Consider the following 135,092-nt stretch of genomic DNA (forward strand, 5'->3'; position numbering starts at 1 on the left):
GGTTTGTACCAACAATAGACCGGTTGGGAAAGTACTAGTAGTCTAAAAGGGGCTAGACAATAACGAAATTCTTCTTCACATACAGACACTTGTAGTGACTCAATGTTGTCCTTCTGCGTCCTGAATGACGTGGTCTTGCACGTTCAAGATTGCGAGCAGTTAATCTCCGAGGAGCTCTTGTAATTGTCAGTTATATGAATGTTTTAAGTTTATTATTTCCCTTGGTCTACTTTCTAGAGGTCGGTGTATTAAACATGCCACACAATCGATATTAAGCTGGGTTCTTTTCCGTTAATTCACTACCATTAGTTTTTTGGTCTGGAATTCCGTTAATTCACTACCAATGATGTTTGTACTTAAATTAGATTAAATTTTGGTTTTCTTTAGCCAATTGTGTTAGTTAATAATAGTAAATACCTAGAATGAAGTGATTTAAATAGCATCTAAAAAACATTTTACACGCCGTCATATGTTTTATTTATAATTCAAAAGGATACAAATAATCCAAAACTATTGCCTGTAATGAAACCTGCGTTAATTCTGTCTGAGTTTTTTGTGTGTAATCAGTCATGGTGTTATTGATCTGGGCTTGGACTCTGCAAGCTCGAGTTAATTTTTTTCTAAAAGAGCAAGCAGCGCGAAGCGCTGCGCAGCGGGCAAGCATCGCGTGATCTGAGTTTTGAATAGGCAAGCTAGGGTCTTTTGTTACTAAAGTAATAGAGATATTATTTATATACACCGGGGGAAATTTCCGGCAATGTTTCTTTTTTTGGAATTAACGGAATTCCAGACCATAAAACTAATGGTAGTGAATTAACGGAAAAGAACCTTAAGCTGGACTAGCACTGCTAATGTTAAGATTGTTTATGCTGTGAGATATTAGATGCTTTAAAACTGAGCTCAGAAATAGTCATTGCTTATGTATTGGCAAATCCTTCAGACCAAAGGCGTCAAGCATCAGACCAAAGGCGTCAAGCAACTGTCAAAATCAGAACTGTCAGAAGTGTTAGGCGGTTGTCAAGTTCAGCTGTTCAGCAGATACCTGGTTGCCATAGGCACTAATAAGACGGTGCATTAACTTTACTAATACACAAGAGCACATTGTTATCTTTAATAAATAATTAATATTACTACTCTGTGCAGATAACATTTGAATTTATAATCATTGTAGAATATAAAAATGAGTTTTCAGGAATTCCTTCAAATAATTGGATATTGTTGTTAAATGTTCTACAGATTTCTGTTAGAATATCGTATATATGTGGAATAGTTGAGTAATCATTTAGACAAAATATTAAATTAATTTTTATAAGTTTTCCTCCAAATATTCTAGCACGTGTAAGTATGCATAATAATATTTGATAATTTTTTTAATTTAATCATAATTAATAGTAACAGGATTAGAAATTTATTCAAATTTAGGAGAATAAGGGATTAATTTAGTCCTGCTATAATTAGCCTACTCCATTCATCATATTGCACTTGATCCACAGTAAGTTTTTTTTTAATTTATTCAGATTCCTTAGCAACTTGCTCTCATCAAAAAAACATGATGATGAAGTGAGAATCTCAAATTTAAAAATAGAATTTTTGTTATGATCTAAAATTATTTGAATTACTGATTTTTTTGCAGTGTACTTACACAGGTGTAAATGAATTTATTTTAAGCAATAAACATGAGACAAATGCTGTTGAGCTATGGTTATTATACAAATATGGTTATTTATTGGATTTCTGGGCTTTCAAATTTAGGATGTAGAAATAAAAGTTCAAATTAATTTGTCTTCTAATCATGGGGATTACTCTGGACATGTTTTCCTTGTTAATACAATTCTCATTACTTTAATCACACATGATCAGACACTTTAGGATTCTGTCACAGTCTAATAGGTAGCCTTGTATGTCAGGGAATGATTCTTGTTCTTCGCCAGAAGTGTGGGGTAGCACTGAAGATGCTACCAAAGATTTATAATCAGATCCTCTAGAAATTTTATATTTTACATGGTTCTATTGGCTGCAGTATAACAAGTGGACACCAACACAATCGGATGATAATTATAGAATAATTTGAATCATTGATTCATGACCATCCAAAGGACTGAAAGCAAAATGATGGACCAAATATCGTAATAGATATTTCAAAGAATAATATGATCAAATTGCTAGTTTTCCATCTTATGTAGAAATTAATGTATAAATATTAATATAATTTCCAAATTAATATATCATACAATAAAAGTTACTTACCTTATATATTTCAATGATAAATGTGATTGCTTGTGAAACAAAGAAGACACTTATGTCACTGTTCTTGCCGCCATTAGTCAATAACTAAATTTAATTTATTTCCAAACACGTTTTTACTTTGAATAAATTTTTAAGGATGATGTTGAATTGAATTAAGTATTAGGCCTTAAAAATGTGAATAATAGAGAAGCTATATTTTTATATATATAAGAAATTAATTAATTTTTAAAATTGTGTAAAATAACTAGACTGTATTTAAAGTACTATTGAGCCGCATAGTATTGACTATTAGTTCACAGGGTAGACATGTTTGAAACCATTTAAAAATGCTCAAACGGATCACCATCAGCTCCTTTTTTGCAGCCATTTAAAACATTGCTTAGTGTTTTAAAAACATTTTTAGCTAATATCTGCATATTCATTGCCATTTTCTTGTCGTTGTTACTAGCTTTCTCCTACACAAACCATAAACGAAATATCAACAGCTCATTATGACATCATTAGCAACAGCTGGTAATGACGTCACTAGTCTAAAAAAAAGTAAGCTGGCAATGATTAATTATGCATATCTATACGTCAAGTGTCGTTTTCGATTTTATTGATATTTAAAATTGTAATCATTGTCCGATTGTGATGGTGGCCACTTATTATACTATAACTGTTCTATTAATTAGTTTTCACTCTAAATTTTGTTATACTAAATAATGTTTACGTATTAAGGCTGGTTTTAGATGAAAAGTTTGAGATTGTTACTGGTGGATCCCCAATAACCAATATTTAAAAATCATTATGAATAAATAAGTGATTTATTACAAACCAAACACTTTTACTGTTAATCCAAATTTAGGCTAAGTTATGTTGTATGTAAGTATGTAAATTTTGCTTGGACTTAAATTTCGAATGTATTTTTAGAATAAGCTGCCTTTATGTAGAGTTAGAATAAAACTTATGTTCTCGATTATTCTAAAAAAGAACAAAGAACCAACCTTTGTTTTTTACTGAAAAAGCAAATTGATCTATAATCCAACAACATTTTGTATGATCTAAGCTGCTCAGAGTGGGTTAAACAAGCAGACCCCATCAATACTAACTGGGTATCTAGCCTAGGTAATTATCTACAATTACTGTATCAACTTCAATTTCTTTAATATTGAAAAATATTACAAAATGTATGATTTAATTATATTTGAGATGAGAACAGGTGCCGGAAAGATAAAATAACCAAAAAACTAATCAGTGTATTTTTTCAATACATTAAAAATCTAATTTTTAGTTTATTTTTTTTTCTATATACAGGATTAAGTTATAATTAAATATAAAGTTGTAGTAAACAATGTTCATAACAATATAAACCTTAATTGTAAATATTTAGCTGTTAAATAATACTAAAACTTTGTCATTATGAGATACATGTAAGAAATTTGTTCATTTTTGACTGTAAAATTGTTTTTATCATTTATTTTAGTTAAAAACAAGTACAAAAAATTAGAACCAAAAAGTGGCTTGATTGCAGATAATTAGCATTTTCAGTAGGGAATCTATTTAACATAATTTAATTTATGTATAACAAAAGCTTTAAAGAAACGTTTTTTAATAGTTCATGACAATGACTTACTCCAAACTTTTATTTGCTTTTGATTTTCTCAGTGTTAAACTTCTAAGTATAACAAGAATAGTATGTAGGCTTCCCAATTTTACAAAACATTTTTTCAATACATTTTTTAATTTTTTCTGGTGTACCTCAAGGGATATCTAAAAAATTTATTTACCTTAAAAATTGAGCTCTACGGGGTACACGATAGTCCAAGCTATTTATTTAAGCGCGGGATAAATTTAACAAACCACAAAGACAGGCAAACAATAAAAACACAATAAGGAATTATGTAGCAACGTGTACCTCATCAGGCATACAACACGCTTTACGAAAACCTGTTGTGTTCCCCATCGGAGTTGTGAAAGATCACGTGTACCTAATGGGGTAAACGTCGTCCTGAACATGTTAAAGAAAAAGCAGTTACAAACAGAATAATACAGTATAAAAAATCCAACTAAGTTAAAAATAAGTTTTTTTAACCATATGAAAATCTCCTAAAATATCCCTCAAGTTCTGAGATGACACTGTGTTTATTTTTTAAACGTTTAAAAATTAAAGTATATATGTGATTTTTCAAACATTTGACATATACTTTTTTCACTGTAACTTTCTTGTTGTCATGTAGAGTAATTACAAAATATTTACATTTCTACAAAGAGAAATCATTTTCAAAACACTTATGTTATTTTTATGTTTTTTTAAGAGCTACTTTTGAAATTTATGGTTTCATAAACTAAAATTTCTCATTTTCTTATTCATAACTTTTTATATAACCATGAATAATTGTATTATACTTTATATACATTTACACTAAACTAAATGATATAATGTACTAATAGATGTAGACAAGAAAAATATGTTTTATAGATATGAGGCATATCCAGAAAGTAAGTGTACTGGGTCTCTCATGACTGGGAGGATTTTTTATCAACATGATGGCTCCACTATTGTGTAGCTTCATTCCTCCTCTTCGCAACTTGAGAACTATTGATGTGACAATATGTTTTGTGTAAGATGCCAATCCAATCTCCTCCCAAGTGGAAAGTACGTGGTATCATCCGTTATCTCGTTTGGAAGGGAAAACTCTGGTTGATGTTTATAATGAGGTATAAACTGCATAATTCCAAATTTTTGAGTGTAGAAATTTATCTTTGTAGTTTGTAGCGTCTCAAAATCTCTATCCGGCCCCCACTCGATTTAATCTGTGTTGGTCAATCAACTGTTTTAGAACCCACCTTGTGGACATTTTCCAATATCCGAGGGTTTAAGTTATGGTTTTGTTTAGCAAAGATCTGGAGATTTGTAGAAATATCACAAAGTTCATCCACAGTTAATTCCTGATCATTACAGAGTGCATGTTCAATTTTTCCAAAATTTCAGTCACAATTGAAGATCTTCTGCACCTGTAATCATCATGCACAGACATAGGACCGTTTTTAAACTCGTAACACCACACTCGTACGATTATAGTTTTATCATCATATGCAGTTTTTACCTCATTATAAACCTCAACTGAAGTTTTTCCCTTCCAAACGAGATAACGTATGATGCAGCGTATTTCATACTTGGCAGGAAATTAGATTGATATTTTTCATGAAACTTAACATTGCATCAATAGTTCTCAACGTACTGACCTTGAACCGGTCACATTTGAAGGGAAGGAATCAGGCTACATGGCAACATGTGTAGCCAACATGTCAAATAAAAATCCCTTCGGCCATGAGAACCTCAGTACATTTAGTTTCAGGATATGCATCATATAAACCAAAATGTTTGTAAAATACCCAGTAAAATAGTTGACCACACAGCGTTATAAATACAACCATTACAGAGTTAAATATATTTAGTTAAATACTTTAACATCAATTAGTTGTAGAATATTAAGAAATTACAAACACATCGAACATTTTTATTAATAAAGGTGATTGTACATGCTCAATAAATTAAATATTCTGGAAACTAAATGAATGAATGATTAATCAAATCCTGCATGTCTCAGAAGTTTTTATAACACAATAACAAGGAGGTACATAAAAAATTGATAGTCGCAAATCTCATAAAAATTTAAAATTCCATTACATTTTGAAACAACCTGAACTAAAAAAATTGTTTTTGTTTGTTTATTAAAATTTCAAATTAGAATGAATGTTATGTAATTATAGTTATAATTGTACTAAAAATTAAAACATAAAAACAATCAAAATATTCAAAGGTATCAATGCTATGCCACTTTAATACAAAGTTACAAAATTGTTCATTACAAATTTTAACATGTGAAAAAATCTTGATCTAAAACACTACTTTTGAAACTTCTACTTTAGAAAATTTCCAAGAAGAGCTCCAAATCTCCAGAATGGCCTGATACGCTCCTCTTGAACTTAAGTATTGTATACAATATATTTATTAGCCTGATTACTAATGAATAAAATGCATACTCTCTGCTGCTCACGTTAATATTAAACAACACACTTATTAGAATTTAACTGTTTAGTTTTAGGTTGAAGATGTCACTTCCTGGAAATCAACCAGTTCCAAATAGCCAGTCAAGCCATAGTTGTGTGGAGTCCAGGTATGTCTATAATGAATGTTATATTTTCTAACTGCATAACTTTGTAAGCACTGGCCGACTGACTATAGTCACTAGTGACTGCTAAGAAAGTAGTGTTTTAAGTGGTATACCCCAACAAATTATTATTACTTTGCACAAAAATCTTATCTTGGAACATTTGTAAGTAAATTAACATAATATTTTTATTAAGAAACTACAACTTTAGAGAATAATTACATAACCACTTCAAGAATAAGCAATTTTTCATATAATAACTATAATGTAACATTACATTTTTATACGCAACAAGATTGTCTCAGAAAAAAAGTAAGTTACTGACAATTTTAAATCCCTACAAAAAAACTGTAAGAAAATGTATACATATCATTACAGTGACGTCACAAACATTGCCAACTCACAAGTGGCTTAATAAACAAACGTATTTAACTTGACACGTATCCACATATCACATAACGTTGACACATAGCTGCCTGGCCACCTGTGACTGGGGCACTGACCCAGACACCATGTCAGCACCCACCCACAGCAATACAGTGACAGCTGGACTGCCTATCCAAATGACAAGGCACTTGGCTACCATTTAACCAAGAACATTTACTCCAACTGACAAATACATTTAGAGTAACTAAACTTTGATTGCTATTCTCAACATTACAAAATAGCAATCAGGCAAACCTAGCTAAAAGAACTGTATTCTCAATTTTAAATTTATAACAACATGGACCAGACAAACCTAGCTGATAAACCATTTTCTCCATTTTAAGATTATAACAATATGAGCCAGGCAAACCTAACTGGAAAAAAAACTGTATTCTAAATTTTAATAGTACAACAATAGGTATCAGACAAACCTAGCTGGAAAAAGTGTATTCTCCATTTTAATTTCATATCACACACATATCATACTTTAACAGAACTTAACAAAATGCCCTCAAAATATCCTTGTGGCTTCAGTGGAATTGGTGTAAAATTCTCAGGAGTAAGATTTACAGGCCAAAGTGAGCAATGGCATCATCCAATTTCATCAGAGGTCCCGGACATCTTAAACAGCTCAATTACAGAACTTGAAAATAGCCTTGTAAAAAATAACTACCTAAAGGACTTAGAAAATGATGATCAGAAACTACAGATGGCAGCCAAAATAGGTCTATTCTACTAGAGGAAAATGATAAGCTGAAAAAAGAAAATATCAATCGTAAAATGACTCCACACAAATAGAAGCAAATTCAGGAAAATAGAGAATAATGAAAGTAAATATATATAAAAAAAAGAAAGTTCTCTTGCAACAAAATAAGAAATTTCAGGATCAGCTTGATAAAGAAAAGCATCTTCGTGTAGAAACGCAAGCTATTGTTAAAGAATATACTCTAAAATTTGGCCAAAATATTGATGACCAAGAAAAAATGTTGCATGAACATGGAAGGACTATTTTTTAAACTGCAAAAGTAAATTGGCAAACATCAAGAATCCTCAAGAAAAATTCTTAGAAACTCCACTACACCAACAATTGAAACAACTGAGACTACTAGGAACGTACAAAGCTCAGCACTCATCCTAAGTGAACTGTAAAAAATCAGTGATAAGCTACATGAGGTGGATATGGAGATGAAAGCCTTAACAAGTGACGCATGCTTAAAAATCAATTTTTCCAAAAAGCTGCTGAAAAGGCAAAACAACAAAGCCCATCACCAGATCGAAGGCCAAAAACTAAAGCTAAGACAAACGTGTTTAGTGTTTTCATGCAAGCAGCTAAATACAAAAAACAAAAAAGATACTGAACAAGGAAACCCAAAAAGTAAACACAGAATACATGCCATACTCTGAACTTCTTCCTATGCTGAATAGGGGCTTTAGCATGAAATCTCCTTACACAGACTCTAAATTGGAAGAAAGGAAAACTTTTGAAGATTTCTTCACAAAGAATATTGAAAAACTTTCAATTTCAGAACCACAAGAACACTGCTGTGGAAATGACAAAAGTTCCCCTGTAGATAAGCCAACAGAAATTTTCCAAGTAAGTAAAGAGCTGCACTCTGCACAAGACAAATCATCTCCAAGATCACAACATGCTATAAGTATCTACACCAAATACATAAGAAGTCAACTATAAAATCAGTAGATTAATCCATCTTCTAAAAACGATAATACCACCACCAAACGTTGTATCGAGCGAACATGGATTAAAGGCTTACCAGATTGAAAGTGCACAGCTAATAGAAGAGTATAAATTAATATCACACTATAGCAGAGAAGATCGTAGAAAAGTAGGTGTAGCGATCTTTGTGGAGGAGAACTGAGTGAGCATTCAGTGTCCATAGATATCTCCAGTTCTGGGAAATGGCTTTTATAAAGCTAAAAATTATCATAAAATGTTTGAGTATAATAGGACTATATAGATCTCCAGACAAAAACCTGAATGAAGCCTTAGAATTGATATCAAGAGCGATCGAAGACACCAAAGCAGAAAATACTCCATTCATCATCATAGGAGATATAAACTTATCCATACTAAAACAAGACCGAAAATCAATTAAACTTTACTGCCCTTAACATGGTATATCAGTATTGCTTTGAAAATAATTTGGCTGTTAATCCTTCTACAACCAAACAATTGGGATTTGAAAGGCGGGCAGCAGATATACCAATTCTCCCTAAAACGGACACACAAAATATCTTGGGATGACAATAGATGAAAACCTCACCTGGACACCACAGCTTGACAATATTAGTATTACCATAGTCTATAGTACTAATTAGTTGTGGTCATGTTTCTGGAGTGAAATGTATGGGGTATTGTGTTTTTACAAAATATGGTACAATAGATGTCACAAAGACTTACAGTAATTTTGCTGCTCTTTTGTTCTATTTTATTTTCATCTACCATTGCAACATTATTAATTTGTAACTATTGTATTGTAGTACTGAAGAATTTACTATGCTTTATGTAGAAATATGAGTTTTAATTCCTAAACTTGACAATAATAATGTACTGTAAATTTACTTTTTAAAACAACATTTATCAGTGAGGGTCGATCAAAATGCACTTGCTATAAAGGGGGATTTATTTACACTAGAGATAAGAATTAGGAGTTTTTTAAATAATGTTTTCCGAAAAGACCAGTATAATGCAAGAATGTCTTTCAACTCAATTATCTCAACATGTAAAATGTGAACTACAAAGATACACTTTTTAAAAATGTGTGTAAAATTATATTTTGTAATATGTAGTTAATTAATTTAAGATAGCTCTTTTCCTTATATAATATTTCTTTCAAGTCTAATGGTTAAGTATTTTAAGTTCTCTATCACACGGCTTGCAGTTACAGTGAAGAATAAGTTTGGCAATGTCACTCAGTCCTTGTTGGCTGCTACAAAGTCACGTGCCAAATCGGCTCTTCCTGTAACTGTACTTTCTAGTGTTCTGTACTATTATATAGGGTTATTTGACACCTGAAGATGAGGGTAAATTTCAAATCTCGAAATGTAGTGCTTTATTTTGTTATATAAAACAATGAGAAATATACCAAATCTTATTATCCTGTAATTTATACTTTATTATGACATTTAATAATATAAAAGAGAATTTATGATGCAAATTTAACAGGCCAAATAGTCCATCTACCAAGAGCCAATCAGTTCCTGATCCCTGATACCTGCAGATGAAAGAGGTGTCCACTATAACCTCAAAAGAGAAAATTTATCATGTAAGTGAACCTATTTTCTTACTTATTTAAGATTTATTTCATGCACAGTGTAAATAAAATAAATTAAATGAAATAAATGTTAATTAATTTTAATATTCTACTTATATAACATTAGTTTTATTGTGTCCATTGAGTAATTTTTATGATTTTAATAGATAAAAATTCAATAAATAAATATAAGAACAAATTATTTTAATTTTAGATAGTTAATAATACTTATTATATCAATATAAATAGAGTAAACAAATTCTATTTATCATAAGAATTATGGCTGCAATTTTGAATTTTTAAGAAAACTGACATGGCCGTTCTACAAGTAAATGAGATAAAATTCATTGTTAGGGTCATTCAGAGCAAAAGGGTAAAACGTGAGCCCATTGCATTTTATATATACACAATAATCCTGGGTGTCAGTTATACATGGATCTTAATTAAAATTGAGATGGATATACCATGAAATAAACATTGATCTAGGATAGTTATTCAACAGATTTTGAGCTAAGGCAACATAGATCCAGGACTAAAACTGTTTTTGCACAACTACCCTTAATTAATTAGGAATTTATTGATTTGAGCCAAAATTGGTATGTGTATTCAATGGATCCAATTTTAACTATTACTTTGTGAACCCCAATGGAGTCAAGGAGTAAAGCCACTGGTCAATGCCATTTCTTCATAACAATATCCATGAGACCCAAATTGGATGTTTTGAAACAAATTTGTAGCTTTGGATGATTATTAATGCCATTTGATACAAGGGGTCAGAATTCAAAGGCTATAGACAGTTCTGCAGAAATATCTTACCCATCTTGTAGGTGCATTGATTCAAACCAAAACTGATGTACATGAGGTGGATTTCAACCAGATGTATAATCTATACAAAAAGTTACAAGCTTTAGGGTGTTTTTGGAGTCATGGAGGAGGGACAGTTACTGGGGCTAATCATTTTCCAGCTACCATAGACGTGTTATGAATCAGTAAAATTTTATGTATATTGGAATGAACAATTTATGGAAAACTTTAATTCAACACAGCTATTGAAAGGGCCAAATAATGTTAGCTGTTGGGTCAGAAACATTTTCCCATGTATGTAGGTGTGTTTTAACCTACATATGTTGCATACAATCAATGACTTCAAATAAACATAAATATCCAATGGAATAAATGTTTATCAAAGAATATTTTGAGCTTATTCCAAACTGGAGTGTGAATTTCTAGAAGCACTCAGATTCAGGGATTTTCCAGGCAGGAGGGGTGGAACTGGGAAGTCAGCTGACCACTCTGAATTGTCAAGAAGTATTAGGGGCCAAACATTCAAGTTACTTTTGTGAAATCACATTACTTGATTCGCTCCACAGCCACAGAATTATGAATAAAAGATTTGCCAAATTAGTGAATGAATAGTCGTATATTTTACTATATCAGATTAAATAAAAAATTCAAATACTGTTGTTATCGACTAGTTCTCGTCAAGGATATTCTTTGACTTAGTCCGTTTCAGCCAAATTCATTACTCTATGGAGACGGCTGACGTATGCTTGGTTTTTGCAGGTATTTGGCACTGGCACGAGATAAAGTGATATCTAATCTACACTGTTTCTTTCTGCTAATGGCTATTGTGAGTTTTTTTTTTCTTCAATAAGTTTTGTGTTACACCTGTTTACAAACTATTGAAGAGGCAAAGTATTACAAATTGTTCGTAAGAAAACTAATAGTGAAATGTTTATAACTGAAGGGCTGTGCTGTGAAATTTCTAATCATATTGTGGAAAGTAGTAATGACTTTAGGCGTAATGTCCTCGTTCTAGCTTTGAAAACCCGAAATGTGTATGTGTACATTGTAGTTGAGGGCAAAAGATATCTCTGAACTAAAGGAGAGGCTACTAAGAAAGAAATAAAATACTGGAGATCATAGCTCTTGAGGTAATTTGAAACTAAGGGGTGTTAAACATGATGTTTTGCCTTAAGTAGTGGATGAGATAACAGACATTTCAACTAAATGTGTTCTTGAGGCTTAATCATTTAAATGGCGATTTTGAGGTTTTTTAAGATTTTATCGGCCAATATGAAACATCTTCAAAAACTGAGGAAACTAACCAAAGTAAGTAATATAAGATGTTTTGCTAAGATTTGAATTATGCATTAGAACTGTTGTGGCCAGTGTTATGATGATGCTAGCAATATGAGAGGAACTCAGGCTCGAATAAATGAAGTGTAACCACGTGAAACTTTCATACACTTTTTAATAATTTGTTGAATTTAGCTGTTATTGATGCTACTGAGGCTGTACCTGAATTCAACAATTTGCTACAAAATGTGCAAATGTGAACTTGTCAAACATTTTTAAAACTCAGCCCAAATATATGACTATGCTTCTTTATAAACTAAATGAGAATGACAATGCTGCTCTGATAAAAAACATTTAACTAAAACCTTTATGCGCCATGAAATGGGACAGTTAGATTTACTTACAGGCACTCAATTTGCTATATATGAGACTATCTTGTGACTGAGAATCTCAGACCCCTAAATCAAATGGCTTGCTATATGTTAAAAAAAATATAGTACACTGTCTCACTTAGAACTCTCAGCCTTGAGTATTTTTGAAATAACTGATGAGCTTGCTAAGAAGCTAGAGATAAGTGATATGAGCATATCCTATGCCTTGACCCAAGTTTTGTGAAATCTTTTTAACAGCCTTGAGGACAGATGAGAAATTTCATGAACTTTGGAGCAAAGTGAATAAACGAACAGTGGATTTGGATTTACTTCCTGTGGGACCTATGTACGTGTACCTCCTACAGTTAGAGCAAAAGATGTTGTCATCACCACCTGTAATATTCTCCATGCCAGAACCATATCTGAGAAAACAGTACTCTGATATCAACAACTTGGTGTAAGACATGAATTACTAATTTCAACATCCTGGTATTAAAGTTGAACGTGTTATCCTACCAGCATTGTCAGCAACAGCTAAAAACACTTTTTCTTGCCTTTGTCTCTTGAAGATGTGGTTGCGGTCAACAATGACCAAAAAAAGATTGAATCATCATCATAAAGACATTGCCAGAAATGTAGACAATCAGTCAATCGCAGAAGAGTTTGTCAGTAGATTTGAAACATGTACATTAGTTTTTGGTAATCACAAAGACTGAATATTGTTTTGTGTCTTCAGTTCTTATATGTTTTTGCTATTAATTGTACATTTTTTATAGTTAACTGCATGTTGCTTTGTTATTTATTAAGATGTTTGAAAACTTTTTAAATTCCAAACTTTGTGCAAATTTTGTGCGTAGTAGTCACCCTTATTTAAACTAATAAGAAAAAGAGTTCTGACCAGAAAAAAATGTTTCAGAAAATCAGATTTTAAAAGTTTTTGGAGAGGGGCCCTGGATTCCCCAGTATTTTTTTGAGTTCCCACAAAAAGCTTTGTTCTGCCACTCCTGCTTCCAGAGACTGGAAGCTGGAAGAATTTAGAATTGTCTAGGGTCCAGAATCTTCTGATACCAAAGGACAGTAGAGAGGAAACTAGATGTGAACATTACTAAATTTCACAATTCATAAATCATGTTAAAACGAACACTCATTATAATGATAAAATCGAAGTCAATTTTAATTATAATGTAACAAAAATAAAAGAGATTATCAGCAAATGTAAAATTGTTACTGATTTAAAAAAAATCTTCAACAGAGTAATAAATCTGGCTTGGAAGATGATGTTTTAATTATACTTTAAAATGCTTAAGAGATTGAACATATATTTTAAAGAAAATTTGGATATATTGAAGCACTTTTGATTGTAGAATTAAAAATATGTCTTGCTTGTACATTGACAAACAATAGGCTGGATAATACTGATGTTAAGTCTCAACCGGTAGTTATGATGGGTTTTATTTCAAATTATTCTAAATTGTTTCTGTTAAAATAATACTGCTAAATTATGATGAGACATAGAGAAAGTATTTTTGAATGTATAATAAAGATTTGCAAGACTGATTATTGTTGCACTTAAACATGATCTAATCATACCCTTCTGCATTTTAAAGACTATTGGAATCCACAGAATTTCCCCAAAACACCATTCCTTACATCAGTGCAAGTAAAAATAACAATATTAGACTGTTTTGATTGTCATTGTATTGGTTACAGGAGCTAATAATAGCTACAAAATATGCAACACGAAGGTTATTTGCCAATTATACTCAATGTTATTTGCAGGATAGGTTTGCTCCCACGATGATTCTAAGCAATTTAGAAGATTAAACATTTGTAATATCATCAATGTTGAGGATTATTCAGCATCAGTCTATTCAATTCAAATCAATTGCTAACCAGATTACATGCAGTAAATATTGTAAATTATTACATTTTTTTTAGGGTTGTGTCTTTGCTTGTTATTTTTACTGTTGTCATCAGCATACAATATCACTGAAGATCGTTGAGAAGGCGTTGGAGAGGACATTAACGTAGATTAGGAAGAGAATAGGGCCTAAATATGATCCCTGTGAAACTTCTTCATTGACCACACCCTAGCTTGATGGATGACTCCCAGTTGTATTTAAAGGATTCTTGTAATGGTCAAAAAGGGGGTGTCTTTTATAAATTTTAATCACATTTTTTTAATATGTAGACATTTTTAATTTTCCTTTTTTACAGACTATTTGATTTCTAGGAGTAAAAGTGGTTAGATTGTTTAATGGGAGTGTTATATATACAGTTACTATTGTAAGTTATGTTATTGCTAGTGGCTATTGTATGTATAAATACAAAACAGTGGTATTATAATATTAATTTTAATAAAAAAATATCAAAAATTAACTATTTTTCAGAAGAAACTTCACTTGCACACATTCCTCTAATAAAACAAATGTTAAACTTGATAGAACATCAAAACTATTTCTGCTTTATGTTATTTGCTGTAGTGTATAGTTTAGTGTAAATTGGTTGTCATTGGTATTGATTGTAGTTGTGATTTCCTTCGGATGGCAATACTGCTGCTCCAGAGAGATTTGCCTACAATATCCAACACATTGTCATACGAAACTCATATCATTAAAGTATTGTCAAATATGATTGATCTGAAATTGCTCCTGAAACAAAATCTCATAACTAACAAAAATAATATTGTGAGTGACAATAATGGAAAACTGTTTGAGATGCTTACAGCCACCATTGTTGCTGTTTTTGTCCTTTAGTCACTAATTATATCACCTACATGTAAAATGGTTCCTGTAAACATTTTGTTGAGTTTCATGTCAGTGTATGGATAGCTTACAATGTTACGTTACATAGTATTAGTGTGGCTAATAATGATTCATAAAATCGTGACTGTTTTCTCAAAAACCTGCCATGTAAATTTTATGTGAATACATTTTTTATATGGATAGTGACACAAAAATGTATTTTATATTGAAAGTTCTTAAAACATTAGATTTCATTATTATATCTGTATTGTCTCATTTTTGTATTTGAACTTTAGGCAGTAATAACTTTAGTGCTTTTTAAAAAGGGTTTGCAATTGGAATTACATATTTGTGTGGTTTATGTTTAAATTACTGTATAGCTAGGACAAATTTTTGTGATGTAACTTGATTTTTGTAAAGTCTCTTGGTAGTTTGTGTTTTTATACACATTTTAACACGTGACAGGGTATTACTTGCTTCATATTGAATTATAGTATATATGTTTCATTAGTTTACAGTATAGTTTAAATCAGTATAATAAGAATTTCTCCTTTTGGTAAGAATTCCTCACATATATCCAAATATATCCTATAGTCGAAGAATAATTTTGGAATTAAAAAATTGTAATTGTGTTTAAATTTTTAGGAGAACGATCCTCAGCCATCAAATCAAGATTTTACAGTCAAACAATGCGAAAGAAAAAGTAAGAAGAAGGCTCCTTGGTATAGTGCTCTTTATCCCACTTACAAAACAAGAAGTGAGGACTTTAAAAGAATTTTTAAAGACATTCCACCTGAAGAAAGACTTGTTGTTGGTATGTAAATGAGTTTTGAATTTAGTTCATCAATATTTACTCTTGTCATAAAATTATTGACCTGACAGTACTGTACCATTGTATTAAAAACTCTCTAAATTGAAGTTATTCCTCTTATTTTGATATTATACAAATCTTAACCCATTAACCTAAGACTCATGACCATTACTTTTGCAGTTGTAGTGTGGAACTTGGTGGTAATATTGGAGTCATAGCCTCAATCTTCAAAGCATAGAGTAAGCTTGATAGTAAAAACACTTCTTATTTCATCCTTTTCTGCAACCACTGTTGAGCAAAGAGTAAGAATATATTCAGATAAGAAAATGAAAAATGTTAGTAAAAATGTACTTTTAACTGTACATTTAATTTAACAAGTATTAAGTATACAGTGCTTGGTCTGTACTTTAATGCAAACATCAACGACATAGTTACTATCTAACTTTTACTGTAAATTTAAAGACTGCTATGCTATAAAACCCATCTTAGTTGTCTTTTGACAGAATTAGCTTCTCAGACCTGTATGTAAATATATTTTCTTGATTAGAGAAACAAGGCAAAGTCAACTATGGCACAAACAATACTAAGACCAGAGTAAATTACAATGGCCATAAATATATACTTCTTGACACATTTTCTTGATCGTGCAATATTTGTGTCAAAAATATAATTTACCAGAAGTGCTCATACATGTGCAAAGGCTAAAACATTGAATGTGAAGCTGTGGCTTGTATTTTAGATTTATTGAAATAAAAATTTCTAATAGGGTATTTTTTATTTGGAAAAAGAATATATAAACATTTTTTAGCTTAAAATAACTTCATTATTACAAATAAAGTAATATATTTAAAATTTTCTAAAAATTACAACAAAACCGTAATTAAATTTGATTTTATTAATTTACCTGATTTCTTTAAAATATTAAAGTAAAAAGTCTATGGCATTAACTCACTTGCTATAAAATTATTAAGGAAACTTGGATTTTCAACAAAATTAATTACTACTAATTTTGGCACTGCCAGAAAAGTAAAAAAGTTAAGTTTTAGCAAATATCAATACTTATATCAACCACTTTATCTTAATCCTTCATTATTTTCAAACATCCACCATTAAATTTTCCCTTTAGTGTATTGAAAATCGTATTTGATCTGTTTTATGTAAGATTGTGTAAGTAAACCCACAAGTTTCCTGTACCTCAAATTCTTATAATATTTTTTTATATTAGCACAATGTTGTATATTATTTTACCTACTTATGTCTACTGATGCAGTGTTTTTTTTCAGATTATTCTTGTGCTATTCAACGTGAGATCTTAATCCATGGACGTATTTACGCTTCACAGAATTTTTTGTGTTTTTATGCAAATATATTTCGTTGGGAGACACAGGTAAATAAGAGGTTTGAAATTAAAAAAACAAGGGATTACTTAATTTTTTAATTTTAATTTTAAGTAAAAAATAAACAGATGAGTTTGAAAAATATTTTTTAACTGATTTTATTTTGAACTAATTTATAAACATATTTACAAACTGTAGAGTAGCCTACTCAGTTCACACACATCCTATCAGTGAATTGTACTACTAAAATCCTTATGAAAATCACAGAGTACAAAGACACTGTTATAATTCATTGTGATAGCCCAGGATAATGCTTAAAATTATGTTTATATACGATCGTCTTATCAATCCAATGGTTATTTCTTCCTACGGTGACATGTATTGAAGACTTTCCTTTATTGTTAAACCTTAGTAGCTGTGGTGGTGGATGCTTCTCATAAAATAACACAACACTACACATACACAAATAATTAAATATCACTTGCAAAAACTAAGATAAAACACAAATGCTCATGATACTGTACATGCAGGCGGCTGCAGTACAAGATAATAGCTACATAGGCACGTTACATTACTAGAGAATTAAAGATACATGACATAAATATGACCTCTAAAACAACTAATAAGTTAAACAACATATTGAAAAATAATAAGTTTGTCACATTCTGGAAAATACTGGAGTACTGTCATATAAAATAAAATGCAATGATAGTACCAAAAATTAAATAGGACTAATCGGTTGTTCATTCAAAGAAAGATAAAAAACAGTGTTATAATGTAAAATTAATAAGCAAAGGTCTACTTTTACCCAATGTCTACACGATAAAACTCTCAACATGAGCGAGATAGGAAATGGTCTGAGTACATTGTTGTAATTAGGGCAGTTTATTATCAACATTGTTAGAATTTGAAATGTTTGTAGTTTTTATGAGTGATAACAGTTGTAATCTAGTGAATAATTACAATATAAATCAAATATTATCTTTCACAACACTGTAAACAACAATGGAAAGGGCAGCCCCCCAGTCAGAACAGCTGATCGGAATAACACTACATGCAAGTCAGAACCAATAGCACGGTTTAAGTAACTCCAATCGTCCACCTGTCACAGCGCCATAGCCTTGTACATGTAGTATCGCACATGACTGTGTTTTATGTCAGTTTGTGCAAGTGATATCTATTAATTTGTTTATATGTACTGTTGTTTTATTTTAATGTTTTGATGAAGCCATCCACCACCACGCTTATTAAGGTCAGAACATGAAGGAAAGCTTTTAAAACATGTCACCGTAGGAATACATGAATGAACATTGGATTTATTAGAGTAGGGTATAAACCTAATTTTAAGTCAGAAATAGTGTGCCTATAGAGGCCTTCTAGATTTTCTTTTTCAGTTGATGCCTTCAAATCCTGCTTTTGCAGAAGTTTTAAAATTGTATCTAATGGCGGACAGAATTCGTACTTAGAGTTAAAATTAATCAAATTAATTTAAAATATTTAAATAAGGTAACAATAATTTTATTTGATATTCTTTGTTTTTTCCTGTATGAAATATACTCAACAAGGTTATTTCAAAATTGTAAGGGTATATTTTTATAGTTTGCTTCAGGATGATGAAGGTTCAGATAGACTGCATTTCCTCTTCTTTACTCAGGAAAATGTGGATTGTGTCCGTGCTGTGATTAAATGTTTCATGCCAGACAGAAACTGCACTTATACTGTTGTCATAACACAAGAATTGGATCTGCAGCAGTGTAAACAATCTTGAATGATATTTTATGAGTCAGTTGGTCCATGAGTCTGTTTCTATTTGGTTGCCTCACAAATTGACAGGTCAAGGAAAAGCTAAATGTATGAAAATCTTCAAACTGTCTAAAAGTTTAAAAGGTGGTGGTCATTGTATCATTTCTAAGAGTACATATACTTGCATAAAATAAATTTATAAAATTCAAGAAGAAAGTCATGTGTAGGTGTTTAAGATGAGACAATCTCAACCAAAACGCAACAACTTTAATAGTGTACTTTTAATGCTTTATTAATTCTGGGTAGGTAATTTTTTATTAGCACTGGACTGATGAAGGATATTTACTGCTTAGTGTTTTTATTCTTATTAAAAGCATTTTATCTAGACACATGCTTGCAGTTTCACATATATAAATTTTATAAACTGTAGAAGTTGTTTATATTAAGTAATTTTTCTGTTATGGTTTCAGGTAGTAGTGAAGTGGAAAGATATAACTTCCATAACCAAAGAGAAATCTGCCCTTGTGATTCCAAATGCAATTTTAATTCCACACTAATTCTGAAAAACACTTCCTAACTTCTTTTGCCACTAGAGATAAAACCTATCTTATGCTGTTTCGAATATGGCAACATGCACTTATGGATCAGGTCTGTAATGTTGACATTCTATTTATTATTACTATCTATCATTCTATATATATATATATATATAATATTTATTATTATCTGTATCCCATTGAAAGTTTAATTTGATACTTATCATATTACAAAACAGAATGTTTCTGGATTTATAAATCACTTCAACTGAAAAATGTTACCAGTGTTATCAATCTGTACCAGTGCACAATTTTATTGAAAATTATTTCATAATGCACTAAGCTGCATCACTTAAGCAGTATGTAGGTTATGTGGTTCTTTATATGTTGTTTTTAATTGGCACACCTGGATATGTTGCTTTGGATTATATTAAGATTTAATAGCTCTCTTGCTGAGTAGAACTCCCCATCAGGTATTAACATTCTACTTATACGTATTTCTGGTTCCTTTATACAGCTCTTGATCTGTACTGGAGTATAATCTTAGAAAATAATATCATGGATGTTTTTTGTTTTTAATAACTTACAAGTAATGCTGGTCATGTTACAGCCCATGTCAGTGCAAGAGATGTGGCACTGGGTGCATGTGTGCTATGGGGATGAGCTGGGGCTAACCAGTGATGACGAAGACTACCTCCCTGGAGATGCCAAGATATCTACAAACCTATCTTCTGTTCAAGGCCTAGAGGTAATTTTTTTTATATTTGAAAACTGAGTATAGAGTGATCCCCTCCCCCTCTTTCCTTTCTTATTCTCTTGTTCTCTCTTGAATGTTTGTGATTAAGTTAATCTCTTCACTTATCTGCTTTATCCTAAGCTTACCGCTTCAGGCCAAGAGTGAACCATTCACAATTTTTATTTCAGGGTTGCAGAGTGAAGCAAAGTTTTTAAGAACACAATAAATACACCCACTATAGGTCGGGATAACACACATGCATTTGTTTATGAGACCGGAAAATCAGTCAGGTTTCCATATTTGAATCCATACACTTGAATCTATACCACATATTGCTGGGTTTTGGCGTTTCAGAATGATTTCAAGGCTAGTGAATGGTTTAGTTATTCATCTGTGTTGTGGTGAGTTGTGCGGCTGTAAAATAATTGTTGCACTTAAAAATCACAAAATTGTTGCTATTTGGCCTGAATGCTGGTTTTATTGTACATACAGTGTGTTTGTAAATAAATTATCAATCTTTTATTTACACAGGGGGTCCCACGAGTAACCTGACAAACTTCTCAGGTGGTTTCCTCTCATCAAAATAATGAAAAAAGTTCATATAAACATATATCTGGAAACGCTTTGTTAGCGAGCCATGGCTGGTGAAATATTTTGCCCGAGTTTCTCGTAAAGGATGGAAATAAATCGAAACTGATATTTTTTTGGCGTAAAGATACTTCTTAAATTTATTGGATTTTATGTGAAATCAACTGAACAATTGAATAAAATATGTCCCAAACTTGGTAAGACCACCCATTTCTGAGATAGTTTCCCATTTCTTGTTTCGTGTTTCCTGCTTCACTTACCAGGGCTGGTATTAGACTTAATTTTTACTACTGTACCAAATCACTTAATTCCCATTCAATCAAGTGTTTAAGCACCAACAGCTCAACTTTAGAATAGGTTTTAAATCTCAAGTGTAGTAACATATTTTTTTTTAAACCCCAATTGGTGAAGAGAAATAAATACTGGTGAGAGTTAACTTTTCTCTTACAATATGACTTGTATTTAGAACAGAGGCTTTGACAACACAAGCTTTGAATTCAAGAAGTGTATGCAATGTTGATATTGAAATCTCAACTGATAATAACATGATATTAAATGTATCCAGGCCATTGAACTTTATAAATCATTTGCCATAGCATAACACTCAAATTATGAATAGAAAGTTATTAAAAATCTCCTTTTTATCAATTAAATTATTTTATCTTTTCGTTTTTATGTGTTAATCACTAATATTTGGCTTTGATTTTAAACGGCTGGCCGTATTTGGACACAAACTATTAAATGTTTGTTATGAGTGAAGCCTGGTTTATCTTAAGTGTATGAGCGTATAATAGAAGACTAGTGATTTGTGTCTCAGTGTCAGTATCTTATCACTTGTCACTCAGCCATGTGCTATTTTATATTTTCCTGTTTTAGGCAGCCACTCAAGGTATTTATAATTATATTATTCCATAAGATTAATAATTTACAAATGGTCTATCACATGTTCTATTACATAATTGTAATTTGATCTCCATTAATATTACAAAAATTAAATTAACAATTACTTTACTTTTCATCAATTCTATTCACTAGATTGTATATGCCATCTTAGTGAAAACTACCATTTATGAAATAAAATAATTAAGTCAATTTCCTAATATGAATGGCAAAACAGTGTGTATAAAAACCGAGCATATGTATACTTAACAATATGAAGTTTCAACGTTAGCTCACAATTGATAAAATATGTCTGAGAATATTTTTATTTTAGTGTATAATTGCCACAATGTCAAATATATTTAGTTTCTTCCTTTTGAATTTCTTGCTGTATATATTTACAAGGGTTTTCCACATGGTGATATCACTATTTTGCATACACCCTATTTTTTAAGTATTAACCCTTTTAGTGCTAAGGGGTCTGGCGCATTGCCATACCCAAGAATGCTAAGCATTTTAGTGCATAAATGCAGAGTTTTAGTAAATTCCTTACTATTTCCTTATTTGAGGTCATATCTTATTACTTTTTTTGTGTCTTGAAGATAAATAACCAATAAACAGAAATAAATACAAAAAAATACATTTGTACATATTTGGATTGTTATAAAAACAATTTTCCTTAAAATTTTAATTTTTATATAATTTATTTTTTCACTTTGGCATACAATTTTAGTATGCAAACAATTTTATATTATTTTTCTGATGCTACCATCGGAAAGAGCAACTAAAACTAAACAAATTCCATATTTGATTTTATTTTTACACCAAAAATAAGAAGTGTGGATGAAAAATATAATATATTGTCCGTGCCAAATTTTAACCTACATATATGCCTAATGTTTCAAACGCTCAAGAGAAAAAGTAATACACTTACTATTATTAGCATAATGCTTTACTAACTTTATTATTATTTATAAAAGAAGAAATTCAAGCACAGTTAACACTTTTTTTACCTAAATAATTGTTTCATTCAGTAATAAAAAGATGAAGTAACTCATCATAACCTGCAATATTCTTATTAGACATAGTTTGTAACTTAGTAAAATATAATACACATAGAAAACACAAATGAAAAATGAAGTAATGCAATGATTTGGAATACTAATGAAGTAGTATTTCACAATTATAACACAATGTAATGGATAAAATAAGATAAAACAGAGTAAACAAAGTACAGCATCAGTTCGCTTGCAACGTAAACATCCGAACTGACCTTTTTATTTCACTTTAATGACGTAAAACAGCTGGTCGTCGGCAATTAAATATACAAATATCGTTACCCTATGGCTTTTGGATGGACTGTCATCGTTTGCAGCCAGTAACTTGCATAAACTGAACCAATATATATAAAAATACGCTGCGTCTACGACGTAGACGCTAGCACTTTTAGACGTAAACGCAGCGTCTACGACGTAGACGCTATAGCACTAAAAGGGTTAAACAATGACTATTCTGACATTATTCACGTTACTTACAACTTCACTGTTTTTATTTTAGGCCCCTATACTATGAAATGTTCATAGATACTGCTTTTTCTATTAACACAACAATTTTGATACCATGAACAATTGCCTGGTACTGATCACTGAGCTTTTAATGGATGCTATTAATTGTTAGTTGTTCCTACGTACAGGGTGAGGTAGAGGACCCGTCCGGGGAGTTGAACCGAAAAACCTACCTTCTTCGTTTTAACAAAAATCCCCTATATTTTGACTCGAAAGAATTTAGGGAAAATAATTTTTAACACCCAAATATATTCCAAAACTGCACTTTTGGATGCAGGGGTGATTTTTGAAATATTTTTAAATGTAAAGGTAGTCGAGCTATATCTCATTTTAAAGGTCTTGAATAATTTTGAAAAGTTTTAATTTATTTCAGTTCTTTTATATAGGGTGGCCCAAGCTTGTTGGACTGACAGTTGGTGGAATTCTGCTGCTGGGCCAATGCTCAGTTACTATTCCTACTCTAATAAACTCTTTAAAGACTGATGCTTTTTGGAAATACACATTACAATTTTAAAAATATATAATAACACTTTTTATATGTTGAGAAGAGTTGTTTTAAAATTTATGTACAACATTTGTACCTAAGGTCATTTGTAGACTAAGGTCATGTCTTGTGACAAACATGACCTTAAGACTGAGGTCTTGTTTGTGACATATTTAAACATTTGTGCCATAGATAAACACTCAATATTCTTGAGCATCCTGTAAATTATGATTTGTGGAAATCCACTTTTCCCATTAAGGGGAATTTTGAAGCCAAAATATGTGGCTGTGTGTACTTTACTTCACACAGGTTATAAATTGATATGAAAACTATAAAGTTTTCTTGTATTTTTAAAGCATCCAGTTATATGACATAATTTTTAAGCCCTGACTCCATGTTAGCCTTTGATATAAAGTGGGAATTGAAAGTTAGGTTTGGAATTCAGTCATTGATTAAGACTAATAATTACAATCAGAGCAATCCAACGTTTAACTGTAGGTACCTTACTTAGTATCTCAGATCACTGAGCTGTTAATTGACCCTGTTAATTGTTAGTTAACCCTGTGTATAAAAATTAGTCAACCTTGGATAATATCGATACTACACAGGTCTCCTTCATTCATACTAAACATCATTTCTCTCATACTGGCCAAAAGACGAATTACTTGACATACAACTTCATAAAAGAATAAAGAATAAAATTACCATAAACATCATATAAAGTAAAGAGCTTGTATATCATAAAGTGCGAAGATTAACCATTTATGCTTAAATGTTAACTATTATTGGCCACTGCATTCATTTGCCAGCTTGAGCTTGGAGTTATTGTATTTTGAATTGTCCTCTTAGGTCATATGACCAGCAAAGCTGTCCATTCAAAAGAGATATTTTATATTCTATTTTGTTGCTAGAAACAGATAATAAAGATACAGAAATAGTTTGCAGTACTGGACATCTGACTTGAGAGGACATTTCTTAAAAGCCCCTCGTAAGCGCGAAGGATGAATTGTAAATATTGTTTTTCAAAAAAGATCATATTGGATGATTATACAATTTGATAAATGCACATAATTTTATTGATATTTCTCAATATATAGCCTAGATTAATATCAGGTGATGCTAGTCATGTACTGACGTTAGGATAAACATTGTAGTAGTAACATATAGCCTATGGGTTAAACTATGATACAACTCTAGCTACAGAATACGTTGTTAATACCTTCACTGCAACGCTAGTAATGTACTGACGTTAGGACAGCCAGAGTAGTAGTAACGTGTGTCCACCGTAATCTATTGGTTAAACTATGATACCTCTCTAGCTACAGAATACGTTGTTAATACCTTCACTGCAACGCTAGTAATGCACTGACGTTAAGACAGCCAGAGTAGTAGTAATGTGTGTCCACCGTAGTCTATTGGTTAAACTATGATACAACTCTAGCTACAGAATATGTTGTTATAAGTTTACTGCAACGCTAGTAATGTACTGACGTTAGGACAGCCAGAGTAGTAGTAACGTGTGTCCACCGTAATCTATTGGTTAAACTATGATACCTCTCTAGCTACAGAATACGTTGTTAATACCTTCACTGCAACGCTAGTAATGCACTGACGTTAAGACAGCCAGAGTAGTAGTAATGTGTGTCCACCGTAGTCTATTGGTTAAACTATGATACAACTCTAGCTACAGAATACGTTGTTAATACCTTCACTGCAACGCTAGTAATGTACTGACGTTAGGACAGCCATAGTAGTAGTAACTTGTGTCCACCGTAGTCTATTGGTTAAACTATGATACAACTCTAGATACAGAATACGTTGTTAATACCTTCACTGTGACGCTAGTAATGTACTGACATTAGGACAGCCAGAGTAGCAGTAACGTGTGTCCACCGTAGTCTATTGGTTAAACTATGATACATCTCTAGCTACAGAATACGTTGTTAATACCTTCACTGCAACCTTGACAGTACTCAAATTTTAGTAACTCTCCTTACATCTTTTGATCTTGATGCATTACAATTGATTAACAACACTACTCAATTAAAAAATTTAATATTTAAATAGTAGTTTACAAAATTACACACCCAAGATAATGTTTTAGGACCTCCATAATGAGACCAATGCTGAATTTCTTAGACCGCCCAGCAAGAATAAAAGTTAAAATGATAATTTAATAAAAATGTATAAAAGTTATTCTAAATATAATTTTAAAATTATATACTCAAAAAGGTACACTTATATCTATCATGTACATTGATCTTAATTGGATCACAAGTTTCCAAGCTATGAATTTTCAAAATGCAAAAAACTGGTAACCCCTTTTTGTTGTTATTGACATAAAAACTTCCAGTTATCGTTTGTAAACTATCTGCATTTACATGTCTAAATGCAGAAATAAACATGCAAAAATCTAATATAACTTCTGTTATTGTAACTCTAGTAGTTACCTTGTGCCTAACTTTCAAACTTGGGTATCAAAACTTTTTGATCCAAGAGTAACTTTGGAATTCAATACTAGTTTCCGACAAGCTTTCTGTGCTTGAGTCCAGACTAGTCACAGCTGAAAGTACATTTGCCGCTGTTATCTAAGACCTTTCGCAGTTAAAGCAAATGACCTCTAAAATTAAAGTATCAATTTAGGATCTCATATGTGATATAAATTATGGATCTCTTAGGTCCAAAAATGTCATAATTGATAACCCATCCATTTAGCTGACCCACATTAGAAGAAAAGAAAGACCTGGGTAAACTAAGCGTGATCTTCAAAGCCGTTCATTTCCACGTCCTATTTAATTTAACAAATGGTCAAATTGGCTGTCCTGAACCTCTACAGTTGATACACTTTTGCACTCCATTTTTCAATAGATACTCTAGAGAAATGTTCACTTGATTTCATCTTTAAACTGTGTATAAATAGAATAGCACCATAATTTGCTTCCAGCATTAGGCCAATCTTATTCTGTTGATAAAGTTTCCAATGTTAAGAAAGAAAGTTGATCTGTTAAGCATTAATGCTTCCAGAATTTGTGGTCAGTTCTTGATCAATAGTGATGCTCTGAATTCATTGTTATCCCCTTTAAATGATTTATTGTTACTTTTCTATATATATTGTTAACTTTTCCAAGCCACCATCCAATTTTTCCAATAATTCATAATTGTTAATTATATTTATTATAATTATTATTCTAGTTGAGTTATCATATTATTTTCATATTTATTGTTAGTAATGTGTTAATTCATTTTCATATTGCCTAGCATCTTAGAAGAATTAATATGATATTTATTTAATTCTTATTCTTTTGTATTTACAAAGGACTTTTCATCATTAAATAGACAATTAGGAACAATACTCTCCTCCCCACTTAGCACTGACTGTTTGTTTTAAACAATTGAGTTGAAAACTAACTACAACACAAATAATTTCAAAACTAAACTTAAAGAATATCTAATAAATAAACCTATATATTCATTCCAAGAATTTTTTGAAAGGGCTAATTGACTGGTTTAGCTCAACATGTCTATATGTATTTACGTATGTATGTGTCTGTTTATATGTATAAGATAACTATTTATTCCATAACTTATAATGAATGAATGTTTATTCCAGTAACTGTAAATGAAATACACTTAAAAATTATAATAGTAATCCTAGTACTAATGCTTATGTTAGTTAATATTTTATAAGTTGATGTTAGATAATTTTTTTATTAACTATGGTGCGACTCTATTCATTGTACATTCTGTGCATTTGTTTTATGAATAAAGAATTTCTGAATCTGAATCTGAATCTGAACAGCTTATAGTTTGCATGTTTAAATTGTTTTAAGGCAGAATTAATTATATACATTTATCCCATCATATTTTAAGGGGTCAGTCATCCTAGGATACAAAAAATACATTACCAGCCAAAATAGTGGAACAATATTGGTCAATCTGAAATATGCTACAGTTGAGCAGTGTAATATATAGAAAAAATATTTTATTTATTGGGAAAATTCAGAATTAGAATTTTTTAAATAATTTTATTATTTTACATGACTAAACCAATTAATACAATTGAATTATTGTTGTAGCAAGCTAAAAATTTTAGGAATTATTTATATCTAATAAATAAGAGGAATTAAAATATTTGTATAATTTATTATCAAATGAAAGGACTTAAAAAAGGGTCATTCCATATGAAATCAACCAATAAAAATATAATTTTACATCATAACCTTTTTGATACTTTTTGGATTTTGGTTTATTTATAGACCTGCTAAGAATATTATCCTACATTTTGAACCTTTTCACCAATTATGAGTTTTAGAATGTAAAGAGTCTAAATGTGGATTGTGCTTTGGTAGCTTGACAGTATCTCACCACCAATGTGCCTGGAAAGTGCTACTTAGTGTTATTCTATTCAGATTGGTACAGTTGTTTTGGCCAAAAAAGTTACTCCATAAATAGGTTCATCTTTGACACCTGTATCACCAAAATAAATGTTTCACAAAAAAGGTTTGCTAATAATTTTTGAGAAGTTGGTTTACACATACTGTATGTTGTTATAATAACTGAAAACTTTTTATTTGCCAAGTTTGGTTCTCTTGAAGATATAACTTAATGTCTTGTAATAAAAAATATGAAAACAGATATGTAACAATTTGTTAATTGCCTATTAATAAATTATCAATCAATGCAATTAATTAATAAACCTAGGCTACAGAATACGTTTGAAATCCTAATTGTAAAATGAAGAAAATCTGCGTTCTTTTTGCATTCCTTCTAGTACTCTTTCAAGTTCCCTTTTTCAGCTATTTCAGTTAGTTTAAGTTGAAGTTCTAAAGGTGCATTTCAAATTTCAACTTTTAATATAAGTTTTAGGATTTTAGGTGTACGTTGTCTGTTGTTGACGCATTATTGAAGTCAGCAAAATTAATTAGAAATTCCTTCCTCAGTTTCACAGTGGTATCACCATCTTCATAATATAACTGGAAAGTGGTTCTTAATTAATTTCAAAGAGTGCAAGTCTTTCTCTAAAATCTTTCACATATTTGAACAAATTATACAAACAATTTTTCACTTTGAAGTTTTAAGTTTAAAACAAATTAGATAAGTGGTAATATCAACTGCAAATGCAAGTCTTCAAAGCCAGTGGTTATATGAAAACTCTTCTATGGGCTTGGCCTGTTTAATCAGGAACATGTCAATAGTTTTTAAAAAAATTCTGAAAACTGAAAATAACGCCTAGGGGTTAATTAAATGCTTAAGATATGGTTAAAAAATGGTAAAATATTACCTTTGAAAAACTTCTGTCTCAGTAATGTTGCTTTCCATGGAATAAACATCAGATAATTCTTCGATGATTTATAAATCACTATTTACCCTCTTAAAGAAGGACTTAAGCCAAATTGAAAACATCAATTAACTCATCCAAAACAATCAAATGCCTTTCAGATTTCCTGCAGGCATCTTTGAAATGGTGACTCATGTAAGTCTGTGCCTATATTTTCTGTTTGGCACACAAGCATGTTTGGAGAACACCTGAGTGAATGTAATATTTGCTGGTTTTGGATACATAGCTCCTCAAAGGTCCTATCAATGTACGTTCTTACCAATACGTCATCACAAAACGGATCGACATCTTTCACAATGTGTAACATATTTTGAAAGCTGCTAGAACAGCTTAGATGTTTCTCAAAGATTGCATGTTTTTTTGCTCAAGACTGATATTTGACCAGTTTTGCTTTTTAATGCCTTGTTTCATAATTTCTACAAATATTTTTTTCAATCAGAAAATAGTTGACTCCCCACTTATCATTAAACACATGGCATTGACTATAAATATTTTTTGGACAAAGATATAACTGAACGAAGCTTTATAAACACAAATAAATCACAAGCTGAAAAATGCATGAACACTGTTTAATCTCCCACATTAGCATGGAAGTTGATACTGAGCGTAAGAAAGTAATGCTAGATTAGGTTTTAGCCTGGTTTGGGGTCAATAACTTGTTTGTGCTACAGACTAAGGCACCCTTCCATCTCCACTCCTCACGAGAGCAGGTAATACAAGTGCAAGTAATGCAAGTGTTGTCACTTAATTGCATTGTTCTGTGATTGTTCAATTGTGAAGCAGTCTGTAGTCAGTTAAGCTGTGAGAGAGTTAGGCTATTTGTGGGAAAAAATAAACCTACTCCTTGTTAGATGGGAGATCAAGTTGCAGTCTGTGATCCTCCCTCTCCAGGTTTTACACTACCAGGTTGGACCTATTCTTATTTTGAAAATCACTCTGGGCTACACACCACTGGTCAAAAATCCCATCTTTGTCTCCAAAGCTGTGAAATATTAATTCAAAGAAACCTGTCAAAATGTAATAAAATAAACTGTTCTATAAAAACATTGTTGTTTTTTGACAGCACAACCATATATTTAATCACTATCTTCAATTTGTTTATAGCGTGTAAATTCTGTAAGAAGTAACCAGTTTATAGATTTCAGCAATTAGGTTTGTACTCAACTACCTTAGAAGATGTCCTAAAACATAAGATGGTCAGAATTTGACTCCACAGACTCTCTTTAAAGCAGTCGGCAAGAACTATGCTAGATGAAAATTTGAAAGACTATGCTTTTGAACTAATGTGCCAATTCCAGCTCTAAACGTTCTAAAATATGAAAAATATTTTTCAGTTTATGAAGAAACAAACACTTAAAATAGTAGGATTGTTAACGAACATTTAATTGTACATTTTTAATAAATATTAAGTATGAAAGACAAAGTTACTATCTAATTTTTACTATAAAATTAAAGACTGTTATAAAACCAATCTTAGTTGTCTAATAGAAGTAGGCTTCTCTGATCTGTGTATGTGTGTATTTTTTTCCTGATCAGGAAAGAAGGCAAAATCAACTGAAAATAAAATAAATTACAATGGCCATACATATACACTGTTTGGCGTAATTTCTTGATCGTGGCAATAACATTAGTGTTGGAAATATGATTCACTGGAACCAGCAGTAGTTATACATGTTGCCTTCTAAATTGTGTGTTAAGTAGCGGGTAACTGCTAGCAGTGCAGATATAAAAAAACAAAGTGGTCTCACTTTTACTATACATTTAAAGACTGTTATGAAAACTATCTTATTTGTCTTTTATCAAAATTAGGCTTCTCAGAGCTATGTATGTAAATATATTTTCTTGATTGAGAAAAGGCAAATTTAAATATGGGACAAAAATAATAACACCGGAATAAATTATATATACACTTTTTAACATCTTTTCTTCATTTGGCAAGAAGGCAAACTCAACATTGATGTCAGAAATATAACTCACTTGAACCAGAAGTGCTCATACAGGTGCACAACCTACGTAATTGCGTGTGAAGCCGCAGGCAACTCTGCAAGTAATATTATAAATGCGAAAGTGAGTGCCTTTGTTTGTTTTGCTTTGAAGCATAAAATATTCAACCAATTTTACTGGATTTTTACACGGATGTTCTTATGGTCCTTGGTATAAATATAGGCCTATTCTTATTTTGAAAACCCCTCTGGGTTACGCTCTAGTGGTTTTTAAAGTAGCAAAAAATCTCACCTTTGTCTCTAAAGTCGTGAAATATTAATCCAATTTTACAGGCGTAATATGTGATCAACTGTTCTGTGTTCTTTTCTTTAGTTACAGCACAACCAAATGTTTAAATCATTTAACCACTATTTTCAATTCATTAACATTATATTGTATAAATCTTTTAAGGAGTAACAATTAGTTTCCATCCTGTTTTTAGATTTCGAATAGGTAAATACTCACCTACCTTAGAAAATGTCCTAAACATAGGATAGTTAGAATTTAACTCCTATGATTCTCTTTGAAGAAATCGGGAAGAACTACGCTAGATAAAAGTTCACTGAACTGATCTTTTGAACTCATGTACCAATTCCAGCTCTAAATGTTCTAAAATATTAAAAATATTTTTCAGTTTATATAGAAACAAACACGTAAATAGTGTTTATATACAATATACAGTTAATTTACTTTTAACCATACATTTTTAGCAAATATTTAGCATTAGATATAAAAGGTAAAGTTACTATCTAACTTTTACTAACAATTTAATGACTTATAAAACGCATCTTATTTGTCTTTTGACAGAAGTAGGCTTCTCATACCCTTGATTGGGGAAACTAGGCAAAATTAACTATGGAACAAAAACATACTAAGAATGTAGTAAATTAAATGGCAATAAATATACACTTTTTGATGTATTTTCTTGATTGTGGTAAGAAGACTCAATATTGGCATTGAGAAATAGATTCATTCGACCCAGCAGTGGTCATATACGTGTAACACCTACTAAATTCCATGCTATGCAGTAATGCAGATACGAGTATAAAAGACAAAGCTGTCCAACTTTTACTATACATTTAAAGACTGTTATGAACCTATATAAGTTGTCATTTGACAGAAGTAGGCTTCTCACAGCTGTGTGTATGTATGTATGTATATATATATTTTTTTTTTTTTTTTCCTTATCAGGACAAAGGTAAGATCAACTATGGAGCAAAAAATACTATGGCCAGAGTAAATCACAATTGCCATAAATATACGCTTTTTAACATATTTTCTTACCTTCTGACAAGAAGGCAAACTCAACATTAGCATCGGGGATATAATTCACTTGAACCAGCAGAGCTCATACACGTGCAAAGCTTACAAAATTGTGTGTGAGGCTGCTAGTAATAAATACATATAATGTGTATAAGAAATACTGTTAGAAATAATTTAGCAAAGATAAGTTTCAACTAATAGTTGTCAGCTAAGCTAGCACGAATTACCAGCTAGTGTGCACGAATTCCACACTCACAGTACTGAAATCCATTGCCACTTTGTTGTTGACAGAAATTAATATTTGCTGATTGGCCGCGTGCTGGTTAAAACTCTCTCGCCTGCGGGCCATAGTTTGGAGATAGGAACCTTTGTTTAGTATGATGCCCTGATCACAGTGCAGTGAGCCTTTGGAATTGTGACCATAGGGGGAGAGAAACCCAGGAATTGTCCACGTGGACAGTATAAAGTTCCTAGAATATTGGCACGCCAAATTCCCAAGTGCATTTCTCATACCTTGCTGTTTGTCTGTCACACTTTTTGCATATTATTGGTGTGTTTGTTGTACTTATGCCTGTAAAATAGCACATGTGAATTTTGTTTTCAGTCAATTTTAAATGGACACTCTTTCTTCAGATACTAATAACAAACGTGGCCAAGATATATGCACAGCCAGAAAAAACAATGTATTGTAAATGTGTGTAAAAGTTTAGTAATTGAAAATTGATATCTTCGATTGAAGCACTCCTTTTCATTAATATGCAGAATAGACAATAATGCCTCTCACCCATAATAAAACTCATTTGCTGTCTTAATGTTCAAAATAAATAGTACTGAAACCTTGAAATGACCTGGAAATCCCATGATCTCAATGTTTTTATTTTGCAAAACAAATAATTATTTTAATTTGATTAATACTTTCAGTTAATTAAACACAACTACAAACCTTTTCCTTGAAATTTATTTTGTAAATTTTTAAATAGGTTGTTACAACATAGTTACAAATGAGTTTCCTACAGTTATTGTTGTCTTTTAATATCTAGTGTTATGACTTTCAATTCAGAAAACTAACTGTTATTTTTAAAATGTTATGTTATGTCACAGCATGAGCTTTTTTAATGTCAGAAAACTTAAGTTTCTTCATTTGTCACAGTAATATACAAAGACAAAATTGGCACCGATTAATTGGTTCTTTCTTGTCTTCATTTGATGCTTTCCTAGTTAAACTAGAACGAGAAAGGGGTGAGAGAGAGAAATTAGATTAAACAGGAAGTGAGTGTTAATGAGGATAGAGAACAGGAAATGTGCTGTTAGAGATCTGTGTAGCTGGCTGCATGTCAGGGGTCAATCCCCATTTCTGGTAACCTTAATATTATTTCTTGTCACTTACAACTGACAAACTAAATAACTAGTGTTTATTATGTTACCAAGAGAAGTTACCCACTATCTTGTGACCCAAACAATGATATAGCATGGAGGCCCCAGCACTATATGAGTAATGGTGTGTCAAGGTCACCCAGCCTGTACTGTGGAGCTAGTGGGTGTTCCGACTGACATCATAGCCACACAGCTGTTCCTTCACGATATGAACAATGTCAGATTCTTTATTACAGTTCCTCAGGTGATCATGTATTACTTTTCATATATGTGTTAGTTCATAAAATACTTTAACATTGCGATGTAACAAAGTAAGTTTTAACATTATAACTAGATTTAATATCATATTTTATGACATCTTTGTGTAATATTTAATAATGAGCATTACTTTTCACTTTTTAATACAATCATAATGCTTGTCAATGGATAGAAAACTATTAATACTAACCTAATATAAATAAAAAATGACAGACTGATCCAAGAAAAGCCGTGATAAGCTGTGTTATCAGACCGCTATCTCTAATTTCATTAATAGTGTTTGTTTTTGATTTTAAAACCTTTGAGTCATTTTAAGTGGATAATTTCATTAAAATGTTATTTATGTACAATTTTTAAGCATTAAGCATAGCTGAGAAGTATAGATTAATTGGCTGAGCATAAGCGAAGCCTATCACTTGGAGGGCTGGAAAAATATTATGTCTATATGTCTGTCTGTCTGTACGACATCTGAAGAACTAATAACTTATAAATTCGAACTTTTTTATGAAATTTTATTTCTATGTAAGTAACATTGAGTTTGATGATAATGCATGTCGCTTCATGGAATTTAGCTGATCAATAGTGAACAGTTTTACAATTTGGTTTTATGGGTAACTGTGACGGCAGTGTAAAAATTACAGAATAAATCAATAGGTAACCAAAATGAGTATAATCATACGGCATTTGAACATGTCACATAAAAACAAAGTTTTAGACTACAAATGTTGCATACATTTCAGAAAAGTCTGTTATGCAACATGTGGTATGTCTTACTCATTACTTGTTAATTATATACTATAACTTTTAGTTTTAATAATGTATTTTTAATTTTGAAATTTTTAAGTTGAAAAGCTTAGTCGTTTTTATGAAGGCAATTCATATTACATTTTCATCAACTATAGATACAGGAAGAATTACCACAGGTCTTAAAAGAAAAGACGAACTTTTAAAAAATTCTGAATGATACTTCATCTCAAATATTGATGGATCAAGAGTGATTTTATTATAAGCAAGTTCTCTTTCTATATTTTAAAACAGATTATGAAACACAATAATATACTATAATATTAATTAGTTTAAATTGAGAATCAATCTGTTGGTCAAATTCTGATCGCACTAGGAATGTATAAAAATTGATGCTTATTCAGCTGATGCCAATACATTCTCTTAAGAGGATTCCTTACCAAACATTACCATGAAAAAACCAATACATATTTCTTTTAGTTCTGTAATTTGTAACGTTTAAGAAAAACACAACATATCCCATGATAGTTATTTTTATTTGAATGAAAATGTTATTCTAACATAAACACACATACTTTTGGTTGAGTAAAAACTAAACTAATATTTGTATTAAAGACTCTTGGAGCAATTGGAAAAACTTATAAATACTATTAAATGTAAATAATACAATACTTTTCTAAATTATTTATTTCTTGGACGAGGCCTTTCAAAACCAAAGGGTTCATCATCAGGCGACTCCATAAATGGAGTTTTTTAGATATTTGTATTTAAATAAAAGTTTTTAAATAAAAGTATTTAATATTTGTATAATTAACAAAGAAACAAAGAGGGTAACTAATTACATAACTAACAGAGTCTAGTGTCTCTTATATCAAATGTTTGCTATGTCTATGTTTGCTTATAATATGTAAGCAAAGCATTTGTTGACTATTAGTACTTGTGCAAGTTGTTCTCTGCTACGTACATTTCTTAAAACTGGAGTAATGACGTGTTTCATGCAAAGTATAATTAATTGTTGAAATTTGTTACACAAACATTTCATATAACTTATTAATTTCTAAAGCTATAGTGAAAAAAGTATTTCCAAATCTTTTAACAGAAAAGTTGTTTTTGTTTGTTTCTGTTTTTCTTTAACAAAATATTGGCTCAACGAGCCCTTATATAAAGGCTTGTCACTATAGACCATATCATATTAAAAAGCTAAAAATCATATTTACTAGTTTAAAATAAGTTTAAGTTGCAGTTGGTACAGTAAAATCATTTTGGTACTTTTGTTCCTCTGTAAGAAATACAAATATATTAATAAAATAAAACATCCACAGTTCTTGTAAAGCTACAGGTACAAAACTATTTACAATACAACTGTAACAATACCCTAAAAGTTACAACTTTTCATCAATTTAAAAATATATAACAAACATCAAATTAGGCGCTTAAAGATTACATTAAAAAAACATTTTGCCTAGAGACTCAAGAATGTATTAAAAAAAACTCCAGTAGTGGTAAATAATGTTTTAGGTTCAACTGAATGTACAATTGTTCATAATTAAAATAGGATTCTATAGAAAACTCATATTTTCGGTAAGAAATTCCATTAAATCAAAATAGTGTCATCATAGGGCCACTGTTTGAATAATGTTAAAAAAGAAACAAGAAGTATAAGATTTGTATAAAATCAGGGCTAATAATTGAAGCGTATTTATCAATAATGCCTTGGTTGCTCAACCTAATGCTGTGTAAGATTTCAGTTATTAGGCGTGTGTGGTAGAAGTGATGTAATACTGATTTGATCATTATCCATCATTTATCCACTGATATTAACATGACTGGTATACACAATATGTGATAGCGTTATAAATATTTATCCCTGAAAGTGCGTCTTTAATCCAGTATAAACTCCATATAACTAACCAATCTCATTTGAAGAATAAACTGCCTGATTACAGCCACTTAATACTATTTCATGTCACGAATATTTACAAATAAATTACAACATGTATTTTGAAGAAAAATCCATTAACATAAATCACACAATAGCAGACTCACTGGTCTTTGTACTTGGGTAGTCATTGAGGTCACGTTTCACAATCTCCAGGTAACATTGAGGTTGAGGGCATAGGGTGCAATAAGATTCATCCATGGAAATAACATTCATATACTTTACATCTGGAACCTGTATAAGTTGACACTGACTAATATTTGAATCTCACTTTCGTTGACGTAATATAACCTGGATTAATATCAAACCATTTGTATTTGGTTAATATATTTCTTTTGAATAATTCATCATTCACAGTTAAGCTTTCCGATGCTTTCCCTTCGAATGGTTATTGTAAACAAGTTGTTTTATATTGACAAAATTTGTAAATTTACTGTTAACGGTTTTCGTAATGTTTTATTATACAAAATGTTATGAAAACAAGAAAAATAATTTAGTTAACAATACAAATGTAATACTATTGGATTTTACTAAACAAATTCTTTTAGTTTATCTTGTATGTTTAAACTAATGTTCAAAAATTAATTTATGTTCATGTGATATATTAAAATGTTATAAAAATTATTTTGGAAACGTGTCTTCTTGTATTTAGAATAATACCTAATCTGTTATAAACCATTCAAAAGATAGTAACTTTGTTACATCAGATTTTCCATCCCATCCAATTTTTAAAAAACAGATTTTTATTAAAGTCTTATATAAATATAATTTAATTTTCATTTGAATGACATTACTGAGTTATATAGTTAAAATATTGTGCAATGAAAACCATAAAATATATAGTATGATACCTATCAGTGGTGTACTATGGATGAGAGGGAATAGAACATCTCCCCTAAGAGTTCTTACTTCTTTGAAGTACATCAGTTAAATTTTACTTTGAAAATTGAGTCTTTATAATTTCTTAGAATTTAGATTTATTCCATGTCCCCATGTAGTGTGCTCTTCAATCACATTCATCCCCTCCACAACAAGTTGGTTTACATTGTTCATTTTCAACATGCTGCTGGTATGAACATGAACCTACAAATTAGCTAAATATATGCATGTCAAATTTCAGTTTCCTGCAAATCCAAATATTCATATGTATCACAATTGTTAACTGTCATAAAATTATATAAGAATTTAAATGTTTTCTAACAGAATGAAAGCCAGGTTTTTGGATAAAAAGGTAAACAGGAATTAAAAGATGATCTTAGTAATAAAAAAATATTTTTTTGTCTCAGTGTGGAGGCCAAAAACATTAAATACTCCTGTGCAACGTATTTGCACACATTTACTTAGGATTTATATTGAATTTACCAGTAACAAAGTATTATTTAATATATTTACAATTGCTCATGAAAGTGTGGTACTAAACTTGTTATGTTTGTACAATTTGTTGTGCTTTTCCTTATTTTACATCAGTTTAGTATATATTTTGTATCAGTTTTAATATGCCCACCATGTGAAAGCCAATAAATGTTTCCATTTTATTTAGTTTATGACAAGAAAAATATTTATGTAAACTAACAGCACTGTACCATTACCATTTTTAATTTCAAACTTTTTAGTACATAAATACAGGCAGGCAAATGTCAAACAAACGTGTTTGTTGAAACTGTTTGTATTCAGTATTTCAATATTTAGCACTTTTAATTACAGGACACAGAATCCAAACTCAGATTGATTGCAGTAGTAATGGCAGTCTTCATGTTTTGACATGTTTATAGTTATTTTCACTTCAAATCACAGTTGTTATTGTCCACTTCATAGTCTTAGAAACACATATCAGTTGGTACTACTGTTACACTACCACCAACTGGCTTAGTAATGACACAAGTGTTGGGGAACAGTTGTGGTGTAGTGGGTAGAACAGAAGTGGCTCATAGGTATTTAGGTCGACTAAGTAATAGTGATTATCATCCCTTTCTCTGAGGTGGTTATGTTAAGAATAGGTACCCATTATGCCTACTAATTAGTGTATTATATTTAGTAATCTCTAATGTGAATCAAAATTGTGATGTCATTTATAAACTGAGGAGAGCACTACTAAAATAAATATTTTATTGGAAATGTATTATGAAATTATCTAGTCCTTAGTTTATCAAGATAAAATAGAAAATATTATATCAACAACAATATAAATACGGAATAGCATAACTTGGCAATGTAACAATGCTTTTATGTACTAATATTTAATAACAATGTAACAATATTTATGTAATGTTCTATTTTATCTCATGACGTGTAATTAATTATTGAATGCAAGTGAGAATAGAAGTATTAATGTGTTACCAAATGATAAATATATCACCTTATCTTTATGTACTTAGAGAAATTGAGACTTGAAACATACATCGTTTTGGCATAAAAGTATTTTTCTTCATGAACTTAAAATGTTGCAGCAATCATATTTACTCATAATACATCAAGCAAAATTCTCGTATGTATCGTATAGGACTATTTAAAAATGATTGAATAATCAACGTGTGACGTCACAGCCGGACCCGGTGCCACATCGAGCCACGTTCGATATTTCGTCCGTCTAGAGTTTCGGCGAGTTTTTTTATCACGTTTCAAATTACGTCTTTGCGTTGTCATTCAGTCCCGGTCACGTGTGGCTAATAAATTGTACGTGCCGCGCTGTGCTGTGCTACTTTTGTTCGCACGCCGTCCGTTATAGCATTTAGTCTTGCAATAGTTGATAAGAACCGATTCTGACAATTATTGGAAATGGATTTTTTTCCATAAATGCCTAGTTTCCTTGTCAAGAATCGACGGAGATATATTGGTATTGGAATATATCCAGCTAGCCGAATTATGTTTGGTTTGTTTGTATTGTAGGTACGGGCGGCGCTAAGGCGATACGACGTTCCTTTGTAACTACCCTGACCTGTACTGAATACGTAGAAACATTCTATAGTATTGATGAGTTTATAGCACACGACTGGGAGAATGATTTAAAGTCAGTGGAGAATGCAATACACACCGACTGACAGTGAGGCTTAAGTTGAATATATTCGTGTATGAGAACTCAGTGTATGGATAAACTGTAAGTGTGAAGGGGACTTCGATGTCAGAATGAATGGAACATTTTACCTACAACAAATGACGATTGCCATAACATGTCAACATGTTTTGCAATAAATGATTTATTAATATTATTATTACGTAGTACCTCCTGTGAGTAACGTGATGAGCTCATTAATGGATTTATATAAATACTAACTGAAAGTATACGTGCTTTTAGCGAGCACCTGGGAGGACGAAAACGTGTACGATGTGCCATATAAATCGGTTTCAGTACTGAGAATTAAGACAAACGTGTGTACGACATTTCATGTAAACGCGTTTTGTGTTTTTCGAGATATCGTGATGAGCCTGTGAGTGGATTTGGCTGGGATATGTCATAGAATTTGTCACAATTTACAATGTTAGGCTGAGAAGTTTTTAAAACCATTTCTTAGCGAACAGCTGTTAAGTAAAACGAACATGTTTACCAAGTCAAGTGGCACATTTAAATGTGTTCAGTAATTTTGGAGATTTCCTGATAGTAAATATTTTCATTACTTGTATATTCAATTTTTCATGAATTCCCGCCATTTTCTTTGAAAACAACAGAAATCGGCTTGATTTTTTAGGTTTGTGAACCTAAATGTCGCTGTAATGTTTAAAAAAAACTCTAAATGCAGAAAAAGTGTCGTTAAAATCATCACGGTTTTTCGCGGATATGCTGCTTTAATTTCAAACCCACTTCTTTTGTAGTATCGTTTAAATGCGTTCTGTGGTTTTCGAGATATAGTGATGAGTCAGTGGATTTCGCTTTATATACGCATTTTTCAATTATTTTATTTCGCTACTATATTTATTTATTTATTTTTTTTTTTTTTTTTTTTTTTTTTTTATTGACCGAAATAGATTTGTATGGAAATAAATCTATTTAGTGACCGTCTAGACACCAATTTACTCGTTTTGTAGGTTTTTTTTTAATACGTGGTGAACACGTTTAATTAGGCATCATATCTGGTTTTTTATAGCAGTTTACAAATGTGTCCATGCACTAAATTGTGTAATACAAAGTAATAATTAAAAACTGAATTACACTTTTTAAGTTGAAATTCATGTTAAGAGCGTTACATACTACTCCAAAATGCAAACATATCTTTTAAACTGGCAAAAAACATTTTAAACTTGAACAGTATGCAAGTAATTGTAAGCTATGAATTGAAAAACAGTGACAGACAGCCTCGCTCGCGTCGCGGTTCACAGGTAGCGCGCTTGTGGTGGGCACGGATATACTCGTACTGTACATTCGTAGATCCTCGCGCCAGATTCGTACGTTTTTCGTCACTGGTTGAAAATTCATACCTCCTCGTATATTTCTGTAGCAGTTGTCATTTTTTCATTCCCTTCTTCATGTGTGACAATTCAAATTACTTTAGTTTACGTTTATTGAGTTGACATTAATTACACAAAGTGCCGTTTTCATGATCCTGCCTTAGAATGAAATCGAATTAAATAAAAAGTCATACAAAGGTATATATTTTATATAAACGTATGAATGAGCTCATCGCGTAGCTCGCAATATTCACTAAAATACTAACCACTACAGTATCCATTATATTTCCATTTGTTATTATGTCTACAAATCAAAAGAAGTTGTCTAATATGTCTAGCTAATATGTTTAGAGCCATCTCTGTGGTACTTCTTCCTCCAAAGTTATTGGTTCAGTGGCCAAAAATTAGAGTTGTGCTCACTTAGATCATAAAACCTGTTTCCCAAATTCTAAGTTGGTTCCCTAGGGAGATTATCTGTGGTGGATGCAGTTGGCGTCTTGTGGCTCTTGTTGCCTCAGGTTTTGATGCGAACTTGTGTTCTTTACGGCCTACTGCGCACAAAATAAGTTACGTATACAACCAAAAAAATTATTTAAAATTCACTCTGAGCCTATTACGTCCGTTTGGAGTACTGCAAGGAGCTGTCTTGTTGCTTCGTGATAGTATTCACATGAGTTATTGTTATAGTTGCTTATCAAAAGTTTTTTGCATAGTTAATTATATTCTAAGTTACCTAAACAGTTTCTGAGGAAATGTTATTTTTCCATGAAATGATGCTGTTTTGTCTTGGAATATTGAGTAGTAATTTCAGTAAAAATAGAGTGCCCTTGGCTTAACAAAAAACTCCTAACTAAGATAATTTACCAAAACTCAGCTTTCTTAGTATTGAGATGTTCAACAAGCTACGTCCCAAAACGTACTTTGTAAACCTTCAAAAGATATGCTCTAGTACTTAATGGTTGTCTTTTTATATAATACTTGTATTTTAGGTTTTACTGCTATTGAAGGTTTTTAAATATCTTCAGTTAGATTTATATTTTAAAATGTGTATTGTGTTTTAATAAGATTTGACATTGTTTAATGTTTTGTCATACTTACCGAGTAATGCAGAGTTTATTCTTGTTTAAATCCAAACAAACGTCATGCATACAATCTGCTAAAAGTTGTACAAATACATTTTCCTTGTTGTTTGTAACCGATTGTTACATACTAGATACTACATTTGTTTTGGTTTATTTTGGGCTAATATTTATGTCCCTTTTTAGACCTTAATTTGAGGGTAAGAATTATAAAAAATCTGATTTCATAAAAATAATACACGCATTTTAAAATTTCTGCCATTTTGGAATCATAGCTATTATTCGTATCAAGTCCAAAGTTAAACTTTTTAAAACAAACAGCTATGCAAAATTTGAATGCCTAAGCCAATTTAAAGTAAAAACACACTTGTATGTACACACATAAGCATTTACGCCTAGTAGTCATTATACTATTGAGGTTATGTTGAACCAAATCCCCAAAAGTCTGCTAGATATTTCCTCAACAGCATGTAGGTATATATAGCATATAAATAAGCTAATACAATAGTAGTTTGATTTTGAATTTATAAACTACACCTACAGATCTGCTGCAATGACGTAGTAAAGTATGTTAGTTACAGAAAAGGTTAGAGCAACACAAACCTGGTTAACACACAAAGTACTGTACCTATAACAGCTACAGTGTAAATTCCAAAGATGTCTAAAACATTTTTTTTAATTATACCAATTTTCTACAGAACCTCTGGTAATCGTGTTTCACTAAATTTTGTTAGGATTCAAACAAAATTAGCAGTAGTGACAATTGAATGTTTACAGTATCGAGTAAACACATTAGACAGGGTGGGAATAGAATTTTAAAATTAATTCAAATAACTTCATTAATCACGTTTTAACAGTATTAACCAAGTAAACGCCTAAGGTTAAGCACGCGCTGCTAATATGTTAATAGAGTGCTCCCGATCAACTTTCATGTAGGCTTAATAGATGATACATGTTTGTGTATTGACTTCCTAAGGATTGCGACTTTTGAAACCACGACCTTATGGTTTTATGTATTATAAAGTTACTTATCCATCGACCATTTTGCAATGTTCTTAAGTTGATAATCAGCTTGAGCTGTCGAGCCTCAATATCGCGCCGCAATTACAAAGTATCGTAGCTCAGTGTTCAAGCACCGTATAGACACAGACTATATATGTCTATAGAAATGACTATAGTTTATGGTATAGATTACCACATAACGTAGCTCAGTGTTCATTCACCGCATCGATTACTACATAACGTAGGTAGTTCAGTGGTCACGCACCACCTCGATTACCACATAACGAAGCTCAATTTTCATGATCTGCCTTGATTACCACATAACGTAGGTAGCTCAGTGGTCACGCACCACCTCGATTACCACATAACGAAGCTCAATTTTCATGATCTGCCTCGATTACCACATAACGTAGGTAGCTCAGTGGTCACGCACCACCTCGATTACCACATAACGAAGCTCAATTTTCATGATCTGCCTCGATTACCACATAACGTAGGTAGCTCAGTGGTCACGCACCACCTCGATTACCACATAACGAAGCTCAATTTTCATGATCTGCCTCGATTACCACATAACGTAGGTAGCTCAGTGGTCACGCACCACCTCGATTACCACATAACGAAGCTCAATTTTCATGATCTGCCTCGATTACCACATAACGTAGGTAGCTCAGTGGTCACGCACCACCTCGATTACCACATAACGAAGCTCAATTTTCATGATCTGCCTCGATTACCACATAACGTAGGTAGCTCAGTGGTCACGCACCACCTCGATTACCACATAACGAAGCTCAATTTTCATGATCTGCCTCGATTACCACATAACGTAGGTAGCTCAGTGGTCACGCACCACCTCGATTACCACATAACGAAGCTCAATTTTCATGATCTGCCTCGATTACCACATAACGTAGGTAGCTCAGTGGTCACGCACCACCTCGATTACCACATAACGAAGCTCAATTTTCATGATCTGCCTCGATTACCACATAACGTAACGTAGCATAACGTAGGTAGCTCAGTGGTCACGCACCACCTTGATTACCACATAACGAAGCTCAGTATCGCCTCGGTATTCTTATTGTGGTTGCTGGCGATTGTCAAACAAAGTGACTGAATCAGCAGGATTTACTTGCCGTCGGTACTTTACTGAGGTGGCGATAATAGTAGTGGTATTGATGTACAGTCTTTGATAGAGAGTTCGTTATTTTTCGGCGTGTCCTAGCTGATTTCACAGTTTTCGTTGAGTTCATGGCCACGCCATTTCTTCAGATTTCTCCTCCACTGTATTGCGTTGTAATGTATTCTGAATCCAGTAATACACTTTTACGCTCAGTTGTAAGTAATAAACGCACCTGAAGCTTTTGGTGAAGTTCATAGTAGTAAATTTTAATTTTCGTTAATTAAGTTATCATTTATGTTGTTAAATGCTAGCATAAATAAGACGACACAAGAGTAAGTTTAAAACAATTAAATTTATCTTCTTGGTAGATTTTGTATGAAAAATCAGCCTATTGCAATTGGCCTCATGGTAGCACTTACCAACAAGTTCAAAAGTTTATGTAGTCCAAAGAACCCCAACCAAGGTGAAACTTTGTACGAAATTTAATATAAATATCTCGGCTAAGTCAGCTAGCCGTCTTGGTATGCCATTTTATTTCAATATTGTAGGCTTTCAGACGTTAAAAAATCCGTAACTCTATTTGTTTATGAACATAAAGAAAATCAAAAGTGTTCGGGAATGCTTATAACATTTACTAAACATATTGTAATTTACATTTTTTTGTATTTCGAGTTGTTTTTAAGAAATCGATTACATGTAAAAATCCAATAAGAATTTTTCTATCATCAGGACTAGCGATAAGAACGATGTAACAAGTCCAAACTTGAGCAAAAATTATTCTTGTAGATATCTCGACTAAGTACGTTGGCCAGCTTTTTACGCCATTTCGTTCCATTTTGGTGGTCGCTTAAACTTATATACAATACGTAATATATATAAAACATTTAAAACCCACTACCGACATAATTGTAGCCCACCAACCTCGGTCCAGCTACTAGCCAGTGTATAAGACAGAAGATAGTGATGTAGCAGTTACAGTTATGTGTGCTAGTTAGTGATTGATTAACCCACACATATGTGCCCTCTGCCAACACCACGGGCATGTGGGACAGAGCGAGTAGTTGTATACATGAAGCCTACTGCATTTCCAACTCTCATGCAAAAATACAATTTTAATACTTGTATTTGTAACATTTTCAGTTACACTAGCTTTAAAATTTAGGCTACCTGTTTGTATAAAACATAATTTTAAAATGGCAAATATTGAACTAAATTGTAATATGCTAAATTATATGAAGATTTACAGTTAGTATTTATGATCAGTGGCGGTCCTAGGGCGAACTATGAGATTCAACCCCTCCCCTCCTGTGGGTCTAAATAGGCTACGCGTCCATACTATATACATTGGCAATTAACTGTAGCAGCGTCCAAACAATGTCTCCTTTAAAATAACGAATTACCATTTGAGTGCTATGTAAGAGCATTTACCGCGCTCACAATTAGACCTCATCAGCTGTTAATTTTTTTGACGTATAGATCTGATGTCGCGGACACAACGCCAATAACGCCAAGTAAGCTCTGTACGAAATTGCGAAACATTTCTGCTAGCAATTGGCTGTTTATTCCAAAACAAATAAACTCGACCAGTTTAATATTAATATCTACTGTATTGCTATTTCTCGGCGAACCTCTACGGTTGAGAACGGTTTGAAATAACTTTATCTACTTGAAAACCTGTTTTCTATTCGTTTTTTAAGACATAAAAATGTTATGCTAGTAAAAATCGCCTCGTTGTTCTTAATAAAGCTCATGGATCAGTGAGTCGCTGTAATAATCGACACTTAAACGTTTACATAAACAATACATGGACTTCAGTTTTCCAGTCTGTAATGAAAGTAATTATATGAGTTTTACATTTTATTTGCATCTAAATTTCTTCCATATTTCCTGTTTTTGTGTTAAATGCCAACGCCTAAACTTATAACTTTTAAGAAACGGTGAAGTGACGTCATATTTAGGGTGATCATCTCGTATAATTAAGGTTTAAATGTAACGTACAGAAATGGCATAACTTTAAATTTTTGTTATCGTTGATTAAAGAATATATCAATAGTGTTCAATAACCTATAAATATCAGTGTGATATATAAATATTTAGAAGCGTCCCGGATTCTACTTTGAAGACAATGGTCACTTGGTCGAAGACCCTGTCCGGACGGTAGTCTGTGCCCGGTTGTCACCAAGTGAGTGAAGGTCGACATTAGCAAGGTGACATTGTTTTCGTCTTCAAATGTCCCCCTCTCCCCTCTCACTCAGATACCGCGTCTTTATTTGTTTGGGTGCCATCTGAGATTAGTTTATACATTGATATATCTGCATGAATACCGTTTATAAACATCAAAATGGCTACAAAAATAATCCGTTTAAATATTTTCATATTTACGTTTTCAATATTTGAGTGAAAACATTAGGTTATAGTCACATGAAATAGCCCTCACTTTTGTTAGGCACCTACGTTTTACGAATTACCCGAGAAAACTAGTCTCCCTCTCTTGCCCGAGGTGGAGATATTTCCCCAGATCCTGTAGTTTGTCCCCCTTCATTATTTTCTTGATCCACTACTGTTTATGTTAATGTAAAATTATAAAGTCAACTAGCATATGAATGGGTGAATGGCAGAAGACCAGTATTGACTGTCTATGTAGTGAATGCAGAGATCCTGCCTGCTCAGTCTTGTTCAGTTTAAAATGGCTGATTGCAAGTCAAAGAGTAAATTGGCAAAAGTTATTTTACTGTCCCGCCTTGCACTGATCAGGGATTTCCCACGCATTAAGGAAGTGACTTATAAGGTACTCTTCATCTAAGTTAAATTGACATTAATTAACTTTTAATGATAAGTGTATAGTTTCTGATTTGTATTACATTATGTTTTACTTGGAATGAATAAACTTTCATGCTTTGTATTTGTAAAACGATAGCTTGTAATTTTCCATTTTGGTTATTAAAAATGGAGTTTCTTTGCTATCAATCTAAACGTATTAGTGAAAACTTGTGTTTTAACTATTGCCAAATGAGTACCTAATTTACATGTTTTTTTGCAATGTGAAGGTTGCAGTCCAAGTATATTGCTTTATTTGTATATTAAACAAATCTGTATTACAAAAATGTAATGCTGATTTTTCCGGGGAAGGTTAAAAAATACTATGTATATGCACTTTTGTAAAAATGGTTTTTTAATCAAATTAATTGTTAACGTACACATATAAAATAATAATTAATTGATATCTGCTTCCTTTTATATGTTTCTCTTAACCTCACTAAAAGATGAACGACGTTCTTTTGCCACTAAATTCCAACTAAAACATCGTTTATTATAAATAAATGTATTGTACAAAAATGCTTGTGTATAAATAAATACATGAATTGATTTTATTTAAGAGTTTATTGAAATAACTATGCATTTATCTGAGTCGCCTTTCATAAGTAGTATCAATGACACCTGTTTTTTCAATATTTGACAATTAAGGAATATTTAATTTTCTGTTATATTATTGTGTCAAGTCTTAAAACCACTAACAATTTTGGAAAAGTATGTGTGATCCAGTTACTGTTATTTTAAATAATACGTATTTATAGAATTAAAACAGTTTTGTGTATTTGATTAAAATACAAAATATTTAATTTGTCGATGTTATTGTATATTTTTATTTAATGCCATATTTTTCGATGTATACATTTTGTTGTTTCTTATTAATATTCGGTTAGTTTTGATTTAAGTGTTACTTGTAATTAAACTCTTATTTTCTAAAAGACATATGCAGCGTTAAATACTAGAGTAAAACTAAATTATATCGTAATAATCCTTCCGGCTCAGTTATGTACGAGTAGATTGTATGATTACTGAAATATTATTAATTTATTACCATGAAAATTAAAAATAGTAAAACGTTCGACGTACAAAATCATTGCTTGTAACAAGAACTTTAGGATGTGTAATAAGCGTTCCCGAACATTATTTCTTCTCTAGCTCCATATAACGGAATTGTAAATTCTTCCGAAGTTTGAATGATCCATAATGGAATTAAATAGCGCACTAAGTTGACCAACGAACTAAGTCGAGATATTTATAAGATCAATTCGTGCATCGATTTTGGACTTCTTTCAGCACTCAGATGGCGAGGTGGAATTCGGTAAAATGTTCATTGTTGTTGTATGAGTCTTAGGAGAAAGTTGCCCTACCGCCCTTCGGGGTATATTGGACCCTCATAAATCAGCCCGTTAAGGGAAGTAAATATAAACAGTTTACTATCAGGGGCGACTCTAGACCCGTGGAAGTCGGGTCAACGCACACCCGTTCAATAAATAGAACGCTAGGCGCCAAATTAATAGAAATATTTTATAATTTAAAAAAATTGTTTTTAACAATTTTTTTAAATATAAAGTGATATCTTATTTTATATTTAAAAAAATTGTTAAAAACAATTTTTTTAAATATAAAATAAGATATCACTTTACAATTAAATCTCTGACGAGAGTTGATAGAGGTCCAAGTGTATCTCTAATGTAATGAATTCCGGGAAGCTCGTGCTTTACGGGCACTATTTACCCCCTCTCGTTCTGAGAAGGCTAGTCTGATGATTCAGCTCGATCATCTCCCTCCCTTCCGTCCCCGGTTTCGAGCTAACTGGGTTCAAAATCTGACTACATATTGTGTATGGAAGTCGGGAATGTATTTTCTTTAATGTAATGTTCGAAAAAAGTAATACAATCCTCTAAAAGGGTATAATTGTACTTATGGTTTTAGCATGAAATGAAATTTGAAAGTTTTAGAATTTTAGTTTTAAGAACTTAAATCTCTGTGCACTGACTTGTAAGTGATACGTCTGTACTAATTTTTCTTTTTTGACGACCGTCAACATGAACGAAACTCCGCTGCTTCAGCAGCAAGCGCCGCTGACTCTGCACAGTAAACTAGTGCGTCGTATCATACGCATGCTCAACTTGAGCTGTAGTCGTTTGGACTCTTACATTTAATTATTCTATTAGAACCCCATGTCTTACCCACAAGAGTATTTTCAAATATCATAGCAATATTAAAATTAGATATTAATTTGATTATGCCTGAGCGGTTAATATAACTTGTTTGTTTATTGTTGATATCCGATTTAGAAGTATCCCCGGAGCCAACTGTCACTGGTATGAAATTAGGGAAAGTAAATATTTCCGTTAATTCACATTATCGATTGCTAAATACTAAATAATAGCTTCATGCACTTTATTAAGTATTGGTTGTATATGTTGCATTGGTTAAATAAGCTGCATTGTTTCTGTGTAATAAAATCAGTTTACCTATAATATGTATAAGTTTTGGTCTACGTTTTCCGTACATACTTTTTTAATAGGCTACGTAATGTTGTAAGAAGTCAATATTATATACTACCTCCTTATAAAATATGACTTATTGGGTTTGGCCTCATTTGAAATCCTGCTGTATAAACTACATACGTTATCAACCTCGCTTCACGTTCCACTGATAAAGCTGTTAAGAATATTGGAGATGTGGTCGTTAAAGAGTGGATATTTTAGTACTGTATAAACAAATAATATACATTCCATAGAATAATTATTTTATAGTTTCCATAAAAATGGAAGGAATGAGTGGATGATGCCGACTTGGGGGGTGCCGCAGCAATGTCTTACACTGTTAAGGTTCTGTCTCGAGCCGCCCCTGTGTTTAGTACTCGAGTTGAGATGCTGAGTGAGAGGTCGCCATGGTGGGGGGGATGAACCAGTCAAACCACTCCTGTCAAGGTCAAGGGCCTGAGACTGGCATTGTTTTTTGAACAGCAGTGTATCCTCGCCCGGGACTCGTGCGTGGCTGGTTACGGGACCGGACATATAGTATCCGGATGTCGTGTCGGCTGTGCTAAGGCTTGTGCTCTACATGTTTTGTGTTATCAGTTATGTAGTGTTGACTGTGTCTATGTGTGTGTGTTCAAAATTTCAATTTTAAAATATTTTTTGAGTTCTATTTTACACAAAGATTTATTATCAGGGAATTTCCTGTACCATTAATGAGCTTATCCTTGTAAAACTGAAAATGAAATTTAGTTCAAAATTACTAATCAGTCTTTTGAAAAGAAAACCTATGGTAAGTTGGATTTGGTGTTTCATTACTAACAAAAATATGGCCTATCCATTCCTTGTTAAAATAATTGGTGACATATTGAATCTCGTTTTAGTAAGAATTAACTATTACAAAAATGTAATATATTGTTTAAATTGTTGCATCTGAGAGCAAATTGCATGCATATGTTTTATTTGGCTCTACCATTAAAATATTTTACAGTATTTCATAGAACAAGCATATTTTTTTTCATTATCCAACCCTTAGTGAGGAATAGCAAAAATACAATCAATGAATTATTTATTAAATAATAACTAATTTCAATTGGATCTTAATTTTGTAAAATTACACAGTTTTTAGTTCTTAGTCATGTTTCAAATGTATAATTAAACAATTAACAGATTAATGTTCATAAAATATGACATTTAGTAGCCGTCACTCATATTAACTTGTTTTTTGGAAACAACAATATTAAATAGTTCTAAATGTGTATTTGCTTAGAGTATAATAATGTTTAGTGTCTCGAACAATGAAGAGTTTTGTAGTTAATACTCACATATTGTTTGTCTTGAATAAATAAACATATTCAATATTATGGCAAAATAAATAACATCTTGTCTTAAAAATCCCTTACTTATGAAACATAATATATTAATCAATCAGCAGTAAAAGAATCGCAACATAATCTGCACATTCGTATATAACAACGAAACTTCTCATGGTAGAATAATGTTCTTATAGAAAAATTATGCAATTAATATAATATTAAAAGGTAAATACAAATAATACAACTAATTTCTGATACACGAATAAAAAAGTACTATACACTAATTTAATTTTTAAATTAAACATATAATTATATGTATATACTGTATATACAGAAGTATATATACATTAATCAAATTTGTATAAATGGCAATAGCCTTATTTAATTTTTCAATAAACATTGAATCACGAAAAGTACTTGCTCCACCGGGACTTTTTGTGATTCAATGTTTATTGAAAAAAAAATAATATTTTTAATTCTTTATAGTTTTTGATGATTATAATATATTTTAGAATATCTTTTGTATGATATCCAAACTGTAGCATTTGGATTTTACAAATATTTAATATTCTATTATATAATTTTCCTCATCTCTGTTAGCTCAGTGCCTCGGTAAAAGGTTGGTTAAGTTTACCTTATCCTTATAACAGTTACCAATAAAATGTGTATGAACTTGCTGCTATTGTTCCAATACAACTATTATCAGAACAATAATTTGTTGTTAAACTAGATTCAGTTTTCCATGTATTCGATATTTAACTCAGATACACACTGTATTGTTTGTAAATGGAACTTTGAGTGCTGTAATTTACACTTAAATAGTGTCAACATCCAGTAGAAGATTAATAAATGGAGCAGGGTGTACATAGAGTGTTCAATAAACATTCATTAATAGTGGAAAGATGTACCAATTGAATGTAGACTGAGGCTTATTTGTTCTTAGACCTGTCTTATCTCTTTGTCTGCTATGGAGTTCTCTGGCTATTTACATACATTACAAGTACATATTGGAAGTTAGTTGTGTATCAACAAAATAACACTAATCATATTGGATAAATAATTATTTAATGTGTACTATTGTGGATCTAAATTTATTTCTTATACTAATTAAAAGTAAAAATTGTATTGAACTATGCTATTTAGCTACAGTTTTACAGTTTTAAAAAGCTTTATTTTTACTTGATAGTAGGTATTTCTATTATAAACGTATTATTTATATTTGCTTTAATTAGTAATACAATAAATAATATACATACATTTTGATTTTTTTTATTTCTTGTTGGATAAATATATTTTAAGAAATTTAGTTTTTATATGTTTAATCTTTATTTTGTTTTTGTTAGAGGTTAAACTTTTTATTCCACCCTCTCAATGAAAATGTAATGCAATATCATTGAATTTAATTTGTAGTTTTAACTATATATTAATTGTCAGGAAAGTGCCCCGGGATTGCGCAAGGGTGAAGAAGTGGAAGCAGAGCATACGCAACACAACATGTCCCCACGTGACCGAGACATTCCTACAGATTCTAGTGATACCTCTGAGTCGGAAGAACTTAGGAATCAATGTGAGTTTGTGTCATTCAGTTTGATAACATTTAAGAAAATAAGTATAATTAATTATGTTTACTGCTAATTTGATAGGGAAATTGGACAAGACAATCTGAATGTCTTTAACACTTTTTTTGTAAACATATAAATAATACCGTAGATCAAAAGTGTGTAATAAGTTATTGAAAATGGAGGAGGTAAATAACAGTTAATCATACAAAACATTAACAGTTTTAGTTTTTAATATTTAAAAATATAATTTGTTACCATCCATAACTTACAAGTATGTAGGTTACTTCAGTCCAAAAACAACTAAGATGTATTTTATAACTGTATTTAAATCTGTAGCAAACGTTAGATAGTAATTTTGTTTTTGATGTTTGTACTATACTAATGATCAAGCACTGCATACTTAATATTAGCTAAAATGTAGAGTTAAAAGTATATTTTTACTAAAACTTCCTATTTTATTATCTGTATAACGCCTATGCTCATCAATTACAGAGAAGGTTAAATAAAATGAGAAGTGTTGTTACTTTTAAGCTTACTCTATGCTTTCAATACTACAAACATAAAGTAATTTAAAATGGTATTTAAATTAATTTAAAATATGATTGTGTTGTTACATATAATTTTTACAAAGACTTACTCTCTACTGATTAATTATTTCACTGCTAACAAATATATTGAAACTCATGTGGGATGCTAATGAATTTGAGCATATATAGAAAAGAATTGGTCGAAGGTCTCCAGTCACAGACAGCAGTACCCGGAGAAAGATCCGATTGGAGACTTCAGCAGTGAAAGTGTTAAGCCAAAAATAAGTTTTCAAGACCAGTTGGGTGTAATCTGGAGAAAGTTTTGAAATAGAATAGACCTATGTGTTAACCAAGGACACTAAGAATATCCATGTAAAACTACAATACAATCAATCCAGTAGTTTTTACGTGATTGAGGAACATGTACTCGAACACACAGATAGATATGATATATAGATTTTTATACTGTATACTAGTATAGATAACAGTATACTTCTTTCCTCTGTGTGGGATACAATTTAATTTTATATTTTCAAATATACTACTGAGCGTGTATATACAAAATCTTAATATCATTTCTTACCTCACTTATCAAATTTATTATCTTTTTACAGCTCAAGCAAATAAAATTATTATACAAACTACACCAAATAAGATGGTATTTTACATGCCATTACTAAAGAATCATTTTTTTTTAAGACTGACTAGAAAGTTATCTTTCAGCAGTTAATTGTGTGGATAAAGTATGCCTGGAAGTAAAAACTAATTGATTTCTTACAGTCAACTTTCTTTCCTCAGGTCTTCCTGATGTCCTTGATATCTATCTTTAAATACTGTTGGACAAATTTCATGGAATTTATCATTTGGATATAAAGTGATTGCTGTTAGTGCTCCAGGCTATCACAAAGATTCTTATTCTTGTTAGATCACTTATTACTCCAGGGCTAGAACAAATTTCACTTCAAGGTTTATTGATTATTAGCAGTTCATTGATTTGTAATTCTTTCATTTTCCGTCTAGACTTTTTACTTCTAGCTTCAATTATATAATTGGATTGATGTCTGTCTATGTGACTCTTGATGAAGTTGTGAGTGTTTTTAACACAGCTACTTGGTCCATGAAAGATATATTTTCCAAAAATGCTAACGGTTTTGGTTTACTCATTAATTTTTATTTAGAGAAAATTTTCTGTTTACAAAAGAATTCAGGCAAACTGAATTGGTATAATATTATGAACTTGATTCAGGCCTGAGAAGACATGTCAAAATGGAATTAGTGCACATTATGTATGCTTATAGTATTGAAATGTATCCAAGTTCCAGGTGAGTATTTTATTTTATTTCATTCCAACGGCAAAACCATTAAATATACAAAAAATAAAATAACAAACGATAAACTAAAAATTAAAAACATAATAACAGATACAGTCTATTGCCTAGAAATATATTTTACAGGATTCCCATAGACTACAGGTCCACACAAATTGTGTGATTGATTGTATTAATCATGAAAACTTTGATTAGAGAATTTTATAAGATTCTGTTATTTTCTAACTGTTTCCTTTAAAAGGCCTCCAACAGGTTAATTGAATGAAATCCTATAGACATATATTTAAATTGTTATGCCAGCAGCTTGCTGTCATGCATGTAAACTTTCAGAATACTCTCCACCAAGCCATATTCTGTTTTTCCCCTTTAAGAAACAAGATTTAACCCTTTCAGTTCCAATGTCCAGGTAACCGGACGTTTTAAAAACATGCATAAATTGTCGGAAGAGTACTGAAATGACAACTTTGTAACTTCTGATATTTCTTTTTTCATGTAAATATTTGTAAATAGGCAAAATCATGTTAAGGCTATTTTTTGTTTTGTTCTGTCCTGTATAATTATTATTATGGCTATCACTCATAAGAAAAGTAAAGGAAATGGACATTTGCTAATTAAGATATGCATTTTAGTTGCTCATAAAAAAGTGAGCGGCATTAAAAAATGCTATAGTATTTTTATTTGAGGTAATAACTGTATCAAAATTAGTGGATATGTTTAAAATAAAGTGTTCTTTTGGTGTGGTTGACTTTATTGAGTGTGAGTATTTTTCAGGATAATTATTTGAGTGTTAAACCTAAACTTTGAAAAACAAAAAAATTTAGATTTAATGTTGTTATCCTTTGTGTTTCTGATAGTATAAGACATTTTTTATTGTATTTAATGTTAATATACACATTTTTGTACAAAAATTACAAAAAGTCACCAATAAATAACAAAGTTATGAGTTTTTATAACAACCATATGCAAATGGCTAAAAATAGCACAGCACTTCGGATAACACCTGCAAAAATACCTTTGGCAATATTGACAAACATTCCAAAAAAAAGGTTGGCACTGAAAGGGTTAATCAATGCCAGAAAGAAATCCGAAGTTCAGAAGCTTCCACAAAATTTGAAAGAGTTCAGGAAGTCAAAATAAATAGATCTCGTCCCTTAACTGCAGACCTTACAACAGCTTGAAGTAAAGTCAGTGAGTGTGTATTGGTGACCTTGTTGTTACAGGTTATACCAGTTGCTGAAGGTTCTTCTTTTCAGTATAAGTATGTTTTTGTTTTAGCCTCAACAGAGAGCAAACTGCCTGAGCCTATCAGCTGCCCTGTCAAGCACGAGGGAAAGATGTTGTTGAATGAGGTGTTGCCACTCAGTATTGATGATCTATTTACACTCATCTTTACTTACAACAAGTTTAACATGGATCTCATGGAGACAATGAAATATACAGGTTTGGATCTTTACTCAAATGGAAACTGGCTTTAAAATATTAAAGTAGCTATATGAAATCTTCTACAAATTTGAGTTTTGCTAAAAGTTTTAATGTTTGACGGTGTTTTATTCTAAATAAGTTAAGTAACAATAATTTTGAAAGGGATAGGTTTCTTATAACTTTGTAGAAGGCTAGATTCCCTATGAAGTATCTTAAATTCAAAGTCATTAAATGCCTTTTGAGACAGAGTGTATTGTTTTTTACACCTGTTAACACATTTACTATTAAGAACTAAAAACATGACTGAAAACGTGACTTTAGCCAAAAATTAATCAACTGAACTCAATATCTGGAAATGATTTACTGTCCATTTCCACTACGCTCTGTATCTTGCAAGTTGCACTTCCAAAAGTAGTTGTACTACTCGCCACAACCAGTATGCGCATTTGCTCTCTAAGACTGGCGGGGCATTTTCATTTGTCTTAGTATTAAATTGTTTTGTAATGATACATGACATTATAAAAATAGTATTTTGATGTCACTTTCAAATGTATATAATACTTTCTTTTCTTGTATTTTGTTTTTTGTTCATATCAAAACATAATCTACTTTCTGGATAGCCCTAGTACTATAATTAAAAGTGTAAAAACTTGGGTATTTCCAGTTTTGTAATTAGACTAAAATATGCAAATTATTACAGTACATAAGTTGAATTGATTTCAGATGTAAATGTTTCAAATTGGGAAGAAAACGAAACAAGCGGTCTGAAGGTGAGAGTCTGTCGCCTGGTAGTGCCTGTGAGCCAGCCTGTCGGACCCAAGACTTGCCATGTCACGGAGACCCAGGTGAGACAGCGGACCATACAAACAATAGTCAATTTTAGCTAAACATATTTCTTTACAAAACCTTTTTATGTACTTAACATTTCATAATATACACCATACACTGTTTCTGAGAAAGTTAAGAAGAATGGGTGTACAGTTCTTACACTATTACTTATTCTTATTCTATTACTTACTTCTATTATTCTTATTTATTTAGTCGTAAACAAAGGACAGTTATTACTAATATATCAGGAAAATATTATTATTCTAATTGGGCATATGTAAAACATAGTGTACCCCAAGGGTCAATCTTAGGCCCATTATTACTCATTGTCTATGTGAATGATCTGCCAAATTACCTCCCTAAAGAAGTTTGTAGCCTCTTTTTATATACATATAATACTATTGCTTTAATTAGACGAAACATTTTAAGTGACAGAATTTGACACCAAAGATGTCATTGACAAACTTGACAAAATTTTCCTTACTGTTTGTTGTTAAATCGAGATAAAACTAATACATTATGCTTTAAATTAAGAAATGATAATTTTTGTAGAGGGTTAAGTAATAATACACTAGTAGTAAAAGTTTTAGGTATACATCTAAATTACATTTATTTGACCATATCAATATATTAAATTCAAAAAATACAAATTTAATCATATTTATTACACAAGGAACTGTAATTTGTTTCAATATCTGGCACATAAACTAACAAATTTTGAAACTATAGGTGAACCGCTAATAAAGAAACCTGCGCAGAAGCAAATATTTGAGCAGCACAGCGCAGGAGGGCCCCCCCTCCGGCGGGGGGGAGTGGTGAGTGGGCGGAGCATCTTCTTGTCAGCTGTTTAAATCTTGTCTTGCTCGCACCATATTGTTTATACTGCTGTTACTTACTTGGACCGTTCAATTCGAACGAGTCAGTCAGGTGAACGAGATCCGGATCGGAGTGTTTCAAAAGACCCGTTCACTTTGAAAGTTTTGTTCAATTTAGCCTGGCAACTGAATAAATTTGATACTTTTTCCAAATCAGGTGAAATGAAAAATGAAATGAAAATGGTTTATTTTCTTAAAAATAGTACAATAAAACACATATACACGTTTTACAACAAACGTAAGCAAATATATATACAATGTCTGAAATCATGTATCAGAGTGTAACAATACGGTACTTATACGTAGTTAGTTATTTATTATTATAAATAAACCCCCATAATTAACCCATTATTAAGGTTCTTATAATAAATCTTGCATTAATTCTATTTAATTCAATTAAAATTTGAAATAAGAAGAGTAGTATAACCGGGATGAGCCTACATGGGCCTAGGACCTGTGCGTAGGCTCTGGTCGTGAATATTGGAACTCAAAACTAATAATAGAACAAATGATTTAATAAGTAAAAAATAGTAGTTTAGTAATTTTTGATATTATTAATGGTTTTAGAATTTATTTTTAATCCGGCTGGATGGCAATGACAACAGTGACCACGCAGGCAATTGATGAGTCATATTGATAATGATACGTAACCGAGTATAAATCTAGTTTTGCTGCACTGTCGTATGAAGTATTAGTTATGGTAATTATAGTGAAGGACAGACCGAATAACAATAAATAGCGAGGAAGGGTTAGAAGTTCAGCGATAACAAGGGACTATAAGTCTATATACTTCTTCGCCATCTAACAATAGTAACCCATCCTTCACGCATTTTTAAACCAGTAAAGATTGGTAATTGCAACACAGAAGCGAAGTTGTAACTCAAAACACACGTTACGGTACAAAACTTGAGAAATATAATACAAATTTGTTACGCTGAATGTTTTTTTTATATATAGAAACTGTATTGACAACTTGTTGCGAGTACAGTGTGTTATGACTATAAGTTCTCAACGCTAAAATAGTATGAAAATTAATGTATAAGTAAATAAGAATGGTTTTGATTAACAAATTTCTTATACTCATTAGTTCTTCCTCGAAGAAAATTAATTCTAAAGAATATGTTGTACTCTTAAAGAACATTATCTTTAGCATTGTTTTTTGTTCAAAAATTAATGGCTCAAGAATAGTTTTGAAAGCTTTATTTGTCAAAAAATGAATGTGTTGTGATTTTTTTTAATATACTTGCAGGTATTGAATCGTGCCCAAGAGCGAAATTTCCTCTCAAACTGGATACTTAACGTATAACCTCTTGTAACAGTGCGTAAGTTAAAGGTCAAATGAAGCCTATAAGATCTGTCTTCGAAAAAAATTGTTATATTTGAGCCATTAGAGTTTGCCAAGTTCCGACCCACATTAGTAAAGAATTTATTAAATTCGTTAGCTACTTCAAGCTTAATTTTGTCATTGAATAATTTGGTATTTGGCAAATATTTATTTAGGGAAGAAACTTTGTTAACCCCTCTACCACTCAATTTAATTAAAACCCCCCAAAACATATTTAAATCCCCATTAGCTTGGTTGAATTTATCACAAAAATAATATTTTTTAGTTGCTTTAAATTTCTGCTTAAAATGTTCCTGCAATTGACATAGCGGGTTTTAAGATCCACATTAAATGGTTGCTTTTTCACTAATTTACGTAATTTATCTCTTTGTCTTATAGCATGGACTAAATCTGAAGTTATCCATGGTTTTAGCTTTTTTTGACCTTGTTTTAAATTTATTCGATTGTCTATTGAAATTGTAATAATATTCTGAAGTTGTTATGTAAAAACATTAACATTAGTGCTGTTAAAAATTGATTGCCAATTAGCATTTAAAAGGTTATCATGTGGTAACACATGGTCGATATAGGTGCGATGTGCAGGGTCGATCTGAGAGGAGGCGTTCTGTGTAGTAGTGTGTGTAATATTATTTTAATGACTCAGCCTGGGTATTATGAAAAGTGGTGGTAACTTAATTGATTATATGTTTAAAATGTGTTGTTATTTATAAAAATAAATTATTTTCAAACAATGCAATGTGTCTGTTTGATGTTTAGTAATTTATTGAAACATTTGTAGTGAAATAATCTTATGATAAATAAAAGGCATATTAATCAACCAAGTCCATTGTTCTTAAGTATTAACGTTTAATATATTTAGTAATGCATATTATAGTAACATACAGTTAATTTTTGTTAATCATTTCTATTAATAATATATATTTACATTAATAGATTCCTGAAACAATACATTTATTGTTATATATCTATCCATTCACTGTAAAATATGTTGTTTCTTCCTCTATCCAAACACATTTTTGCAAGCAGATCCTTTCGTTCAGTTGGTCATTACATCCAGTCGTTCATTTTGTTCAGTCAACACGATGACCGGTAAAACACGCTCTAGCGGGAAGGCTTAGTAAGTCTGTACTGACCGGTTCAACTGAACGGGTCGCAGCAGTGAACGATACCGACTGAGCCGGATTTATTAGATTGAAATAGAGTGAGCGCCGAGCAGTGGTGGGGATGCTTGGAGGGGCGGCGGAGGGATATTTACCCCACCCTGCGTGAACTCAAATCAACCAAGGTTTTTTTGTTAGCGGTTTACCTATAGTCCTCTTTATTTAAATTTGAAATTATGTAATAATATTCCACAGTTGTATAACCAACTTCCCTTATCTAAATTTACAAAACAAATTAAAAGAAGTATTTTGTCAAAAAAAATATTATAATTTAAATTTATTCTTTGAAGACAGTTTATGATGAAACCAAATAATAAATATTTATCTTTTATAAAAATTTTAAAATGTTTTTAAGCCTTAGATTTAATCAATGTTTTATAACTTTTTTAAATCACTAAAATATGTATCAAGAGCCATTTTTTAGAATAAGCTTTAGTCATGTAGTTTTAATCATTGACTATGTACCAGTTTTTGTTATTACATTGTATAACAGGAATTTATTGTACAATAAATATTTGTCCATTATCCATTAATATGTTAGCTGAAATGGTTTAACCTTTGTTATCTCTACAATGATGGAATTATTTTTACATATTAAATAAAGAAATGAGAATGTATATATTTTATTACATGGATAAACTCACTGTCGGCTTTTAGATAATACATTTGAACAGTATTAGTCTTTGATAATGGTGCTGTATTTGAGAGTAGACAAATCACTGTCAATGACAGAATGAAGTTGTCAGTCATCTGTCATAAACATCTGGTGACATTTTAAGTGGGTGAATGAGAAGATTTGGGAATGTTGTTTGAAGTATAAAACATTTTATACAGATATTGCACATATTTTAGAATGAGGAAATTATTTTATTTTATAGTTTAATGTATTTTTATCCAAACAAAGGTTATCTTCCAAACATATTTTTCACACAGTAAGACTCAATACTACTCGTATATCTGGTTATCTGTATTTTGCTCACCTTGAAGTATGTATGGTTCTGTAGGTACTGCAAGCCTGCAGCAAGCCTGGTGCACTCTATGTGGTGGAAGTAGATGCTGTGAATGCTGGAGTGCCTTACTGTGACTCGTTCTATATTGCTACCCACTACTGCCTTACTCGCATCTCTGCCAAGGAGGCAACCTTCACCGTTCATTGTCAGATCAAATATCGCAAATCAGTTTGGGGACTTGTTAAAGGTAAAATCATAATTATTATGTATGTTTATCTTTGATTAAAGCATTTACCTTAGATTTATACATGAATTTGTTCATATTTGTATCTACTGTTAGACTTGTCCATTAACTAGAAACTATAAAGTAATAAAAGTTCCCAGCCAAGATAATGTTGCTGGCATTGAAAGATTTTTCCCAAGCACGAGAGATTTTAATTATAGAACTCATAGACAGCTGGTATTAAGAACCCATATATAATAAATTTGAAAAATATTAGCCAATAAATAATGAAATGTGCTTTTGTGCAGCAAATGGATGTCCTGGCATGTTTGACCTCATCATTTGTTGTAATTTTTTAATTACCTACATTCGTGTGTATGTGTGTGTTCATTCTTGGCACTTTGTCTTCCTTAATAACGGAGATATGAGAGCTCAAAGTGTTCCTTACAGAGCTTAACATTGAGAGCATTTTAGTTAGGCAATCATTTGAATATTCTAAGCTAAACATTTTAAATCTTAAATTTAAGAATGTTTCCTTCTTTTAAAGATATTTATAAATATGTAAATGGGAAAGGAGATTTATTTCTTCTGTTAAGAGCATTTACATTCTTTCAAGGTCTCTGAAAAAAAATTATGCTCTGCTCAATTAAAGCTTTTTACTTACTTTAAACCTATCCAGCTACTACTATACATGGTTGTGTTTATTAAAACATCATAATTTTTTCAATGCACATTTACAAACATCTTAAAAACAAGGGTAAATTCTCAATTTTAAGATGTTAGGTTTACAGTTTAGAATATTCTCACTCTCACTATTATTTATTAATTTTACAGTTTTTATTATTTTGCTGAGAATTGATATCAATAATTGGGGATTCGGATAGTTGGAATTCTATTGTGCCTGCACACTAGAAATTATTTTTCTATATTGGAGGAGTTTTGCCCTGTCAGAAATTGACATTAAATCCCCAACCTCCTGATAGCCAACTTAGATTTTTTAATAATTAGATAACAAGTCTTAGAATACTTAATTCTAAAAAACAAAACAAGATAGGTGAACTTAACCCAAAGGAATGACAAAAGACCAATTTAGAACGATTTAATAAAATACATATTTTATGTGGTTATCTGTATCCAAATAAACATATTTTACATAATATTTTTGTTTAAAGAAATGAAAAAAGAAATGTGTTAATTGATTGAAATCATAATACCTTTATGACTTAGCATTTACTTTTAAAGTCCAAGTTGTCAGTAAGTTATCTTTTATATTTGTTTCAGGTTTTATTGAAAAAAATGTATGGGCTGGGCTTGAGGATTTCTTTAAAAACCTTGGAAAAGCATTAGGAGAAGAATGCAATAGAAAGCTGTTGGAGAGAGGGGAAGAAGTGACTATCAGTCAGAAGAGGGAAAGTATCAAGGCTGTAACTTATGTACCCCCACCTGAGCCTGTGGTGGCCCCCACTACCACCCCCTCTGTCACCACCATTAGCAACGACATGGTGCTATGGATTGTTTTAGGAGTGCTAAGTCTTCTTGTTCTACTCAATGCAGTGCTATATTATAAGCTCTCTGTATTAGAACATTATAACAAAGAGCCACGAATGTCTTCATCATTTGATACCTTAATAATTGGGTAAGTATTCTTATCAATCACTCTAACCTTGTCCTGAGAAAAAGTTTCCTCAAAGTTTCTTCCGTACTCAAAATATCCTTAAAATACCTCCCATCATTATCTTCCAATAAACAGAAATCTCCACCAAAATCTCTTGTTTATGACTGAAAATTCAAAATCGTAAGAGCTTTATTGTGTCCACATCATTCTCCACAGCTAAAACTTTTATAACTGTTGCACCACCAAAACAGTCCATTTCCATCCCTTTCCCTGTCTGAGCTAAAAGTTCTAAATTGAGAAGAATGCAACTTTCCCAACAGCGGAACATCAAGTTCCAAGATCCTACCACTTTCAATATCAGATAGACATCTCACATAGCCAGCAGACTCAAAATCAGTAAACTTTCATATATACATTCCCTTGTTTTGATTAACTCTTTCCGAACCAATGACGTTACTAGACGTCATGCCTAAACTAGCGCTAAAAGCCAACGATGTCCACTGACGCAAAACCAATTTTATTTTTAAATATTATTTAAAAGCATTACTGGGTAACAAACTTAGTAAAAACTGTTAAACAAGGGACAACCGTTTGTGTCTATTTTGAAGGTCACGGCTCTTGTTCGAGCGGCAAAATGGCGGGCGGCCAGATATCCATAGTCTCCCGCAGAGCCAACGACGTCTACTGACGCGCGCTCAGTCTGCCTGTAGCCTTCCGTGAGGTTAGATGTTATTTGCCTCGATCCGCGTATTTATCTTTTCAATTTTGATGTTAATCAATATTTTTAATCAATGTACAGTGTAGTTTATTTATAAGAGGGGTTGCGTCGTGAGACGAACTATGCCTGCAAGACGTGCGCGTCGAAGCCTGCCTTGCATCCTGACCTGTGTTTTGAGCTGTAACACAAGTCAGGACACAACAAATCTATGCCTAAGGATAACATATATGTAGCTCACTTTCAATAAGTATCATTTATAAGTTTTCTCATGTTATTATATTGTAAAATGTAGTGTGTTCTTTATTTTATACTTGGAAAATTGAAATTCTTTTTAGTTTCATTGCTTTTATTTAATTTGTATATATACATTTTTACTGTTTTCTTTATATTTTCTCTAAACACAAATTACTATATGCTTGTTTTTTGTAAAATATTACAATAATTGTGTTCAACTATTGTTAATTTTATATATGAACACATAGAATTAAATTAAAATTAAATGTTTTCAGTGAAATTTATGATTTTACCATTTTTTGGCTGTAAATTAACAATAAAGAGTGAAAAAAAATATTTTGTCGTTACCTCTTATGTTATAGGAATTTAAAAAAAAATTGGTTTTGGTATGTGGGAATTTTTTTATTTTTAAGGTGTATGGCTCTTAGGAGTAGTTTTGGTTATTTATTTGTGGCTTGCTAACGGTTAAATGTTTAGTGTGCAACAGTTGGCATAAATTAACTTGTATGACTGCAACCATTTTGGGAATAGTGTATAACTCTCGGAGTAATGCATAACTACTAGAATTGTGAACTTTCTATTCTCTCACCTGAAATTAGGAATACAAAAGAATTGATGATGAAATATTTGTGTTTATTTGTAATTTTAACTTTTATAACTCTTAAATAAGTGATTTGTGGTTCTATATTAATTATTATGCTGCTAAGAAATGTTCTATAACGTTTTTCTGCCACAGTTTCTTATTATTGAAAATAAATACTTAATCTAAAGTTATTTATATTTATAAACAATATTCACCAAATTAAAATAACATTAAAATTTCCCTCAGTGGCTTTTTAAATTACTATTTTAAATAGCAGTTTCAAATTGGTGTAGTAAAAGTTTACTTATTGCTGTTTTGTTATAGGGAGGAGCGGTCACATGATCAGTGGGTGACATTGTTACAGAAGCAAGCCTTACAGCATCAGCAAGAGGTGAATCAGTGGAAGGAAAATTTAAAGTCAATAGTCTCTCTTCTCAGACAGGTGAGCATTTCTTTACTGGCAGGAGCATCCCAGAAAGTCATAAGAAATAAATTACTCAGGGAAACGTGAACCCTTAGAAAAATATAGTGAAGTGAGGTAAAATAATCTTGCAATTAATGCAAAATTACAATTAAGGTGAAAAGAAAGTGTCTGAGTTTAGGACATCTCAACAACCTAAATGTTTATGTTTGTAATCATATCCTATACTTGCCAGGTGACGTGCTAGATGAAGTGTATCTGTCAAGTGTAGGTTGGAAATGTTAAAATTTCAATGATATTGCCCTTCTATCGATCATGTCACCAATTCAAGATCACTAGCCAAGACCTAATTAACCTTTTAGTGCAGAGAATAACTATGAGCGATGATGGTCCTTATCCTTACTAGTTTAGTGTGAAAAGTACCAGAGTCGCTGACATTGACTCATTTGCAACAAATTTGCTACAGCACTTTTTTCAGTATTCTGGTTAATATGTTTAGAATCAAATAATGTTTCAGTTTATTTTCATTATTTCTCTGCCTGTAGCTGAGGTTTGTTTCCCTGTTGTATTTTTGTGTCGTGCACCTTACTACCATTTCGGTTGACCTAATTTTTATTTATTTATTTAGATCTGAGTGTCTTCATGCTATTGAACTGTTAAAATACAAATTATTATCTGTTATTACAAATTGTTTATAATTTATATTCATTACAGATTTTCTTATAAGGAGTTCTTTATTGAATTTAAATTATAATCCACTATTTTTAAATAGAGAATTATATTTTGAACAATGAATTAGTATTGAGACTCTAAAATCTAAGCTTTCATTGTGAAATATTTAAGAATTTGAGATGAGTTCTTATTCATGACACAGTTTTAAACTTTAACCTCATGTTAAAAGCTGAGCGTCAGATGCGCGGGAGGGAGCTAACCAGCCTGCCCTCTTAGAAACATATTATGTAGCTACAGATGTATCATAGGTAAACACACTGACTGCAGTGGATGTATCTTACTACTATTCTGGCTGTGCTGAAGTTAGTATTTGATTAGTGTCACAGTGAAGGTATTAAAGCGTTAATATAATATGATACGTTTGTATAGATATTTTGCTTTATACTGTGAAAAATCTAGGGAAAATTATAAGAAGTTGATAGGCACATTACTTTTTTGAGAGCTTGGCGATGAGATAAACACAGAATAAACAACTTAGAAAACATAGTATATTGTGAAGGTTGATCATATGACATTTTCAGTAACGTATCAATTCTTGTGTAAAGTTATTTTGTTGGATTGGTTAGTTTCGTACAAAGTTTCAACATTTTAGTTTAATTTACAATTTCATCAAACAATCTTTTAAACAATAAATGACATTTTTATTCTGTTGTGTTGACAGATATTTCTAATAAAGAATGGAATGGGCGTAGCATGGATCTCATGTATGGTTGTTCAAAAATTTCTAGTAACCTTTGTTTTTCTGGCTATAGTATAATCACTCTACTTTATACATAATAACTCTTATATACTCATACACGTGTGTCCATATGCCTAAGGATACTACTTCTACGTACATCTACTTTTGTGTAGAAGATGTTACAACAAATCTATTGATTGTAAAATCTAGAGATGTGCTATTGAAACATGTTTATATTTCAAATTAGCCCCTATGCAGTATAAATGGGCTTACCATTTAGCGGAGTCTCTCCAATTAGTTGATTATGAAAGCAGATTTCTATCTGTACACACAACTCTGGAATGAGTTAACTTAGAAGCTTGAAATTAGGTGTAAATTTCGACCTCTTACCTTTATATCAAAATCAAAAATGGTTATCAAAATCTTTATAATTATCAGTTTATTGGGAGTTGCTCTATACTCTGGATCAGGATACTGTCCACTGTGAGGCGAATGCAAAGCTAACCACCGTGAATAAATGCATGCTGTGCATTTAACCTTTGTTTCAACTTTAAATAATCAATACAAATATAAGTTGTATCTATTTCCTTTGCAGTGTTAATTGTTTAACACTTATTTTTATTTCAGGCTGAAGATTCAATAGTCAAACTGCAAAGTAATATTCAGACAGCTGTAAGTGAAAGAGTTATGGCTTCATTAAATACTCTTTCGGATCCAGAAAGCATATCGATAAATAAAAAACAAGAACTGTGATTTATTAATATCATCGCAATATAACGCAAGTGTTTATTATTGAAAAGTACACAATGGACTTATTTGCACTTTCAAGCAGATTAGTAGTATTTGTAAATATATAATTGTTGTAAATAAGATGTAAATCTTAACATAGTCAGTTATGTATAATAGCCTAATTAAAAGACTGTTATTTCCAGATTTTGTTTTATGTCTATGTTTTGTATCTTTAGTTATACATTAAGCGATTGATACAATGAAGTACTGTATAGACTTATTATTTAAGTGTACACCTGTGTTGGTGTGTATCACAGATATCTGTCGTATAAACGTAACACAAGATGTTAATTTCACGAATGAGATGGTTGTTATGCTTGGTGCTTCAATTATTAAGTTTGTATTTTTTAAAAGTTTAATTCAGCCTTTAGTTTTATTTATTTTTAAATTATAGTAGTTTTATAGTTAATTTTAATCTCTAGTCATAACAATTGATAAATACCATATTTTTGTATACTAATTGTATTAAATATGAAAAAGTAATTATTGTTTGAAATGGTAAATTGTTACTTCAAGAAGCTAATAAAGATTATGTGGCTGTAATTTTCTTCTTGTACAAACCTCAAACAATATTATAAGAATTATACAAATTATTACTGATTTTTAATGAGTGATAACTAAGTTTATCTTTTGTAACACTTTGTACCTTGAATCCTTAATGTATCCAATAATGTTTCTGCCTGGCTCCCCAGGGCTTTTAGGTAGTATATAAAATAAAAGATAGATTAATGTTCACACTGAAGATGGTTTATACTGAAACATGTGTCTGAAATAAAAGAATTTTAAAAGGGTTTTAGTTTACAATTTATTATTCTAACATAAAGAGAAACCTATAATGTGGAGTTCATAACATAAAATAAAAGATATATAATTTTAAAGAGATAGATATAAGCTTTTTTAAATGCATATATAACGTTTATATTAAAAATTAAATTATTAAATAGTCTTGAATATTGTGTAAAAATAAATTACATAGCTTGATAATCCAAGTAATTGGCTTAATGTGGTATTTTTTAAAGCAAACTGGTACACAAAGAGACACTGAGCAGTCAGCACACCATCAGCCTACTTTTGCATACTCGTGAAGGCTGATCCTTCTCTGTAGGTGGGATCTTGTCCAGACAGTGTAAATACAAAAGTTATAAAATAGCAAAGTAGTTCAACAGCAATATTTCTTGAAAATTTTTTATTATATATTATATAAAAATGTTTTCATATCTTTATGATCTGGTAAAATGGTAATGTCTAATTGGAAACATTAATAAAAAAGTCAATATGTAGTCATTTTTTAAATTTACTTAGAATTTGGCACATAAAATTTGTATACAATATGACTATCTAAAGGAGAATTCATATAAAGGAAACAAATACTGTGCATTAACTACGCTACAGCAGTTGCTATCCAGGATTGTAGTTTCAGAGAATATGGTTCATTGTGCCATCTTAGTGTTCATTACTATGTTTTTTTACTATAAACATGTCAAGGAAGCACTCATTCATATCTTTTCCTTGTATTGAGTTGTACTGCAGCATTTTTTCATGAGAATACATTAAATTAATGGTTTGTATTCACCACTGTTGCCACCTGTAGGAAAAGTTAAGTAATACTTTTCTTACTATTGATTGTAGTACACTACTAATACAACCCTGTGTACATAATATTTTTTAAATATGCATTAATAGTACCTTTCAAGTATATTCTCCAATTTTCTATACAGCCGGTCTGGGTAAAATTTGTGGACAAGAATAATTATGAAGTGGGTTGAAAGAAGAAGTATATTACTTTTATGACATATAAGCCTTTGTTCCATGTTCACCATTTATATGTCAGTAAGGTGAAGCCTCAGTAATTTAAAATATAATTAGACCTTTATGTTATTCTAGTTTTCTTGTATTTAAAAGACAAAATAGATCAAGTTATAGTGTTCCATCGCAAGATAACTGAATCAAACGACATTGAGCTAGCTGGATGGGTGACCACTGAGGTATCCTATCCTTCAAGCAGCCTGCCTACCCAGGCATTGGTGGTTGTTCAGAAGTTACCTGCCATTGGTCCCCAGGTTGTGTTAGAGAAGTCTTCTTAGCCCTATTTTCATGTGGTAAAATAAGACATTCTTTACTTTACTTTTACTTTTTACTACTGTAAACAGTTGCAGTCCAATTTATAGGACCACTCACTTTATTATATTTTTACCTTCTGACCCCACATGTTTTGATGAAACAACTCAGCATCAACCAGAAACCATTTATGTGCCTTGGTATTATCTAAGTTACACGTAATTCTGAACTCACTGATTTTTCATCTGGTTTTGATGACGACTATGAGCCAGATTCATCAGACCTCGAAATAAGTGACAAGGAAATTGGGGACAGAAGTAGGCCTAGGGCAAGCCCCCTCCTAGACAGTAATGAATCTTCAGATAATGCTGAGCACTTGACTTGCCCTGAGATCCCGATTATGCCTAATATTTCCAGGCCTACTTGAATTAGGGTTTATCCTGAATCTGAAGATCCTGTTGATGTTGCCTCTCAATTTTCATGTACGTAAGAAACCCTGGGATAAAAAAACTGTCCCATGAAAAACAGTTCACCTGTATTATATTTTTCATTGTTTTTTATGTAAGCTATTTGGCACTTGCTGACTAATGAATCAAATCTCTAAGCCTCTATGAAAAATTAGGAGAAAATAAATAAGGGTAAAATGAAACGATAATCATGCATAAAGTGATGGGTCGATGTAAATGTTGCTGAAATGCAGCAGTTCATAGCTATAATCATAAATATCGACACACCTCGCAAGTAAAGTATTAAAGATTACTGGTCAACTGTTAGTAATCAGAACATTTGGCCAAACAATGTTGTACAGTTGGTTCTGACTAATTTATTCACTATTTTATTTGACCACGACAGAAACTTTAGAGAAGGGGCAGCCTGAGTATGATCCATGGATTGAAGTCAGGAAATTCATGGATTCGATTAACCAGGTTTCTACCACTTATTTTTTGTGCCATCTCAGAACACCTCCCTCGATGAAAGTATAGTTGACATGAAAAATAGAGTAATATTTATTCAGCATGTGCCAAATAAAAAGCATGCTAGATTCTCAATAAAAAATTTGAGATTTGCGACAGCGAAAGTGGGTGTGTTTTACATACAGCGCTATATAGTGGCAAGGACTTCCTGGAAGGTGGTATTCACACAAAAAGTGGTAATTGAACTCATGACAAAATGTTATTATTAGTTTAGGCACCTAAAAAAATTTTATCACCTATTTAAGGACAACTACTACACCTAGTTACCACTGGCTGAGGCTTTGTTTACGATGCACACATAGGTACAATAAATAAAAGAACGAAGATTTATTGAAAAGTATATTGGCAACAGAATTGGGAGAGCAAGAGAGTGAATACTTTAGGACGGATCCCATTTTGGCAGTGGAATACAAACAAAAAATCTCAGAAACCTGTGTACTTATTATCAACTGCCTGCCATGCCCAAGACCAAGTGGTTCGCAGCGAGAAAAGCCAAAAAGAGGCTATCAAGCCTTATATGATACAACAGTACAACTTTACTAGTACATGGGTGGAGTGGACATGAAGGTCAAGTCACTCTACCACATTTTTTGTGTACACAACTACTCTTTACTGGAAATTTTTTTTTTTATAATCTTCTCGACATGGCCATGTTAGATGCATATACAGTATATATATATATATATATATATATATATATATATATATATTGCATTCTAAAAACAGACAATCACTTACCCAGGCAAAACTTTCTCATAGTATTACTTTAAGAATTGGCAAAGCAACCAGTTGAAGAAATTCTCCCACAGCAGCTCTCGCCTCCTGCTAAACTGCCTTCAAAACACAAACTTGAGCACTTACCAGGAAGGCAACTGAGGGTATGTCCAATTTGTACCAAATGGAGCAGTGTTGGATGCAACTGTGGTGTGCATCCCAAGTGCTTCCATCAGTTGAAGCACTTCTGAAGGTCCCTGAAAGAAGTCAAGAGGCAACACCCAGCTGGTGAATCCAACAACTCGGAATGAAAACAGTGATAATCGTCATGTACATAGTGTGAATAGTATCCCACAGCAATGTATATTACTGTGTTCATGGCAAAATTTGCTACAATTAGGCTATTCTAAATGTTTTGTGTTGCTGTTGTAATTCATTATCTTAATAAAACATGTTTGTAAAACTTTGGTGTTTATTTTATTTAAAGTATACTTTTATAAGCTGTCTCACACACACACATAATATATAAGAAAAACATATAACGTTTCCCCTACAAGGGTAGCCAGAGATAAATATTTAACCTATGCAATACCTTGCAATGCTCCCTCTAAATACACCATCCCTTCACAGGCCCCTTCCATTTTTATAACTCCTCCTTAATAGTTAATTTTTGGTACTACTTATTATAATGACCACATCATGAAACTTCCCAACAGCTGTAGACTACATGGTCTTAATATGAGTAGAAAGTGGAGACATTGTTGATAATGTATACATTTACACAGCAGAATATCAGTATGGGGAGGGCCAAACCTGTATTTTGTGAGGAGGGAGTAGATTATGACCTTTTTAATATTGTGTACAAGATATTTAAAAAATATGGACCAAACCTTCTAAGAATAGGTAAACAGACTTTACTATCCAGGAACTGTACAGAAACAAATCAGTATCGTAGCTGTTTTGTTGTACCTACTAACAAGCACTTTGCACAAAGTAAAAATTGTTAAATGTTATGATTTGATTAAATTTGATTATTAAATTTTACCTGTGTCCTTATCTTCTATTTAGAAATGTAAAATATGAATTATACAATATAGTGTTAATTAAAGTATACCTATATTACCTTCCCTAATCAATTTTTAATCATCAATACTCTGGAAACATGTCCAGATTGGGTCCTAGCCATAATGAAATTCCTAAGCTTAACACATTCCAACTATATAAATCAATTGTGTCATAAACATAGTAACAGTACCACGCCTGCTATACCCCATGTTGTGTAACAGGTTTCACTGAAGTTGAATGCAAAATTTGAAGCCTATAGCTAATTTCATTCTAGACATATGCTGTAGACAGCAGACAAGCTCTTACAGCCCCCAGTCTGACAGCCAATTTAGTAATATTATACTTAAATGGCACTTAACGAAATCTCATGGATAAACATGCACCTTCATCATAAACATTCTTGTCTATGTAGAAATGAAGTTTCATGCAACATTAAAAATGCATAGCTCATGCCATTCTTGAGATATTACCATAAGTTATAAATTTTACTAACCCTTCCATGGAGAGATGTGCACCATCATTGAGCTCTCTCTTGTCTATAAAAATAGACTAATACAACATAGCAGGGGTGCCCATCCCCCCAAAGGCTATGGCGCATTCCCCCCAAAAAAATTTACCATTCATGGGGGTGTATAAATTATACAGTATAATTATTGTCAAATGTTTTTAATAAAATGTATAAACAACATATATGCCATACAAAACAATAAATCAATGTACAGTACTATAATTAAAAGTCAAGATGGCTAGAGGTGTTTCAAAAAGGTAACTAACTTGATGAACTTAACCCTTGATTACCCTTGATGGCCTTTGTAAAGCAGCAGATTTTTCCTGTTCTCACTTGAAATGCTAAATTTGTCTATGATCTCACTGTTTGGAATTGATTGTAAAATATCCTTTTCGGATGCCAAAACCAACATATCATACAACCAGGTATCACCCATACTGCTTCTCAATCTATTTTTAACGATTTTAAGTTTGCTCATTGCTCTTTCAGCTGAGCAACTTGTTGCTGGCAGGGCGAGAATTATCTGATACAATGATGTCAAATATGGAAACACAGAAGATGTGTTCAATAAACAGCGATAGGGTCTTATAAAGCCCTTCTTGATCCATTGATCAAGATATCGTTGCTTTGCAATTGTACTTGTACAATCCAATGTTTCATCAGAAGAATCTTGGGTTTCAACTTCAACTTCTTCATTGGTTAGTCTTGCATTTTTGTATTTATCATCTTTTGAAGAAAGGACATCTGACAGGTCAATATTTTGATAGCTGCCTTTGTATAACTGGGTGAAAACATCAAACTCCTCACAAAGTTTCTCGGTACCCAATCCATAGTAACCACACAGGTCACTGACAATGTCTGGGTTTAGGGTGTCGTCCCCAGTGTTTAGCAGCTTTTCGTGAGAAAAATGAGTCATTTGCTGCACAAAATTTAATAACCTTTCAGGAAAACGATCATGTAGTTGTGTGATCACGGAATCAAGCACTTTAAAGAAGACTTCTGTCCTCAGTTTTGCCATAGGATCTAATATTATTTCATCAATGGCAAGTTCGTCCATGAATCTTTTTCTCTTTCCGATTCGTTTCTTTGAAGTTTTCTGGAGATTGTGTTCTTGAGCAAAATGATTAATACTGCCCACCATTTTGTCCCATCCCTCGTCGGTTCTCATAGATTGGAGTTTACAAATAGTTTCAGACACCACTGTCGGAATCATTCCATAGTCAATAATTTTAGACTGTAAACAAACAGTCACTGGTGACAGAATTTTGAATAGTTCGGCAGCAATGATCATAACTGCAGCAGATTCATAATCAAATAGTGCTTTCAGAAGTCCTTTTGCTGATGTTCTTGAGTCCGTTTCAGATTGAGTGTTATCAGATATGTCTTCCAGGGTTTCTCTTAGGACATCATAGCAAGTTATAACGGTTTTTACGGCATCGTTTTTGCTTGACCACCTTGTCGTATTGACTCCTTTCAAACGCTTTTTTCTAGCCTGACATGGACCTTTTTCTAACTTCTCTACGAAAATATGATGTCTTTTATGTCCAGACATGAAATTGTACAGTTCTTGCAGAGTTGAGAACATGTCCCTTATTTGTGGGCACAATTCCATTGATTTTTCGACAACTAAGGCAAATCTATGCGAACAACACCAAATGTAGAATGCTTTAGGGCATTCCTTGAGGACAAATGATTTGACCCCACTAAATGGACCACGCATGTTTCCCGCACCATCCATGCTCTGCCCAATCATACCATTCTTATCAAATCCAATTTCCTGGAGAGTTTTTAATAGCTCAATTGATAAGTTTTTGCCAGTTGTGTCTCCGCTAGTAAAAACGTTAACAAGCCGCTCTTCTGGCTTCACATTCTCTTTGATTTCTCCGAATGTATCTCTGTGATCGACATATCGAATTAGCACTGTTGTGCATTCCTTCTTGCTAACATCTTGTGTGGAGTCAAGAATTATAGAATACGTATTAGTTTCATTAACATGATCCACAATTCTTGAAACAAAAATTCTATTCATGAGATTTATTAAATCATAAATGTTTCTGTAACTCAGAAAATTAGAACCAAGTTTAGTTTTATTTTCTTTTGACTTATCAAGCTTCTCCAAATAAACTCTTGCGTCTGGGTTATACTTAGCAAGCAATCGAAATAAATTTACTAGTTTTCCGTTTAGAGACTCTTTATTTCGAAAAGCCAACATCTCCTCGGTCAGACACCGACAGCAGTCTATAACGACCGATAGAACCTCACGGTGATGACTGACTAATTTATCATTTAGCTCAGTCAAATCAGTATCAACTCTTTTTTTGGATATCCATTGCAATCTACCAATTTGAGAAGAAATATGGATTTTTGATTTTTCATGAAGTTCAATATCTCGATCTACTCTATGATCCGTCCAACCCCTATAACCTGTGGTACCCCAAATTGTTCTTTCTGATGGCAAAGCAAATATCAAACAATGCAAACAAAATACAGCATCAGAATGTCTACTGTAAACAAGCCAGTTCCTATCTTTGGTTGTTCCATTAGGTAAAAGGCTTTTTTTAACTTTTGGGTTGAATTTTCTACCGGATGAGGAAGGAAAATCTATTATACTTAGGTCTTGTGATTCCAGCTTTAGTGCTTCGTTAATTAGTTCAGCAGAGAGTCTTTTGATTGCATAAAATGCTGGATCTGTAGGATCGATTGTAGAGAATTGAAGTTCGGTCAAAGTAATAGGTTCAGGTATCTTCTCTGTGGGTATGTTGTCCTCTATATTTTCTAAAACTTCGTCTTCTTCTTCTGGTGTTGACATCGGCAGGCTAGTTTCCATGGAGGACGTTGGAAGTTCAATTTCCTTATCGTGAACAAGTATTAGAGGCGTATATTTAGATCCATCTCCTCTTTGGTGACACTGCAGCTCAACTTCTTCGTCATTGCGGTCTTGGACAGCTGATGTTCCAGAATGTGGATTGTCTTCTAGCCCAGGCACCACCAATCTAAATATAGAGAAATGCCTTCACTGTAAACTTCTATCAATAATCTGCTAGTCAAAATCTAGTAAAATGTATAAACCCTTTTTTCAAGTACAGATTAATTAGAACTGTTTTTGAGTTTATTATCAATAATATGCCACATTCTGCTACACTGAACAGGAGATAAACGAACACACATAAAGCCATATATTTTTAGAGAAACCTCTTTTGTCTCATGGCACCTCAAAATGGTAATATCATACTAAAGTGGTAAAATATATTATGACAAAATATTTTTTTTAAAGATACCAACTCCTTTCTACATACAAAGAGTGTTAATAGGGTTGAAGGGACAAAGCAAAAGCTGTAAGCTGTAACAATAACAAGTAAAACGATCTTGATATTTTAATTACAAAAACTCTATAGACCAATAGGCTTATACATTATTAAACTAAATTGTATTTGAATTTTTAATTCATTAGATGCTTTTGCTTATAACGTATTGGATCAATACTACTTTAATATTTGGCTGATAGTATGTTTGTAAATGTAAAATGCTAATATTTACATATATTTAGCTTGTCAACATTTCAGGCAGGCCTCATCTCTTCAATACAGTATAATATTTACTTGCATTTTGAAGTTTTTTATCATTTGTTAGTCTTCTTTTATAAGCTTTGTCCTTTTATATGGCCTTCAATACCTTAATAATTAATTGTTACTTAGAAAGGTTTTAATGTTTTGAAAGCTTTAGGAGTGAGTCATTAATAGAGCATAGCCTATATGTGTTTACTCCCTGCTTATAAAATTGAACAAACTAAGATATGGACATTTTGTTACTGTAATATTGCGGTACCTTTCAATAGCCGATGATTGCGCAGAAGTTGATGGTTGAGGTTCGTCGTCCATAGTTAAAGTAGAACGTTCTCCACGTCCCATATAGGGTATCCAAGGTCCATCACCTTCTTTCTCCTCTGTTATTTTATATCAATATTGTTTTTGAACTTATAGAGGTGTTTCTTTTTACAGTGTTCTAGCCACTTGTCATGGCGGTGCACCATATTGCACATTAGTTCCAAACACTTATATGTGAATGCCTTTTTTAATTTACGAGGCATTATTGAATTCTATAAAACAAAAAGTTATAGTTAGCACAGAAATACAGTAGCTACTTAATACTAAACTCGTATAACAAAACAAAACGGAAACGCACACACGACATTCAAGTGGTCACTACGTTCGTAAAGACACTAATTATTGTGTTGTGTTGAGGTTATGTTTACACACTACACACTACACTTGAAGACAATGCGTGACTGAGCACTGGGCGGCGCGGAAGGGATGAGGTGCGTGGACTTCCCCTTGACAACGACCTGGGCAAGGCGGGGGCGGGAGTCTGTTGGTCTAAAAATAGAACTACTGCATTCGCCTCGTTTGAATTGCAAAGTTTAATTGGCTTTTATTCATTATTTTTTTGCCTCTCACGGCTTTAATTTGTTAAAACTACTGCAAACTTGTACATTTTTTAACTTTGTAAATAACGTATCCGAAACCCGCTTTTTAAAGTTCCCCCCCAAAATTTTCATTCCCCCCAAAATTTTCATTCCCCCCCAATTTTTGTTTCAATGGCGCAACTTGCTCCCCCCCGTGGGCGGCCCTGCAACATAGTATCGACAGACCTGATATAACGTAATGAAAGCCTTACCGAACAGTCCACAAAATATCAAATATTAAAATGTCAATTTATTGTGCTCACGTTGTTTACAAATTTATTTTATATACAATCTTCTCGTTGCCCTCATGATTATCCATACAACCAATGTAAAACTATTTGCCAATGCTCAGCCAAAACCCATGGTCTGACATACACCACCATCAAACTTGATGTAGCTTAGAAATGAAGGTTCATGCAAAAGAGTAGTCTATAAATCAGTTCGTTCCTGCGATATCGTTCCGACAGGTAGACATATAGACATAAGTTAAGTTTTTTTTTAATTTTCCACTCCCTAACATGATAGGTTTCACAACCATTCAGTCAATAATGCCAGATTTAAATTGATATTTAATTTTTAAAAGATAAAGATATTCACAATCATGTATAACAAAAGGAAGTTGGATTCTTATTGAATAATTAAATGTTAGAATAAATAATCACTGACAAGGTTAACCTGCTAAATATCACGATACGAAGCGCCAATTCGCCTGGTGTGCCAGATGGCACTATAATCCAGAGTAACATGTTATTATTTTTCAAACAGTTTGAAAGAGAAGCCTCTTAAATACTCCCCGAATATGATACTGAAAATACTCAGCAATAGGTAGTTTGATTTTATTTCTTGGATATTTAATTCACTAAACTTTGACAACACACACAGGATGTGAGGGAGAAGGAAGAGGGTAGATTGTGCTGAAACATCATGTGAGTCTCTTTTTCAATTAATATAGCAAAGAGCCAAGAATAGATCATGAAGTACTTCTGACAGAAGTGTGAAGTACGAGGATATTGTGCCACCACTACATTTGACAATAGGTACTTATATAATAGATGTATGAGGGTATTACAATAAATACAATAGAATCGGATAAGTGAATAAGTAGCTTCTCAACCTCTTTAACAAGTGACCACAGATGTCACATCCCTTGATGTTTTTCAAGTAGGAGATGGTGATTTACTTTAACAAAGACTATGAAGAAGTCATAATAGACACAATCGACTTGAGGTACCTGAGTAAAAGGGTTAGTAATGAAATATTGATACTGGAAGAGGTATGTTACAGTTGATCGACGACGTAAGAATCCATGTTCCTCGGGGGACAGACAGTGACTAAGAAAAAAATAAAGATTTTTCAAGGACCACACTCTCAAAGAATTTGGCAATACCACGTTGGATGGATGTTGGCCAATTATTGCTAACATTAGCTCTATCTCCAGAGATTTGTGTATTGGAAAAATGAAGCACACTTTGAGGAGCGATAGACATACATGTGCAGAGAATGATGTTCTTGAGAATGAAGAAGACAAGCGCAAATTTCGAGTACTGTGGGTGTTATATCACAGGTCTCGCTCTTTATGAGGATCAAGTCCTTAGAATTTCTTTTGAAGGTCAGTAGAAGACACCGAGCAACCAGATGTCAAGGTTTCGTCCAAAGTTAAAGTTTAGGAGAGGCACGTCAGTTACACTAAATTCGGAATTTAAAAACTTTGCAAAAAGCTCACATTTCTTTGATAGATCAAGTGATTCTTGTGAATTATATGTCATTTTAGGGAAATGCCTATGAAGATTTTACATTTTTGGGCTGTTTAGTGATTGTCTAAAAGGTAAGTCCAAATCGCATGTTTGGATTGAGGATTCAAGAATGGGAACCAACTCTTTTGTTCGTGAGAAAAAAACCGTTCGTAGCATGTTTGGATTTCTGGGAAGCAGATGTAATTTCTATACGGAACAATTTGACAGGGATTGATGATGTTCATATTCAATGTTCACAGTTAACAAGATATCTTCTGCCTCAGTTACAAAATTGTCGACGCAATCGATTAGAAGACAAGGTCTATAACAATAACTCATTAATTGTGAACGAAATTTAATTGCTTTAGGTCAAGTGCGGCTGCCAAATCGATGATAATAATCAATTACATCCCAATATATATATATCTGGTAGTTTTTAATCGGCTATCAACAAAACGTGAACGGAATTTTTAGCTATATTAAGATAAGATAAGATATTTATTGACCATTAAGATATTTACAAAAATTATAATAGGTCTTGTCAACAGTTATAAAAATACAAATACTACAACAGTATTGGTGTAACTAATACACAGTTAATCAAATTTAAAAAAAGAAAGCAGACAACACAAAATGAAATTGCATTGGCCTCTAGCAGATCCTTATTGGTTAAATAATATTCTAGCATGCTAAACTTCAATAAAAATAACAAAACTCAAATAATAATAACCAATAAGACAAGAACAGATATAACGTTTTGAAAGTCATGACAAATAACAATTTAAATTAACAAGAATGAGGCTTTTAGATTAATACAAGTTGGGTAGTAAGGAACAGATAGTAAATTATTGAAACCGAGTATTAAAATTAGAATACGTAGTATATAGTAGCCAATTAAACAGTCTGTCAGAGAACAGCTTATCACATGTTAATTTTACCAGGCACATTGGGAACTTATCGTAGAATTTTATAGCAAGTGTACTGTGATATTTTTGTGTTCTTGTCGATCTACATCTTGTTATATTAATTTTATATCTAAACCTAGCATTGTGGACATCGAGAATTCCTGACTTCCTTTTCCCACAAATAAGATAACACAGTGTAACCTGAGCGATGAGCTTCTCCTCCACAGCTAAGTACAATTCTGCCACAAGACTATACACTGCTATTATTGTGGAACAACCCCCTCTGTAGACGAATCGATTATCATTTAAGAAATTAATTCATTTAAAATAACAACACAAATGCATCTATATTTTTTTCTAAAGCCTATGCCATATCAGGAATACAAGATATAGGCCGATAACTAAATAGGATGGTAACTTAGTGTCGTCTTTAAAACAAATTGAAACAACTCTAGAAAACTTTACACGATTAGGGCATACCTAGTCAAGAATACACAGATTAAAACCATTAGTTAGAGGGACTAGAATGGAATATATCTTACTGTCAAGCCCATACATATCTTTGGTTGTTGGTATTTTTATTGACTTAAATGTAGTGCTAATTTGCTTTTTGTTTTCTAAATAATTTGACGAACTCCGTGTGCTTTAAGTTGTAATTTTCATCATGACATGGCAGTATTTAATTTGTTCCCTTTAACGTAAAACACTGTAGATTTTTTTAGATTGCGTTCTAAACAATGTCTTAAGAAAAGTTCGCCTTGTCTTGGTGAAAAATGTCAAAAGTATACCTTGTCATGCGAATTCTTAAATTATTATCCGTTTGCCCAAAGTATTGTTTGGAGCAAAAATTGAAATCAACTTGAAATTGAAATCAAATCAAATAATACTATGAGCAGACTCGATGTTCTTGACTTATTAAATTTTTATTTTTTATTTCCTCCACACGATTATTGAAAAAGCGGTATATGTACTTTATTATTTTGACATCTATACTAACAAAGTTGCGCATAACATTGGCAAACCGAAATGTTAACGTGCACCATGAATTATAATTCTGCTATACGTATTATTTTTCAAAATCAATTTGTGTAATAAATGTATATAACAGTATAACAAAATATATTTCCATAATAATGTGTTGGCACACCGTATCCGGTATTAACCTTTTCTAGGTTCCTTGTATAGTGGTGCTAATTCTGAGTTCTTCTTACTTCCTTCTTCTTCGTTGCAGAAGGCGTGTGTTCTTTGCATGGTGTCGTTTTAAAGGTATGTACCTAAATTAACTAAATTTTTGGGGTTTATATTTTGTTTGTATCTTAAAGTTGTGTTAATTTAGCCATTAGAATAATTTATAACCATAACACCTATGTGAAACCTTTATCCTGGAAAAAATATCGAGTTCACGCACAGTCGTTACGACAGGCTCTTTAGTTGCACATGAGAATTACTACCTTTTCATTATTGCAGTTGTTCAGACAGTGATCAATATTCTTAATAATAAGAGAATAATGGTTAGCCTACTAAAATCATGTTATTTCGAATAGGTTGTAAAAGGCACATTTCCTGCAACACTTATGATCTAAGTTTTCATAAGTTATAAAAAGCACAATTTTATTTTATAGCATGAAGATTTTACCCCCACACATTGAAGGTAATTAAAATTGCAGTTATTGGGCAGTTTGAAACATAAGACAAATGAGTTCTGTCTGAAGTTTGACACACAGGCTTTAAATTTGAAGTTCATCTAGAAAAATTTAACATGATCACTGCTGAAAACATGTTTTCAGCTAATGTGGCTGCCAGATGTTGTAAATTAGGCTTACACTGTATTTTTACTTACAAACATTAGTGTAATTTGTACATTTCATGTACAAAATATAATATTTAATAATTCAAATTAGTGTCATTGGTATACAGCGCAAATCAAATGTGCGGGTAATGTCAATTGGCGTGTTGTGTATATGTACATAGCCTATATACTGTAGGGTAATACTTAACTATTAGCGATAAGTTGAAAACGTTTGTTAAGTTTTAAATATACTTAAAAATACCTGAAATAGGCCTAGTGGTAAATGTGAAATTAATGGGTGGAGTGGCAAAAGAAGAGTTTTGCATTATTAACCTGTTGCGATTGTCCAACCAAGCAAAATGTTTTGAGGGGTGACAGTGAAAAATAACGAAGTTGTATAACATTAATATTGGAATTACTCACCCGGAGTCTTTTGTTGTCTATATATTTTTGTTCAGATTTTGATTGGCCACTCAAGGTGTTACCTTCACTGATTGCCGTTACCAATATAGTTTGTGTTGTAAATCACTATAGGCCTATACACTATATACCCAAACTTCTATCTAGGTTTATATGAAGAGGTTTGAAACACCTATGCTGGATTATCTTCACAAGCCTTACAGAAGTACAGTAGTCTAGTAGGGCCTATCCTTCTGTTTAATTTTTAGATTATTTTGATCATGCAGCTCACTGTTCTATTTACTTATTTTGGAAAACTATAAAATACACTTCATGCAAACAACATGTACAGTATATTGTCCTAGACTATACTTAAGACTAAGTATTTAAGTTTGGTTATTGACCAAGACCAAATGATAATATTGAAACCTGCTGGGATTCAACTTCCTGCACTAAAGTCCAAATGGTGTTCGCTGTATATGCCACAGCAAATTGGTGTTTGTCTAGGTGAACATGTTAACGTCTTTGATTCAAATCTTTTGACTGGATTTTGCCTTATTTGCAAGCATTAATAGGCTAATGCTTACAAATATATGCAAGCATATGCTTGGTTTATGGCCTGCCCGGCCATTGGTGGTGGTTCGGAAGTCACCTTTAAGCCGTTGGTCCCCAGGTTAAGTGTTAGAGAGGGCTTCTTAGCCCTAACTTCGCCTGGTAAAATAAGACATTCTTTACTTTTTTTTCTAATTAGGCCTAATTGAAGATGGTTTAGGAATTGCATAGAATTTGTAGGGGGTAGGGTACGATAAGCGGACTCTTATATCGAAATTGGCAAACGATATTACATAATCATAACCATCGATATAATAAATCGATACTGATTAATTATTTTGAACAATTAACTTAAATAATCTATACCAACAGCTGTAAACACTTTCAAATAATAATCCTAATGTAATATTTAAATTTTATATAAGTAACATTTGATTATTAAAAATGGGAGTCAGTTTTAGAAAACTACACGACATTGCTTTGAAAGATAATAAGTGATGTTTTTCGTGACTTCAACATGTTGGACTCTTATTGAAAAACCCATTATGTGAAATTTGTGGGAAAGAAACAATTGTAACTGAGCAAATATGGTCGTCTTAAGTTTTCCTAATTTTGGTTATAATAATTTGTTTGATCACTGTAAATATTAAATTCATGTTTTAATTTAAATCATATGATTGTTATTGAGGATATAGATGCTTTATATCGATTGATAGTCTAGGATTTGAGATGTGAATATTAGGTATCGATGATTACATTCTTCGATATAAAAACCAGGTTAAATCTTAAGATCAGCGACTACCGCTCCGATCGGCGTAATTTTTTGCATACTAACACAGGTTACGTAATTTCACCGAAAAAAAAAAAAAAAAAATAGTCCCGATTGTCGTCGTAGCCGTTTACTCCTCCCCCCCCTCAAAAAAATTTGAAAAAAAAATAAAATTAAAAATAAACCTGACTGACAGTGCATTTATTCGTTTTTTTTGGTGTTATTAGTTTGTAGGGCAGTAGTCCAGGTACTACTTCTAGTATAAACTCGTCTTATCTTATCAGTGATAAGCGCGCGCCGCTTATCTTTTGCCTGTAATGAAACCTGCGTTAGGTCTGTCTGAGTTTTGTGTGTGTAAGCAGTCATGGCGTGATCTGGGCTTGGACTTTGCATGCTCGAGTTAATTTTTTTCCTAAAAGAGCAAGCAGCGCAAAGCGCTGCGCAGTGGGCAAGCATCGCATGATCTGAGTTTTGAATAGGCAAGCTAGGGTCTTTTTAGCGTGTGACAAGAACCATCGCATGCCATGTCAATAACTTCACTAATTATTCCTTGTCCATGTGGGTTTGTTTGTTTACGTCTGGCGGTCAATCGAAGCCGTCCTATAGGTCACGTGATCTGCCCGGTCAATCGGAAACTTTCCTGTTTGTCACGTGAATATTGTCAACTCATCAAAACAACCATGGTCGGCCATTGTTTTTAGTTTGAAAGTCGAAAATCTTGTTGTGTTTGTGTGTTTTGTATTGCCAACATTGTACTGTCGAAAAACTGGTTTTTATATGTTAGTGATAATCGGGACTATTTTTTTCGGTGAAATTACGTTAACCTGGGTTAGTATGCAAAAAAATTATGGTGATTGGAGCGGTAGTCGCTGATCTTAAGATTGACCAAAACCGGGTCCGCTTATCGTACCCTACCCTTTGTAGGTAGCTTGTTTATGGACATTCTTAATCTTGATAAAGCGTTGAGGTATTTAATTGTTTTTGTCACCAGTAGGCTATTGTGCGTGGAAACCATTAAATGCTGTTGAGGCCTTCACTGTTGGTCAGAGCTATTCAAAATCAGACTGTTAAGAATTTTTATCACTGATGGTTAGCTGTAAGTACTTTAAGGGGATTTTGTTCATCACAAATAACATAGCTCGCAAATTGGTGAATGTTTCTACATACGTTTTTGACATCAAATTTGATTACATTAAGGATATAGATAGATAGATAGATAGGCTTACTACACTTGGTCCACAGATTTGATAGACTGTGACCCAACATAAACAAATGGTTCTCATTGATGTAGATGCACCGGTCACGATTAATTTAGTTTCTCACTGTAAGTTCCTTTTACGTTTTTTGAATTTTCGGTTAAAATTATTTTTATTGTTTTCTGTTTTTAGTTTACTTTTTTAAATACATTTTCTGTTTGTAAAGAAAATATAATTAGAGACTAACTAGCTTAAATATTTAGGGTAGGTCTAATCCTACATTTTATTAATGTAACCTAAACAAAAAAACTATTAACGTGAAAGAATATACATTTGTCTCCAATTTCTTTTCTGTTTCTGAGTAGTTTATGTGACATATATTTTATTTTTCATACTTTGATCATCAGCTGTTGCTTTGTATAAAGGCTGATGGAAATACAGTACACATGTTCTAGTGAGTGATGGTGTTTTTTGAAATACACTAAAATTAAAAAACTTTTAAACCATAACATTAAATGATTACATTCTTTGGGAGTTTTCGTGTTCTATAAAATTACGTGTTACCTGATGTTTGAGAAGTTCTTCTTCATAGCATCCATATTCCTATTCTTGTGATCAGATAATATTAATTACCACCTTTCTTGAACAATTATTTTCCTCATGTATAGTCTACAATAAAGCAGTTAAAAATATATAGATAGGATGACCACAAGTCTTAAACCGGCAGGTTGTTTTTGGACGATTTTTAGTTAACTGTAATCATATATTTATTTCATATCCATTTTGTTCACAATGGATTAGAGGGCTTTGCTATTATGTGGAATATAAATCCTAGATATAAAAATACCAATTTTTTCTTGTAAGTTTTTTAAAGTTTATTACGATGAAAAAAATAAAAATAAGTGGTACGATATCTAGGAAAGATAGTTTTGTTAATAGAATAAAAATTATATTTCTTATTTTATGTTTAGCAAATGAGGTATGGAAAAGATACTCACAAACTTACTGTAGAATATCAATTCAAAAATATTATTTTGCTGATTCTTGCCAAATTAATTGAATTTTGTTACTCTTCACGCATTCTTGTGGAACTTGTTGCTCTCATATTTAATTTTTAACTCTCGATTAACTTCATATTTAAATCTAAAGTAATCATAGATGTGGCGATAAAGCTTTAAAGATCTGACACTGTGAATTAATGTGTGTGATATTTGAAGAATATATTTCAAACTTTAGTTTCTATATAAAATTGATTGATTAAAAGCATGATTTTTCCCATGTTGAAAAAATAATAACACAGATAAATTTATATGTTGCATTGTTTCGTCAGTAACTTTTCAACATTATAGTACATTATAGAAAATTTAGCAACAAGGAACCAAATGACACTGTACATTTGTTTGGTTGCACTCTTTAGCAGATTAAGTATGAATATAACTTATTTTTGAAAAGAAATAATCAGAGGAATGTTTGAAAGTGGAATATACGATATTATGTGGTGTAGTTAAACACATTAGATGGACTATAAATGAAGTAGATATAATATTAAGTTTGTAATAATATATTTAATAACATTGAAATATTTCTTACAGCTTTTTAAATGCAGTTTTGATCTATTTTCTTGGTAGGTTTATCAATAAATTTTGTGTTAATTTACACATGTAACTTTAATAAAAAAAATCATGCTGTACATTATGTGTACTATTATAAAAAATTATAACTCAAACATATTTTTTTGGAGTTGTGTTACGTTTTGAAAGAAGATCGGTCCACATGTTGTCCAGGTGAGGTACCTGTTTATATATGTTATTGTTTTATTTATATTTAGTGTTATAAGTTTACATTAATATATGTATTTTATTTATTGATATTTTCTGTTTTATTAACCCTTTCCGCTCGTATGTCGGACGTTGTCCGACATTGCTATTTTGCCGTTCCGCTCGTATGTCGGACGCCATCCGACATTGCAGTGACGTAAGCTTTTCTTTATTTTTAGGCAGCCTACGATGTTTCCGATTGGTGCTGCGATCGCACGGCATTCTCAGGAACTAATAAATGACAGCTGAACTACGATTGGTCGGCTGCTGATTTATTTTGCTTTGTCATTGTAGTCACGTTTCCTAACCAATTTTCAGACGCGTTCGCATTAGTGACTCGATATGTCGTTACCAAGTACCTCTTTTCTTTCTGATTCAGAAGTTATTGCTGAATTACTTAATTAAGGCAAGGATAATCAAATAAACATACAAAAGCCAACAGTTATCTGTCAGTATAACAAATATATGGGTGGCTTGGACCAAGCAGACCACTATATTGCTTCCTACAAATTTCCCCGTAAATCTCTGAAGTAGTGGAGAAAGCTATTTTTCTGGATGTTGGAAGTGGGAATAGTAAATAGCTTTCTATTGTTCAACACGAATAAACAAAACCATGGAGAAAAAACAATTCAACACAGAAATTTCAGAGAAATCCTTATCACTGAACTTGTAGGCCATGTCCGTAACCCTATGAGTTTGAAGCGGGGTCGTCCTTCATCAGTAGAAAAAGAAGAAAGGCTAAACAAACAACCTCACTTTCTTGCAGCTCATCCAACAAAAAAAACTAAAGACTGTGCTGTTTGTAGCAATAGAAAGGTGCCAGGAGGAAGAAAGGAAACACTTTATTATTGTAAAACCTGTTCAAAAAATCCTGGTCTTCATCCTGCAGAGTGTTCTGAACGATACCATACCATGCTAAAATATAAAACTTATTAGTGTAATTATCAAATTTTATATCTCTAAAATATAAATTAGAAATAAAATAAAATTATTATACAATATAATAATGTATATACTTTATTGACTTCCAGTTTGCTAAAAATGGGTTTTTTACTGAAAATATGCTAAAATAAATACGAGCTGAGGGGGCAGACTAGTGGAAAAAATCCGAGTGGAAAGGGTTAATAATTTGTAGTGAACAATGTTTTATAATTCTAGGATCATTGATGGTCTTTAAAATATTATTTAATAATATACTAGTATTGATTTTATTTAAAATCTTGTCTTGGTCATTATGAAAGTAAAGACACTATTATTAGCTTTGAACAAATGGTGGTATACATGCAACTGTTGTGCAACTAGTTAACAACAGTGTGACAATGTCAGTGCGCCCATAGATGTGCAGTAGGCTAGAGCATCCAAAACAAACATTTTCCAGTTAATCACCTGTTCTTGTTCTGTGTACTTGCTTGTTCATATCGTACTATCAAGGTTTGAGTTATGAATTTGTATGATTTAACATGAAAAGTGAAAGTTTGGTACTGTAAGATTTGCAGACAATGAAGGAAACTTCAGAAAATTTAATTTCAGTTATAGTAATGGTAAAAGGGAAAAAGAGGGTACTGTTAATAGACAAGAAGATAAGTAAAATATATTATCCCAGTTACTAGATGGAAAGACAAATACAGAGGACTTAATACATTATGTTTAACACAAAAGCAGAGTGGAAGATTACTCTTACAAAACAAAACAAAATTCATGGAATAATATATTTGTACACTTCATTCCAGATTTTTAAATTAAGCTAATGGATGAAAAGAATAAGTTACATACATCCATTACAGATATTATATTAATCATCTTCTATGTTGGAAAAAACTCGATAACGAAACTGAAGGTTACAACATTCAGAAGTAATTGAAAAATTTATTTTTATCAGCACAAAGGTTGTCAGTCTTTTGCTAACCCTAACCTTTAGTGTTTTATAATCCTTTTCACTCTTCTTCTTCTTTTTTTAACTAAAAGGACAAGAAACAGGAGCTAAAAAAGGACAAGAAACAGGAGCTCTGTACTACTCAATGCCATCTTCTTGACAGATGATTTTGAACTAAGTTGTAGTCGGCTGTTTGATCAGGGTAAAATTTCTTAGTCAACTAGTGCCACACAGTTGGTAGGAGTTATACCACTAAATGTCCATGGCTAATAGCGGCCTAAGAGAAAACATAGAAAACCCAGGACTGTTGGAGAAAAATCTTGTTGGGGACAACTTTTAAAATCTTTCTTGATTTTAAGTATTTGCCATTAGTTTGATATTTTATGAGAAGTGAAGAGTTTAAAACCGGTTTGTTGATCATGGTTCAAATACATTTTAATTCTAGCCAAAATTGAGTATTGAAAGTTGTAGATGGTGATTTAATATTTATTTATTAACCCTTTCCGCTCGGATGGGCAGCAGTGCTGACCAAATATGGCTTCTCGTAGGCTCGTATTATTTTAGCGCGTACTGTCCACTCAGATCGGATGGGCAGCGGTGCTGTCCACTATGGCGCCTGCGTGCACACAGCAGCCATGTCATTGTTGCGTCCCCACCAGCTCGGATTTATTTTTGCCGCCTCATTGATACTGTGCCTTTTAAAAAGTTAAATGGATTTAAAGGTCCAAAGGTAAATAATAATGTAGTCGAAAAGTATTACAATGGAAATGTTATATTTCTATAAACTAACATGAGTTACAATGAGTATTAATAATGTGACTGTAAATAATTATAACATGATAAAAAATACTGCTTATTATTGTTCCGAATACAAATTTAACTGCAGGCTAGTTGTCATCTTGTTGTTGAAATATTTGAGATGAATGGTACTTTTCAAAACAAACACCGATGTGAAGACCGGACTCATTTTCACAAGTTTTCTTCAAGAGGATATGGTAGATGAAGTTGCCCATTTAGTCGGGAATGTCTTGTAATTGGGATGGTCTTCTTTTTTTATTTGTGTTCCTTACATCGCCAACAAGGTCTAATACCAGTAATTAATAATAATACCAGTAAAACCAGGTATTAATACTGATATATTTACACTTTTATTTACAGTTATATTTACACTGATATCTACAAAACTTCATTTACACTAATATTTAATAAAGTTGCACAATACTAAGAATAATAAACAATCTGTTCTAATAATGCGTGTAGGTTAACTCACTAGTGACAATGTGGTTAAAAGCGCGCTAAAACGAAAGCCTAGAATGCAATATTGACCAGATGATCAATTTGCAAGCTTTGTAATGAAACAGCTGATTGATCTTAATGTGTTGTATTATAAAAAAATATGTCAGAATAAAAAAAAGAGTTTATAACTTGTGGTCAACGCTGCTGTCCATCCGAGCGCTAGTAGGATTATTCAACGGACAGCACAGCTGACCATCCGATCTCTGAGGACGACAACTCTAAAAATATATGTGCGCACTAGAGGAAATGGCGGTGGCCAACACTGCTGCCCATCCGATCTCTGTGGACATTCTAACATTACCGCTCCGAGCGGAAAGGGTTAATACAATAATTCACTTTGTTTTAGAGCTCAATTACAAATATAGTTTAGATTGTTATTCAGCAATTATGATTATTTATAAACCTATCAATATTAAAATATGATCAAAACTGCAGGTATAATTGTTATGTATTAAATATTTTGTGGTATTTTGTTTCAGGCAGCGATAATGCCACAGAACGAATATATTGAAAGACATATTAAGGAGTGGGGAAGGAGGCTTGACTATCATGAACGTAAACGTAAAAAAGAGGCTCGTGAGCCTCATAAAAGAGCTGAAAAGGCAAGGAAACTTAGAGGATTAAAGGCTAAAATGTTTAACAAGGAAAGAAGAAATGAGAAGATTCAGATGAAAAAGAAGATAAGAGCACACGAGGAGAAGACTGTGAAGAAAACACATGAAGAAGCTAAAGAAGGAGCCTTGCCTGTTTACTTGCTTGACAGAGATGTTCAGTCTAGAGCCAAAGTGTTGTCAAATATGATAAAACAGAAGAGAAAAGAAAAGGCAGGAAAATGGGATGTACCAATTCCAAAAGTTAGAGCTCAGTCTGATGCAGAAGTTTTCAAAGTCCTCAAAACTGGTAAAACTAAACGTAAGGCATGGAAACGGATGGTTACAAAAGTTTGTTATGTAGGTGAAGGTTTCACAAGAAAACCACCCAAGTTTGAACGCTTCATTAGACCTATGGCTCTTCGCTTTAACAAGGCACATGTAACACATCCTGAACTGAAGGCTACTTTTTATTTACCCATTATAGGAGTGAAGAAAAACCCAAGTTCACCCATGTATACATCACTTGGAGTTATTACTAAAGGAACTGTGATTGAAGTTAATATTAGTGAACTGGGTTTGGTTACACAAGGTGGAAAAGTTGTTTGGGGAAAGTATGCCCAAGTTACAAACAATCCAGAAAATGATGGCTGTATCAATGCGGTTTTGCTTGTTTAATAAAATAAAAAGTTTTTGTTAAAACAATTTGTTTTTATTTTTCATTCATCATTACAATTGTTTACTTCATTCAACCTGCTTGAATGAATTAATGCAATTTCTTTAGGGGTACTAGTGTGAGCATTGCAGATTTTTCATAATCATACCTATTCTATTATTTAGTGTAACATAATTTTTATAATACACTAGCTGTTTCCCGCGGCTTCGCACGCTTTTCGTAAGTTTTGCCCGCGTATGAGCATTTCTGGTTGAAGTAAATTATATTTCCAACCCCGATGTAGATTTTACCTTGATGTCACGATCAAGAAAATATGTCAAAAATGTATTGTACATGCATAATGTATTTTATTACAAAGTGGTCTACCACTCAACCTTTAAGTTCAACCAAAAATTTAGTTTAGACAATTATACATCATAACTTAGCGCCTTCAAATAGTGTTTCACTGTTTAATATACGTATCTATCTCGTAATTGCAGGTTATAATGTGCAGGCGCTTTGAAAACTTTTCTTCATTTTATTCGTTTATATTCACGACATAAGCGAATAATTCAGATAATAACTATCCTATCTTCTAAGTTAGACTAAATTACGGATACATGTGAAATTTGATTGAAATTGGTTCAGTCGTTTTGGAGTTTATTGGCAACATACATCGTGACTCAAGATTTTTATATATATAAGATATAATTTGCAACAAGGGACAGCTCAAATTAAACCACTTGAAAAGTATTAATGATACATTATTATATTTTTGTCATTTCCAGTAGCAAATATTCTTGTTCATGTAAAATAATGTTTATTTTATGATAATATCTTTAACCTCTATATTTATGATTTGATTTTTTGTGTTGCACAAATTTCTCTATAAATTACTAAACAACATTATCTTATTGTCATGACATCATAAAACTAATTATAATCTTGTACCTTAAGTGACCATTTATGCAGTTTGAGGGGATGTGTAAGTTACAAAAAAGAGTGATAAAATCTTAAATGTGAAACTGAAAATTCAATTAACTCAACTCCTTAAGAAAATGTGTTTTTTACAATAACAAAATATTTTGTTATATGTTTTAGTCTGTGATTGTTCGCAACAAACACTGAATTGAAAAACCATTTTTAACTATTGAAAATGCTTGAGAGTGCTGTTGTAAACAGGGTGACAATTCTAATTTTTAATACAGCATCAGATATCAGATTTAGGGTTGCGAAAGTAAATGAGTAATGTTTATGTATTGCTTTAAAAGAGTTATGGTTGTAAAGAAAAAGATTTATTCCTTGTTATAATCATGTTATATAATTATACATAAAAGTTAAATTTACAAAATATGAGAATAAAATAAAATATTCAGCATTTTCTCGTAAACATATGGTACAGGTTAGGTTACAAGTTAGTAACAGTACACAAGTCTCAGAAATCTTTGATGGTATGAAAACAGTCTGACACAAAGCGGAATGTCGCAATCCCGGCATTTCGTGTCCCAGCGCCTCTGCTCACCGACGCTGGTCTATCTGCATACATGGCATGCTCTCTTTGGCTTGTCCTTACCTGCAGCAGGAATGGTGGCGGGAAAATGCTGAGCAGTAAGTCTCAGAAGGCATCTTAGCTAAAAATTCTTCTAAATCTTTCTCGCACCATTTTACATAATGAGTAATTACACAAACAGCCATGTTTATTTACTCCCAGTAAACACAACAAAATGTTTACAACCAAGGCAACATAAAAGTGAGGTTACAACATGTATTTACTACACAAACAGAAATAGAATTAGCTGATTACTTAGAACAATTTATTGAATACCGTCAATTGGGTCTAAAATATATAAATAAAAGAGCAATTGCGATCTAGGGGGAGCGATGAAAACTACTTGAAACGGTTTCTTATATATTTCGCTAGATCGCATTCTTATTCAAGCTAGTGATTATTCATAATAAAACATTATTATGAAAACTGTTTAGTGTCATTGCACTTCTTGTGTGGCTATCGGGATTTCTGCAGGCAATTACATAGGGTGCTCCCTAATCCTTTACGGGATAACTAGTCAAAGGGTTAAGAAAGAATGTATCGATTAGCTGATACCTAACATGAAGTTGTCATGGATGTCTCATTGATTACATGTATTTTAGAATACTGACCTTTTAGGAGTTAGTATATCCAGGAAGAAAGCTAAATACTGTACTGATAAAAAATAACTGATGCATATAAAAAAATAGTGGTCAAAGAATATCTCTAAATTAAAATTATTTTTCAAAGTAACTGTGGAATCTCGATAAAACAGACTAAAAGGTATGTGTTACCTCTATTATGCAAATGACTATACTGTTGACTTTTCATCTACACCTAAATAGCACCTATAGCTAAAAATAAAATTAAATGTGATTTGGAGGGACTCTGGGTTATGGTAATTTCTAAAAATGTTGTTAAAATCACAGAGATTTACTGGGTTTTTTCTACACAAAGAGTTAATAAAAAAACAAGGCATTGACAAAAAACTCACTGTCAAATGGAACACAATATTGGAGATAACATTGCTGACTTATGTATGACAAGTTAGTGGAAAAAGAGAGGAAGCTGGTGTTATTGTTTTTGTGTTAAAATCTATCTCTATACAATTTTTTTTAACAACTGCATTATAACAGGGTTATAAATGAGTGTGAAATCTGTTACTTAAAGATTGCATTTGTTACGTAGCGGATTTGTTCTTTTAAGTTTTACGGGACAGGAGTTTTGTGATTTCTCTTCAAATTATAAAAAATACTGAAACTTGTAACTCTTGTAATTTATGTAAGAATAAAAGATTTTATGTTGGGAGTTTGTTGTATTGGAGTGTGATATGTGGGAACTGTACTGTGCGAAGTGTACAACTTGTCAGGATGGAACAAGTGTGTACTTTCATAATGGTCTGATTTCATCAAGTGGTAACATGTACTGTTGATTTCTAGTCGGACGAACCTCTTGTTAACTATGCTAGATTTTTAGTTACTTGGAGCAAGGCTTGATAGTGTTGTTGAATTTTATTGCCCAGTCCTAGTGAGAAAACCCGTATCTGTGTTCTGCATGTTTTGTTTTTCTCTGATGTTAAATAAAAGTCAGTAAGAGAACACAATTTCATCAAACGTGCACACTTATTTATCTACAGATGATTTAGTAGTATATATTCCGGAAATGGAAATTGTAAACATTTCATGACTGCAAATAGTTACAAAAGTTGTGCAATCTAATTTTTTTTAGAAATTGCTTAAGTGAGTAATGTACACTATTTAGTTTACTCTGGATATTTATCTGGATATAACATGGTTATAAAATTCAATTTAATGAAAAAATTGTGAATATGTGCATATGACATACTTAAAATTGACATTGTTGATATTTGATGTATTTTAGTTGATGAACAGTTTGATGAACGAATAAAAACTCAGGGATTGGGCCCTAATATGGTGATTATCACTGAGCAGAGATTGGAAAGAAGGTGTATATATGTTTTATTGTGTTAGGTTTGCAGATATTTGTAATTTCTGGAAAAGGAATACCCACTAAGGGTAAGAACAACAGTCAGCTGAGTGGCCTGCAAAGCAAGTACCAGTGACCTTTTAGAGAATTTTAACTAATCATAATTATTATATATTATATATATATATATATATATATATATATATATATATATATATATATATATATATATATGTATATGTGTGTGTAGGGTTGGATGATTGTGTTTCCTATTTATGCTGAACTAATATATACCTCTAATATTGTTATTGTCATGTCAGAATTAATCTTAAATCATAGTACATACTGTCTGTGCATTCACTAAGAAAGCTACTGACTTTGGTATTACTCCATACTTGCCTAAAATAGTTCAGGTATTAACTTTTATTGTAAAACAAATCAGGGGATTAAAACATCTTCAAGTGACAAATCACTTATCACAGGAGTGTTTCATACACCATTTCAAAAGAAAGAACTGTTCATGTGTTTATATAATTATGTTAAGGTGTTTTGAGTTTTTTATGTAGAGCTTGGGATGTTGCTTTATGTTATGTTTGATAATTGAATTGGGATGATGCTGAGGTGAATTCACACTTACACAATCATTAATCATTTTTGCATTTGAGATTGCTAGATTTTCAGTTTAAAAATTATTCAAATGCATTTTAGTCATCGAGCTTTTGAAATATCATTTAAACCATCATATTTTTTTGAATCGTGTGAGTATATTTTCTATATTTTAGTACAATATTTAATATTTTTAGAAATTAATAGAAATATGCATCAGGTGTATTTTCAGACTGGCACTAGTCTTTAATTTTAACTGGCAAGAGTAGGCTTATATACAATTCAGATTTCTCATGCCAGATAAGTTTAAAATAAATACAAATTTTAGATTTCTAAAAATCGTTAAAATATCATAAGCTATTTAAGATATTCAGATATGAAATGAAATGCTGTATTATTACCAAACAGTTTTTTTATGTTTCAGAATAAGGCACAATGCAGATCTTTGTCAAAACTTTGACAGGGAAGACAATCACCCTAGAGGTTGAACCGTCTGATACTATTGAAAATGTGAAAGCTAAAATCCAGGATAAAGAGGGTAAGCATACATTAAAAAAGTATTAAATTAGTTAAGAAAATGGTTTCTTAACTTTAACTCTAAATAAGTAAAATTAAGACTGTTCTTGATTGCTATGGAAGGTATAACATCAAATGCCTCTGTGCAGTTTTACTATTACATAACTAATTGACAGAGTAAGTTAAACTAATGTGGATTAGTAACATGTAAATCAAATTGAGATATGGACATTTAACAATGGCAACACCAAATTATAGTCCAACATCTTGTAAGTGAAGTGTAATCTTCAGTTCGTAATTCAGAGAAATATCTGATGTACTTTCAAGAATTGGTAGTGCCAAATTTCAGTGATAAGCATTTTCCCTCTGTAGGTTATTTACCTCATAATTTTACCTACTGATTATTTCTTCATGGTGAGAATTTTCATGTCAAACACTTAATATTATAGTTTGATTAAATTATAGTTGGATTTAGGTGTAATACAATAAAATAACACTTCTAGAAGTATTTCCAAATTAAGCTTTTTTAGGACAGTAGAGAACAAAAATGTTGCATAAATAAATTACATGCAAAATTAAATTGAATGAGTGACCTACAATGAAAATTAAAAAAATTGGGGAATTGTAATAAATATGCAAAAATGAAAACCTAGCAAGATAGCAGAAGTGTCTTTCCTATTGTAAATTTGGAAAGCTATAAAAACTTAATAAATACCATAACTATATTTTGTTTTTAATAAGTTTGTGCACTGACCTGCATTGTACTCCTTTTCCATTTTATACAATTCACAATAGTTTTTACAATCATTAAAATTACATTGTATTAAATTTAGTTAGATACTAATGTAAAGCATATTTGGTAAACTTAACCATTTACTTTCTTAATCATGTGACTCCATTCATGTATACCATGTGTAACAATCGAATAAAGATTTTTCTGATTCTCTGCTTATCACATCCCGTGCTGCGCGGTCACTGGTGACCGCCCAAACTGCTCGATGCAAACACAGTCAGTGTGGTTCAGCCACTCGTTAGTGACAGTTGAGTCTGCGTCACTGCTCAGTAGACCTATGTAGCATGTTTGTGGTGCAGTTGGTTCCGGACTCTAGCCAGGAGCGAGGTGCCTTCTTTTGTTTTTCTGTTGTGCCGTGTTGTATTTGTGTTTGTACATTGATTTTGTGTTTTATTTTTGGTTTTTTTTTACCAAGCATGGATCCTGCCATACCAGAAACGTCTTATGATTCTCACAATGGGGACAAAATTGATATCGACCAGCCATGTGACCAGCTAGATGAACCTAATGATCCAATCCAGGATTTGGTAGTCGATGACTCTGATGCCTCATACATTTCAGAGGATGATCCTGATATTGGTACAATAGCTCCTCAATGGGCTATTACAACCTCTGGTATGAGGCATATTACTTTTATTTGAGTACCTGGATTGTTTGTACCAAATCCAGGCCAAAGTGAGCCATATGACTATTTTAGGCTGCTGCTTGATGATATATTTTTAGAGAACATTGTTAAATTTACAAACGCTTATGCTCTTGTAGTGTTTGGAAAGTCAGATTTGACTCCAAAGTCACGCATAAACAAATGGAAAGACTTAACTGTAGAAGAATTGTTACATTTTCTTGGTCTCATTCTACATACTGGTACTGTAAGGCTAAATCGCCTTCAAGATTATTGGAAGACGGATAGTTTGTTTAGACTACATACATTTCGTCACGTAATGTCACGAGATCGATTCCTGAATATCTTACGATGTCTGTATGTCGGGAATCCTAATCATACTGAGACATCAAGTATGAATAAAATACAGTTTGCTGTCAACCACTTCAACAACAAAATGAACAGTTTATTATCCAGAACAGGAATTATCACTGGATGAAGCCATGATTCTATGGCGAGGCCGTTTACATTTTCGGCAATATATAAAAGGAAAGAGGTATAAATACAGAGTAAAACTAAACACTCTCACTGAACATTCAGGATTGATTCTGAAGTTCCATGTTTATGGGGGGGCCTCAGATTCCGTAGTAGGTGGCAAAGGCCACACAGAGAAGGTAGTGAGTGATGCATTTGATGAAGGAGAAACTAAACGCCGGACACTTAGTCTGTATGGACAATTTTTACAATAGTTTTAACTTGGCTTCAAAACTATTATGTAGACACTGCACCGGCACTTTACGCCTAGACAGAAAACATATACCAGAAGATGTCAAGTCTACCAAACTGAAAAATGGTGAGACCGTAGCCAGATACGGTGAGAGTGTTATGGTGGGAAAATGGCGGGGTAAACGAGTAGTGACTTATATTAGCACTCAATTTGAAAACGAAATGGTGAATTTCAATACTAGGAAAGGAAACTTAGTAAAAAAAACTGCTTCCCATCATTCAATACAACGCTTACATGAATGGTGTGGATAGAGCAGACCAACTTCTATCATACAACCCATTTGATAGAAAAAGTATGCGTTGGTATAAAAAGATATTCGTACACATGATGTTACTAAATGCTTACTACCTGCACAATAAGTACCATGGCAAGAAGTCACTTTAAGGCGTTAGGTTAGAAGTTATACGGGGCCTATTACCACCACTTGACATACCTGTTGAGAGTCCTGCACAAAAAAAGGATGCGTCTGGGTGTCCATAAAATTGACATTCATCGTCAAATCAGTGAAGTTTATGGTGAAAACATTATGAGTGAAGGAATGGTGCAGAAATGGGTTAGGGCCTTCAAAGATGGCTGCACAAACGTTCATGATGAGGAACGAAGTGGGTGACCTTCAGTAATTACCGATAATCTCATTCAAAAAGTGGACTGTAAAGTGAAAGAGAACAGACTGTTCACAATTTCGTCCTTAGCTGTATCCAATTTCCTGCTGTATCAAGAAGTGTTCTCTACAAAATTGTGTCCGAACGTTTAAATTATCGGAAACTGTGTTCATGGTGGGTACCGAAAATGTTGAATGATGAGCACAAAACCAAACGAGTGGGCAGTGCATTGAACTTTCTCGAGTGTTACAGTAACGAGGGCAATGATTTTTTAAGCCATATCGTTACAGGCGATGAAACGTGGGTAGCCTACTTAGACCAGAATCAAAACAACAGTCAATGGAATGGCGTCATTCAACATCCCCTAGGAAAGTTAAATTCAAGCAAACAATTTCTGCGATTTTTTAAGCCATATCGTTACAGGCGATGAAACGTGGGTAGCCTAGTTAGACCAGAATCAAAACAACAGTCAATGGAATGGCGTCATTCAACATCCCCTAGGAAAGTTAAATTCAAGCAAACAATTTCTGCCCAGATAATCATGTGCACTGTCTTTTGGGACAGACAGGATGTGTTGGTCAATTTTCTGCTTCGCGATGAAACGATTAATGCAGCCGCGTACTGTGAAACTTTAATAAAAACTGCGCCATGCAATTCAAATAGAGGAAAGAATGCTGTATCAGGTAACTAAAGTTTTGTTTGAAAAATTTACTTGTTGAATTTTTTTATATCAAAACGGTACTTACTTTAAAAACATGTATTTGAGGATGATAGTTGTAAAATATGTTTGTTTTAAATTGCAAGTCTTAATTGGTTGATTTATTATTTTATATTCTCTAGGTTACATATTATGCTATAATTTCGTCCAAAAAATTAAAGAATCAGTTTCATGACACCATAAACTCATTTCCATGTTTTGAGCTTTGTTTCTACCAAATGTGAAGGTATTTTAATAAGTAGATAGGATATACTACAGCAGCTATTGTGACACTGACTGTAGGATAAAAAATAATTCTGAACAATATGTATTATGGTATTTGCTGTAGATAGAGAAATATTAATTTAGTGTCTCATTTGGCCGAGAGGTTACAGCACTCTCCAGCCACAACTAGATAGGGATTGAATTTAATAACTGCAAAATATAGTGGGCTACACTTGGTGACCTGGCGAGCTGACTACTAGGTGTAGTCTGTTAAGCTGAGGGACAGGACGTGATCATAAATCAACAACCTGACCGACATGAGGCAGAGAATATCTTCATATGAGACGAAAACGATTTGAATTTAATGTAGATCACAAAGGGTTAAAATTATTTTCACTGATTTAGATAAAATATATATACAAGGTCTGTTCAAACAATATCCCAACTTTTGATTTTTTTCGAAAATCATTTATTTGTTCGTCAATCTCATTTTGTCCCCTTCAAAGTAATCTCATGAATTATTATACAAAATTGTGCCAATATTACTTTCAATCTTCAAAGCGTCTTTATCTCATCAATCGTAGCGTTACGTCATATGTTTTTAGTCGTAACTGAGCAATTTGTGTATGAATTTCACGGCGACCCGTCTCATACCCAAATCATTGATAAAAATCAAATGGCATGAGCCAACCGATATGTTCAGGTCCTTGGCAACTTCTCTAACGGTTATTCGACGATAGGCCAATTGTATTTTCTTGACTTCATCAATGTTTTCATATGTTCTTAATGTACTCGGGCGCCTGGCACGCTGTTTGTCGTTCTCTTCGTCTTGGAATGTTTTGTACCACCGAATAAACTTTGCTTCAGACCAAAGTAGCTTCTCCATAAGCCACAGTCAATATTTGGAATGCGTCCGTGCACTTAATTTCATTTTTAACACAAAATTTAATACAGATTCTTTGATCCATTTTTTGAATAGGCACAATTCAAAGACGAGCCAAGACATGTGCAAGCAAATCAGCTGTAAACAATCAACTGAACATTCAAAATGGCCAAGCTTGTTGACATACGCCAGAGACATGTGTACCAACATAACGCCACAATGAAATTGAAAAACGAATATACGTAACCTGCGGAAATTAGTCAGGACATTTTTTGAACAGACCTCATACAGTTTGTTTTAAAAAATTTAGATGGTGGTATTCAGTAAATACATGCAATCTGGTCAGGATATCACAACATGATTTTAAAATTTACTACAGGATTGTAAAAACAATATACTTTGTAAAAGTACATTGTTAAATGAATTTTACTTATCAATCTATTATAAAATTATTAAAGTGAGAAATTTTAATACTTACATGTTAATCTTTTTAGGAATTCCTCCTGATCAGCAGAGACTGATTTTTGCTGGTAAACAGTTGGAAGATGGTCGTACATTGTCTGACTATAACATCCAGAAGGAGTCCACACTTCACTTGGTGTTGAGGCTGCGAGGGGGTGCCAAGAAACGCAAGAAGAAGAACTACTCCACTCCCAAGAAAATCAAGCACAAGAAGAAGAAGATCAAGTTGGCTGTGTTGAAGTATTACAAGGTGATTATATTCTAAAATCTGTGTCCATCTTGCATAGAATATATGATATCCAAGAGTAGTAGATGGAAGACCTTACTGGTTAATTCCCACCACATAAAAAAATCAGGACTTTGTTAGAGTTACATTGTACTGTAATATCTGAAACACCTTACTCCAACTGTCATCCTCTGCAGAAGACCTATTAACCAATCTTTTTACCCCAATATCTTAACATTTACAGTTTGTGATATGTCCATCCATGGGGTTATTAGGTCTTTTGCTGTGTCCGGTGTAGGTTCAATTAGAAAGTATGAACCAGTCGTAAATAAACCCTCCTGGGGAATAATTATCCTTAGATTGATTTTATATGGTTTTTGTTTTAAATTCAGATGTCTTATACGGCTTTAACCAATTACAAAATTTTTGGTCATACGTTTTGCAGCTGAGCTACGAATTTTGATCTGAACTATTTAGTATTTAGAGCTTCTTCACAACTTGTTTCTAAATTCTAATATATAATTTCACAAAGCTCCTCTTTATTGTTTTAAGATGTTCTTCCAGCTCCATACAGTTAGATTGATTTTTGTTGATTGTCCCATAAATGTGTACATTTTAGAAATTAATTTTGAAAATTTAACTTTTAAAATTAGTTTCCATTTATCTCACATTATGTTCTATAAAAGCACTGTTGACACAAACGTGTATTCCCTAATCATATCTTACAAGTGATAAATATCACATCCACCAATTACGTAAAATTGAGTTTACTATCTAAGACAAATTTAGCAATAAGTGTAAAGAGATATGAAAGAGATTCAAGTGATCTCAGTGGACAATTTTAAATGGAAAAAACAGGAAATAAGCGACTGCACTCTTATTAGGCACATCGTAACTATGTGGAAGTTTTTCTGGTGAACAACGTACTTGTTGTATACTCAATAAACAATACAGGAAATATTGTTTAGTATCGTAGAAAATTCTGTAGAGAACATTTGGCATTACTGTTGGTGGCACAAAGCATGCTCTCACTTAACATAACTTATTAAGCACAACATAATTATGTGGAAGTTTTTCTGGTGAACAACGTATTTGTTGTATACTCAATAAACAATACAGGAAATATTGTTTAGTTTCGTAGAAAATTCTGTAGAGAACATTTGGCATTACTGTTGGTGGTACAAAGCGTGCTCTCACTTATCAGTCTGGGTTACTGGTCAAAGGGATGAAAGGTTATTTTAAATCATTTCCAAAACTTATATACGTTAAAAAAACATTGCCCGTACAATACAAATTTCATCTCTAATATATTTAGTATTGTGTAAAAAGTATTGTTATATACATTTTTTTTGAATTTGCTTAGTGTAATTGTAACAACCAATACAAATCAACAATTTAAACAAAATAACAAATTATTTCAAAACAATGAAGATAAGTAAAATTTTTACTCTCCATGATGCTATAGTAATGTTAAAAAAGCTTATATGTTTTTGAATTTTGGTATCTCCCACAGACACATCACAAGTCTTACATACCATATCATTACTTTTGGATGAAAAATGGTCATATTTTTTCCCAGTTAGTTTTAACATCTTTATATATACATTTCTTATGTGCGTGTGTGTGTCACTGAACTAAACGGCTGGACCGATTTTTGTGTGTCTTCAGGTAGATTCGACAATGGTTTAGATTTACAAATTAGATTTAGAAGATAAAAGATACAAGTTTTTGAAGCGCCTGCACATTATTAACTGCAATTACGAGATAGTTTATATATTAAATAGCCAAACACGATTTGAAGGCGCTAAATTATGATATATATCTGTCTTTAAAATAAATGTCTAAAGCTTGAGTGTTGGAACTTTTTATAATAAAGTACATGTACGTATACAATGCCTCTTTTTATAATTTAGTAGTGGTTCGCAGGACACCTCAGCCTACCAAAAATTTAAAATTGACCATCATGAAGTAATTTTCATTATTTATTGAACGTTACTTAAACTATTGTGTTTGTAAAATTAACCTGATTTTGTTTATATCTTAACATATTAGAACTGTCGCAACATGATTTTATTTTTATTACGATTACTCAAAACTGTAACTACAAATCCTAATCCTAATAATATTATAAATGCAAAAGTATCTTTGTTTGTTTTTTTGGTTTCATGTGTAACTATTCAACTGATTGCACTGAAATTTGACATGGACATCCTTAGGGTACGTGGGATGAATATAGGTCTATTTTTATTTTTAAAATCTCTCTGGGCTAAGCTCTACTGGTCTTTAAATCAGAGACAAAATCCCACCTTGGTTTCTATAGTTGTAAAATATTAAAAGAACATTTCTTATGTAATCAATCGTTCTGTGTAAATTGTTTATTATTTTCAATTGGTTTACATTTATAGTGAGTACAAATGTTTTTAACACCGTTTTAGTTTCAGCGATTTGGTAAGTACTCATCTATCTTATATAATGTCCCAAAACATAAGATGGTCAGAATTTTACCTAAGACTCCCTTTGAAGCAGGCAGCAAGAACTATGCTAGATGAAAGTTCGCTGGACTATGATTTTGTACTAATGTACTAATTCCAGCTCTAAATGTTCTAAAATATTAACAATATTTTTCAGTTTGTAAAGAAACAAACGTGTATTGTCATTGTTAACGTACTTTTAGCTGTAAATTTTTGTATTAGATCTATAAGAGAATATTACTATGCAACAAAGTAAATTAGAATGGCCATAAATATAAAATTTTTGTCGTATTTTCTTGATTATGGCAAAAAAGCAAATTCAACATTGATGTCGGAAATATAATTCACTTGAACCAGCAGTGGTTATACATGTGCAATGCCTACTAAATTGTATGTAAAGGAGTGGGTAACTGCTAGCAGTGCAGATATAAGGGACAGTATAGTCTAATGTTCACTATACATTTAGAGACTGTACGTGGCAACAAGGTAAACTCAATATTGGCATCAGAAACAATTAATTTGAACTAAAAGTGCTCATACAGGTGCTAAACCTATGGAGTGGCGTGTGAAGCCACACGTAACTGCTAGTCAAAAATATAGTCAAGATGTGACGTGGATCTTGATTGAGTGACAGCAGATCTATTAACACATGGTGTAGCTAGAGTTTATGACCTTAATTTTGTTAATTCAAATTAGTTATTAGATAATTGTATTCAGCTTCATTTTGGCAAGATGAGATCAATAAGATCAGTATTTCAGTACATGACAATTGTGATTCAGTACAATCATTCTTTGGATAACATGCCATTTACAGCAAGTGCAAATATATATAATAGGTAAATAAGTATGGTAACACCAGTAGATTGCAAAAACAGTTTGTCTGAATAGTTGCAAAGATAGAGTCTTTATGTCTGCTAGGGACAAAAGGCATTACTGTGAAAATGCAAATTATATTAATGTTTGAGTTAACCAGAATCAAGTAATTGACATGTTTGGTATTTTTGTAATAGGTGGATGAAAATGGAAAGATCAGTCGCTTGCGCCGCGAGTGCCCGTCTGAACAGTGTGGTGCCGGAGTGTTCATGGCTGCCATGGATGACAGACACTACTGTGGCAAGTGCAGTTACACTCTCGTCTTCAGTAAACCAGAGGACAAATGATTGTTTCATCTATTTCTTGTTTTACTATATTTTATTAAATGAACTGATACAGTACTTTGTTATTATTATTACTTTCCCATTTAGTGTTTATTCTAACGGTACACTAAAAAAAACCCAAATAAAATCATTTATTTCCAAACCACTTTTCAGTACAAGTATCCATCACATTTCATATTAAAGGAAGTTATTTTTTTCTAAAACTATCTTTTTACAAAACTAAATACCAATACTAACACTACTGATGGCGAGAGAAAAGAAGAGACCTGGCCCGTGCCGGCGCACAGCTGTGTACTAGTGTGTTGCCGCGTGGTAATTTCAGGCGCTTCGCCCCACAGCCAACCCTGCGAATTGTTTATCATAGCAATGGAACAGTGAAACAATAATGGAATTACGAAACAAGGCGCGGCAACATACTAGTAGTAGCGCCTGCAAATTTCAGATAGGCCAGAATCCAGGTCTCTTCTTTTCTCTCGCGATCAGTAATTCATAAATCCATTATCTTTGATACAAATAAAATAGATTTAACATATGTAACATTGAAAACTCATTATAATAAAAAGATTGACAACTAACAACAACCATCAAAAGTCTCATATAGAGTATAAACAGTTTTCCATCAGTTTATGTTTTTAATAAATGAAGAGTTCTTTTATTTCTTAAAAACAAAAGTTGAAAATCAATGCTGCTACAATAAAAACTCTAACCTTTGAACTGTTGCTTAAAGATGTCTTATAATATGTGAAAACATGAAAGACCTAATTGAAAACATCACAGAATCATAGAATATATGTATATATTTTTAAATATTTAAACTAATAACTAATAAGCCTTAAGCTTTGTAACGGTTATGCTTTATAATCCTTTGTGTGCTCAACCCATAGTGTTGTACATATACAGTTCCAGGTCTTATTCTGTATTATAGCCATCCCAACATTTGTTTTTATATTTTGTTTTGTTGTTTGTATTAAAGTGAAGAATGTGGCATGTATCCTATTATTGTTAAAACAAGATTAATAAATATTCAGTAAAATAAACATTTACCATTCAGAAATAATTGTTGTGCTTCTTGATAATATGTAGTCTGAATTTTTTGTGTATCTAAAATTTTAAAAGATATGATTATTTGGTATTGACACATTTGACTGATGGATGCCCATTACTACTACTCCGACTGTACATGACTGTTTTTGCAGTGAAGGTGTATAAAACTATATGAAGTACCATGAGAATAACCAATTTCGTGTATGTCTACTATTTCCTACAGCCAACATAAAAGTAATACTATTATATTGAAAGGAACACATTGCTTCAAAAACTAACAAAACTCATATACAGTAGAGTCCCGTTAATCCGACCTAATTGGGACCGAGCCCTATTCGGATTATGTGATTGTTCGGATTAGCCAGAATTACAGAAAAATACGGTTTTAAACTTGAGAATGGGTCTATTTTGTTATAGAATTATCAACATTTTTTATTAAAATATGTTTTCTGACTGTTGCATTGTATTTCTTGATAAATAAACGTGTTTGCGAATACTAAGCACATTTACCGTATTTAGTGTGAGAGTTCTATTGTTAAGCAATGTGAGCGTACTGGATATTGTACGGGTCCACGAGCTACGGGACGATGAGAACCTGGGCGATAAGGAGAGTTGGTGCCACACGCAGACGGTGCAGCAGCGCTTAACCTTGCACTACGATACCTAGAGCAACAGGCTACTGCTACACCTGCCGATATCATGTTTATGACACGATGGTGAAACTACGCGTCATCCAATAGACTCTCTTCAATGCGACAGAAGACAATAACTGAATTTATGTCTTTTAACAATTAATATTGTACTCAATAATAATATCAGTACTGTACGCCCAATTTTTGTTTGATTTCACTTCTTAATACAGTAATTTAACTCATACTTAACCTATAAGTTTCAATTTGGTACTGTATTTAACTTAATTATTTTTGTACTGTACCGTACACAATTTGTCTTAATAAAATACTGTATGTCTATTTAATTAAAGTTTTCTTTGTTTATGTACGAAATGATGCACCAATTTTCATTTTTAAGTAATTAGTTCATATAACTGCTCATTATCGTTAAAAATAATTCCTCCTGGACCTGTTCGGATTAACCGATGTTCGGATTACACGTGTTCGGATTAGCGGGACTCCACTGTACTATACAATAGTTAATAGTATAATATAGAGAAGTGCTTTCAAAATGAAATTATAACAATAGTAGCCTACAGCCAGACTAGAAACTAACATGTTTTAGGTTACTAAGAAATTATTCATAATGTCATTTGACAAATTGATCAAAGCTTTCATCTGGGTTAGCCATTTTTGTAATTTTAATTTAAACTTAAAGCAATTCACTCCAAACATATACCATCACTATATCAAAGAAATAAACTCCTCATAGTCTCAACATTACATAGGAAAAAAGCTTACATGCCAGTCTCAAGAGTTGCACTGGCACTCTTCCCATATGAAAAACCCCATCAAACGCACCAGCATACAGATTAAAATGGTGGTCAGTAGCTACAAAGACCAGTTTCGATCGATATCAGGAAGCTAAGAACAATGAATGGAATGTATCTATTGTGTTTTACATCCAGACAACAAACATGAATTCATAATAAAAAACAAAAACTTAAATTGTGAGATTTCTTGTCATATGTGTTATGAGCAAATTTAACTGTGCGAGATTTCCCATGATACGGTTGGGAAGGGTAGAGGAGAAATGTCCTGAGTGACTGTTTCGTTGATGCCCAGCTAAACCATAGACATGAAATACGATTAATAGCTACTAGAGTGCACTGAGGAAGGATTTTTCTATTCAACCTTGAGGTTCTATCCCACTAGCCTCTAAAGTCTCATAAGAAATATATTGTTTTAACCTCATGTTAATAGATTTTTCTAGATGTGATCAGCTATTCAAAGTACATTGATTCCAATATTCAATACACAACAATATTGAGATCTATCATCAATTTTCAATACTGCTACCCTTCTCACTTGATACTGATATCAATGTTTCAAAAATAATTATCATGAGGTAATGAATAAAATCAACACAGATGCGCAAAATTCGATTGAATAAAGACAATATTGAATTTATATGTTTTTGTCTAAGAAAACAAAAAGTAATTCTGTTTGTTGGTAAGCATATTACCCGACGATGGCTGGGATGATTTAGTATTTTTGTTTTAGAATGTTGGTAATTATTCCAAATTACGTTTTATAGAAATAAAAATCTGAAAACGCATAAATCTGATACATGAGGTGGTGGTATCAGAAAGTTCCTGGACTGCTAATTTTTGTTTTCTTACCTGGGTTATTATTGGCCCTTAGAAATAAGCTCCATTTGAGTTGATACAACGGACACAGCGGTTTTTTCATAAATGGAGTGCCAAAAAGCGGATTTTCCGGAAAGCTTTTGAGAACTTCCTGTGTTTTTGTTCGTCTTCAACACTGTCAAAGCGGTGACCTTTCACATGCATTTTTATTTTTGGGAAGAGAGGAAAGTCACAACGGGCTTAATTTGGTGAATAGGCAGGGTGTGGAACAGCAGCCATGTTGTTTTTGGCCAAAAACTGTGTTGTTTTCATGAAAGTGTGAGGTAGACCGATGTGATGCAACAGACAGTTTTTATCTTTCCACAAATCAGGCCTTATTCGACGCATAGTTTCCTTCAAACGTCTCAAAATGTCACAATAAAAATCAAGAGTTAACTGTTCTGGTGAGTTGATGTGATTTGAGTTGACTGGTGTGGTGGTGTGACTGTAACACCAGGTGGCATAGACTCACGATGAACAATGCCTTTAATGTCAACCATGAGCATTGTTTTTGTTGCACTTCTCCTTGTTTTGCCTTTTTTCGGTCCTGGCAATTGTTTTTCCACACTGATGACTGCTGTTTTTATTCTGGATCATAACCATAAAATTAACTTTCATCACCAGTTGTGTTCCTGGATATGAATGTGGGGTCACTTTCAGATGTCTTTGACTTCACTGTACACATCAACACATCGCTGTTTTTAATCGACAGTCAAAAGCTGTGGCACGAATTTTGTGGTAACTTGATGCAAGCCTTGATATTTGGTTAAAAAAACTTTTGACAGCTTCCATGCTAATAATGACTACTATATAAGGCATTTATTCTTTGACAACAGTCATGAATGACGTGCCAAATTTTTCCAACAAATTTCATCTGTTTTGCTTGTGGAAGGCTGTCCTAAATGATTATCATCTTCAATTGAAGATCTGCCAGCCTTGATACAAGCGTACCACTCAAAAACCTATGTTCTGCTCAGTGTATGTTCTTCAAAAACTTCTTGAAGCATTTCAAAATTTTCTGTTGGTGATTTCTCAAGTTAAAAGCAAAACTTAATGTAAGCCTATTGCTCAAATTTATCAGCCATCACAAAAATCGCTAAGTAATGATAATACACAACAACTTGTAGACATAATCTAAGCACTCACAAGGAAACTTGGCACAATGACTCAGAGGCTGCTGGGGCACTGGCTTGTACAGTTGAACTTTCTTTTACCACCTCATGTGTTTGTATATATATATATATATATTTTACTTTAGAGTTAACACTGAAACGAGAAATTTATAGCATTTCAAGAGTAGTGTATTCTGCAAACAGTAATGACAATAATATTATCTAACTTTTACCATAGGTCACACCAGTAAAACAATCAAACCAATTTGGTCTGTTCCGGGTAAAATTTTAACATTGCTATAAAATATAATTAATTACAAGATTGCTAATATGTGCATGTACCCAATATTGGGTTCATTGAAATTGTCGCAGAGTACAGTAGCTGAAGGAAAAAAAGAGGGACTAGCAATAACATCTTACGAGCATTCCCTTCATCACTAAAATTAGCCTCTAACCATTGCCATGGAGTCACAAAGCAATGCACCAGCATCAAAGTGAAATTGTTTAGGGATGAGAAAGGACCTAGGGAACAGTGAGTCTATTATATATGATATTATATTATGATGGGCATATGACATTGATTATGTTTATAAAAGTTAATATTCGTTTTAGACTAAGAGGAAGAAATAGGATAGTATTTTGAACAGAGATCAGAGAGCAAGAGGTTACTCTGTATGGTATCTACTGTATCAGTTTGACAGTTACGAGGGTCAGTCAAATATAAACAGGACTTTTATTACTATACCCAACGTCCAGGTTGTAGCAGGTAGCCATGTTGCAGTAGTGGTAGGGGGCAGCCTGGGGGAGGGGGAAAGCTGCAACAATGCGTTCTCAGTGCTGTTTTGTTTGTCATTGTAGCCATGTCTGAACAAGAGGTTGTACCTGCAGTTGCGCAACGAATTATTATTAAGTTTATTAAGTTATTAAGTTAAATTATTATTAAGTTCTTGACAAACGAAGGTGTTAAACCAAGTGAAATTTTTGTTAGACTGACAACTCAGTTTGGGGATAAGACTTTATCACGTTCTCAAGTGTACGATTGGGTTAAAAAGTTCAAAGGCGGACGTGAAACAGTTGAAAATGAAAGTCACAATAGGCATCCAAGGACCAGTTTGACTAATGAGAACATTTGTGTTGTTCGTGAAATTCTTGAAAATGATCGACGCTTAACGATAGATGAAATTGCCAGTGAAGTGGAAATTAGTCATGGTAGTGTGCATTCCATCGTCACAGAGCATCTGGGCTTTCGGAAAATTTGTGCAAGATGGGTCCCTCGGCTGCTTATTACTGTCAACTTCTTGAGCAAGCAAAAGCAGCCTTTCGGAACAAAAGGCGTAATCAGCCAATCAGAGATGTCATTTTGCTTCATGACAATGCTAGGCCTCACACAGCTGCCTTGACCGAAGAGAAATTACGCCAAATTCATTGGGAAACATTGGAACATCCTCCCTACAGCCCAGATTTGTCTCCATGTGACCTCTCCTTTCACCTCTTTGGTCCTCTCAAAGAAGCACTTGGTGGAAACCGTTTTGAAAATGATGAGGAAGTATAGGAATTTGTGTGCAATTGGTTCAAGACACAACCTCAAATCTTTTATGAAGAAGGGATCCATAAGCTATCCTCAAAAGAAGAGAGGGAAAAGTGTGTGAGAGTTGAGGGAGACTATGTAGAAAAGCAGTAACATGTAATCATTGTATTGTTTAGCTTTAATAAACGTATAAGTTAAAAGTCTTGTTTATATTTGACTGACCCTCGTAGTTATACTTTCCAAGAATTTAAACCCAAGGACAGTGAAGTGAGTAGCCTGCAAAATGGGCAGATACGAGTATATCATTTAGAGATTTAACACGATTTAGAAAAACGTGTTACACAATTTAGAGAAGTATGATCGTTTGAAATAGAACTGAATAGAATTATTCTTTAAGCGTCGTATTCTGAAAATTATGTATCTTAAATAACAAAAAGTACATATGATTAAGATAAAAAAGACAAATTAAAGGAGTGGTAAGGGAAGGAAAAAGGAACGTGTTGAGGTAAAATGTTGGATTATGAGAAGAGGTGCTCGTATTGCATCTCTGTGTTGTTAACTTAATTAGCCTTGGAGAATACTAAAGAGTATCCTTCATTTCTGAGATAATAACCAGATAATTTAAAAATTCAATGGAATCTAATTTATTAAAAATTACTTACAATAAGTGAAAGGTACTATATCTAGTAAATTAAAAAGTTGGAAGTTTACCTTGGCCTATCATAAATCTTGAAACAACTTTAAGTCTCAATAGTTCAGGACAGCCATATTTAAGCCCAATGCAGAAGTGTATGTCAACAACTACATGGCAACATCTTCTAATGTTCGAGATTTGGTCATACACAGAAAAATCACATATAACAGATGGTGTATATATCACTGGCTTCTGTCCCAAACTGGACTATTCTCAATTTTCGATTGTTCTTGGTTGTACTTATACCTCATTTACATAATATTTTCCTAACCTGAAGCCTTTCTTATCTTTTACACTAGAATTAATTTTTTCTCTTTGTTGCACAGTATCATTTTTATATATTTTTCGCACGAAGGACCAGTGAGAATTCTTAAAAATTCTGTGTCACGATACTGTTCAATGAAGATGGTATTTTGTTTTATATCTTCAAGTTTATTGAAAGTGTACCAATAATTTTTAAATCAATAAATTACAGCATGACAAATTTGATGACTCCACTGACTGCTCTACATTGGATGACGTGTACAGAGGAACAGTAGATAGCTGTCGGACGAGTTTGGACAATTCGTTGAGTGGCTGTTTTCTTACTAAAATTACTTAAAACTTGCCTGTCAGTTGGGTCTGGGATTATATTCCCCCAATCCTCCACACTAGTTGGATTGATGATGTGAACTAACTTGCCTTTTTATGTATTCTCACACTTGACTAATGTAAACAAGGCTTTAAGACTGATTAGGTAATTATGATATATATTTACGGCATTTAGATGCTTGTAATGTATTATAAAAAAAGTAAGGTAATTATTTTACTTGTTTGAAGATGAAATCCAATTGCAGTTATTGTATTTCAAAGAATTAACTCATTTCTAGTGTAAATATAACATATTAAAGTTTTACCTTTAAACATTGTTAAGTTGTGGATATTTGCTAAACAAAAAATTATGTTTTTGTCTAATTTGTATGTTGTACTATATTATGTGAACTGTCAAAACAGTAGGTCAATCAATGCACTTTTTAATATGTAATTCCTGATGAACTAATAAAAGTGTTAGAAAATATATTTAAAAAAATGCTGTATACTTGTGTCAAAAGAACAAGATTAATTTTCTTTCTTAAAGCCAAATTCACGTCAGAGACAATGGAGTTCTTCATGGATAACTTAAATTAATCTTGATTTCACTAAACTAAAAAAGATTTTAACATCCTCAAAACCATTCACTACAACAAAAATCTTTAAAATTCTTAGACTACTACGAGGATGTGTTGAAAAGTTTCAGACTTCGATATGAAGTTGCTCTGTTAGTGCCAATCAAGTTATGTAAACTTTCTACCTGCCCTTTGAGTTCACTGTATTATCTGTATTATATTTGTTTTATATGGATGTCCAAAGAAGTTGACCTACGCTGCCCTTTCTGGGATTGAAATAATTTCAAGTTTGTTTTCTTCACAGTATGGTAATATTCCAGCTTAGTCAGAAGAAAAGTAGATTTCACATTTGGCAATCATCTTTAAATGCCAAACTGGTAGTTACATTATTACATTCACTTCAGAGACGTTTAATTTACATAACACTGATGGCATAATGATGGATAACTTTCAAGGTCCGTAACACTAAAATATTTAGAAACTATCATCCTAAAATCTAATATATATATTAATTTTCGAACTGGGCAGTTTTTGATTCTGGGGGCCATGATTGGAGAAAATATAAAAAATCTCTTGAAAATTCTAAAACTTCTAAAAAATTTATCCAAAAATTGAAGCAAAAGCAGTGATAAACTATTTTAATATCAAGTTAAAGTATGTGAGTCTGCCTCCTCCTTTACTACTGTGAAATCCTGGGTTGCAAGTTATAAATGTGGCCTTACAAGTACTCTGGATGCTCATATCTTCAACAACTGATGAATACATTGATACAGTTCATAAAATCATCAATAACAACCACCATTTGTAATTGATTCAAGTAGCAGAAATTGCTGGCATATCATCAGGATGATGCATCACATCCTAACTGATATCTTGAGTATTAAAAATTGTCAACAAGGTGAGTGCCAAGTTTTTTGACTCCAGGGCCATAAATGCTGAATACTATGTTAACCTTTTAGACGAATTGAAACAGAAAGTGAAGAAAAAGACCAGATTTGGCAAAAAACTAAATACTCTAGCAATGCTTCCTGCTACAAGGCTGACTTAGTGATGGTAAAGATTCTTGACTTGAATGAAGTCTGCATGCTGCATTCACCCTTTTCTCCTGACTTGGTCCACTAAGACTTCCTTCTCTTTCCAAACCTATAAATTTCACATTGGGAAAACGTATTGCTGATGTGATTAAAAAACAAATGCTTATTTCACAGACTTGTATGAAAGCTTCCACAAAGAAAGAATGCAAGCATTATAACCTCTGTGGAATAAGTAAAAAACATTTAAAGTCAATTGGTCTAAGTTGTATTATTATTCTATATTAGGTCTGAAAATTTTTATTCTGTGATGTTTCAATAAATCCAGGAACCTGGCTAACCACCTATTTTACTTAAGATTTTTGAAAAGGCTTTCAGAAGACACTGTTCACGATTCAGTCCATTGTTTGAGAGGACTCTCCACAATTACAATTTAGGCCTTTTATTTTGTCACCATTTCTTCTTGCAATGATTACATTATACAGAAGCCAGTGCGTTATTAGTTACACATCTTTTCAGTTATCTGGGATCCGTTTTACGTTTCAGGTCTATTTTATTTTTGGACCAAAAACTTTACTCCTACAAAATATTTCATACTTATAGGGGGATATTTTAAAAGTACTGGCTTCGATTTTACTAGAGAAAATAATCTTTCATCTCTGCAGTGGTAACCAGTTCTGCACAGATATGTGTGATGGTACTATGTTAAGTCTTTGGTTGAGTTGTAAGTCCTTATGAATTGAACTTCTGTGAATATAAACCTATGAAGTAGGAATTTTTTACTGTAATGTCATACCATTTTAGAGCTACATCCTAAGATTTTAATTTAGGTCGTGGATATCAGAAGTATGAACAAAGCCTCTGAGGCACCAAAAGAATTGTTAAGAATAAGGTTGGTCTACAATAAAACTCAATCACTTTTACAGCAGTATTTCCCTATATCTAACCACATCAGTATCTCACAGCTAAGCTCATATATTTTATATACCACTTATAGTAAATTGACATATTTATTAGAATACTAGCTGTTTCCCGCAGCTTCGCACGCTTTTCGTAAGCTTTGCCTGTGTATGTGCACTTCTGGTTCAAGTGAATTATATTTCCAACGATGATGTAGAGTTTGTATTGTTGCCACGATCAAGAAAATCTGTCAAAAGTGTATGTTTATAGCCATTGTCTACGTACATGTACTTTATTATAAAGTGGTCTAACACTCAAGCTTTAAGTTCAAGCAGAAATGTATTTTGAAGACAAATATACATCAAAGCTTAGCGCCTTTAAATAGTTTTTCGCTATTTAATATACTTAACTGTCTCGTAATCGCAGTTTATAGTGTACAGGCGCTGTAAAAACTTTTAACTTTTGCAGTGCCGCCTGGTGGCGAGATACATCAATAGGCATAGCATATAAACCTTCTCCGTAGAAAAATACATATACATACAAATTTTCATAATGATCGGTCAAATAGTTTACGATTCTATAAAGGACATACATACATTCATTTATATATATATAGATTGGGAAAATTGCTAATGAAAAGATTTTATTTTTAATTGTGGAAAATATAAAATTGCCACATTTAAAGTGTCAATAGTAGTTCTTCTTGAACAAATATAACGGAATTATGTTTCTTTTAGAAATAGTGTACTACATATGAACATTTATCGAATCAAAATACACTGTTCACATTTTGTATGGTTTTACAGTACGAGACATTTCATTGCAAGCCTGGATTGTGGATCATAAACAGTAGATTAATGCACTTAGAGCTGGGATATATTATTTGATCTTATGAGTATAAAAGATTTATTTCTGGCAATAATACTAAAATTAAAATGATTAATTGCGATCTCTTTAGATTATTAATAAATAATAAAACCAAACAGCCAGTTTTGCAATGATATGTCTGTACTGTAGTAGAAATAAAAATAAATTTATCTAATAAGTATTCAACTTTTTAAATGATGTGGTTATAACATTATGTAATGATACCATAATGGAGTGCCTATGGCCAAGCGGTCTAAGACGTCGGACTTTGGAAATGAGTTAGTGCAGGTTCAAATCCTGTCTGTGACCATTTCAATTTTTATCAATACCATTGACCTTGTACTGTATCAACTCTCCCCCTTATTCTGTTTAATAAGATCCTCCACAGGCCAGTGACAACCACAGACACAGGATTAGCGAGGACAGAATAAGTCTTATCTTGTCCTTGCTGGTGAAGATGCATGTGCAAGAATTAGACTTAAAAGGGAATCAGCTTGTTCTTAAAAAAACTTTACTGAATGTTTCTCAGCTACATTAGTAATTTTTTGTGAAATTTCTATTGAATTTAATCCTTTCACTGCCATAATCTGGTTTCACAGATATTTTCAAAACCAATAATTAAATATATTAAAAGTTACATTGCTATTTAAAATGAGCATTGTATTTACAATTAATTGTTTTATACGAAAGAAATCCAGATATGTATGCAATATCAAAAGGGAACTCCAAACTACAGCATTTTAAGTGCTACTCGCTCCCCTCCTGCTAAATGTTTGGAATTATGATGACTTGCGTAAAGATGCTAATTGCTAAAAACTTACTTTTTAGTGCTATGTACGTTTGATACTAGTAAGAGCATTTTTAGATTACTAATGCCCAGTTATGAATTAAATTAAAATTTTTTATAATAAATTATTTAAATTCTGTATTTGTGTTTATGAGTTTATGAAGGCCTGATGTAAAATATTTTATAATTTTAAAATAAACTGTACTTTTTAGTGTTTTGTTTGAAAAGTGTATTTTAGTATTTGCTTGGTGCAGGATATGAAATCTAACTCTCACAGACTTGACTCCTGGAATCTGGAGTCAATGACTGACTGAAAAGATCTGTAGCGGGGAAAGATTTCGGCTTGTACTCTTCTCTGTTATTCGCTGTTTTTGAGATGCAAGATTTCAACATTAGAGGCACCTAGTCTACTCAGCAACTATCTAGTGAAAACTAGATGAAGAATGTTCTCATTGTCTTTTCAGGTACACAATTCAGACAGACATAAGTACTATTTAACTCACCATTTTAAGTCATCTGATGTTTCTGTGTTATCAGGAAAGTTATACCTAATACCAGTGTACGGTATGTGGTGCTTGCTGTGGCATTGGAAAGTATGTTGCTTCAATAACCCTGTTTGTGTAGTCTCTGTTGTTTGTTTCACATCACGATATTAGGGCGCAATCTGTGCAATCTCCGATATCTGTGCACATGCCGTGATTTTTGTGTAATCTGTTATACACAATTTGTACATTACCTTGGTTTCTATTAATAAATTATAAATATACAACTTAATATATAATTTAATTTATTACATATAATCTCTCATTAAAAAAAACTTATCAAATTTGGGTTTACCAAAATATATAAAAAACTTTTCTTACTTTTATGTATAATTTACATAATTTTAAAAGAATTGTTATTATTGTTAGAAGACATATTCTATCAATTTAAAAATTAACTAATACAAATATCAAACAAATATAAAATAGGAATAGATAGACTTAAGAAAACTGTAAATATTTATATTTATTGTACCTTTACAATAGGATATACAGAGTGAACCAGACCATGTGGGCCACTGATTGTAGCGGTATAAGTGAAGATAGAAACTGTTTCAACTGACCCCCCTATTTAGTGGCCAAAGAATTCGATAAAGTTATTTTTACCCCTTCAAAAAATGTGTAAGGGGTATTTTTGGGGGTGGAGACATGTGGTATTTATTTCTACTTATTTTGCTAATGTACAGGGTATTAAAAAACTAAATAAAACTGTTTTAAGAGGTTTTTTATTATATCTTTTTTTGAACAACTTATAAAACTCAAAATGTTACAACAAATTAGTTAAGAACCTACCATTCCAAAACAAATTTTTAAAAGTTTTCAAATCTTTAAACTTTAAAAGATTATTTACATCTTGAAAATTTAAAAATGTTTATAACTAAAAAATATTGAATACAACCTTATGGGTTGCATTACACAAAATTAAACGTAGAAACATTTTTTTTGGCCAATTTTAAAGTCTGCCCATGAGGATATAAAGTCTTATCTCTATGTCTGACAATTTTAGCTTCTTTGGAATTTGACCATCAACCTTTGTCAGCTGATAAGATGTGCATTGTTCTTCTGGTAAACAATAACACAGGTTATGTTATAAAACAAGCTGGTGTACTAATTTTGAAATAGCCAATTCAGAAACCCGAAACAAGAAAATGGTAGCTAGGAGGCATTATCCTGAATGTTTTTTACTCTTGCCACAGTTTTAATACTGAGTTTCTGAAACTTACCGTAAAATTACAGTAATTTATTTTGTTTGTAATTTTATTTATTTAAAACTTAAAATAGCTTAGACAACTGCGTAGGCATTAGGCATGTTAAAGGTTTTGGTTGAGTCTTAACGAAACCACTGCAGCAGCTGCTTTGTATGTTGAATGCTTTCCTGAAAGACATCAGTACTTACGAAAGGTATTTCGAAGCATAGCTGATCGTGTTCAAGAAACTGGTAGTGTGCATTGTAATCACAACTAAGGTAAGAAGATTGTGAGGCCAGGTAGAAGCGAAAAATCTATTGTTTTAGCGGCTGCTCTACAAAACCCACAGGACCCAAACTAAAGAATAGTTGGTGAATCTGGGTTGAGTAAAACAGCAGTTTTGAGAATCCTTCACGAAAACAAGATGCACTCCTGTAAGATATTATTACATGAAGAGCTTAGCGAAGATGACTATCTTCAGCGTATCAATTTTTGTTCCTGGGCCCAAGAGAGAATGAATGAAGACCCTGACTTCTTTAATGTTGTCCTCTGATGTAATGAGGTGACATGTAGAAGTAACAATGAGGTGAATCGCCATAACATACGTTGTTGTTCCTTTGAGAATCTACATTGGATGCGTGAAGTAGACAATCAAAGGTATTGGATACTGAACATGTGGTGTGGCATAATTTTAAACAGACCAATTGGCCTCTACTTTGAAGGAAATTTAAATGGAGATGTGCACAATTTAATTATTTCCTTAACAATATCTTGCCTAAACTACTGATGAACCTTCAGAACGTAGTCAGACAAAGAATGTAGCTGCAGCAAGATGGAGCTCCTCCACATTATACTATCACTATTCGTAATACTCTAAATGAAAAAATTTTTGGGAGGTTCAAAATAATGTAATCAAATTCTTTGGTCACAAAATGGGGGGGGGGAGGAGTGTTCTGATGAAACAGAGTTTCTATGTTCACTTGCTATAAGCTACAGTCAGTGGCCCAAGTGATCTGGTTGGCCTGTTTAGTTTAGTTTATTCTACGTTAAGCATTATTTCCTAAAACACAAAAAAGATTAAATACACTTTTCTTCCTGTTTTTATATAATTTAAAATTATTAGAAAAATATATTGTTACAAGAGTTATTTTCTAACAATTATGAAATTACACTTTAAAATTATAGCAGAATATTTAAATTTAAAAAATATATATACATAAAACAATTAAAATAAGGCACTGAAAAGGAAAAAAAATACTTAATATATATATAATAAGTTATATATCTGATGCCACATCATATTTGAAGCTCTTGACAGATTAAAAAAAATGTATAACGTGGAAAATTAATTCTAACGTTATCTGTACGAGGGGGGGGGGTACCCAAAAGTAACCGGAATTGTATTGCTGGCAGCCGGCAGCGTGTAGTACACATTCTTGCCTATTTTGTATTGTTGCTCTATGTCATGTTAAAAAGGCTCACTAGTGGGACCCACTTAATAAGTTGAGTGAAAAACTTTTACTATACCTAAAGTTTGCCATGATTATTTAGAGAAATAGTAACCTTTGCACTCTATCTAGAGGAGAATGTGAAGCCCTGATAGGAAACTTTGCCACAGTACCTCTAAGTTAACTTGTATGATTTGTAGGTAATATACTGTACAATCCTTATCAATTTAGGTTAGGACACCAAGGGTGGCCCTTGTTTTATTAGAAAGAAATTCGTCAAAAGTTCGTTAGCCTCGAAAAGATCGGTGATCTAACATTAAAAAAAGTATATAACCTAAAATTTACGAAGTCTCTTTCTTCAATTACTTCGCACTAGTTGTTTCACCATCCTTTGCAAAACAATATTTTTTCCTTATAATATAATATGGGATTTAGTTTAATGACGATAGATTTTCAAAGTACCACAAGTGAGGGCAAAATTTAATCAATCTGCAAACTCCAAACCAGACCCCAAACAAAGGGATTCGTAAAGCTCATTGTTAACAATAGACATTTTGAAAGAATAGCAGGATTCCTCGTGTTCAGAATGATATCTACAATCTGTATGTATTGTAACAATGGAAACATGACGCTTCGGGAAATACTACCTGTTCTATTCTTCAGGTATAAAAATCTCACAACAAAAAGTTAAGCATGTCTAGAAGGTAAACAATTCCCGACATGGGATCATACTGGTCTGAAAAACCATAATATAAAGTGGGATGAATCCAAACTCAACACATCGTGAAGAGAAATTTGTTAAAAGAAAGTTTGCTTGGAGAAATTAAATCGCTGTAGCGATTGAGGGTCGAGTGGGATGGGTGGATTTCATGCACACCCTACAACAGTTTCGCTTCACACATTCACAACAATGTGACTATACCACAATCTCGATTTGGTGATCTCCCGAAGAAACCAATCGATCCACATTACAAAATTACTATGACATTAGGAATCGAATAAAATAATCTTAAAGACCACTTATTTTTTAGGCATTGTGAAATATGTAACATGAACTTAGAAAATTTATATTCCAATTTAAGTTAAGAAAATTTACAAAGGAATTCTCCCTTTGAACTTCAGTTACCTTCTTTGAAATATAATCGTACCGGATATTCTATACATTTAACCTCTAATAATTTAAGCTTTGATTTGTAACAAAAGCTAGATTTATAATTAATGATAAGACTACGATAAATTATAATACTGTAGCGATCTAAATATTAGCGCCAACTGATTGTCATATAATACTGTAACGACCGCGTGCACGCTGACCACACACTGCATTGCGTGGCCAGCCCTCGCTCACGTCAGGGTTACTGACTTATTTCCAGTCTCTGCACGATTTATTTCTGCTAATCTTCTAGATCAATCAGATCTTGCAGATTTAGCAAGAAATTATGGTGGATACTCACGGAGTCATATGGAATCTGAATTGTTACATATTTACTTATAACACAAGGAATGAGCGATATGTCATTGAAATGTGAGTGATTTATGGTTTGTGTTTGTAGTTTCACTAATTCTTTTTAACTTTATTACTCAGTACTATTTTTTGGGCAGTCACCTTACCGACTCTTCCAATCGCCAATAGCACTCGATGATACAACTCCGAAAAATCAAATGTCAAAACAGGACGAGTGCGAAAATATGTCGCACACTCACATCTGTAATATCAATTTCACGTTTATAAGAATTTTCCCTAGTAGTTTTAAGAACAAATCTAAATTTTTGAACGTGTTTATGAACCCAGTGTATCTAATTATTGGATCATATTCTCAAAAATAGGAACAAACAAACGATTCTTTCATGCAAAAGACATATAGTCCTAAATATATAAATTTTCCCTGACGGGCCATGACTTCAGCATAATTCTACAGATAAGTATACACACGATAGGCCTGACTACCCTGTGTTGTGATATATAATTCTAAACAGCTTAATATTTCTATAAGCAACGCTTCCGCTTAAGTAAAGTCAAAAGTCAAAGTCAAAGTCTTTATTGCAACAAAAAAACAAGTTGGTAACTCATACAGTTGACGTCAAGTTGCCACAAGGCATTACACAACAAATAATAGTTAATACTACTTATGTATTTACAGATACATCTTCACTTAGAGTTAAAATAGAGTTCAAGTAATGAAATAAATTCTTCACATAAAATTAAAACTAACAATTAACAAATGGGAGCATAGATAAAGCGGAGTACAACAATTGAAGTTAGTCAATATTTGATGGACAAAACTAATTAAGACCTAAAATTCCATTTAAGGTAATGCACAATGATAATAAAAAGTAAAAACATACATTTAAAAGATCCTTTATATACACAGAATTCAAAATAGTTAATTAATATGTCAAATAAGGCAAGGTCATCAATTAATAAAAGTAAAAATTCCATTATATGCAAAACATTCAAAATTGTTAAAACAGTAATATCACAGATAAGGCAAGGTCATCAATTAAAGCTAATGTCAATGGTTGAAAGATCTAAAAACTCATTTACACTGTAAAAAGGATTCCTCAGTAACCAGCTGTACAATTTTGTTTTTAAACATTTAAAATCAATATCACAAGCATTTCTAGGAAGTTTGTTGAATATATTTAAGCCTACGTAAGAATAAGAGTTTTGTGTCTTGCTAAGCCTAACATGAGGTAAATCAAGTAAATCTCTGTATCTGGTGTTGTAGTTGTGAATGTCATTCCTAAACAAGGAAGAATCAATCCTCAACTTAACTCTAACTAGACAATGAAATATGTACAAATTAAAAACTGTGGGCATTTGTTCACTTATAAACAATGGTCTACAGTGAGCTCTATAATTAGAGTAAGTAATTATTCTGATTGCTTTTTTTTGGAGTAACAGAATGTTTTCTGTACTGGTACTACAACCCCAAAGCAGTATACCATAAGAGATTATACAATGAAAAAAGGAAAAATAGGCCATTCTTAAATATATTTTTGGGATACACTTTTTCAAATTACGCAAAAGGTATATTACTCTAGAAAGCCTGCTACACACACCCTGAATGTGAGGACCCCATGAGAGTTTTGAATCAATGTTGATTCCTAATAGATTGACATTATCGCTAAAGCCTATATCTTGTGAACCAAGTTCTAGAGAGCTAAGAGTGAAAAGAACAGATTGCGTTTTATTACCATTTAACAAAAGGCCATTACTATCAAACCAGTTTTCACATTCCTTAAGACTGTTGTCAATTTGGTTAAAAAGAGTACTTACATTAGAATTACTACAAAACAATGTTGTATCGTCAGCATACATAGTAAAGTGACCAAGTTCGCTGAAAACCTCTCAGAATACCTGAAAAATTATCTTCTTTTGTCTACATATCTGTCCTTGTAGACACAGTAATAACTAAGCTAAAAATTTCAGCTGCAGTGTCGAATGAAGGGGGAAAGAAGCACCTCAACTCAGTTATGAGATGAAAGCTGGCGTTAAAACCCAACTAATCACCGGATGGACAGCACGTCTGGAGATCTATTCAGCCAAATAACGCATGGATGCAGATCTCAAGAGGAGTCGACCTCTGTCTTCCTAACCAGTGCAACAAAGCTGGCCAAAGTCGGCTTGATCGTAATTTGTAAGTACGAGGTCTAGGACGGTCGGACCTCCGTGGAGCAGGGAGATATTTAATTACTACACTTATCAAGATTAATAAAGGAGAACATATTATAGAATTTAAATAAAAACATTACACCTAAGAGTGAAGTAGTACTCTCATTATAGTCATAGAAGGAAGTATCTAAGTCACATAACATCAAGGTGTTATTTCATGAAAATTTTCTTTATTTTACAATAGCTTTTCGAGATAAGTGCCGAGAACATTTGGACAAACTTAAGAAATAAATAACTGCAAGAAAACAAATATATTATACTTTCAGGTACCAGAACTTCCACATATAATGACAGATAGTAGACATTAGGTGATAGCACTACTCATGTAGTGCAGTACTAGTCGTACTTCAACCACCAGCTGCTAAACAATATCACTATCTGGGATGAGAAGTGATACATGGTCTGACGATAGCCACACATCGAACAGAACAACAATGCTAGAGTTTGTACATGTCAAGGGAGACAACATCTCGTCATATTTGGTCGTAAACCACGGAAATTTTGATACAGAATCGAATAGTGAAGTCTATTCCTGCACTCACGTCTGTAGCCTCCTCCAACAATTTTATAAACCCATACTGTGTTGATTATTAGATATATCTCCGAACGGCGGATATATTAAATTCCTGTCCAAATATCTGTGTCATTAACAGTCTGGAAGAAAACATTATTTACAGGCAGTTAAAAATGTAGATCCTTGATTTTGTCTCTCGCCCAGATACAACAACTTGTACAACACCGTACCTTTTGAAAACGTTATAAAGAGATCTCACCGTGATACTAGGATTACGTATAATACAGAGATAATATTTCTGCTGATATTTCGTCAGTTTCCTTCCCATTACTCTATCACTATTGAGATATGCTTCATTTCTTCAATTGTCTACTAGACAAATCTAGACAAATTTCAGTATGTATATTGGTTAGATATAGGAATAAAAATTATACATAGTTTTATTCAAATTTACAACCATAAATTCTCTAAAAAGTAATTTGAAGCAAACATCTGATCGAGTGGGTGATGTCTAAGAATGATTTGCAGGAATAGAGATACTGATACTAGGCGTTATTAATAAACAACAAAATTAGCTGTGCCAGTTTTCAAGACAAGGTATACATTCCAAAACGAAAAATTTCAGGAGTTTTGTGAGATAGTAGATTACTATCACTAGATACAATTACGTTATTTCTGCTACATATGGCGGCAGTGACGGATTCAAACAATTTAGTTTATTGAAAATATTATTTAATTAAACACCTTCATGAAATTCAAATTAATTAACTTAGTTGTGAATGTTTGCACGTTCTAAGAAGATTTCCTTTGCTGGCATATTTATGTTAGCTGAAGGAATAAAAACAGAGACTGGGGACTAACAGGTTTTGGAGATGAGAGCGGAATTTAATCCAGGGAGCAAATAAACGCCAATGTGAGTCTGACTTCGGGGTGTTGTTGGTATGCCTGATAGTTTAAGCCAAACAATAAAGCCGGGTCTGGTCGCTACAGACCGCAATGAGGCGGCACTCCGCGCCACGCCGCCTCAGCGCAACTAATTTACCAACTTGGCTTTAATTAAGAAACTTGAAGGACGAGTATACGGTATACGAATCTGCTTCTAGAAACTTCTGCTATACTATTGACATCGTTCGCGTGAAGGTGTTGTCCTTTTTGGAGAAGACGATCCTAAATCTCAGTTAAGTCGCGTGGGAGGAGAACCGTGGGTCTAATACACTCAGGAATGTATACCTTGCAGCGGTTGCAATAATACAATTTGCATTCTAATGTGTACTGCTCTTCGATTAACAATCGTCGGATACAAACTCATCAATACATTTCTAAAAATTCTGTACCTAGTATTAAGAGCCGCTGTACCGGCGGCCATCTTGGTTTCAACTCCGTAAGAAAAATAATAAACCAATATAACATTCATACGTCTGATTACAGCAGAATTATGGAAGTGTCTAATTTTTAGATACAAGTGATATCCAGTTTTAATACGAGTTCTGAAAAATCTAAAATTATTTTGGACCTGAATGTGTATTTTTTTTTCCCTGGGGCGGCCTACTGCCATGCACTTAAGCCTCAAGGGCCTTTTGCGCACCCCGGAAACACCATGAGGACTTCCAGTCTACAACTTCAGCAGTTCAACAAACCGCCGAAAACAACCTATCAAGTCCTCCTGGGAAAACTCGCCACCCCTGTTCAAGCTACCAAAGATGGCATACCGCTCTCTTGCTATTGCAGGGCAATCAAAGAGCAGGTGCTCAGCAGTCTCCTCCTGCTCATTACACCTTCCACAGAGCGGATCCTCCTGAAGGATGCCAACTCTGTGTAGATGCTTCTTCAGGTGACCATGCCCCGTAATGAGACCAATGACCTTAGAAGACATTGATCTGTTTAATGAGAGAAGGTCCGAGGCCACCTTGGAGGAAGGTGACTGTAATACCATTCTACTCACTCTCAAACCCGGATGCAACCTCCACCTTCTACCATGCTCCGCGCGAATCCATTTCGAGACAACCCTAGAGGATTCACACCTTGGAACACCGCAGAATGGTTGAGGGCCCGTCATAATTGTTGCTGAGCCCTGGTTGGCCAGGGCATCAGCTCTTTCGTTCCCAAGAATTCCCTCATGACCAGGAACCCAACAGACGGTTACATTGTTGATTCTGGCAAGGGAGGAAACGGTCTGATAGCAATCCCAAACCAGTTTGGATTTGATTGCACAGGAATCCAGCGCCTTCAGTGCTGCCTGACTGTCTGTGAAAATGTTAATCGTCTTGCCCCTATATCGCAGACGAAGATTCTCACGAGCACATTCCATAATGGCTGCGACCTCCGCTTGAAAGACTGTCGGATACGGACCCATAGGAACCACCAGCTCCCTACATGGTCTCACTCCCAGAATTCCAGCGCCCGTGCCGCTTTTTGTTTTAGAGCCGTCTGTGTACCATTCGAGCTTCGCTGGTGGAAGAGGTTGCTTCCCCTCTGACCAATCATCCCTTGAGGGCAAAATTATCCTAAAGGGTTTGTCAAAGGAAAACTTTTGTGGCATCTGATCAGAGATCATGTGCAAAACATCCTCCTGTATCAGAGTGCCAATTCTGCAGTGCCCACCTCTGCAGCCCGACCAGAATCCCGTCTGCTGAAGACAGTAGGCACTCTTCCTGGCCATAGCTCGAATGACAATGTCCAGGGGGGCGAGATTAAGACAACAGTCCAGAGCCGCGCCTGGCGCACTAGGAAAGGCCCCCGTGATAGCAAGGCTGGCCATCCTTTGGATACCTGCCAGACGTGCTACCACAGTCTTGGTTTCCGTTTTTGGCCACCATACGACAGCTCCGTACATTAGTGCAGGTCTGACAACGGAAACATAAAGCCAGTACAAGAGCCTCGGCTTCAGTCCCCAGGGCCCACCTATCACACATCTGCATTGCATTAGAGACCACTTACCCCTGGCAATGACCCTTTCTAGATGAGGTCCCCAGTTTAGAACCCTATCTAGGATCACGCCCAGGTACTTGACCTCAGGCTTCAGCTCAACGGGTGAGCCTTTAAATAGAAAGGGACCAATGCCCTCCATCTGTCGCCTCCTGGTAAAGGCAACCACGGCAGCCTTGGTGGGGTTGACGGTGAGGCCAACCTTATCACACCAGTTTCCCACCATGTTCAGAGCAGCATTGGTCAGTTCCGTGATTGTTGTGTTGAACTTGCCACTCACAAGAATCACAATATCATCTGCGTACCCTTGTGCAAAGACACCGCTGCTATTCAAAGAATTCAGCAGGTCGTCCACAACCAGGTTCCACAGAAGAGGAGAGAGGACGCCGCCCTGCGGACAGCCCCTCGTAGCCTTCGCACTAACACTTGCTCCCATGAGGGTTGAAACAACAACCCTGTCCGTGAGCAAGGCCCCTATCCAGTCACACACCTGACCATCAACGCCACGTCCCGAGACCGCATTGATAATCGCCTGAGTGGCTGTATTATCAAAGGCACCTTCAATGTCTAAAAAGACTCCTATAGCTACCTCTTTTTCCGCTAGCGTCTTCTCAATCCTGCATACCAATTGATGCAAGATTTTCCTGGAGTGTAGGCATGCTGGTTAGGATGCAAAGGTCGCTCCAGAAGAGCTCCCTCCCATACAAACCTGGCAACCATCTTCTCCATGGTTTTGAGAAGGAAGGAGGACAGGCATATCGGCCTGAAAGACTTCGGCCGATCCATGCCCGCCCTCCCCTGCTTCGGTATAAACACCACTCTGGACACTCTCCAGGGTAGTGGGATGTACCTGAGAGCCACGGAGGCTCTGAACAGTCTGCACAGCTGTGGAAGGAGAATGTCCAGTCCCCGCTGCAAGCAAACCGGTCTCACCCCGTCGCCCCCAGGAGCCTTATAAGGACTGAATGAGTTAATAGCCCACTCAATCCTACTGAAGGTAACAATACGGTGCGCCAGACTCCACTGCGAATGGGTGGCGCGACCCGCATGTCTCCCCTCACTTTCGGGTGGTTGTTCACCCTCATGAACAATACAGTCCGGGAAGTGTGTTCCCATCATAACTTTCAGAACTCCTTCCGGCTCAGTAATGTAAACACCTTGATCGTCCTTGAGACTACCAAGCGGCGAGATGGGATTCTTTGCCAACAGCTTTTGCAGCCTTGCACTGCCCTGCACACTGTCAATATCGGTGCAGAGCTTCTTCCAGGCTAACCTCTTAGCCGTACGAACCTTGTGGTTGTACAGTGCAAGAGCCTCATGGTAGGTGTCCCAAGTGCCCCAAGTTTTGGCTCTCCTGAATAGAGCCCTGACCCTCTTCCTCAAAGAGGCCAGTTCAGAGCTCCACCAGGCTACCTTTGATCTGTTTTTATTAATAATCGGGCAGCTGAGATCGAAGGAGCCGACAATCGCAGAAGTTAGACCGTCAGCAGATTCGTCAAGCTGCGCCGCGCTGTGAATCCGTTTCCCATTAGTGGAATCAGAATCCAGCCGTGCCCTGAGGTTTTCCTTGTATGATACCCAGTTTGTGTTCCTCGGATTCCTATACTGAACTTTTTCCAGCATCTGTTCACCGATCTTGAAACAGATGCGAGCATGATCAGAGAGGGAAGGCTCGTCAGACACATGCCAGCCATGCATCCGACCAGCCATACCCTCCGACATCATGGTCACATCTAGCACCTCCCTTCTTGTCCTCGTGCGAAACGTGGGCACATTTCCAACATTTGCAATCATTAGACTACGGGACATTATGTATTCTAGAAGTAACTTACCTCTGTTATTGGTGTTGGTGCTGCCCTACGCCTCGTTGTGCGAGTTGGCGTCGCATCCCACCACCAGTTCCGCTCCACTCCTCCCAACATGGTCCACCAAGGCAGCCAGTTCCCTGGAGGGCGTGGACTCCGCATCATCATACGGTAGATATGATGATGCAACTAGCAGGGCTCGTCCAGTGCCAGCCACCATCAGCCTGACTGTGGCGAGATCCCTGCAACAAAATTCCAGAACAGGAATGCTGTCCACCTTGTTGCTTACAACAATACATGTCCTGGCATTTTCAACTTGGCCACTAACTATTTTCACCCCTGTCATTGAAAGCCCTGATATTTTTCCCTTGCTGATCCAAGGTTCCTGTATCAGAGCCACGTGGAAATCTTCCGACAGGAAGCGTCTGCAGAATACAGCCGAGGCAGCCTTATTGTGCTGCAGGTTGATCTGAAGAACCTTGATCCCCATGATCAACCGCCCCACCCCGCGCCCTCAGCTGGACCTGCTCCACACCAATGAACACCCTCCAGCCCCTCCCCTTAAGAGTGGTTGAAGACTGCTCATCCATTAAAATTACGAGAGTTCTGGAATCTCCCGTGTGGACATCTCCAACAACCCTCCAGTCCGACACAGAGATCCCAGCATTCTGTTTGTCAATGGCTTTGAGAATGGTCGCAGAGTCCTTCTCGGCCATGGGACCATCAACCCTTAGGAAGACCTTGGTAGATCTTATGAGGTCTTTGTAGTCCCCACAGATCACCCCTATTCCCCCAGGGCCACCGATCCCCAGCCCCGGAGCCAGACCCCGCAGCCAGTCCCTGGTCTCGTCACTGCCACAGAGCATGACTAGAGCCCCCCTTTCCGGGAAACACTTTTTGAACTGCAGACACACACCCTCTGCTGAGAGTACCTCGTCGAGAATGCGCCTCCGAAGTTTCATAGCCTCCTCCTCTGAGAGGCGCCTCTCAGGAAAATTCGCAGGGACCAAGACTAGCTTATGTCCCGTCAGAACCTCCCTGAATGTTTCTCCCAACCCCTCCTCCGTTGAGGGATTGGTACTCGTCGCTTGCGCTGCTTGCCCAGGAGGTGCGACCGGGCGCCTCTTCGGCAGGGGTTTTTCCGCCGAAGAACCGCCCGAGCGCCCTCTCTTCCCAATAGGAGTAGAGACCGCACCTGCAGTTGCCTCCGGTGCTGCCTCCCTCTGTTTCCTCAACTTTTTCCTTTCATTGGCCGACATCTTGCCCGTTTGCCTCCTCCATTGACTGTCCGGAAGCCAGGTGCCGTCGGCCTTTTTCTGCTCCATCGCCCAACGCTTGCGCAGTTTAAAGGGGAGCTTAAGGTTGTAGTCCATTACACATGCTCCAGTGTCTGTGTCCATGGACTCAACCCTTCCGCTAGCATCATCGAGTACTACATCATCGTCGATGGTGGTAGCGCTAGAAGAACAGGCAGATACATCCAAGGCCTGGGTGCCGGATGCAACTGCCCGTTGCAGTTCTTGAATGTGTATTAATAAAATATTTAAAATAATACAACTGCCATACTTGTACAGCTAAAAATAAGATTGGAAAAGCGTTTGGTGAAATTTAACATTGTTTGTATGGAGTAAAACTCAAGTTAATTGCACTTTAACCGGCTTTTAAATTTGTGCCACCACTTTAGCATTTATGATGCTTTAAATTTTCTCATATTTTTCAATTCAAAGACAAATTGGAATTTATGAAGCCATTTTCGTAATGCTGTGACCTCGTAATACTTAAGAAATTAAACATTAAATAGAAAATGATTTTAATTGCCTTTAACTACCACACTAATTTATTAAACAATTTTTAGTTACAAAAATATGAATCTTCAATCGAAATAACGTTATATATAATTGAAAGATTTGGTAACATTGCTCAAAACCCAAATTGAATAAAAATGTAGCCTACTTTAACTTTGACATTACATTTTCATTTCTCTTCACATTATTGATCTAATAATTCAATTTTATTTCATACAAGATAAATTGTAGTGTTTTGTACATTTTTGGAAATTTCATAAAATACTGTAACACTCTTGTAATTTAATAAGTTATTACTTTTTTTAATATCAAATAATCTTTTACATTTAATAACATTTAGCCCCGGCTGTTGCTTGTGGGTCTGGAAAAATTTCATTTGTGTTTGTCTGCCTACCTGCCTGTATGTAGCCTATGTCTAAAACAAACTGATCTATAGACTTGAAATTGTGCATGAAGTTTCATTTCTATATGAGAAACACTGAGTTCGATTACGGTGTATGACACCGCATCGGATTTAACTGAGCGTAAGCAAGTATTTTTAAGTTTGTTTTATGGGTAACTATGATGGCAACGAGAAAATAGAAGAATAAAAATAGCTTTGCAAACAAGCTCAATACACCCATAAGAGATTAAAGCATATGACATTTAGTACATAATGTAGATTAACTATTCCAACACATACGACATTATTAATTTTGTAGTAATGTAGAATTTTATTATTTATACACTGATTTGAAATAAAATTTAACTAGCAAAAATGTGAACCTATCATGATGTATGAAGAAATATTTTATATTTAGATTTTAAATTTTACAGAAAACTTAATTTTTACAAGAATAAGTTACATGATGCGTAATTTTAGTGTAAACATTTTTCTTATTTTGAATGATTGTCTGTTTATTTATCTTTCTGCAGGACCTCTCGATAATGAAATCAGCTATAGATACGACATTTTGTATGCAAGCGAAGCCTGTTGCAACACGCAGTGTGATATATTTATATATTTTTTACATAATACATTGTACACAACCGACGGTGCAAACGCAAAACGGCGACCTCTCCAAACTCTTTTGAACTCCGCTTACAAAGGCTCGTCACGTACAATCCAGATCCACTTTCCTAATTAAAACACAACTTGTAATGGCAATGGGCTACTGTCAGACACCAAGACGCGACGTGTCACTGACATAGTTACGCACTAGTGTGTTCTGACAAACGTACATATATGATTATGATGTTGCTAGTACAGCATCATCAAAACAATCGGCGATGCCGCAAGCCGATTACTTTCAGGATGCTAGGACGCTGTATGTTATGGGGAAGTTTGACAATTATGTTGTGATGTCAGTGAGAAGATGTTGACTGGCTGAGCAGAGTTATACTTGCAGACCATAGGGAAGTCCCCAGGTCCATGCGCTGGAAGGAATATGCCGTAACAGATTGTGAAAACGAATTTTACTGTCCTGATGAAACGCTAAAGGTTTGAATATGCCTTAGTTACCTTCAATGTAAGATGTATTAGTTATTCATTATATAATCCATGTAAAACATTCGGAATTCAGTAACTTTGGTGATTAACATTTCTCGTCCCGTGAGGAGTATGGGTACTGAGAAGAAGTTGCCATTAAATTTTAATATGAAATAAAAAATTGTTGAAACGATGATGGAAACATATTTTATTACTATGATAGTATTGAAGCCTAAAATTACGAGAGTCATTTGGCTTCTTCAGCAGATGTCAAACAAGAGCGTGTATTTTGTTGACTTTAACTTCGACGCATTATGAACCTGGAATGGAAGTTATTGTCCAGAAAATCAATATCAAGTTGACCTTAGAAACTTATGTGCAAATTATAGACAGTCCTAATTACAAACCGATCGAAGATTATATTTATATTTTGGCGCTTTGATTAATTGACGTTAGAAAGTATATATATATATATATATATATATATATATATATATATATATATATATATATATATATATATATATATATAGGGTGTTCAGAAAAGGGTGTTACCAACTTATGTGGCTGATAGTAATCATCATTTCAAACAAAAAATGTAACCATAGGTTGAGAAATGTTTCGTTTAATAAAAACATTTTTTATAAAAACATTATTATCTCTATTACTATGTAGAACAAATAAGTAGTAATAAATAATGGCGATTCTGCCTTAATAGAAACAAAATGGCGATTAATGAAACATTTAAATTCAATAAGAAAACAGTATTATTATAAAAGTTTACACGATACCAACATTTTTTAAATTTTATTGCAATTCCAACTGTTTTGTTTTTAACGAAACCGTCAACGCAAAAGCCAGCTCGACTACTTTAAACGTACGCTTATTTAAGGCGGGAACAACAGTCAGTTGAAAGGCATCAACTGTTTTGCAGTTTTTGCTCCAATGACAAAAACCTTTTCTGAACACCCTGTATGCATTAAAGAGAGATCTAAGAGATGGCTGCCCAAATTGAGGATGTCGAAAAACATACGATAAAACCACTCCAATGCAATGTGTACGGGGTATAAGGGTCAAAGCTGAAATAACGTTTACTGAGATAGGTTAAAGAAAATTTCAGTCATTAATAACTAATTGGAAAGTTAGAAAGGTTTAAAACCCATACTAAACAACTTGTTATACACTTATTAAGCGTGAAACAGTTTTATATTTCACACTGAACAAGAAATCATATACACAGTTATTTTATATATTATTCTATTGAGAAATAAATATGCCTTTAAAAGGAAATACATAATTGAAAATAAAATAAAATTGAACAAATATGGCGGGCAAATGCTGCGGTAATGTCTGTTCTAGCCCTGGAAGTACACAATGTATACCGCTCGGGCGTGATCGCTGCATCAGACTGCGGGTTGCTATGGGTGGAAAGCAGCTTTTGCGATTCCTACGCTAAAAAGTACTATAGCTAGGAATGCAAGTTATACATGCAAACTCACTGGATAGAGTGCATTGCCACATTTTCCACTACATAGGATACGGATCAAAGATAGAGCAAGTAACTGCAGACATTGCTGAAAACTTTGAAAAAGATCATGCGGAGAGGTAGAATACACATTTTAATCTATATGAAATACCAACAAGATTGTTGTAAATTGTAAATAATGACTAGTTTGCGTGCGAAAGAAAACACGCTAACTAAAAAGTACTGTACTCATGCCTTCCTCGACCACGCACACTGCGCAAAAAATGTAGTGACGTTCGTGCAATAGTGGTGTGGAGGAAATTTATTAAAGCAATAACACTTTATTCTTTTTCGGAAATTTGCGAATAAAACGTTATGTATTAAAATCGTAAACTTCAAAATCGTAAAACGTACAATAAACTAAGGGATTCCGGGAGTAACTAAATTATGATTCCCTGCGAGGTAAAGGAGCTTACATCCGGTGATCTCAATGTTTTAAAAGCTGGAGCACCTGGAGACCACAGTTTTTGGGGACTCGGAATTCTGGTTATTTCAAGACGATGGCTGTTAGAATGAAGTGTTGTCACATATGCTGAGGAAACTTAATTTTGTTCTTGAATAAAGATAGGCCTAATAACTAAAAATTGCAGTAAAGATGTATTCACAAACAGTGCTTGCTTCGCTTGCACTTGCCGAGCAAGCTTACCACTGCTATCATAGATCTTTTACCCTTATGATTATATTTATTTATAAACTTTAATAATTAGTTTTCAAACAAGTTCTGAAAAACCTTATGCCAGAAAACGTCTTCATTTGAATTTTGATTTCACTATAATTACGTGCTTGTTGTTTAGTTTTTGTGATACGTCTTATAAACCTTTGGATACACCAGAAAGTGTAAATGTTTTTACTTAGGGGGAAAAAAATCATGTATCGTTTAGTAAAATTTCTTAAGCAAAGCTTGGTAGGCTAAAAATCGTTATAATATAATGCAGCAATTCATACAATTTAGTTTTTATTCTAATCAATATAATAATTTATGACTTTGGTACAACTTCTCAAGATATTAAGATAAATACGCCTACCGCCTGTGTTATAAAATAGTTATACCAGGTAGATATTAGTTAAACCAGGAAAGTAGAGATTGCTCATTCTGACTATACTGAGTCAGACACAATATTATGTTGTTTTTGCAAGCCTATAATGAAAGACGGGTAAAGGGCGTAGCACAGCGGGGGGAGGGGCGGTAGTAAAGGTTGGCCTGACATTCACCGACATCCTGATACTGATATTGCTAATACTGTACTGTTTTAGTGAAACTATTACATGTTTTATAACCACAGTGATTTAGTTATCTCAGCGAATAGACTAAACATTAGCTGTACCAAACGGTAAATAGAAGTATGGCGAAGTATTTACGAAGCTGTTAATGACTGTGAGATGATATTAGTGCAAAGTAGTATATATTTTTGTTTAACATCTCTTGATAAAGACGGTATCTCCACCTACCTCATCAGGTGCGCAACTGAGTGCACTACGATGTTTTAGACATAGTTCATTTATATTGAATTAACCCTGCCTGGGTTAGAAAATATACTAGACAATATAAAGATAGGCCTAATAACTAAAGATTGCAGTAAAGATTTATTCACAAAAAGTGCTTGCTCCGCTTGAACTTGCCGAGCAAGCCTACTAATCACATCAACGGTTACAAAGCTACGCTATTAGTAGAAGACTCGGTTGCTCCGCCGTGTTTTGGGGATTATGCCTAAAACAACTTTTCACGCCCTCCAGAAAAATTGTTTGTGGCAAGCAAACAAACGGGTACTTGACAAGGTATTGAACCTAAACTGTGCTCATGATAGTCGCAAAATTTTGGTTTGGCTGACCCCTTTCTTGGCTGAAACCTTGATTACAGTTTGCTACTTCATAGAGACATGCACTTCCTGCTCACTCATGATTTTTTTATAGTTAGGGGATCCGATCATCTGGTCGGTTCTCTCCTCTCCTTAAGAGTACTGGCTACCTGCGTACCAACCGACTACAGGTCAATGACTCATTCGGAAGATTTTAGATAACCAGTCCCGTTTATACCTGAAACACTCCAGTACAAAGTTAGGGTACGTCACATATCGTATCACGTAACAGGGTTCGATAAGGTTGCATGCACAATTTCAATCTATAACTACAATTGTGTTACTATGTCACATGTTAAAATGTCATAAGATTAAACTCAGCGTGTTTACAATTCATTTACTCTAAGTTTACTCGTTGATAATCATGGTTACCTATAAGGGCAATGTAAACATATTCATTTACGCTCAGCAAGATTCTATTAAGTGATATGCACCAGCCTATATATAAATAAATCTTCATAGAACATTTCAAGAAGATATGTTCGCTTTTTAGATATCGCTCGGACGTACAGACAGACAGACATGCAGGGAGAGAGTTAGGTTTCGTGAACGCTCAGTCATTAATATTATTTCTTACACTTTCCATTTAGTTCTTTTAACGTGGTTGTCTAGCAAAAGATGTTTACAGACCTCTTTAATAATCATTATGAAGACATCATTAATGCTCTGACTATTTATATTTGGTTATTGTAACATGTAGGCCTACGCCGAAGAGCGCCAGATAAATAAAAGTAGTTGACGTCATAATCCAGTATAAATAGGCTAAGGATAACCGACAAGTGTTATAATTAGTAAAAAGATTGCCGTGGTTATTATTTACGATATTACACATTTGCTTAGTTATGTAGCACAAAAGTGTGAGAGGGGTAGTACAATATCACTGTACTCAAATTAGAGCCATTGTTGAAAACTGCAATTGACATACTTGCTATGTTCTAGTTACTGGGAGAAGGAATTGTCCAGAAGCCGAGAGTAAATTTGTTTACACTGTTTTAAGATCACAATCTAGCTTA

The 135,092-nt window shown here is 33.1% G+C and overlaps 3 protein-coding genes across 3 annotated transcripts; all 3 read left to right on the forward strand.

Annotated features, from left to right (window-relative positions):
* Positions 1-1,044: 1,044 nt before the first annotated feature.
* LOC124360469 (protein Aster-B-like) lies at positions 1,045-67,608 on the forward strand. Its single transcript, XM_046814133.1, is given in 15 exon segments — positions 1,045-1,338; positions 6,333-6,410; positions 10,015-10,114; positions 15,942-16,110; positions 17,391-17,494; positions 19,658-19,735; positions 19,737-19,835; positions 20,334-20,471; positions 52,509-52,641; positions 55,767-55,931; positions 56,637-56,758; positions 61,126-61,318; positions 62,576-62,930; positions 64,769-64,886; positions 66,904-67,608. Coding segments are annotated over 13 exon segments (1,845 nt in total). The 5' UTR covers positions 1,045-1,338; positions 6,333-6,410; positions 10,015-10,069; the 3' UTR covers positions 67,030-67,608.
* A 13,054-nt stretch (positions 67,609-80,662) lies between these two features.
* On the forward strand, positions 80,663-103,978 carry LOC124360472 (ubiquitin-40S ribosomal protein S27a). The gene is made up of 4 exons (XM_046814135.1): positions 80,663-80,750; positions 94,926-95,039; positions 100,100-100,317; positions 103,775-103,978. The coding sequence occupies exons 2-4, from the start codon at positions 94,937-94,939 to the stop codon at positions 103,922-103,924; spliced, it is 471 nt and encodes a 156-aa protein (XP_046670091.1). The 5' UTR covers positions 80,663-80,750; positions 94,926-94,936; the 3' UTR covers positions 103,925-103,978.
* On the forward strand, positions 80,676-90,467 carry LOC124360470 (ribosome biogenesis protein NSA2 homolog). Its single transcript, XM_046814134.1, has 2 exons — positions 80,676-80,750; positions 89,655-90,467. Exon 2 carries the CDS (start codon positions 89,664-89,666, stop codon positions 90,441-90,443), a length of 780 nt encoding a protein of 259 aa, XP_046670090.1. The 5' UTR covers positions 80,676-80,750; positions 89,655-89,663; the 3' UTR covers positions 90,444-90,467.
* Positions 103,979-135,092: the final 31,114 nt, after the last annotated feature.

This window comes from Homalodisca vitripennis, chromosome 4 (genome assembly GCF_021130785.1).
Source record: "Homalodisca vitripennis isolate AUS2020 chromosome 4, UT_GWSS_2.1, whole genome shotgun sequence".
Taxonomy (NCBI): domain Eukaryota; kingdom Metazoa; phylum Arthropoda; class Insecta; order Hemiptera; family Cicadellidae; genus Homalodisca; species Homalodisca vitripennis.

Excerpts from the sequence above, each read along its gene's own strand:
- LOC124360470 (XM_046814134.1), top strand. The coding sequence starts at position 89,664 with ATGCCACAGAACGAATATATTGAAAGACATATTAAGGAGTGGGGAAGG.
- LOC124360472 (XM_046814135.1), top strand. The coding sequence starts at position 94,937 with ATGCAGATCTTTGTCAAAACTTTGACAGGGAAGACAATCACCCTAGAG. Across the intron at positions 95,040-100,099 it reads TAAAATCCAGGATAAAGAGG|GAATTCCTCCTGATCAGCAG; the intron begins GTAAGCATACAT and ends TAATCTTTTTAG. Across the intron at positions 100,318-103,774 it reads CTGTGTTGAAGTATTACAAG|GTGGATGAAAATGGAAAGAT; the intron begins GTGATTATATTC and ends TTTTTGTAATAG.